Source organism: Aythya ferina (genome assembly GCF_964211825.1).
Source record: "Aythya ferina genome assembly, chromosome: Z".
Taxonomy (NCBI): Eukaryota; Metazoa; Chordata; class Aves; order Anseriformes; family Anatidae; genus Aythya; species Aythya ferina.
The window spans coordinates 62,231,499-62,375,677 of record NC_140299.1 but is presented as its reverse complement, the minus strand read 5'-3'; the positions used below and the strand labels follow the sequence as shown (position 1 = coordinate 62,375,677).

The 144,179-nt window shown below is 39.5% G+C and overlaps 1 protein-coding gene across 5 annotated transcripts; it reads right to left on the bottom strand.

The window, feature by feature from the left end:
• Positions 1-32,771: 32,771 nt before the first annotated feature.
• KCNN2 (potassium calcium-activated channel subfamily N member 2) lies at positions 32,772-112,349 on the bottom strand (the record flags this gene model as incomplete). 5 transcript variants are annotated; one of them, XR_014687262.1, is made up of 10 exons in its annotated part: positions 32,772-33,161; positions 35,906-37,018; positions 38,963-39,032; positions 44,095-44,222; positions 46,770-46,880; positions 48,724-48,807; positions 61,031-61,172; positions 92,177-92,595; positions 111,065-111,160; positions 111,243-112,349. XR_014687262.1 is itself a non-coding variant. In XM_084504456.1 (9 exons), the coding sequence occupies 9 exons, from the start codon at positions 112,347-112,349 to the stop codon at positions 36,731-36,733; spliced, it is 2,445 nt and encodes an 814-aa protein (XP_084360582.1). In that variant the 3' UTR covers positions 32,772-36,730. The 5 variants fall into 5 exon arrangements, 4 of the variants coding, with proteins under 4 accessions (XP_084360582.1, XP_084360583.1, XP_084360584.1 ...); XM_084504456.1 differs by having other exon boundaries at positions 32,772-37,018; XM_084504457.1 differs by lacking the exon at positions 48,724-48,807 and having other exon boundaries at positions 32,772-37,018.
• Positions 112,350-144,179: the final 31,830 nt, after the last annotated feature.

Here is a 144,179-nt window from a genome sequence, read left to right as displayed (position 1 = left end):
ATTCACAGGCATAACATCTGAAACAAACAAACAAACAAACAAAAACAAAAAAACAACACCTCCAGCTACAACAATAACAACTAAAAATTAAAGAAACATATGCCTTTCATTTTCCTTTTACTTTGAATTATAGACATGGAAAATACCTAATTTATTTTTCTGTTTTTAGAGTACGAAGTAACGGTTTACTTCATAAATAAAAGCAAAGGTAAAGAGTTTTAAAAATATATATTTCTATGACCAACAGAATAAAGACTTTTTGCTTTGTCCTAGCTATCAGCTAGGGTTATCAAAACATTATGTGCTGGTAAGGACAGGAGAGGCTTAGTGTGTAGCTGCCAGATCAATCTTGTTTTGAGATTTTTTGTTAGATGAGGCTTTTCAAGATTTCCGTATCCTTCTCTTAAACTTTGCTAAGAGAGGGATATACGACTTATTGACTGGAGAAATTCTGGCTTTCATGTGACCCTGTTTCTCTTCTGTAGCTCTTATAACACTCTTTTTCCTTTCACTTATTTCAGTCCAGACTTTTCTGAATCTTATGTTTAGATTGTCTGCTTACTGGTTCTCTACTCCCTTCCAATGTGTAAAATAAAATGTAAGAACTAGCAAACACAAAATGTGATAAACACAAAGCTACTCCTTCACTAGTCAGGCAACAAAAGTGATCCATTTGGAGATATAACATCCTGAGATTGTGTCTGATTTAACTATCCATCTCTTTAGTCTATTTTATGTTTGTCCAGGTTTATTGCAGTTATTTGAGCACTAAGATGCTTGGACATTTTTAAATGGTATCTCTCTACCTCTTGTAAAAGCCTTGGGAAAAAAAAAAAAAAAAAAAAAAAACAACTAGCAGTCACTAGCAGTGCAATAGGATTAGGTAGATACCATGGTATCTACCTACACAGCAGGGCTGAGGCTGGCGGGGACCTCTGGGGGCACTGCTCCAACCCCTGCCCAGGCAGGGCCACCCAGAGCAGGGTGCCCAGCACCATGTCCAGGGGGCTTTTGGAGGTCCCCAAGGAGGAGACCCCACAGCCTCTGGGCAGCCTGTGCCAGTGCTTGGTCACCCGCACAGGAAAGTGGCCCTCCTGGTGTTCAGAGGAAGCCTCCTGTGCCCAGCTGGTGCCCAGAGCCTTTTGTACTGGCACTGGGCACCACTGAAAGGAGCCTAGCTCCATCTCTTTTTCCCTTAATTTAGAAGGAGCTATATAAGTACTCACTGAAGTGCATGGATGCCCAGTGGTTTTTAAATTAAAAAATATATATATTAAAAAAATTGAAATCTTGCTGTGCCTTCTCTGTTCCTTCTTCTATTCAGTGTATACTTAAAACTTATAGTTCTTATGTGGGTGTGCCAATTTGACAGTCTAATGTATTAAGTCAGACTGGTTTATTTTAGCTATAGAAAGCTTGTGATATTCTTTCCAGTGTTTAGAAGTCTATCACTCATGCTTTACAACAGTTACCCTTTGTAATCTATGTGTGAGTTGGAGGTGTGTGGGTTACTCGTTCCCATGCAGAGAACACTGGATTCTGTATCATTTTCAAAGTCACCCGAAAATCTTGAGGCGCTGCGACTGCAATTGTGGGCCCTGCGGACTAAGCCCCGCATATCAGTGTGCCATGCAGCAGGGTGCTCCCACACCAGCTCGTGCCCTGCAGCTTGCTGAGCTAATGAGAGTCTCCACAGGAGGCAGAGCACGGCTGGCGGGTGGAGAAGTTGTTGCTTTTCTTTAAGTAACAAGTAACTTGCCAGTAACTCTGGCTGTGTACTGGAAATTGTTCTTAAGCGTAATAAACACAAGATTTGGGGTTTTGCTTTACAAAATTAGTTAGAGATATGATACAGTGTAGAAGAAAGAGAAAGTAGAGAAGCCATGCTGTGAAGTTCTATGAAGTACAAAAAAAGAGTGCTAATGGCAGATCGGTAAAATGCCCCTAATTGATGCAGTGAATTCCAGTACAGAAGTGGCATAGTTATTCTCCCATTACAAAACATCTCAGAAGTGTAATGTTGAGAGGTTCTTCATGGCAGCTAGTCTACTGTGCAAAATGAATGTGGAATATCTGTTCCAGTGCCAGGCTTCTAGGGCAAGTCCTGCTGGCTACCCAGAAGGGTGGAAATCTGGTTTGCTGAGGCTGGTGGGTTTGGTGCCCATTGACTGCTAGGATACTAGTCATGCTCTAGGTCTCTCCCTTCAAACTGCAGAGGGTATGACTCTCAGCCTTACCTGGGGCTTAATATTTCGTAGGCTAGTTATTCATTTTCTATCATGCAAAGCTAAAGCTTCAAATTCACTTATTTGCTTCAGGATGTTACTGGCAATAAAGTTATTGGTCCTCTGGCTATTTATTCATGAAACTTAGAACACAAAAAGTAATGACCTGTGGATTTGCCTCTAATGACTTCCTCCTATGCTGGAGATTTCTTTGAATTCCCGGGTGACATGAAGCAGATCAAAGCAGCAGCAGGATACAGGGTATGATGCAATAGGCAGGTGTTTTTTTTTTTTTTTTTTTTTTTTTTTTTTTTTTTTTTTTTTTTTTTTCCTCATTGGTTTTGCTAAGCCTGATTGATTTTTTGTTGTTCTGTTGTTTTTATTTTTTTTTTTTTCTCCAGTATGTTGTGTAGCCTGTTGTACTCAGCACACCAAGGAATAAGTCCTGCAAAATAGATCAGAAGATCCCAGAAACCTGAGAGGAAAGACATCAGAGATCATTTCACTTTACTTCCCTTCCAGTAGAAAGATGGTGTGTTTGAAGGGTGGAGTCGATTGGGGGACTGGAGAGGGGTGGTGGTGGTTGTGTGGTGGTGTTTGTTGTTGTCATTTCTTTTTGTTTGTTTGTTTGTTTGTTTTTGTTTTCCATAGCATTTAAGTAGAGGGTTTTTGTTTGTTTGTTTGTTTGTTTGTTTGTTTTCCCCAAAGATACCTGGAAGATTACTAGTTTTTACATAGAACACTTTACATTGGAAGTCAGTGACAGTCTGATCAACTTCTTAAAATAAGTAAGAGTAAGTAAGAGTAACAAGTTTTGTCTAGAGGAAGAACCACGAGAGTAAGTGATGTGGGTTGTGGTTTGGGCCATTCTTTCAGAGACCCTGGGTCCTTGGGAGCAGCACAGGACCATGCTCTGTTCTGAACCTTTGAGCTGCAGCTCTCAGACCCCTGTTGAAATATGTATGTGTGTGCATTTCCACAGGTTCCCTACTCTAGGCTTCTGGATGCTCCTCAGTTCCTGTTCCTGCTAGACCTGAGGTCTGTCTGCCCGCTGCCATGGGAGGTGGCCTGGTCTGACAGCTGTGCTCATGTTCCGCACAGCTCTCATGAAGGGGCAGGGGGAAGCAGGCTATTCTATGTACAGCTTGAAGATTTCTAGCAAACAATGGGACTGTGAGAAGGAGACAGAAGGTTTTAACCGAGTGTGGATGTTTGGTGTATAGAACTCTACCTGCAATGTGAGAAGAAAACCCATATGCCAAGGAAGATGCTGAAAGTAGCTACATTTAGGAGAAGGAGCAGTCTACACAAATGAAGAAGGATATGGAGGAGGAGAGAGCAGAAAAGCTGATGACTCAGGCCTGGATACTTGACTTAACCATGGGACGCTGGAGACAAAGCCTTTGTGTTTCCCCTGTTCTGCCTTCCTGCCTGAATGCCCAGCTCTTCACTGTAGCAGTTGCCGTGAAAATGAATGTACAGAACTGAAATCTGGGGTGCTTCTCAGCTCTGGTACAACAGGACTTATTAGAGGAGAGTGGAAAGGAAGGGGCAGAGGAATGTGTTTTTTAGCAGTATGTCTGACATTTTCTTCCCCTGTTGTCTAAACCAGGCATACATATTTCTAGAGCTAGAAGTCCTTTCTCATTCTTCAGTCAGATTGGCTTTTCTTCATGGTTCTTTTTAAAGCTGTCCTTTTAGGTTACTGATTTTGTTTCTGTGTGGGTACTTCAGTTTTCTTCCTTAATTACTCCAATTTGCTTCTATTTCTCTATTAGGGAGCATTAGGGAGATAAATGTTTTATTTCAAATACAACCACAGTAAAGCTGCTAAGAGAGAATTTGTAATTTCTTTGTCTCCACGTGGACATCAAAATTCTACTGTTCCTTCTATACAACCACATGGTCTTCCACACGCATGCATTTGCAATTTACCATTGCTATATGACAAATTTCTTATCTGCTTTAACTCATGGGTTTTTCTGACTTTTTCACTATCTTTGTCCACCTGACTTATTGAAAAAAAACCACTGTTATTATGGGTAACAAGTAAAAATAATTTCAGGCTTGTACCCTTTTCACTCATTTTACAGCTTTTGCTCTTATTCCCTTCTCACTTTGGTTCAGCATATCAAGTCCTCCATAATTAGCCAAGCAACATTACTATTCAGAAATTCACAGTTTTTTACTCTCTGAGGTTCTGCAGGTATGTGTTTTGACATATATATATATATATATATATATATATATATATATATACACACATATATATATATATATATATAAAAGATGTTATTAAGTATTCCATACTTATATTATAAATGTTATTTGTAAATATATGTAAATTATATATATATATAAAACAGTTTTAGAGATAGGTAATCAATAACCTTTATATGAGAAAGAAATATGCAATTGCAACACTTAAGTGCTAGGGCATAAATTTCAGTGCTGCTGTTTCTTATTCTTTGTATTTATGATGAGCTTAAAAGAATTTAAATCTTACATGGACTAATATAATATTGTGCTACATGCCAAAAGAGGAAAAAAGCAAACAAACAAAAAATGAAAAGTGTCTGTTGCTCTGGAGAGTTCTCCTGTGTCATCCATCCAACATCCTTCCATCCCAGAGGGAGTGATAAGGAATGTAATTCACTTCACTCCAGGTTCATTGTAACATAAAAAGTGCTATCAATTTCTCATAGAATACACTGAATGAAAGAAAGAAAGGAAAGAACAACACTGGCTTGTAGAACTGTTAAAAAGATGAACTGACATAACAATTGCTCACTGAGATATAGAGCAGCATACAAGTTGTAGAGCTGTAGTAACTACTGCACTATAGTCTTCCAGAAAACCTGGTTATAAACACTGACCATTACAAGTAAAGGGTGTGACATGTTTCATAAGTAGTCTGAAAAAACTCACAACATAGTTATGTAGGGTTTAGTCGTAAATCAAGTCATGATTTAGTCACAAGTTCCAGAAGCATTTGGACAACTCTCTCAGACACATGGTCTGGTTTTTGGGTGGTTCCATGTGGTGCCAGGGGTTGGGTTTGATGATCCTTGTGGGTCCCTTCCAACTTGGGATACTCTGTGGTTCTGTAATTACAATATAGCCACTTTTGGATGCTGAACTGCACTGCAGCTTTTAGCAAAGAAGTCTAGAAGGATTTCTTAACTAAACTTTACAGAAGACACAAAGAAAAATTTTCTTTCCAGGCAATCAGGGTTAACAGTACTCCATTCATGCAGCTGCCAGGACTGGAAAAACACAGACACTGCAAATTCTTGTGACTAATATCTGCCTTCATGGTAACTGAATTTAAGATATGCTGAGAGCCATAAAAACCAAAGGTAAATTGTCATCAGTGAAGTTGAAAACTGTCATAAATCACTCAGCATGGTGCAAGAGAAAGCCAGAAAACAAGTTGGGAAGCATGTAGTTTCACTTGTCCCTCTGTGAGTGTCAGTGCTAAATTACTGGGGAGAAAGTTTTCATGCAAGTCTGTTTTGTTATTTTACATTCCTGACTAGAAAAATCTAACCTGACAAATCTACTTTAAGTGCTGTAAGTAGTGCAAAATTCTAACTTACAGAGAACTTTTAATAAATAAATAAAAGACGACTTCTCCTAAGATTCCTGGAACATAAAAAAAAAAAAGGGCACGCTCAAAAAGAAGAAAATAAAAATAAATAAAATAGTTGAAACAAAACTGGAAGCACTGGTTTACTCGGGGATGGAAGAGGAGATTGACAAGTCTGAGGTGTGGAACCTCAGTGTTGGGGAACATGCTCTGCAAAAGCTGGGAGCAAAGCAATGAGGATAACACCACCATGCCACCATCAACAAGGACACAAACGCATCCCACCCCAACAAGGAGAGCAGTACAAGGTTGGAACAGTGACCAGAGGTAGCCAAAGGATCTGTGGCCACCACAACAGCCCCACTAGTGAGGTGGGTCCAAGGTCATCCACAAAGCCAAGTGAGCAAGGGACAAGAACCTGAGAGTAAATACAGCTCCTAAACCAGGGAGGAAGGGGCATGCAGTGAGGCATTGCTCAACTCTTTTTCATAGCATAATTTTTCTCCCAGAATTCTAATTCAAGGCTGCACCATGACAGACCTGACCTTAAACACTGGCAGCTAAACACTTGGGATGGAGGGGGGAAGCATTTGAGCCTCTTGATGCAATGGGTACAGAAGAAATAGTGACTTTAAAAACATCAAGACATGGAGCTGTTGTCAGCTGCCTGTAAGAATAAATAACACAGTCCTGTGTTAACTAATGTTAAAGCAGAAGACATGGGAGAAGAGTATTGGTTTAGTTACAAAAATAAAAATCCACAGAGAGAGATAAGGAAGGTGATGGGATTGTTGACATCCCAGTAGCTTTTAATGTGCTACATGTGGAATTGAATTTGTTCAGACTTACCAGGTATGCTGTCTAGTAAATGCTTTTGCTGCATTCAGACGGTGCTTCCAAATCATAAAACTAGATCAGCACAGTACCACATCATCCAGTGATAAAGGTCTGATCCAAATCAGGCATTGCATGTGATCGTAATTCAGTACAACATTCCAAAGGATGTGGCAAAGAAAATAGATTGGAGAAAATATTTTCTTTCTTCTATTAGCCAACATAAGACTAGCACGAAGCTAGTCTTATGATCTTCCATGATCTTCCAACATGATCTTCCAAAGTTAGTTTATACAGCAGCGGGGCTGTGCACTGCCTGGCTGTGACATCTTTTGGTCCAGTACTGAGAGACCAAGAGCTGAAGGCTCCACGTTCACAGAACTGCATTGTTGGACCCTTTATTAACCACCAATTTGGTGACACCATAATCACATCTATATCTTTTCAGTCAAGCCTAATGTTTATCCATATACTTTACCTTGTCTTGAAAGAATTATATTTTTAACTCTTTTTCAGGGTAGGTAGAACAGAGGTGGAAATTTGATCTTTCATGTGTTTGGGAAGAGAACTGCTTCTCGTTTGATATTGTGAGTTTGCTTTTTAGCAAACATATTCTTCTATTCATACCTTAATTTTATTTTATTTTATTTTTTAATCTTCTCTGAATTAAGTTTATAATATTTCAAAACTTTTATGGTGCCTTACTCTAAAAAAAAGATGCAGAATGATTTCATGCTTTTCTGAGATTTTTTCTTGCAGCTAATCAGTATTTTGCCTCATATTGTTTGAACCTCAGTTAGTCTTTTTCTTATAGCTGTCTCTCTTTTCAAATTTGTAATGCTGAAAAGAGAAGAAACACTCTAGTAGCATAACCAAATCAGGAAATGAATGGAAAGTCCTTCTGATATACCTCAGACTTCTGGCACCTTCAGAATTGCATTATCTTTATGCTTTTCAACCCACAGCTTTTATAATCAAATATTCCCTTCTCCAGCAATGAATGTTAAGGGCAGGAAAAATGTGTTTAGTATTTGTTGGAACTAGAGAGACAGTAGGAACAAGTGGTGTCTGAGCAAGTTGCTATTGCAGGTATTTTCACCTCTCAAAAACACAGAATCTACCTCCTGCTACTAGTAATAAAGGTTGCAACCTCATCAGATAATCTCTCTTTCCTTTTCTTATTCTTACTTCCTTGAGAATTCTGTACTTTAGACAATAATAGCTTCTACAGGAAATTCCTAGTGGTGCGCTGTCTTGCAGAAAAAGAAGGGTTGTAAGGAACTCAGACAACTCATAGAAACTATGTAGGTCTACGGAATTATGGAGGAAGGTGCATCTGAGTTTTTTGGTGAGTTTGGTTTTAATCTGGGGAAGAAGTTTAATGGTGTTGGATCTTGAAGTTAAAATATGTTTCTTTAAGTTTTGCTACATAAAAGATGTCCTCTTAATTTGCAGGTATAAATCCACTCCCTAAGCCTCCAGCTGTCTGAGAAAAACTTCTTGGCAGGTATCCCCCTGTGAGCCTAAGCAGGAATGCCGACTCTCAATGATTCTGAGGTTCTGTATAATCCAAGGAATCTGGAGAAACTGCTGAAAGAATTTCCCCGCTGTTGCCCAAGCAGTGGTTGGATTCTGCAACCACAATCTTAATGGTATGTAGCACTTGAGCAAAAAAATCCTTGGCTCTGATAATGTCTTTTTTTTTTTTTTTTTTTTTTTTTTTTTTTTTTTTTAAGACTTAGCATAAGGAATGGAACAGGAGAGCCTTTTCTAAATGCTAACTTCCTTCAGGTCTTTCATTCTATATTCAGCTCTGCTTTCTTTGGATGATCAATAAACTTTGTCAGCAGTTCCAATCCTATTTATGCAATTTATCTTGCCTTGTCATGAAAGCTTTTGGGTTAATTAAAGTGGGAAAAGACAACAGTTCAATGTAATAAAGGGATAATCTTTGGTTCAGTTCTGCAGCCACTCAGTCAACCTTAGAGTGGATTTTTAGCATATGTCTAAGAAGAGTGTGCAATAACAGCTCTCGGCAATATTAGCAAACTTCAGAATTTGCTGGCTTTGCTGTCTTGGACTTCTGTTGTTGCTGTTGATCTGATCTTAGTGAATTTGCGTGAGGCTGAAACATGTAGTCTTGCAAAGTTTTCATGATGACCTAGAGACTCACCAGAAATATAATTTTTTATCTGCAAAGGTTCAAGACAGGACTGATGCTGAAATCTCCTTGCTCTATAATCTCAAGAATACTTTCAAAACAACTGTATAATAACTCTTTCTTATTCTACTAGCTAACATGATCAAGAAAAATTATAACCATTATCCAGTCAGCAGTCAACACAACATGTGGAAGAGACAATGGCAGTGAGGAGCACAGGCACTGTGGTGTATTTTTTGCAGCTTTTCCACGTATGGTAAGGTCAAAGATAAAATTGTTCATATACTGTATCTCTGTTCCAGCAAAAAAATATATCTGAGCTCTCCATATGACACTCTCACACTCACCCTCCTTAGAAGAGGGGAAGAAGAAAGTATGCTGGAAAAACAAACAAACAAACAAACAAACAAAAAGAACTCACAGGTTGAGGTAAGGATAATCTAATTAAAGGGAAAATGAAAAGGAAAAAGGAAAAAGGAAGGAAGAAAAGAAGAAAGGAAGAAAGACAGAAAGACAGAAATAAAGAGAGAAAGAGAAAGAAAGAGAGAAGGAGAAAGAAGGAAAGAAGGAAAGAAGGAAGGAAAGAAGGAGGGAAGGAAGGAAGGAAGGAAGGAAGGAAGGAAGGAAGGAAGGAAGGAAGGAAGGAAGGAAGGAAGGAAGGAAGGAAGGAAGGAAGGAAGGAAGGAAGGAAGGAAGGAAAAGAAAGAAAGAAAAGAAAGAAAGAAAGAAAGAAAGAAAGAAAGAAAGAAAGAAAGAAAGAAAGAAAGAAAGAAAGAAAGAAAAGAAAGAAAGAAAGAAAGAAAGAAAGAAAGAAAGAAAGAAAGAAAGAAAGAAAGAAAGAAAGAAAGAAAGAAAGAAAGTAAGAAAGAAAGAAAGAAAGAAAGAAAGAAAGAAAGAAAGAAAGGAGTGAGTGAGTAAAGACTGTGTGGAAGCACAGATAGAGAAAAGAAATTACTCTCTACTTCCCAAGGAGTGATGTTCAGCCACATCCCAGGAAGCAGGGCCTCAGTTCATGTAGTGGCTGTTTGGGAGGACAGACATCTTCATAATAAGAACCCCCCTCTCCGTCCTCTTTCCAACCTTTTATCGCTGAGTGTGACACCACATGGCATGGAATATCCCTTTGGTTGGTTTAGGTCATCTGCCATGGCCATATCTCCTACCCATCTCTTGCCCACCCCAGCCTGCTCCTGGGGGGTTTGGAGGGAGGCCTGATGCTGTGCCAGCACTGCTCAGCAGCAGACACAACACTGGTGTGATACCACTGCTGTTCTACCTATGAGAGCAGAGCACAGCACTGCATGGGCTGCTGCAGGGAAAGTCAACTCCATCCCAGCCAGAGCCACCACACTGTATCAGCAAACAAAAACATTATCAGAAGCTCTCTCAGTCTGAGAAAGATCACATGAAATAGAGCCAGCTAAGGAATGAATATGAAGTACCCAAATTAAGTTAAGAAGAGTTGTCTTCTTTCTGCCCTCCCAAAACGTACACGGTCTTTTACCTAGGAGGCAAGCTGAGTGTATAGGGAGCAGTACAAGTTAGTTATGCCTGGTCAGATATGTCAAGGCATAAAAAGAACAAGCCACTGCACTGCACTACATATGTGTGCTCTGTTACCTTCTGAAGTCCTTGAAGTTTTACCATTATATCTAGAGATTGCATATCTAGTGACATATGGAAGCTTTCACCAAATGGGTAAAAGCTGATCCTGATAAGAGAACACTTGTATTCTACTGAAGGAAAACAAAGGAAAATGGGGAACGGTGGTTTTCAGTGGTCCTCTCCCAAAAAAGTGTATTTCTCTGTTGGTTATAGGCCATAGTATTTGCTATGTGTGGAGTGATGCTATGGCTTCATTGCACTGTGGCTGGTCCTGTAAACATGCAAAGGAAGCTAAGGGATGCAAAGGTGAAACTTCAAAGAGGGAGAGGCTGCTGTGGAAGCACAGCAGCTTTCATACACAGTAAAGAATACTTGGGAGATGCTGAAAAGATCCAGAAATATGTTCTCCTTTCTTTTGCATGGTGTGGTGGGTGCTTTTTAAAGTAATTTGCTGGGAATGAAGGCTGGTATGGCAGAATAGACTATGAGAGCAAATGAGATGATTTTGTTAAATTAAAGTGGAAGTGATGGGGTAAGGAAGAATGAAGAGTATCAAACTAAGAACCCCTGTTGACACTGAGTGACTTTGGAATAAGGAGCAGTAGTGACAGGTCTTGGGGTCCAGTTCTGCTGCCAGCTGGATGTCTGTCAATATACGGCAGTTGTTAGTGAAAACAGAATCTCGTCCAAAATGTCTGAATACACCGATACATGCAACAGAACAGGAGGAACGCGTGTGTGTGTTTATGCTGGTATAATCGTACCAACTGCTTGAAAGAAACCATTAAACATTTTAAACTGTTTTCTTTTGGACGAAATGTGAGTGGTATGTGGGGGTAACTCAATACTTACATGTAAACATCTATATTCTGTTCTGAAAATTAAGTGTTGTGTAGTAAAAGCAAACAAACAAACAAAACACACACACAAAACAAACAAACAAAACACACACACACAAACACCTCTTCCTAAATAAAATCAGGGTAAGAAAATGTTGAATTTATATGATGAGATAGCTTGGAGTAGAAGCATTTATATTCTGGTACCTTGCAAAAGTTTTTGTGGTTAGGGAATATAGAGTTGTGTTTTTTAAAAAAGCAAAAAGCCTACATGTTTATGGTGGAGACCTTTTTGCTACATAGTTCATAGACTAAAAATAGATGGCAACTTGTTCAAGAAACACCCACATGACTTTCCAATGTGATATTTTATATTTTAAAGATTTTTGTGGAGATCATTTAGAGAAATGATTCACAACATCTACATATACTTATTGCACTAGGGAATAGGAATGAGGTATTTTTCATTCTTCCCATTCAGCTCAAAATATTTCTAAGGATCACAAAAAAAAAAAATAAAAAAAAAAAGAACAATTCAGTGATCCGGATAACATTTGATTTTTGTGTTGTGTTGTGTGAAAGGGAATAGGAAGTAGCAACTGCACTTGGAGTTGATCTGCACTTGGAGTTTAGATCATCTGGAGGTGATCTAAATAAACTTTGAAAGTGCTCTGGATTAGAGTAACTCTCCTGTGTAGACAAGTTAAAGAAATTAAAGTCTCCTAATAGGCACTTAATTCACTGGAATGATTGCAGTTTGCTCTTAGCTGGCTGTGTCTTCAGAGATTCTGACACGTCCTGTTCTGAAAGCAGAACTGAAATTACTGGTGGTTGACTTGGTGCCTGGGGCTCCAGTGCATCAGAGCTGAGCAAATACGTGAGCGGGAACGTCTTTTCCCTGAGGCAGATATAATTTGAGAATTCATCCCGATTTCTGTTATTGAGAACTCATGGGACTCTGCACAGGCTGCAGAGGCTGCTTGTCATGCAGTTTTACAGGCAGGGTGAGAAGAAACATCTCTTTGCAGATTTCCCCACCTGCATTTACACATGAATGAATTCTGAAGGATTCTACCATGCTGTCCTGCTTTCTGCCCTTAGCAAGCTGGCTGCTTAACGTCTTGAAAGAAAACAGGCAGAGGAGGACAGGGCAGTGGCTGCTGGGAGTGTTTCAGGGAGGGCATCCCTGAAAGAAAACGCAAAGGTAGTTGCAGAAGGGGTAGCTTGGTGCATTATCTGGACAAGTTTGTGATGCTGAGACGTGGACTTTCGTCCAGTTTGAAAGCTGATTGGTTTTTAAGATGCACTTTGTCAGGGACCAGCAGTTCTGCCAATGGTGGGAGCTGAGGGTGGTGGAGAGGCAGGCAGAGTTGTGTCTGCACCATCAAGGGATCCCCAAAAGGATAGCTGCACAGGTCTGGGAGGATGAGTGCAGATAGCCAAAGGACCCATGACCACCATGCCAGCCCCACCAATGAGGATGGTCTGAGGTCAAGCCATGGAGCCAAGTTAGCACATCAGGGCGAGCAAGGTGCGAGGCCAGGAAGCACACACCTGCAAGACAGCTCCAACAAGGCCCAATGAGGAAAAGTGTGAACTTAAATGCATATCCTGACCCAAGGAGAAAGAAGCACTCCATGAAGCCTCTCACAGCTCTTCCTCACCACATAGCTGTTTTCACAGAGATTTCATCCAGGGCTGAATGGTTACACCTTGGCAAAGCCAACCTTGAACACAGGTTGCTAAACCCTGAGGACCAGGCAGAAAAACTTACAGACTCTCCCCTCATCACACAGGGCCCTGACAACCTGCAGGACTTTTAAGACCTCCTTCTCACTTAATTATGCAATTTTGACAGCTACAGCCTTATGGTAATACGATATTTCATGGCTTCTCAGCTATCTCTGTCAACCCATTGCACTACAGATTATGGACCTGGGAATTATCCTGCAAACAGCAATGTATCATGCATGCTAATAAAGATGGTTTTCTTCAAAGGCTCAATTGCCAATGAGCAGAGCAAATGTGTGTTGTGAAATCATATTCTTCTGACCTCCTCCTCTCAGCAGGGCATTGCAACCTCAGAAAACATTAGAAATGGCAAGCACTTAGCCTTGTCCTGGCTGACTGCCTTGCCCCTGTAGGGTGCTGTCAACCGAGATCTGTGATTCCCCACTTCTGTTCCTGTCAATTTTGCTCTTGAGTTCCAAAAATGAGAGTGGCAGCCACAGAGTACTCCTCTGGATCCTTCCCTTCTCTTTTCTTCTAAACCTCCTTCTGGCATAAGCTCTTCCAGAAACCCACACCATAGGAAGGGAGGTGAATGAGCAGCTGCACTAAAGGGGATGGAGGCTTTGGAAAGGCATGTGAAAGAGGCAAGGTTTTGCTCAGTCTTGACCCTAATGCCATAATACCATATTTTTTTACCAGATGCTCTTGAGATACCCACACTGGTAGTTAAGTGCAAGGATGTAAGGACAGGGTGTGAAATGCTGTGAATGCACAGAACATGTTTGCAATAATGTACCACTTCTTACAGTCAAATGACCTTGACGTTTCCAAAGGATGAGCTCCCATCTTTGTTTTCTCTCCTCTCCCCTTTTGATCTGATGTGGTAACATAATAAATAACAAATAATAAAGTAGAAAGATCAGATTTGGGGAGCACACTACAGACAGGTCTGTATTTGTGAAGGTGAAATCAGATTTTATTTCAACTGGTCAGGAAAAAATGTCCCTCTTCTTTTCCTTTGTACATATGTTGTCTGTTATGTCATGATGGGTTTTGTAGCTTTGGGTGTTGTGTCAAACAAAGGCAAGGTTCTGACAGACCTGTCTAAATGCTAACATCCTGTAAGTCCAACTCAGGCACAGCCCTTGTGTTGGTGAGCCAGCCCTTGTCCTGCCTCCTGTGCTGTGGTGAATTACAGGCATGAGGCTACCACGTTGGGCTGCAAGCAGTGAGAAACTTCACCTCTGAAGAGTATTGCAGATTTGGTTGGGTTCCTCATTTGTGGCAGCTTGTGCAAGAGGACTGGGGAGGTTGAGACTGAAGGAGAGAGGAAAGGACCCTCACTGAATTTCTTTGCTCCCTTGCTCCAGCCACAAGCTCCTGCTTGGTGTGCAGTGATTGTAAGCAGTAGAGGGAGGACTAAAGTTCAAGTTCTGCAGCCTGTGTTTGTTCAAACCCCTTGTAAGTATTAACTCTTCCCTCATGCCCTACATGTGAATTGTGCCCCAGACTGTCAATTTGTTCTATCCACACATAACTCGTTCACTTACTACAAATATTGCAAAATTCATGCATCCCTGGTATACCCACATACCTTCCGATATCTGTGCAAAGAACAGTGCTTTGGGCTCTAACGGGCTTTATGCTCTGGGTTTTTATTACACTGAACACACACTTCCTCTTGCCCTGTATGCACCAGCACTTATGGAACAAGTAAGCTGGTGCAGATGAGCTAAATACCATACAGAGAGCTACTGCTGTTCTTGGGTAGCTCTTCTTGGGCTCTTTTATCTACAGATAGCAGCCACTTGAAACCGTTTCCTTGTTCCTATTGGTTTAGATTTTGCACATTTTTTTTTTTTTTTTTAGAAGTAAATTGCTTGCTAGTGCTACAAAGCTGATGTTGTGTTCTGTGCATCCCAGTGTTTCCTTTGCATATTAACTGCATATCTGGAAAATTCTGCAAAACATACGTGTGTTGTGACTCTACATAAACATGTAGTGGCCACACCCAGAGAAGTGGTCAGGAATTATTTGGCAGTGTTTATGTATTTCTATTTTTGACCCCATTAGGGAAAAGACTACTATTAGGAGAGTCCTGTGCTCTGTAGCAGAGGAGAGAAGTGGAAAACAAAATGGCTTAACTTGCATTGTAAGCAGTCCTGGATGTATTAATTTATTTATTTAATATGCAAGGTCAAGTTTTGTCTCCTGATGAGTCAATTAGGTGGCTGTTCTAGTCTTTTAGCAGTGAGAGGACCACTATCAATTTTTTTAAAGCCTGGTGGGATGGTCTTAGCAAAAAATAAAATGAAAATCAAAACAGATAAATGAGATTTCTGGTTGAGGGAGGTTTTAAAAATTCCTCTGACTCTGTTTTCAAGAGTATTCTTTCCTGAGGCTGGAAAAATCTCTCTGCAAGGAGCTCACAGTTTAACAGCACTGAAGCTGAACTCCTCAGACACAGCTGCTCTTTACAGGCTATTTTGTTTCACAGTCTTCCCTCCAGTATGGTTCAAGTTTCATGGTGATTTCAACAAGCCCTTACAAACAGCTGCTGCATTTCAACAGAAAAGACTCCTGGTTTCCGAGACTGCTGAGCTTTCCCTCTGAGCTACTGACAGAACGGCTAATTTAAAAATAAAATAAAATAAAATAATAAAAACAACACGTGGTGTTTCATCATTATCTCATTTTCAGAATATGATTTTGGTTCTGATCTGAGTTAATTGAACTTCCCTCTTAAGACACTGGGATTGATGGTATTTATAGCAACCTCATTTAAGTTTTCATTCCCCCAGATGAATATTCTGCTAATATTAAGTTAAAGAAGTACCTGGATCTCAGAGGAGGCGTAGTTTTCTGGACTATAAGGTGGCCATAGGTGGAATTTAGCCAGCTGCTGAAAGAAAACTTTGTGGTCACAACAGTTCAGTTTCTGAAGTGGTGACAGAGTTTGTTTTTTTCCTTTCTTCATCAACTTGCTCATATTAAACTGCCCTGGACTTTTAGACTATTGTCAGAAATGAATGGGTGCTATAAGTTGATGGGTTTGTGAAGTTAAAAGAACAAACAAAAAAACAAACAAACACATACACACTCAAAACAACTTTAAATATTTATAATATAGCTTATAATATTTAAATGATGTTTTTTTCTCCCTTGGGTGTCCTGTGAAGAGCAGTGAAAGCTTTTGCAGCTTGTGATTGTGAGAGTCTCCTCATGACCCAACCAAAAAAAAAAAAAAAAAAAAAACTATTTAATTATTATCTTGTTACTTAGTTAAACATATTTGATGTAGGTGCTGACTAAAAACATCTTGCTTCTATTCTTATGTTTTTCATAGTACACAATGCTTCTCTGTAGGTAAAAGAAAACTTGGTTTACAGGATTCTCCATCACAGATTCAAAACAGGTCCAAAGTATCTTTGCAAATCTTCTAGTTTATCTGTCCTAAAGCAGCAGTTGTGCTCTGTTAGAGGGCAGTATGTTACCATTTTATTCACTCCTCCTGAGTGTTTCCACATTCACAAAGTAGCCTGAACTGGCCATTGTCAGCAGATTAATGGCAGTCACCAAACTCTTGATACTCTTTATAAATTCTCCTCTAAAAGCTAGAAGTCCTTAATTCTGGTTCTATGGTTTTTCAGAGGAATGATGCTGAGTGCTCTAGCTGAATGAATTGGCTAGGATTCACAACGTGACCTGAGTAATATGCTACAGAAAGAAAGGATCAAGATTTATTACTCACTAACGAGCTCTGCTGTTTAGATGCTTTCCTGTTCATAAGCAACCAGCTTGTATCAGTCAAGGCAGCTTAGCCACAGAGAAGCTGAGCTTGTTTGGCACCATGTGGGCCAGCAGCTGCTGTGGTGGGCAGGGGTAGCTGCTGAAGTTCAGGGTCTGTGGAGGAGTGCAGTATGTTCCCAAAAAGAGCCAGTTCAGTCCAGAAACATGACTGACATCCAGACTAACCAAAGCCAGTTACACACTTCTTTTGTCCCCACCACATTTCAAGTTATTGCTGAGCCGCTGTGGCTCTATGCGGCACATGTGGTATTCCTACAGAGTCCTAAACCTTGTATTTTTTTGCGATTGCAGTAAGCCTAAGCTGGGTCCCTTAGTTGCATTATCCTCTGGTCAGGACTGCAAAGCGGCAAGACAATGTCACATAGGGCTTGGACCCTCTTTCTTTACAGCTGCTTTGTACTAAGGACAAACAGACCCAGTGTGTGCTTCTTACTCCAGTTGCACACTGACTGTGTGTAGGTAAGACTTACATCTGCACAGGGAACCTCCACTATTTAGTGGTCCTGTGAAAAACAAGTCTAGTTTATGCTAGAACACAGTCCACAGTCCTTTACTGCTCATGTAGCCAGAAAAGAATTATTACTCTAGTGTAAACTTGGCTAGAAGTATCATTGCCTAGACATGTTTAGAATCAGGAAACATTTGTTAGGAAGACAGAACAACATTCAGTAAAAAGTTTATCTTGTAAAACTGTGATTTTAGCACCTTCCAACAAAATATAGCACCTCTGAGGTACACTTCTCAAGCTACAATTTCAAAGGGGCTGTGCTAAGATGAACCTGCTTCAGTTTTGCCCTTGGTTACTGGTCTCTTCATTATCTCATGCAGTAAACATATTGGAAAAGGAAGAACTATGTAAAGTTTTTGATCCATGTCTATCCTAAATCAGACTGTTTAGAAAGAAAATACACTGCTTTTTGTCATAAGAGGATTTCCCTAAATGTAAAGGAAGTTTTTTTGTTTGTTTGTTTGAAGACATAATATATTGAAAGAAAACTGACTGGGATATCATAACATGTGTTGGTACCAGACACTGGAGAGTGCAGGCCAAGTGTCTTTGGGTATTTGTGACAGTGGCTGAGGCCGTCTTTGATATTGATGTGTTAAGGGACCAGGGCCCACTGGTGAAATTGTTTCCTGTTATGTTATATCTACCAGTGGATCTTTGCATTAATTCTCAGTTACAGTCAGTATTGTGTCTTGTTCTCCAGCTGACAAGGTAATTCTTCACATGAGAAGAGGTAGAGTGTTGCTGTCTGTACAAGGGGCTTCAATTAAGATTTATTTTGCAACATCATGTTTAATATGAACTTTTTGTTTTCTTTTCAGCATTAACTTATTTGAAGAAAAACAGTTCTGCAGCAACTCAGGTTGGTTTCATTATACCATCTTGGCTTTAAAACCTATATGAGAGAAATTCAGTTCCTCTGTTGGAGAATACTGTAATTAAAGTGCAACTTTATTTTCATGTCCAGTTTAATCTTATTGCAAAAGCTTTGTTTTCCCGTTTTGCTTTCTGTCACTATCCTGTTTACCTCCAGCAATCATTGAAATAACTGTAAAGATGGATGATTTTTGTTCTTTTTGCTACTAACTTTATTAGCATACAATGGAAATCTTCCATTTCAAGAGATGTTGCAGTTGGACATTTGTCTTTTTTATGTACCTAAGTTCTGAGAAACTCTTCCTTCTGCATTGTTGATTGTCCTGGACTCATTTTGGTGAACTAAAACATGCAACAGCCCTTCCTGTCTTATTTCCTGAATCTGTACTGAAGTTGAAAAGACCCCGAAAAACTTCTTGAAATGAGTATCAATTAAAATTCAACCTATTTAAGAGAACAGGAACTTGGTATATGCAATGGCAGAAGCAGACTATTCAAATACAGTTAAAATCCAGTTGTTTTGAAGGGTGTAGCAGAAGAGGATGTACTTAGCTTATCAAATTAGACTATTTTTTCTTTTTCTTTTTTTTTTTTTCTTTTTCTTTTTTTTTTCTTTTTCTTTTTCTTTTTCTTTTTCTTTTTCTTTTTCTTTTTCTTTTTCTTTTTCTTTTTCTTTTTCTTTTTCTTTTTCTTTTTCTTTTTCTTTTTCTTTTTCTTTTTCTTTTTCTTTTTCTTTTTTTCCTTTAACATTAAAAGCTGAAGTTTATTTATTCTCAGAATACGTAAAAAGTATTAGCATACTAATACTAGTTATAACAGACAGGATTTTCAAAATTCAAGAGATTATGTTGTTGTTTAGGAATACAAACTACTATAAAACTATTATGTTGCATTACATACGAAGCATCAGGATATTTGATAGAGCTTGGAGAATGCATTAGCTTCTAAAATTAAGCTGGTTATTTATGTACTGACATATGGATTTAGGAGCTATATGTGCACAATTTTAAGGTCAACATGAGGAAATCAATATTTCTGCACCAGCTTGCTCACCCAGAAGTATGTGACCACATAATTGTGTGCAAAAGATAGCTAAGTCTTACATTAAAACTTGGAAGTTTATTTAGTGTGTTTAGACAAATCAAGATGTGCTTTGTACTGTACCAAGCATTTGGTTTATTTATTGACGTCTGTTTTCCGTACAATTATTTTTCACTTAGTGTCATCCTTTCAAAGACTTCATTTATTTTCCGTATGTGGCAAGTGGAAGCAAGACAGATGTTCAGATATAATGAGCTGAGCTCATTAGTAAAAATCTTGAGGAAAGGGTATCCCAGAAAGGAGACTTCTTAACTTATGTGCCAAAGGAATATTAGCAAGAATTTTATTCTCAAACAAGCACTAATGATAACCTGCTTTGGGGATGAGTCTTGTTCTGGTTTTCTTCTTACATTTGTGAATGCAATGTATACCCACTTGCCTTGGAGTAACCCTTGATTAGTGTGTTCAGAAATGCAGACTTAGGGTGCAAAACAGCCAGTACTGGACATGAATTCTATGATGTGCACAAAAAGTTGAGAATTAGTAGGAATAGCTGTGAATTGTTACCTATTTCACATGTGCAGTGGGATGCATCCCGAAGATGGAGATATGTTTATTAGTCAGAAGTGTTCAAGAGGTCACTACTGTGGTGGTGGGCTTTTTCTCCCCCCAAAGAAGTGCAAGTTTGGGGTATCAGGTAGAGTGGAGATGCGGAAGGAGGGAACAAAAATCTTCAGCTTTGTCATCCAGCTAAATAGAACTACAAAAATTATTACATCTTAACTCCTTATCCTTCATGTCTTAAGATCTTTGGAGGGGGGGGTTGAGTTGTCCTAACGTAACTGTGAACATATGAAAACTGAGAAATTAAATTGTTTCATAATCTCACACTTTCTTGTAAGATAAAAAATACCAATAGTAGATGTGGGCTGTGAGCAGAAAGTAGACTTCTACATGTGTATGTGGGCAAATGTAGTTGTATTTTAATATTTGGATGACTGGATTGCCATAGACTGATAAACTGCAGCCTTGTTGGTAAGAGTCTAAGATATTCCAGAAGCTGTGGGTTCCAACACATAAGGAACTGTCAGTGCGTTCTGGACAGTCTTGTAGTTCATGCATGAAGAATGTGCTGGGAGTTTACAGGCAAAAAATGCTTTTCTTCTCCCTCTGAAAGGCAGAATGCATGTCATTTCCTTGGGTCAGCCATGAGACTTAATTCACTTGTGCATGGAAAAAGCCTCGTGGTGATTTCTGAGCTAGATATCATTTTAGGATTCTCTGCAATTGTAGGGGTGTTGAATTTTGAGACTCAGCCTGTGTTTCTCAGTTAGTTCTGTGTTGCCAATAACTATGCAATAGCTACCTGGCTAATCAGTTTTGGTAAAGACTAGTGAAAGAGTCAGGCATGCTTAGAGATCACTTGCTCTCCGTTTCTGCTTTAGCAGCTGTATTAAAGCTTGCAAGTATTTGTAATGAAAATCCTAAGATCATGAAGGAATTTCCCAATATTATTCTCATCTAACTGGCAACACTGCTTTTAATTATCATGAACCCCTCTCCTGCCTTTTCCAGCTTACTTTTTTTGCTAGAGCAATTTTTCTTTTAGAGGAGTGTGTTGGATTCCCCAGGGAAGCTTGCATCTTGTTTGGTCCCTTGCTGTTTTCCCTCAAGGGGAAGCAACTATGCAAGACTGTAAGGACTGAAGTTCTTGGGAAATAATTTTAAAGCACAGAGAAATTGCACAAACTTACAGTAATTAAAGAACAGAAAGAAAATACCAAAGATTATATGTGTAGGTGAATTAATGTTAGAAATACATGTTATCATATAAAATCTTGTAAATGGGTTGTGTACAATCTGAGCTTTTTATTTAGTTTTCTTAATTTTAGATAGGTGGTGTTTGATACTGTTTCCAGTTATTTTCCAAGTCCAATAAAGTTGCATTGCATTTGTAGGCAGGTCTGAAGCCCTGAAACAGCACAAAGTGAAAAGTGAAAGAGAAACTCCAATAACAGCAGTAGAAAAATATAAAGCCTTACTAAAAAAAGTTTTTTTAATTTTTTTTTAGGCTCAAAGAAGTTCCCTTAGACAAAAGATATCTTGGGTTGAAAGTGCTGTGTGGTAAAGATGCTATTGATAAAATTGATACAGTCATGTACTTAGCCTATAAAAAAAAAAAAAAAAAAAAAAAAAAGAAAGAAAAAAAGAGAGAGAGAGAGAGAGAGAGAGGGGGAGGACAGGAAAAAAAGAAGAAAGAAAATAGGAAAAACTGGGATGAAAGAAAGGAAGAAAGGAAGATGCAAAGGAAGGAAGGAAGGAAGGAAGGAAGGAAGGAAGGAAGGAAGGAAGGAACACCAAAACCAAAAAGCAACCCGTATCTGACATAAAGAAAGATTTAGTCTTTTGAGAGGTGCATGTTTCTTTGTTTATCCCGCATGACCCTGACTGCCAAAGTTAGGTGTCAAAGATTTGCAGACAATATATCTGAAAGGCTATGTCTTTTTGAAATATGATATAAAAATTCCATATGCTTAACAAAAGCAGCCAGGAGCCTGCTGGTAGCAGCAGGTGGCTTACCAGGCAAGGGCTCCATTCTTGACTGAGATCTCCAAACTCTGCAACAGATTTGTTTGGTGAACTTGGTGAATGAATTTACCCCTGTGCTTTCAAATTTGCTTAGACGTAGGTGCTGCTGGGAGAGGGAAAGGATAGTGTCACTGCGCACAGTGACACCCAAAATGCAAGAAAACCCTGATCTTTGTTAAGCATAAATTTATTTTGCCCTGCAGCCAATATGGATCTACTGGTAATATTTGACTTCAGCAATGAGGATTTGAGAGGGAAAAAAATCTGAGCAGGAGGTCTCCTGTCTTTTGATGAAAATGGCTGTTTTCAATCTTTTTTTTTTTTTTTTTTTTTTTTTTTTTTTTTTTTTTTTCTCCTAGCCATTTGTTGTGCATTGTCTATATATACTATGACAATGTGTATATGTCATGGAGGTGTTTTGTTAGTGAATAAGGTCTTCCTCTTCAGTGTTCTTTCACTTGTTGACTCAGAGGATGATCAGCAAGTATTGAAAAAATCCAAGGGAAGAAAAACATGTTAGATGAGCTTGGGAAATGTATGGGACACAAGTCTGATGCCAGGTTACTTTCTATCTTCAGAAATCTACAGGGAGGTATTGTACCAGTTGTAACCCATCTGCACAGCCAAAGAATATAAAATAGAGAAAATAACACATATTTTCAATGACGTGAGGATGGATTGTATCTGATTATTACACCTATTCATTTCACAAGCCTGTTGCTTTTGTTATGCTAGTTTTTGTTTAGTGCGCTGGTAGATGTCCAACAGCTTGAAGCACTGTGAATTAGGTAACTACAAGGATGAACAGATTTGGGAAAACAAATGTGATGTTTTGTGCCTCAAAGAAAATCCAAGGAGATACTCTGCTGTTACTGGATTGAAGGAAAACAAATGAATAATGTATAGGCAACTACACTAAGTGAAGAAAATCGTTCCTTTAGGAAAAAAATGTTAGGCTGTACTTAGTATAAAAAGACGTATTATACAATTGAAATGCTCCAGGCTTTTAAAAGACAGCAAAACTGGCAGAGCAAGGTGGCAGCTGCACTAAGTGATGAGGAAAGTGATGCTGTTCATCTTTGTGCCCTGTGACCTATGTTCCCTGTATCTGCCTGTACTAGTAGCACCACAGTTTGCTTCCCTGCTCAGAAAAGAAAAGGTTTAACTGCCCGTTTGGCAGTTGTGTGGCACAGCTGATCTATTACTAAGAGTAAATAAAACATAATAGGAAGTTTGTGTCATGGGATTGACTCAATCTACAAATGCTAGAAGTCTGTAGGACCCTGCCTTTGTACCTTGGTCCATGTAAGCAGAAGTAAATACTGCTACATGCAGGCTCTGTCAGCTAAACTTTGGCATGGGAAAGGGCACACACTCTGTTGGGTGAAATTGGCCAAGTGTGTTTTTGGAAAAAAAGAATTATTCTCAATGAGGCTGGAATATTTCATGAAATGTTGTTCTCCTTCAGAATTTGTAAAAAGTGAGGGAGACTCCTGCTGAACTGTAAAGGAGTATGGAGGTGAAATGTGTCCAGTGCAAGTATATGCTACCATTATTTGGTTTGTAGGAATATGCTGGTCTTATGTGTGCTACAAATCTGGGCTTGAGCCAGGATCTCCAGGAATATCACACTCCTGTACCCCTGCCAGCACGCCATACATCCTCTTTATTTACCATGAACACATTTGAAAGTCTTGAATTATTGTTGTCATCGTTGTTGTTATTACTATTTTGTTTCTGTTCTCATAAAGAATAAAATCAGACATTACAAGCTGATATAATGCTGAACTGTCTCCCCACCCCTGTCACCAATGCCTCTGCAGCTAGGTGGCTTTGTAGTTTCCTGGGATTACAGCAGCAGGGTGGCAGAAGCACCTGCAGCCCATGGAGAGGAGCCCATGCAGGAGTAGGGGGTTTGAGGGGAGCTGCCGCCCACCCGTGGGGGACCCATGCTGGAGCAGTTTGCTCCTGGGGGATGGATGGATGGATGGACCCCGTGGGATGGAGCCGTGTGGGAGCTGTGCTTGAGGAGCTTTGGGAAAAGCAGTTTGGGAAGGATGGCACCCAATGAGAGGGACCCCACGGGGAGCAGGGGCAGGGAGTGACTGTAAAAGAGCAAAAGAGAGGAAGTGTTATAGACTGACTGCAGCCCCCATTCCCTGTTCCCCTGCACCACGTGGGGGGGAGGATGTAGAAGAGGGTGGATGGGGGGAAGGTGTATTTTGTTTCTTTTCTTTGTTTCTCACATCTCTAGCCTGATAGCAATAGGGAATACATTTTATTATCTCCCTACTCTGGGCCTGTTTTGCCTGTCACGATATTGTTGAGTGATCTCCCTGTCCCTATCTCAATCCTTGAGCCCTTTACATCGTATTTTCTCCCCCTTTCCCTTTGAGGAGGGGGAGTGAGAGAGCAGCTGAGGTGGAGCTCAGCTGTCCACCTGAGTAAAACCACCACAATTTTTCAAAAAGAAGTCTTAAAAGTTTTCATGGAATTTGTTCTTCAAACTCCAGCACTGCTTAACTTGCCACTAATTCAAAGAATATTCAAATAATTCAAATCTCAGAGCAGGGAGAAATATAACGTCAACTTACCCAATGTATATCATTGAAAGTCTAGCATGATTGAAAACAGTGACGTTGCTATTCATCAGTGTTAATATTTCAGCAGCAAATCCCCATGTTATTCTTTTCAAGTGACTGGTTAATGTCCTAATGGTTGCATATTGCAAATTACTTCTGAAATCATTGAACTTATTGTAAAAGAAAGCACTTGCAGCATTTTACATATCATTAACTTATTGCAATATTTTAAGTGAAAAGTACACTGAAATAATACTGTTGTTTTAGCTTTTTCCTTTTATTTACTGTATAACTCTTCTGGCATTTTTGTTTATGTGTTTTCTACAAAAATTCTTATACTATTCCCACAGTACTCTGGGAGTTCAGAGGTCTGGAACAAAAGTCCTGTGAGGAGTGACTGAAGAAACTGGGGTTATTTAGTCTGGAGAAGAGAAGGCTCAGGGGAGACCTTATTACTTTCTGCAACTACTTAAAAGGAAGGTGTGGGGAGCTGGGGGTCAGCCTCTTCTCGCAGGTAACTAGTGATAGGACTAGAGGAGATGGCCTCAGGTTGTGCCAGGGGAGATTCAGGCTGGAAATCTGGAGACATTTCTTCTCGGAAAAGTTAGTCAGGCATTGGAACGGGTTGCCCAGGGAGGTAGTGTAGTCACCATCCCTGGGGGTGTTCAAGGAAAGTTTGGACCTGGCTTAGGGATATGGTTTAGTGGGTGAAATTGGTGGTAGGGGTGTCGTTGGACCAGATGATCTTGGAGGGCTTTTCCAACCTTTATGATTCTATGATTCTACAACATTAAGCGCATTTAATTGAAATGATATTTAAAATATTTTAAAGATATTTTAAAACCAGGGCTCTTAAAAAAATCTGGGTGCCACAGTACTTGCTTTTTTTTTTCATACCACCTCCCAAAATAGTCAAGCTGTCCTATGGAATCCTCAGCCTCTCATGGAGTAATGGGGACAACTAACTCATCATGCACAGATTTTTGTAGTAGGTCAGTTTCTACTGGGTGACAGGTAGGAATCATGGTTAGAAGAAAAATGCCTAGATGCACAAAGATCTGTAGGTAAATTGGGTTGGGGGAAAAGGATTTGGGCTTTTAATAAGAAGTACTTCCCCCTGTTTAGGCTCATCACTCTACTTCTCTCGGAGTTAAGATTTTTCTTGTTATATTTGACTGCCTCTTAAATCACAACTATAGGGGAGAGTCCTTATCTTCGTTCTCACTAATTAGTTCATTGCTAATTGAACAACAGGTACTTAAAACTTCCTATGGGAAATCAGCATTAAAATGGTAGCTAACCATGCTCTTAATGTTCTTAAATTCTCAGTTTAGCAATTCTTTATAACTGTTCAGTACATTTTTATGCCTAAGCAATTTTAACCTTGATCAGACTAAGCTTTCCTACAACCATCACTCAAACAGCACATAGCCTAACTTTCAACAGCTTGCTAGATTTTGCCTATTTGGCATTAATAGACAAGTCAAAAACAACATTAACATTGTCTTCCTGATGGTTTATAGCAATATATGAAACATAACATGCCATAAAAATATAAGCACATCCTTTATTATCAAAGCAGCACTCTAGTAGAATATCAAGCACTCATATCTGTGACCTTTCAAGACAGTCATGCTGATTCATGTAAATACCCATATTTCTTTACTTGGACTTGATTGGACCAAAGTAACCTGCTGGATGGGGTATGGCTGGTGCAATACGGCTATAAGAAGAACAAATGGGAAGGCCAAAGTGCTGGCCAGCTTCTACAGTCAGGGAGCAGTGCTGTGTGTGCAGGCACTATACGAACAAAAGATTCTGCTCCAATGATCTGCTGGCTGATGTGGTACATTTTGGTGCTACTCATCTGTGGGATGTGACTGTGTTCAGACATGGTGCTTGGACAGGTGAGCAGCATTCGAACTGGTTGTTGACACAGAGCAGTGTGTGGTTTTCTCATCATATCAAAAAATGTTGTGTCTGTTATGCTGAAGATTTTCTGTTTTCTGGATGTCAACACGGCACGCTTGCATGCAGCTATCAGAAAACAAAAGCACTGTGTCAGCAGGGGAACCAGTGAAGCTGCAGGCTCCCTTCGGGATTAGTCTCCAAAATGCAGAATCATTCCATTATTTTGGGGGTGGGGTAGGGGGATGGGGGTGGTTCATTCTTCAGTTGTAGAGGAGCTTTTAGAACAATTATCAGCAATTATCTTTTTGCTTTGTCTATCAGAAGTACTATAGGCTTTTTTCTTTTTCTTTTTCTTTTTCTTTTTCTTTTTCTTTTTCTTTTTCTTTTTCTTTTTCTTTTTCTTTTTCTTTTTCTTTTTCTTTTTCTTTTTCTTTTTCTTTTTCTTTTTCTTTTTCTTTTTCTTTCTTTCTCTTTCTCTTTCTCTTTCTCTTTCTCTTTCTCTTTCTCTTTCTCTTTCTCTTTCTCTTTCTCTTTCTCTTTCTCTTTCTCTTTCTCTTTCTCTTTCTCTTTCTCTTTCTCTTTCTCTTTCTCTTTCTCTTTCTCTTTCTCTTTCTCTTTCTCTTTTTCCTTTTCCTTTTCCTTTTCCTGTTCCTGTTCCTGTTCCTGTTCCTGTTCCTGTTCCTGTTCCTGTTCCTGTTCCTTTTCCTTTCTCTGGAAAGCAAGGGTAACAGAAAAAGCCTAGGACTGACTTCACAAGACGGATCAAACAATGGCATTGGTTCCAATGGCATTTGGAACAGGCAGCCCAGGGAGGTTGTGGAGTCTCCTTCTCTGGAGGTATTCAAGGCCTGTCTGGATGACTGCCTGGGCAACCTGCTCTAGGGAAGCTGCGTTGGTAGGGGAGTTGGATCCAGTGATTTCTTGAGGTCCCTTCCAACCCCTACAATTCTATGATTCTGTGATTAGTTCTCAAAATGTTTTTGGCACTTAGATCATTGATCTGCTCTGTGTCCAGTTCACTTCCAAATCCCACCAGAAACAGGCTTATTGTTGTGAATGTGACATGTGCAGGGTGCCTGATAACAATGTTCAGACTGTCTCAGACTCTATAAAGAAGGAGCAAAGCACCAAGTCCATAGGGATTCCTCCCAGCCAATAATACAAGAGAGAGGCTGGAGGGAAATGTGCTCCTGGTACTTTGTTTGGGCCTTGGAACCCATCCTTCCTGCCTTCTCCTGTCACAGAGGGCACAAAGCTGACTGATGGGTGGTTAAGCTGGAAAGGATCAGGAGAAGAAATCTGCATGATGCCTCTGGCTCTAATATGTACAGTTCTGTTTGAGTCATCTGAGCACATATGGAAAATTAGACGGCTGAACCAAATAGAACCAAATAGGGTCATTGGTACCCAGGTTTGGGGTTTGTTTAGCTGTTTCTCTTAAAAACAAACAAACAAACAAAAAAAATTTCTTCTTCTGGCAAAATGACTGAACTCCTAGTATATTTATGGATGAGGGACCCCATCTTTGAGGGGTGTGAAATCAAATCTCAGGTAAAGGAGTGGTATTTCCTATAGATTAATTTGGACAGATGAATGTTGTTCTCTGTGACTTCCCTTCCACGGGAGAGTTATCTATCAGAAATGCCATAAAACAGAAATATGAATTTACTTGCCATCAAGATTTTATGACAGTCATCTTGAGAGTTATGTGGATCCACAGTACATGAGAGACTTCAGGGAAACTTCTGGCTTTGTTTAAATAAAGTATTGAGCAGTGGCATAATGCTTCTTTGTTCTTCACAAGGCCCAAATCACCACATCCTTTTCTGTGCTCTTTTGTGTGGTTGCCTTGTAGCTAGCCTTAGTGCTCGGTCTATTTATCGTGTGCTCAGCTGAACTGAGCCAGGGCTGGTCAAATAACTGCAGAGCCACTTGTGCAGCCATGCAAGGTGTGCTATTCTCTAGCTCCTTGCAGGACAAGGAGCACAAGTCAAAGCAGGTGGAACTTCATATCCTGAATTCTGCGTTGAAATGCCAGCAGTTATCACCTTGCCATTTCATACACGAATAGGAAGCGTTTTCTTCATCAGGCTGGAAGGTTACACAAGGTCCTCTGCCTGACAATGTCTTTCTTACACCCAATGAGCAAAGATCAAAGGGGGGAGGGTGAAGACAGCCTCCTTCAAAAAGAAGACTTTGCCAACCTGCTTGTCATTTAGAAAAAGCTTAATGCATAAATGTCATGGAAACAGCCTGTTCCTATTGAATAAAACTGACACTGTTCTTCATATGCCTTCCTTCTTAATCTTTTTAATTCAGGGGAAAAAAGAAGGCAAATGTTAAATAGTCAAAAGCAAATATTTTCTATGGTAGCAGTTTATCTGTCTGATTTTTTTGTCTAGTCCTCTTTGAATACTGTATGAACAGCTGGACAACTCTGAGCAGAACACCAGCAGGGGAAGTAGATGTTTGCACTGGTGGAGTCTGAGCTACAGACAGATACCTTGTGCTGCCACAAGGCACCACCCCTTGCCTACACTGTCTGTAGAGCTAGCCCATGCTCTTCCATGGCATATTTGGACACAGCCATCAAAGAACAATTTAACCCTATCCATTGACCACTAAGAGAGATGCCAGGCTGTCCCAGCTGAGGATCAAACCCTCCCTCTGTCCTACTTCTACTTCTGTGACATTGATTGCAAATCTTGTTTGGAAAGCCTATCCACCACTTGCCCAACCCTCTTCTGTTTCCCTTCTGCTGAAAAGAGTATCAGCACTTCTGGAAGTGCACTTATTTCTTGCTGCTGTATTACAGCAGTTCCTTCAAACTGAAAATAAGTAGAGCTGAATCACTAAAAATATTCGATACATCGGAGAAAACAGGGTAGCAAACCAGGAAATGCAATCTTGAGTATTGGAGTGCTGGAAAAGCAGTCTACAATTTTTAGAGGGCTAGTCAATGCCTGTCTTCACACAAGGCCTGACACAATTATTTCATCTCTCTCTCTTCTTCATAAGACTTTAATGTTTAACTACTTATAAGCTAAGCTCCTAAATCTTACTGGCCAGGCAGAGCACCATAGTAAGTTCTGTTCCTCTTGAGTCTTGACGTCTGATGCTGGTGGTTTTGATCTCAAAGGCTGGCACATGTCAGAAAAGGAGGCCCTGCTGCGTGGCACAGCTTTGCCTGTTCTTGCAGTGGAGCAGCAGACCCCGTGGTTTCCACACAGCAGCATTACAGCCCGTCAAAATGTGTGCTGACTTACAGTGCTTGAGATGTGATGTTCATTCCATCAGACTATTTGAGAAATATAAAAATGCAGTGAAATATATAGAGATGCAGGTGGAAGAATGGACTCCCAGGTTATGAACCTTAACAAGGGGGCTGCGACCTTTCAGACTGGATCTTGCTCCCAAGTGGCCTGGGGCTACCCTGCCTTTCAGATCACCATTGTGGTAAGTGATATTTGTGAAATTAGAGTATTGGGGGGTCTGAAAGTTACTGTTATGCCACCTTGTATTGGAAACAGTTGTTTAAATTTAGGAGGGATTAAAATAGACTTCTTGTTGTCATACGTGTATGTCATGTCCATGTGCTGATCTTTGTGGTTCCCACACAGGAAGGAGAATCACAGAATCACAGAATTTCTAGGTTGGAAGAGACCTCAAGATCATCGAGTCCAACCTCTGATCTAACGCTAACAGTCCCCACTAAACCATTTCCCTAAGCTCTACATCTAAACGTCTTTTGAAGACTTCCAGGGATGGTGACTCCACCACTTCCCTGGGCAGCCTGTTCCAATGCCTAACAACCCTTTCAGTAAAGAAGCTCTTCCTAACATCCAACCTAAAACTCCCCTGACGCAACTTTAGCCCATTCCCCCTCGTCCTGTCACCAGGCATGTGGGAGAATAGACCAACCCCCACCTCGCTACAGCGTCCTTTAAGGTATCTGTAGAGAGCAATAAGGTCGCCCCTGAGCCTCCTCTTCTCCAGGCTGAACAAGCCCAGCTCCCTCAGCCGCTCCTCGTAGGACTTGTTCTCCAGGCCCCTCACCAGCTTCGTCGCCCTTCTCTGGACCCGCTCAAGCACTTTGATGTCCTTCTTGTAGTGAATGGGCCAAAACTGAACACAGTACTCGAGGTGCGGCCTCACCAGAGCAGAGTACAGGGGGACGATCACCTCCCTTGCCCTGCTGGTCACACTGTGGAGAAATCCTGCTCCAGCAGGAATTTGGTCTCATTCAATTTGGGTTGGCAGAGCACTGCCACATTTCATTTTGCACATATTTTTGCTACTCAGTACATCATAAAGGTTTTTTGAAGGGCAATTCTGAGTGTCTAAAACTGATCCTTAGGTAGCTTTTGTTCTTGTGATTTGTTGCTTGTTTTATTTTGTTGTTTGTTTGTTTATTGATTGATTTTTGCTTTATGTTTGCATGAAACCTCATCTCTTGTATGTTTATGTATTTATTTGTTTATTTTTCTGGAGGCTAGAGGCCTGTCTTTTGAAACATTTATCTGTCACAAGATTTTTCAGAATTTTTCCTTGTTTCTATTAGTTTGGAGTTCTTTGTTAAAAAGAAAATAAAAAAAATCTTGCTTTAACTTTTTGCAATAAGCTGACTTCATATCTCTGTCACTGTTTCATGACTTTTCCATAAGGTGATGGATATTATGCACTGTGTGTTCCTAGACCTCATTGTCAGGAAGTGTAATTGCATGGTCTCTTCCTTTGTCCAATGCCCACGACTTTCAGACCTGGAGTGAGGCTTCACTTAAATCTTCCTCAGATCTGAAGCCAAGCCCTGTAGCTGGTCGATGCATATACCTCAGTGTTTTTTTCTAAATTCATGACTATTCCTGGTGCCACATGACAGTTGATCATTTAACTGGACTAGAGATGCTTTTCAGCTCCAAGACCTGTGTTGTAACCACAGAGCCAAACACACAGCTCCTCTTTAGACTTGGCATATTTGGAAATGCAGGTTTGGAAGCCAACAAGAGGTCAGAGTAAGCATCCTTTTAAAGCAGAACCTCATACTCTAACTAAAAGCTTGTTGCTTTCTTCATGTATAATTGAAAACTCTCTTAATTCTCCTAAATATTTGAAGATACTACTGGGTTTAAATGAATTTGAATGCAAGGAAAGTCAGCATAAAGCACTTCAGGCTTTACTTCTCCATCTGATTTAGTTACTTGCCACATTGGATTACAACAGGTACATGTTTGTAGCTTATGATTTTTCCTGCACTGCAGCTGTGTTGCATGCCCTACATATATTATGCAGAAAGGGTCCCCTGCAGGAGAGACTTCTTCATAGGAAAGCCTGGAAATTATTGACCTAGCCAAACTTTAACAGCATCTCTGATAAAGTGAAATATAGAGCAATATGGTCGTGCCAGTTCTGGCAACTGAATGCATTTTAGCTTTCTGTAGGGCACATCTGCACAGGTGAGCCCAGACCATACCGCACCTGCTCCATCCCTCTGCCGAGCTGCCTGGCTGCAAGCACTTCTTCGCAGGAAGCCAGGCAACTGCATTAGGCGTGGTGCTGTGCTAAGCCATAAGGCTTGAGCAGAATTTCATGAATTACCAGCACTCTACTCTCCTCTTCCTTCTGCTCATCTTGCATATCAGGCTGATCCTGAGAGATGTGCTCTGTGCTGTGCTTGCTCACTATGGGGTTTCTGGATGAGGATTTGATATGCAGATGGTGAGGCACTTGGGCAGGTCAGAGACATACCTGTGCACACCTGACCACAACGTGTCTCCTATGTATTTTATTTTTTTTCCCAGTTACGGAAGGGCAAAGACCCTTGTAGATATTTCCTAAATGTTTTGGAGGAAAAAGGCTAACTGATGATACAGCCCAGCATGCTGGCAGGCATAAGATCAGACTCATGAGTCCTGATGGCATGGGTTGACAGATGTAGGCTAACTTTATTCTTATGCATATATAAAGTTCAACATATTCTCTTTGAACTCTTGTTGACTCTTGTTGAGCCAACCATTTCTGTAAGGTCCACATCAGGATGGTGCTACTGTGTCAGTGCTCCTCTGGGCTCCAGCTGGCTTGCATGATGGCCAGAGTGCTGTGGGGTGGGAAATTTGTGTCTGCTTCTACTTGAGCACGGAGATATCCTGATGGAAGCAGGTTGCTAAAAGTGAGACACTGCTGTGTTAGCTTTTTCCTGCACCCTACCTCCCCACCATCCCCTTACTTGGCTGCTTCTCACCACTTAGTAAATGTTTTGTGAGAAGTGGACTAAAAAGGCAAAAGGACTTTAAAGGCTTCCTTTAAAGAAAAAAAAAAAATGTATATATCTTTCAGCAACAAAAAGTTTGACAGATGGTGAGAACAGACTCACTAATCAGAAAACCTTCTCTCTGAAGATAAAACTTAGTGAGGATTTTTCACAAGTCTTAGGGGAAAAAAAGCTTTCAGACAATTAACACTTGTACTACTGATTAAGGTAATAGGTTTTATTCTGAATATGAGACACTCATATTTAAACCATTTATTATTTCATACGTAGATATGCTTTTAATGTGCATTGTATCAATGTCCATGTATGATCTGACATAGAAAGAGTCTTACAAACTGATCACCAGTAAAACAGTTTGCCTACCACCCATCTTTGACCTCTCATGACAACAGTGATTCAGACCCATTCAAGGAAACCATGGTTTTTGAACATCTCACGAGGAAAGGTATGGAGTTCCAGAAGGTGTTCAGGGATCCTAAGCTGGTTGCTTAACTTTTAGAGAAGTTCTTTCTGAATCAGATCCATCTTTACGGAGACATGGGAGGTAAAGAATGGCTGAGTTGCACGGGTCTTTTCCAGGAAGATCTGCAGGCTTACAAAAGATAATGATTTAGAGAATTAAGAACTACAGAAGAATTTCCAAGTTATTTATGGTGTGAACATATTATTCTGATTTTGCAAAGACTTAAAATGTAACAAAAAAAAAAATACTATTTAAATCAATGTACTTAGTTTTAAGCATGGTGAATGGGCCTACTTGTGATCTTACATTCCAGTCTTTACAGCCAAGATATCTTTGCTAAGTGTCATTAAAAATGCCGCAGTTTGCAACATGACTCAAAAGTAACTGATAAATTAAATTAGTACCTGGAACAGTGAAAAGGACATGTTCAATCACAAGTAAAAGCTGAATTTTCCAATCAGTGAAGAGGGGTATGCATGAAGGTTTTCAACTGTAACACAGTAAATATGCTATATGCTCTGAGGGGGATTCCTTGTTATTTGTAAGTGATCTTTCAAAGAAAAACCTAAGAAAAATCTATGTTCAACTACACAAGCAGTTTCAGAGATCAGTCATAGCGATACTTTTCCTTTTGGTTAGCTGATATGCTGAACATGGGGAAAGAGTTGGAGTTTCGGATATAAAAAATCATTAATGGAATTTGTGGTACAAGACTCTAATAAGAAAAGATGAAAGGGAATCTGAAAGGGAATCTTGTATTAGGAGTCAGAAAATTAAACCCATGTACTTTGTGCTCTCTCGAATGTAAGTCTGTGTATGTCTTGTCTTGGATTGGATTCAAATGGAGTGCTTTAAGTGCTTTGCAAAACCAGGTATTAGAAGAAAAGACTCATCAGTACAAAAAATGCAGATAAAATATTTGTAGTGATCTTTAGAGAGAACTAAGAAACTGAACTGGAATATTTCACGGTGTCATCATTTGCTGTTTGCTTTAAAAACTAAGACAAAAGAAATCCAAAAGAATTTGGCAGACTGTTATAGAACCCGACTGATGGGGATAGTCGCATCACATCTATCAGCCCTCCCTGCATAAAGCTACAGCAAGAAGTTAGTACGTTTGCTTGGTTTGGTCTCCTGTGTTGTAATGGGTAACACAAGACTGAGAGGTCAAAGATGACAGTAGGTCTCTCACATCAGAATAAACCAGCTCAATACTTGCAGACAGATCTTAAGTCAAACTTAACTCTGAAAGATTGGCAAGAATTTTCAATATGGAACTACAGTTCTTTTAAAATCCCATTGTACAACCCAGAGGAGAAAAAGGGAAAAAAAGAGTCTTAAAATATAAAAAAGATGTAGTAAGCAAGAAAAGAGCTAGTTCACACTGACAAGACAAAGGATGCATTTAAACTACAGCACACATATTTCACTTTCAATGACAGAAAAACATCCTTAAATTAAACACAAAAAATGGGAGAATGAGAAAAAGAAAAATATTCAAGGAAGAATTCTGCAACTTGACTACTAAATTCCAGTATTATTAATCACTACTTCTAATTCTACCAACAGGATGAAGAAGGTGGGCTCATGACCCTTCAAAATCTCACCCAGTTTAGGACTAGCAAAGTATTAGCACTATATAATATCCCCTTTTTTTTTTTTTTTTTTTTTTTTTTTTTGTCCTTTGGTAACTGAGAGAGATGAACATCACAAAAACAGAAAAATCCCCAAAGCAGAACTGCAAATACTGCACATACAGCTTATTATTTCCAGTCACAAAATACCACAGTCTATAAGGAAGGCACTCTAAAGGTATGCAACTGTGCTGCTCATCCAGGGGGGAAATACTGCAAAGTCATCATCTTTCTCAAAGACATAAAAGTGCTGGAGAAACACGTGAGCTTTTTATAAACAAGCAATGCCACTGTATGTAACTTACATCTATCTATTATACTTTGTACCAAAAGAAAAAAAAAAGGCAAACCACTTATTATAAATAGGCCCAAAGTGTCTGTTGTTTTTCAGATTCTGTACCTGGCTTGGGGAATTTCGGGAGCTTGGAGAGAAACGCTCCCCTGCCTTATCTAGCACCACGCTGCCCTGACTTTCTCTACTACTGTCCTCCCTGGCTATTGCTACTGACCAAAACTCACAAACTTCTGTAGAGCAATCATCATTTCCCTAAAACATGCACATCAGTTACATCTAGACAGATGTAGTACTCCTTGGAAACAGTTAGCCATACCTACTTGTTACACTTAGCTATTGTGTCACCTTTCACTGTAAATTAAGAGGGGAGGGCGCAGGGCTAGTGTATTTTATAAATATCAAATATGATAAAATATTTTATAAAGTCTTATAACTTCCTGCTTATAAATAGAAATCAAGAATGCAAGTTGCATGTGCTGAGCATTTAAGCTTACCTAGGTTTGCTACTCTGGAATATAAACAAGGAGAAAAGTCAGCCAGAACTTTTTCACAAACATGTACACTATGCTTTGGTTTCTCAAGAAAGACCTTATTATCTCTGCATGGAAGTAACATAGTACGGATACCCCACTCACATAACTCCGGTCTACAGCAGGTTTACTACAATTTTTTGGAAATATTGTTAAAAGTTTCTTGCTAAACTTGATGGCATAGCAGAAACCACAGGGATTATCTAAGCATAATGTATACAGGACGTTGTGCTGCCATCACACAAGCGTGTACACTCCAACTCTGTGTGTCAGTCATTCACTCCAGAAGCACTAAATACAAAAAAAAAAAAAGGAAGCAGAGAGAGTTAGGAGCAACCCAATATTTCCAAAACCAAGTAGCACTAATGGGAGACTTCCAGCTTGAAAGTGATGCTTCTGTCTGGACATACTTACCTGGAGTAATTATGAGACTCCAAATAAATGAATAGGACCCTTCCTGTGCTTTTTGCACATCAGCAGCTTTACAAATAGTCAGTTTAAAAGATCTTTGCCATGGGCATGGCATAAATAACTTTATATACATATATATATATGTATATGTATTATCTATGTGCGTGTGTACAAATGCGTGTTAAACAAAAGCCCTAAGAAGATCTTAAAAAACCCATAGCATACTTCTTAACTCATTTTCTAGGATAAACTATGTTTTTAAGTAATCCCTTCAGAAACTGAAGCTGTCAGTGACCTTTTAAAATGACTATATATTATTCAGCACACTGTTAGATGAACACTGATTTTTTTCCCCCTCCACTGCAAGCAAAGTTTAGTGAATTGGTTTTCATACTGAGGGATAATGATTAAGCTTCAATTTTCTTTCTTAAATGTTTACAGTTAGGCCTTTTGATTGTGAGCTTTTTAAAAAACTGTTAAAGTCCAAGTAACCAAGCAACTATGTGCAGAAATTAACCTTTTTATTATATTATATATTGTAGTAGTAAAGTTTGTTTGAAGTGCATGAATAAAAAGTTAGTGAAATTACAGGAGGAACAATCTAATATAGCAATAATAGGTGCATTCACTGTGCATCTGAGAGGAGGATGGGGGAAAAAAAAAAGAGTTTTCACTCATTTTGGCCTAAAACATTGTGTTCAGGTTTCCAGGATTCTGACATCAGAACCCAGATAACACTGGTTAGAACCATAGGGCTTTACAATAAAAGCTAAAATATTGACCATATGATGGCAAAAAGTCTTTATTTTGTGGTTAACTTATTCTCTTCTAGCTACTCTCTGATGAAGTTGGTGGTGCTGTGGATGAGGATCTCCTTCTTCTTGACAAAGATCGTGATCGTTCAGCACTGTAGGCAACATGCTTATCATAATTTTGTATCTGAGCCTCGAGGAAATCCCTCTGTTGCTGGCTGATTGTCTGGCTAATCAGTCCAGGTAGAGCTTGAATACTACCAATTAAAGTTTCCAGTTTAGTTTCCAGAGTAACAATTCTCTTTTCAAAATCTTCACTTCTTTCATTTAAGTCAGAAATCATGTCATACATGATGTTTTGAGTCTGAAAGTAGAAGGACGTAAATAAAGGTTTAGATAGATCTTAAAAAATATTGTAACATGCAGTAAAATCTACAAGGGCTTGCAAACACTTTTGTACTCCACAAGGAAAAAAAATAAATAATAATAAGTAATAAAAAAAAAGATATAGCCTTGTGAAATAATTTTACATGTAAATTCAGAACAAACTTTTTACTAACTCTGTTGAGCAGAAACATAACACATTTTGAGTAGCACTTTGAATGCCAAGATCTAAACGAATTAGACAAAACAGCAGACCTTTTTTTTTCAGAAGTTCAGGTGCTTAGAAATGCACCATGCCAAGAAACAGTTGTGTAAACCTCATGTGCCACAGCAGGGATGCATTCTTGACTCTTCTGCATTTTCTCTGACTTTAAACACCTTTGTACTTTTAAGCAGAACACAGATTTTGTTCCTTTGCTTACTCCTTAAACTAACCAGGTTTCCTTGAACTGGCTGTAACAAAAGTAGTTGAGTGGGCTGTTTTTGAACTGCAGGACAAGGAATAAAAGCTGAATTGTACACTCCTCTGCTTCTGTGCTCCCCTGTCCATTTGCCCACTGCAAAACCATATTTGGCTACAGAAAGTATATAGTGTCAATTTTAAATGCCATACAGGTCAATAAAAATGTAATCTGAAACATGTTACTTCACAGGAACTGTCACTTTTTTGCCACTTCCATTAGTTTTCTTGCCATTGAGGCCAGAAAATGGTTAAAAATGACTGACTTTCTCCTTCTTCTAGGACTTCAGATTAGACTAAACTAAAGTTAAAATTGTATGTAATTCAGTAGACAAACTGGCTGAAGTTTATAAACCATTCAAAGGGAATCAAAATTGAAAGGTTGACTGCCTGAAGTATAAAGCATTTCACTATCAGGTGAGTGTTGACAACGCATTTCTCTGCCTGATATTTCAAGATGCCAGCATATTACTTGAAGGCAAACTATTCTACGATAAATGGTATGTGAAAATTCCTTATTTACTGCTAGAAACCATAGAGCGAAATGTATTTCAGCAAGTGAGGCTGTCAGGTGGTTCTCTAAAGCAAAAGGCAAAGAAACGCTGAAGAATTTAATCTTTGCCTTGATGATGTACTTTAAATTGAGGCAGGCTTTGAGATGCCTGAAAGGGGTGTACAAGAAACCCTTAGGTAAAAGCAATGGACACTTCTAATATAGCTTCAAATTAAGATCCTTAAATGTATTGAGGTCTAATGTGAAACCTGGAATGCTCTCAGCTCAACCCTGATATTCTCTAGTAATTATATACATATTAAAAGAAAAAAAAAAAAAAAGAAGCCAGCAACAATAGAGACAAGCAGTTTGCAATTTATCTTGAAGGGCTGAAGAAAGATTAATGAACCCTTACCCTTACAATTTATCAGCAAAGTAGGCAGCTATTGTTCATTATAAAAATGTGGATCAAATGCAGACCTAAACCAACTTATCCAATGTCTCTGCTTCATATGAAGATAGGAACAGAAAAACAGAACCTTCAATTTCAGCCTGCATACTATGATTCCTCACAGCAAACACACTGTCACTGGACAGGTAACCCCTTAACTACACAGCATTACACTACTACAGCCTAGCCATAGTTCAGGACTTGATCACTGCAGTCACCTCATCAAGTGACTCTTCACATTATCAGCAGTCAGGATCACCCTCTTGATTGTGAAATCTTTCTCAAATATGAACCCCCACCCCCCAGAAAACAAATGGTGCATTCAAACTTTGGTCAGTCATAAACAAGATGTTTCACTTAATGAGTGTCAACCTAAAACAGATGCATATTTCCATTTTCTGTAAATAAAAGCAAAACCAAAATACAATACTCGTCAACAATACCTGCACATACAATGCATATTTTCACTTTCAAATTCTTCCATTTTGAAACATTAAAACAAGAATAATTGCCTACTAACCTTTGCCAGGTCCACCAATGTGTTGGCTTGATCATTCAGTTTCCTTTGTTCCATTTTTACACTTCTTAATCTAAAAAGTGGAATCTTAAGTCAGATTTGTGTGTTTGTGTAGTCATGCAAGGATTTCTAAAAAGCATGCATAAAATTTACAAGAACAAATAACTGCATGGACAATGCCTTGAGTACTTTGTGTAAATTCAGAATTGGTCATGTGCCTGCTATAATGAGAAGCATGCTTCTTCAACACCGCAAAAAAGGAAAGAGCAAGGAAATGTGATGTCCTTGAGAATACTATTTGCCATGGTTAAAATTGAATTCAAAAAGGGAGATAACAATTTATCCAGACTACATGAAAGAAAGCCAAAACATTCCTCAAAGCCTCAGTATCGTGACAAGTAGACATAGGAAGAAACATAGAACAATTGTTTTTTGTCATTAATGCTGTAGTAATCAAGAATCTTCCCATGTCTACATGACTAGATACAGGTATTAGCCCTGTTCTGTCGGAAATGGATTGGGTTAGCAGGTGTTTGAACCTGATGGAGATACAGTGATAAGTGAGTTTCTTATTGCTTTAAACACAACTTCCATCTGACCAGCAGCTAAATAAACAATGTACTTGCCAATACACTTCATTTTCTTACATAACTTGTGAATCTAAATATGCTTACATTTTAAATGTATATTAGATATACCTTTTCAATGCACTATTTAAATGAGAGAATTGAGAAACTATGCAAGAAGTATGTATTTTTCTCTGATGCCTACCTATCTGCATTGTTATTAATTAGTTATACACAATCTTGGAACATGATCTTTCTTATGGGTTCTTTGAATCAAAGTAAATGTTTAGTAAAGTAAGGGTTCGTAGATGTGATTTTCACAAATAGGCATTTTATTATTTAAGTATGAGTGCTTTGTTAAACATTTCCCAACAGAGGATTACTTGAACTTTTTGCGACTTTTCTGTTGGATGTTTGAAGCAAGACACAGTCTTTTTCAAAATCAGCACTTCAATTTATAAGAGACTTGGTAAGTCTACTAGTATGCCATGGGCCAGCCAAGCGAACTATTTGGTTAGCTGTCAAATCAAAGTAAATTTAGCAGTATTTTGTGGAACATGGGTTGCCAGTGTGTACTCTGCCTATTTCTCAATTATTATGTTACTTAGAAAATTTTGTGTATCTTATAAAAGAAACATGATTTCACAAAGGCATATAAACCTGTTCTTGTATAAACAAAAACTAAACTCTAGCAGTGGCACAAAAGAACCCCATGTCACCGCCAGTCTCTGTAGTAGAGCCACAGCAGTTCAGAAGGGCTTACTCTTTTTCACTTCTGTAAGCCTCAAAGTGCTCCAAACAATAATGTGGAAAATCATTTTGGTTCCTCTGTATTTTGAATGTAGGGGATGAAATTCTGACACCCTTTAAATTAATGACAAAACTGCTAATGGCTTCACTGGGATCAGGATTATTTCCCTAAACTCTTGGGAGCAAACAACTCTCTTCATTTCCAGCAGCTCGATGCTTCCAAGATAGCTACAAATTATTTTAATCCAGAGGCAGAATTGAGGGAATTGGGGAAGGAATCCTACGCAGTGGTGCTTATTTTTCCAAAGGAATCTGGGGAAAAGGGCTACAAATGACCTCTTAAATGATAAGAAACAGATGAAGCAATATAAATATATACACATATATATATATATTATTTTTTTTAAATGGAAGTTTTCTTCAAGATACACCAGAATTGGGAAGTTTGTGTCCAAATCTTTGGTTACCAAGCATTTCTTTTATTATCCAGGCTAACCTCCATGAGAAAGTTATGAAGATTGAAATATCTTTCTTAGAACATGGAAATAACTCCGACAAGGTAGAAACCAACTGTTTGCATAAAGTTGACATTCCAGCATCTTGTTACTGGAATGCGATACGCTCTTCTTCCCCTGGAGGCCTCCTTTAGAGCACAACATAAAAACAGATTGTAGAAATGTTGCTTTCAGAGTCTGTGAGTGGAAGCTATGCTAAAGCAAAAATATGGAAGCACTTCCGAAGTATGGAGCTGTATCATCATAGTCTCAGTAACTAATACTCAGGTAAGTTTGTAATGACTTGACTGGAGAATGACAATCCTGGTGTTTTGGTAAACATCTCTCAGACAATTTGCAGAACATGTTTTTTCCGCTTTTCTTCAGATTCCTTGACACACCCGTTTGCCAGTGAATATGTCCACTTAAAAATTTTGAGCAAATCATTGACAATGTAGCAAAACAGGTACCAACTGACACCAATGTGATAGACGTTACAGTCTGTAAAAATGTATACCTAGGTAATGGCAAGTCTTTAGCTGCAGCAGCCAGATTTAAAGAAAACTGATGGACTTTTGTTCTTAAGTTCACGAAGAGAAAATATGAAACACCTTGATTTTATAAACTTCACTTATCACAGCAAAAGATCATGATTCTGGATCGCGTTTCCATGGTAGCAATCAGACCACCGAAGTTCACAAATAAAGACTCTATTTTTTGCATGCAGACAGTGGTAAACTCTGCAAATTTAGAAAGGAACGGCTCATACAACTTACTTCCGAGCTCTATTTTCATTTTGTTGAAATAAAAAGACAAAACAAAAGAAAACAAACTGTAAAATATACTAAAACAACCAAATGAGCACAGTGGGCTCGATTCAGCAGGTGGGAAGTCCTAGTTGCCTCTGCTTCCAACCAGTAATTGCCTCAGGTGGAGTCTAAATCCACCTGCTGTCATGATGAAGTACTTTCAGTACCTTGAAACCTTCCCATTAACTATCATCTGTACATTTTCTTATTCATAGAATTCATAAAGTCTTTTTAATGATATTGTTTAGAGTGGTGATTTCACCTTCACCTTATTTAGTATGCATGAGAAGCAAAAATGATCCAGACCAGCGGAAGGCAGCACAGTCATGGATAATCATGTTTTAGGGCTGTGACTGTGAGTTTGAGACTGTTAACATGATCTGCTCTCGTTTGTTGTATAAAACTGAAGCTTCACTTCTTTTATTCCCGTCTCCAGCCAAATCACTGAAAAGGTGAAGGAGGACTAAAAAAAAAATCCTAAAAATCCAGAAAAATGGAAGAGAGCCATATACCACCATGAGTCCCTTGGTCCCTTGAGAAAAGTTTGGATGCAAAGAGAGAGAAAATAAATCACACCCAGCTACTCTGCTGCAGCTGGAAGAAAGCAAACTGCTAGAGCAATGTTTCCATCTGTGGGACATTCTTCTGCATACTGAGAAAATTATCTAAATTTTTGTTCTTAAATACAAGGTTTTGGAATGGGATGCGAGTGCTAAAGAACATTAAGAAATATATTATTAACACAGCTGTTCAAAGTTTTGCTGGCACAGCTAGGAAAAAACTTACTTCCACCTTCTCCACCCCACCTGATTAATGAATTTTTAAGGCAGGTGCAGAACAATAGTTTACACCCTGTGAAGTTCTTCTGAACTTGAATGATATATGAAGCTGCAGATCGAGCCTGCTGTGCTTTTTAGAGTCGTCTTTAAATACATGTGCACGCACACAAGACACACACACAAACAATAAATAGGAAAGGTAAAATGTTAAGGAATAAGTTTTTCAATAAGGCATTCAAGTCTGGCAAAGGATGCAAAGGACACACCATTCTCTACCCCAGGACCCTCTCCCACCCCTCCCTGCTTCCCAATCCTTTAAGCTAAGCAGGATGACTATACTGCACAAATATACTTTTTATCCTTGGGGAAAATGCCTCAACTTCTGCAGTCCTTTCATTACCTCAAGTATGTCTAACAGCACAGTAACATTTAACATGGCAAGTCTGCTAAATATGATATGGTAATCAAGGCTTACAGAGTACTTCATACCTTCAAAGCTTAGCTACCTATTCTTTTAAAACACAATTACAAAACAGAGAAGCAATGACTGTTAGCCTAAATTTACTAATAGGAAATAAGATAACCTGGCTTTTCCTTTCTCTTCACCATGCAAGATGAGACATAGGAGTCCTTTTAATGAACGTACGTGGGTCAGATGGATGCTTCCTTCACTTCTCCTCACAGGCTGGCTCACACACAGATGTTATCAAAATATCAGTATAAAATGAACCTTGATTAATTTATCTACATTTCCTCAAGTATCTCTGGAAAACCCTTTTCATAGGCCAGACAAATGGCTGCCTGAGGCTGGATGGGGCATCAAACAGAACAAATAGTGGCATGAGTCCTAACCATCCCTTATGGTTGTGGTTCTTGGTGACAAAAGTCTCTTTTTTTTTCTTCTGTGTAGTCCAAGGAAAAGGAACTGAATCACCATGAAATTCTTCAGGGTTTTATGTGCTTTATGACAAATATGTATTAGGAGTTTCAGATGAATACTGGAATTACCATAATTCAGTTTAGTCCTACTAAACAGTTCTCAGGTTTTCTTCAACTGTTTTGGAGTTCAGCAGAGGGAAAGAAGTCATCTGAATTATGGCAGAGGTGTTCAAGGGTCATAAAATGTCTGTTGGTGTATTTTCTCATTTTCTCTATGTCAGGGGTAGTAGCTGATTGACCAATACTTGCTTTTATCCACTGAGGAAATGGCAACAAATTACTGTTGAGCTGTAAAAATGAAGCTTGATGCATACTCTTTTTTAATTAAATGCTACATACACACTCATAGCCTCTCTTTTATCACATCATTCTGATCTGAAAGTATCAAAATAACTACTACAAATGATTTTATTTTTTTTTGCTTTTCTTCTATATACTGCAGCTTGCTTGTATCTTACCACCTGTAAGCAAATACATAACAACAAAGGACATTCTCTGTGGCAAAGGACAAAGAAGAAGTCATAGCTATTTCAAGAAGCATGGAAAACTCCTACAAAACCTATAAACAATTCTGATTTAAACTGTGTTGGGCATACCTTCAGCATACCTTCTTTTGTAAACAGACAGCACAGTAAAACCTTATTTTTGTCTTACTCAGAGAAAAAAATCAAACTCGAGAGCAATATTCTGTTATAAGGAAGAAGGGGAGAGTGTAAGATAGAAAATAACAGAAAGAGAGAAAAGAAGTGAAAAAGAGAGAACACCTGGAGAGGAAAAACAAAGCAAAATAGTACTTACTGATGAATAGCTTGCAAGAATTTGCGTTGATGTTTCCTTACTTTCGCATGGTCTATCTTTTTAACCAGCTTTGTGTTTTTATAAATTAACCATGTTTCCCTGAGTACATTGGCCGCTGCATTTTTCACCTGTTTAATAAAACAAAAACACCAGGCTGACCAAAAAAGCAGTATGTCATGTTTTATCATTTCTAGCATAAACACTTAAGACCCTGCCAAACTGTGGGAAATGACTACGTCAGGAAGCTGTAGCAGTGACAGCAGAAAATGGAAGCTGGGCTAAGGGAACTAAGTACTGAGCAATTTCTGTCTTATTTACAAATATGATACCAGCTATCTTTGCATCTGAGAATCACTTGTCCTTCTTTAAAAAGAATTAGCACCATCCAGTGTATATGGCCATATAAATTACAGTGAGGAAATATTAATGAATTATTTGCATGGTAATTAGCTAAACTATTTTATAAGACCATAAAGTTTCTCTCCTTCTTGTTGTATCACTATCACCTCTTATTTCTCTTTGCAGTTTACCACCATTTAAAAATTCCAGAGCTGTTTGAAGCTAGCTGGAATTTTTGTTGTTTGTTTACACTTTTCATTCTTGTTATTTTCTTAACATTCTCAGAAGAGATGAAAAAAATTCTTGTCAATTAATGTGACTTGTGTTTTCTTTCCTAAGTGCTTTGATATTTTTTTTAAATGAGGTTTTCCACACAATGTTAAAGGTAGGAGTACCTACAGTTCCTTCCTAGGCCCTCAAACATTTTCAGGAATGATTGAAAACAACTGACAAAGAATTTCAATGCAGTGTTTATTAACAGAATTGCTATGTTACTTGCAAAGGCAACTTGTTCTGGATGCTGATCTTTGTTTTTTCTCTCCCCTGCTGTATATCATGCCTGTCACTGCAGCATCAGAGCTAAGTTTCTGTATAGGTAGTGGCACTGTAGGAACACATTGCAGTAGCTCCACCCAGCAGAAGGTTCCCACCTTGTACCTTTAATGGGTTGGACAACCTTGGTCCTGACTTCAGTGGAAGCCAGATTGCATTTTAGAGACTTCCTCGCAAACTTTATCTAGCCCTTGCATATTACCATAAGGTATGGTTATCTTCAGGTCCTGGGAAAACCTCTCCAGTGTCCGCGTAACGTAGTTGCAATCTGATGTGCATCTCAGATTTGCTTGCTTGGTTTGCTTTTCATTTGCTTTGAGTTGCATGAGTTTGAAGCACCACTCAGATACACTATGAAATTGATAATTAGATATATGTGAAGAATAGCTGGATAGAATGAACTTTAAAAGGCACAAGTGAACTTTAAAAGGCACAAATGAACACCTGGCTCAAAATCTGGCCAATCTTGACAAAATCTTCTTCCCTCCTAAGACATTTTAGTTCATCTGTCAGATTACAGTTGAAAAATATTCCTGTCAGATCTTTCAACAGCAACTTCATACCTCATCATGGGCAAGAATCAAAGCAGACTGCTGTGTTTGAAACCTGCCATTCTGTTACCAGAAGTCAGAGAGACTGTTTTAGTTTACTACTATTTTATATTCCTCACATTTTAGTTCCCTGTGCTAGGACTCATCTAGCCAAATTCCTAAATTTACGGTCGATTCCTTCTGTAATCAAATGAGCTGATACAGGTAAGACTCACTTCAGTTTTGGTGTCACTACTGTAGATTTCCAAATGTGTTAGGAAAGGGCAAATTATTGCCTGTGGTCTAGTATCAGCAGGACCCTAATTCACTGTAACAGCTGTGTTAAGGCACCCTGCTCAGATGGACACCTCAACTGAAGTTACAAGAACTCACCCTTTTGACCTTTGTAAGAACTGCCTTCCCACACACATCCTTAGTTTTTCCCCCCTGTGACTGCTTAGGGGAGGTATAGGCATTTAGAGGTGACCAGCACAGATATGTGGCAGCCAGCACCACCAGACCTGTGTGCTGACGTGCTAGGAGCACACTTTGTGGAGACACTGTGTGGCTGTCCCCAGCTGGGGGCCTGGGGCTGCATTGCTGCAAGAAGCTCTGCTGATGCAGCCAACCTCCACACCGAGAGCAGAATCACGGCTGCCAGTTTGGGAAAAAATTAAGAAGTTCATGAAAAATTTAAAATAGCACTTTTAAATGAATTCTAATTATTTCTGGGTTTATTTTTTTTTAATAACCCATTTTAACATATTTCTTTCTTCTACAAAACATCTGCCTTTGTGCTTCAGTACTGTATGCAGCTAAATGAACCCTTTGCTCAGCGTCCAAACAATTACCTCTCCTGCAAACTACGAACATGTCTTTTTCTTCATAGCTTTAAATCCTCCCATGTCAGTCATTTCACCTATTGCAGCTACAAGTTTTCTCATATGCTGCATGAAAGTTTTTTACTTTAACATATTATTTTCTAGTTTTACAGCATTTAAATGCTGGTTACACCAATTATCTTCCATCTGCAAGGATCTTCTACAGGAAAAAATTCAAATACTCAAAAATCCTCCAGGAATTTGCAGTTACCCTCAATTCAAAGAAAAGCTCAGGGCATTCCATTTCCTCTGTTCAAAATCACACCCATGAAAAAGCCCAGTAGAGGAACGGAGCAGGAGACCATTTAAAATGAATCCAGAAATAAATTAACATACCTTTCCTTTTCAGCTGTGAATATAAAGTGTGACTTACTCTTTTAGTTAGCTGGGTGTCCATCATGAAATTATGCACATGTTTTTCAGCTTTGGTAAGTTCTAACTTCCTTGCCACCACAGCTACCACCAGTGCAGTGCACCCAGCACCCTGAAAACAATAAAACAAACCCCCAAGTTGTTACTACTGCATTTTGCAGCTTTTTTTTTTTTTTTTTTTTTTTTTTTTTGTTGTTGTTGCTGTTGTTGTTGTTGTTGTTGTTGTTTTGTTTTGTTTTTTTGGTGGAAGTTTCTCCTTTGCTGTAGAAGTATGGTAGGCATCAGGTATTCATCCCTGGTAAATATAGTGAACATGCTACAGATATTTCCATTCAAAATAATAGGAAGAGTCAGCAATTACAGGCTGGTATACTGTCAAGGCATCAAAATAATTAGTGAGCAGCATCATTTAGAAGTTCTGCTTTTTTTCCTGCAGGGGTTGAAAATGTGAACACATCCCATTTCTAGTGCAAAACAAAGGGGTGTGTGTGAACAAAACAACTTTTAGAACCCAGAATGTTAGTAAATAAATGCAAAATACCCTGTTCTTAATAACTGTCTTGAGGTTACAACAACTAAAGAAGAAGATTAGATTAGTATTTAGGACACTAAAAAGTTTCTTAGGATTTTTTTTAGAGCCTGAAAATAAAATTATCATAAATTTAGTATTTAATCATTTTAGTATACTTTCCTGTTGTTTTTTGAGCTTTCATTGATTTTTTTTCTGTAGGAATTATTAATTTCTTATTAACATAAAAAATAGTATACAAGCATTATTTCAGCAAAATCTGAATGGAGAAAATATCAAGTCACTAATTTGTGCAGTGTATATGTATGCACACACATGCGTATGCACAGACATGCATGTTCATAACAGGACAAAGTGTCAGTTTCTTTGAAATGGCAGTATCTTTATCAGCATCACAGTATTTTATTTTTCTGTGGAGGTGAGGAAGAGAGAAGAAGAAGTTGGCTAAAATGAGTCAGGTATGGAGAAACAATATGTATTATACAAATCTCAAGGTATCATTTACTCTCTGATGCTCTTACTAGCATTACTACTGCTGGTTTTGTGTTTTTTCTTCTCTTTATTTAAACAAACAAAAATGCTCTTAAAAAATAAAAATCACATTAAATACACAAGGCTGTGTTCACCACATCTAGTTGTTATTGCACCTGTGTCAGTTACTCTCCAGTGTAAAGCAGTCTCTTGTTGCACACTGAATCTTAATACACTTTTAGACACAATGTTCTTCCACTCTTTCTGTATTTTTCCTATTAATTTACTCTCTCTCCATTCCTCCCCACTCCCCCATGCCTGCCTTACTATCTCCAGAAGATGCAGCCCAAATTCCTGAATCCAACTTCCAAAATACAAATTCCACTACTAAATACACAGAGAATGGAAAATAAATTAACTCTCTGGAACTCCTTGTTCACATAGTGTCCTCAAAAAAAAATTAATCTGCCCTCTCTACTTCCTTACTGAGGTACCCAATTAATTTTGTGAGAGTGTCCAATTAATTAATTTCCACTGGTAGATTGTTCCAAGATATTCATCTGCTTCCTCACAAGGACTTGATCCTCTGCAATTAGTTCTTACTTAGCCAAGTTTCTATCCCCAACAGCCCTCAACACTCCCTTGAACACATCCTTTATAATTTTGCTGCATTTCCCCCTCCAGCTTCTCTCCTGTCCTCCGTACTAACCTTTCAGGCTTTGCTGTGCCCTCTCCCCCTGTGCTCTAGCCCTATGCTGAGTGAAGTTCACATTTATTTGAAGTCGCCCTCTCTCTTCATGAGATAAGGGCAAAATGGGGTTATAACTAATCCTTTGCTTTCCCATATCCCACTCAGAAACAAAAAAGAAGAAGACAGGCAATGCAGCTTAAGACTGAGAGTTTCAGAAATGCTGAGAAGAGAAATGGGCAGGAGCTGCTCTTCTGTATGCCCTACCTCCTCAGAAAATAGACAGCTCTTCTTCAGTCTCCTTACTGTGAAGGAGTGCAGGAAGGAAGTACTAAAATGCAGAAGACTTCCCTGTGGGCAAAAAATAAAAATAAAAATATGACCCCATAAAATAGCAAGGAAGAAGAGGAGAAAAAAAAAAAAAAAAAAAAAAAAAGAGGAAAAAAAATGAAATCTTTTGATCTTTTGATCCCGTATGTCAGGATAAATGGGGCCAAATGTTGATCCAATGACATGATTTGAATTCTGCCTGCTTAGAGTGAGAATGTTAAAATGGGATGAGGCTGTTAATACAAAGAGGCCTGCTCACCACTGGCAAAGCAGCACAAAACAGCTATTTATGCTTAATAATCAGGGAAGAAAAATATTAGACCCACCACCCCACACACACACACACAAAAAAAGGACTGGAGGAATGGTGACAGATGAGCGGAATTTGTTTGCGTTGAAATTATCCCAGGCTTTTGGGACTAACTCGCATGCCTTAAAGTGGCACCAGAGTTATAAGGGCCAATATCTGCTAAAAAAAAGCTTTATATCTCACATGAAAGACAGCACCTGCAGCAGTAAAACAGTGTCACTGGCTCGCTGTGAAAGCCACCTCTATGTCACAAACGGGCTGCTATCTTCCTCATCACCAGAACAGCTTACTGCAACTGCACGGTGGTCTAGATGCAAATTATACGCTTGGTGTTGTGGGTTATGATGGTTCTCAGTATAAGAGAATGAGATCTTTTAGCATCTCTGCACGAGAAAAAAGAAGTATACTCTTTGCATGTTTACTTTTTGCACTAACTTGAAGGAAACCAAATTATACTGATTCTTTGAACAGCTATCAGCTTACAGAGATAACACTGATATACTACCTAAAGAACAAAATTCTAATTAATATTTTATTTTACAGCGCTCTGTGCTTTTATACAGCTTACCTAAAGATTTCAGCATCCTTAAAAGTACTCAGAAAGTGAGAATTATTCCAAATTGCAGAAATGAAATGGAGGCAATACTGTTGCTTTAAGATGGTAGCATCATAAGCATCATGCCTGCTGTTTTTTAATAGCACAATTGACATGAAAATAAGTAACATGAATTCTATAAATTCCTGCTCAGTTGCCCCCCCCCTTTTTTTTTTCTTTCATCAATATTTCAGAATTTAGAAGTCACTTTCTTACTAAAATGACTTAGGCTAAATAAAAGCACCACATTATTTCAACTGCAAGAAGGGCTCTTTTGAGAATAAAATTCTAAAAAAGTCTTATATTTGATTACTGCATTTTATAATTTCATTCATCATTCTTTTTATCCTGTTTTGAAGTAAATAAACTAAATCATTGCTTCAAGCTCCTGCTTAACTTTCAGGGGAATTATATATCATCAAAAGAAAATGAAAAGGGCAGGAATATGCATATTTTCCAGTATTAAGGCAGTAATTAATTCTATTTGGACCTTGTATTCCTCAGTCAGTCCCTGTCTTTCTCTTCCATTTCTGAGTTGCCTCAGTTATTTTGTTTTGGTAAGCAGACCAATTTTAAGGGCACTTAGGACTTCCAGTATATCCACAGCTAGGGGGAAAAAGAATGAAAGAATATTTGTAACATTCCCTCATCAGTCCTTTGAAACATTATCTAGATACATATACATCTGAAATCCATTGAATTCCACCCCACAGAACCATCCCTTCAAAGCGTGGCTGAAATGATGCAAAAGCAAATGTCAGATTTTAAAGAAAAGCATCTTTTTGTGCTAGTTAGTAAATGTTCATAACTATGTACAACAGAAAGTTCTGATTTAGGACTATTCCACAAAGAAGGGAAATAATGACCAATTATTAAATATTAATATATTTGCTGACTATTCAGATTTCTAATGATTTGAGGAAAATTTAAAAAAACAAATAATTCAGATTTCATAGTTTCTCAAATCTGCTGAAATGTTTGACATGATCTCACCCATGAAATGAAGCATTATACAATTACAAGCTGTGTTGAAAGGTACCATCACAGCTGTTAAAAAGCACAAACTTTGTTATTATATGTTAAAAAAATAGTAATATGTACAGTGTGAGCAAACTAGGCAAGCCAAAATGAAGGCTTAACTGTGTTGCTAATTTGATCCATTTATTGGAAACTTTCAAGTAAATAGTATCAGATAACCTTTCAGCAACTAATTTCTTTCAAATACTACGTGAAAAAAGGCTTTCCAGCAACCATAAAGTTTATAAGCTCAGCATCCTTAATTTTTCTGCTTTCCAGAAGGATGTGCAGGCTGAACAAAATTATCTTATAAACAAGGAGAAGTCCCAAACAATCACCCAGTTGAAAACTGGCTTCTCTAAAATGACAAGACCAAGACTCCACCAATAAGCCTATTTTCCATTTAAAATGATCTGAAGTTGAAGTATGCAGACCTCATCCTGAATGCATACCATATCTTGATTGGTATGAAATAGTTTCTCTTAGTCTTTGGTAAAAGCAAGAAGTCTGAAAACAAATATATGACACATCCTCAGTCTTTCAATTGGGCAAAACAAGCACCAGCTTGGATTAGACTGCACAATGGCATCAAATCTCTTCTGTTGATGTAAAACTTGCTTTTCTGAGTAGTACAATCTTGAAGCATAAGATTTATAGGCATTTACACTGGTCAGAACTCTCCTTGACTGTCAACTTTTTCGCTGCTCTCCTGTATGAAAACATTTTGATATATCTGCAGACAACATCAGGACATTCTTCATATCTTTATTCTAAACATGCTGCTCCTGCTCAGGACAAAGAACGATGATTTAAACTCAAACGTTCATGCAGGTAAGCAATAGTCCATGAAAGCTCTCCTTAGCGATCTTCTTTGCTGAGTAGAATACGGACAATGTTGCATGGATGGAAATAAGCTTGTGTGGTTATTTGACTCACATATGTACTTAGAAACTTTTTAAACACTAGTCGGCTAATTCTTTTCCTCAGTTACACAAGCCTAAATGATGACTTATGTTCCTTAGAAAAGTGGAAGATTGGCCCCAGAAAAGAGGCACTGGCTTTTTAACATCAAGCCCACACAATTTTAAGACAGCGAGAGACGAAAGGTGAAATTAATTCTATTTTGAGTTACATTTAAATTTAGCAACTGAACAAAATGCTTAAATGTGCCCTCCAGAACAAAGTAACTATTACTTCATGTTTTCTTTCATTTTGCTGTTAGACCTACAGCATTCCTTTTCTGTCCACATAGTCAAAGCTCTCCTCTCAGCACTTAGTTCTGAATTATTGCAAGCCTCCTTTCATCTGCTTTCAAGCAAATTATCCCATCCTTAGTCATATTGGAGACTGCTGCAATGATTTATTTTCTCTGCCCATCATTTTTGCCCAGTTTTTCATCTATGGCATCACATATAGAACATTTGCCCTCAGTTTCAGTATGTTATGACTCTACATTCTTCCAGTTCGTCAGTATAGAAACTGTGTATATTTTTGCTCTGATAATCCCACTTAAAAACAAAACAAAACAAAACAAACAAACAAACAAAAACCACTGCATTGTCCTTTGATTGAGGAAAAACTCACCAAAAACATGTACAAATCTAATCATGAGTTTCCTTTCAAATTTTGCCCACCATCATTTTTAGGCTATTACTAGAAAGCCTGACGAAACAATACTTTAGACTCCTGGTGTGCTGAAGGATCACTTGTTTAGATCCCACGTAACACCTCCTTGTTCCCAGCTTTCTTTGCACTATGAAGATGTTAAGCTGTTTAGGAATTTGGAGTATGTGTTTCTACTGTCTTTATACAGTACTGGTATCAGTAAGAGCAGGTGTTTAGAGTACTGAAGTAATATAAATAACAATAAATGAAGGTGGTAGGTCTGTATTAATCAACTGTACTGTACACATCGTTATACTGGACCTGTCTTTGTCTTTTTTCTCCTGTCCTTTTTTCTCCTTCAGATCCTGTTGGGCTCTGCTGAGGTTATGCATCGATCTTACATGCTATAACAGATGAGATGACTTTAGCAGTCTAATCACAGTCCTCTGTCCTTCCCTTCACTAATGCAGCCCACCCTGAGCTTTCTGCTCTTATCACCTGGATTGCCTGAGCAGGCTAATTTAAAGCTACAACAGAGAATTTTATATCGTGGCAAATCACAGCAGTCAGTCACAGCAGCTAGAGGGAAAATCTGTTGTTGCCCAGATTGACTAAAATCACAGAAATCTTATCTGATGAGTGTGAGGCTAAGAAGTTTGGATCAAGATTGTGTCTTTCCTACCATTCACAACTGCTAAGACTGAGGTTCACACTGATCCAATATACAGTGACTGCAAAACTGCAGAGTTCAGACTGAGATGTCAATAAAGTCTAGTGCTTGCCATTAGCATTCTTGCAACAGTCCCATTCCAGTGAAAAACAAAGAGAGGTGCTTGCAACTCTTCGACCAAAGGGTTATGTTCAGGGGTTGCTTTCACGGTCTTTCAAAATCTGTGACAAGTAGGGCTAGCACTGGCTGATAAGCTGCACTGAAAACATCACTTGGTCAGCAGTTTAAAAGTCTGCATTTCAGAGAATGCCTCTGGCATTTCCACTTGGTTCTTTCTTTGGTAGGGCTCCAAAATACATTTACAGACAACAGTGAACTGAGAAATTTCTGCAACTGCCTGGAGGTCACATATATATGCCCAGAGGGTATTATCAGTGAGAAAGAAAGTAATACGGTCTATCAGTGTCTCAGCTGAAAGTCTCCTGGCAGCTTTGGTTTACTGGACTGGAAGTGAAGTGCAGTCTTTAGCGCTGTAGTTGTCACAAAAATGTCCTGCTATACTTGCCTGTAGCTGAAAGAAGGCAGCTGCCACATTTCTTGCTCATTTCCCTTGAGATCCACTGAGGGAGAGAGAAGGTCCGCTTTGCAGACATATGGCTCTGGTGGGAAATTTAGCTCTGTACCAGAAAAGGCACAACATTCTTCCTGCTGCTCTGTATAAAATGAAAACCTGTAAGAATTTAAACAGATACTCTGTTCATTTGGCTTTCTAAAAGGTGGACTTAGAGGACCACCTGGGAAGGGGAAAAAATAATCTTGTTTGAAGCAAAAAAATTCTCCAAAACAAGCAATGCAAAAGTCAAGGGAGGAATCCATCCACAAGACAGACAGAGGCTATGGAAATGGTGTTGCATAAATGCATTTTTGCATTTGTCATTGTTTACTGGGACGGATGTGTAACTTTGCAACACTGAAACAAAGTAGGATGAGTAATAGGACAACAACTATACCATCACAGCCAAAACTGTGACCTAAAATAGTTTTGCATTATTTATACTTTCGTATATTCAGTATTTGCCTGGCTTCAGTGGAGGTTTTCTGCACCACAGCTAGAATTTGGTCGTAACATGTAAATTCCTCCTCTACAGAACAGCAGATGAATGGATTCTTTACTTCCCATTAGTCTGTAAAGTTCTGGCAATGTTGCAAAAAAACAAAGAAATAATAAAAATAATGAGGAGTATTACATGTCATACACAAAAAATGAAACGGATTAAGTACTCCCAGACAATATCAGGTAGTAGCAGGGGGGATGAAGTAAACTCTGTTCTTTAGTAATGCAAGCTGAGTATGGGGAAAGGCTTCTGGGACAGCACAAGAAACATTTCCAAAAAAAAAAAAAAAAAAAAAAAAAAAAAAAAAAAGACAGTCTGGCTTCTGTAAATGAACCTAAAAATGACAGTGGTGCTAGCTCAGACGAGCACAATGACAGAACGCACCATGATATCTGGGCTCCTGGGAAACTGTGAGTGGTCTGAACAGCTGAAAACACCCTGGCAAACATGACACTGCCTGACATGCAAAAAAACCTTTCTGCTGAGCAAGGAGGTGCTTTCACTTAAGCGGCAGGCTGACCAGCCTATGATGCTGATGGGAAACATTCGTTTAGTAGTTCAGAATGAGACCTACTGATGATATTCTTGTCCAATGTGTGTGTTGTAAATAAATAAAAAAAGTTTTGTAACAATATGTATAAAAGTATATTAAAATTCCTTTATTAAATCTTAAGTTATTGCAGATGAAACAAAACCAACTTACATGGTTTAACAACAAAGCAGAGGTTCTCCTAAAACAATCATCAGCTGCAGGCATATTTATGTAAACAAAGACATCATGAGACAATTGCTGTTCATTCCAGTCAGTAACAGACTGCCTTTGAACTTGCTGAAATGCATCTGCAATTCCTAAATGAGATCAAAGTAGGAAACAGTTCTCCTGTCCTCCGACACTTCAGAAACTTCCCTGATCTGCTGGGGAAGAGGCAGAACTGAAAACCTTCTGTGCTGGGTTGACCTTGGCTGCTCACCAGGTGCCTACCCAGTCATCCTCTCACACTCACAGCAAGATGGTGCGGTGCAAGAGAACTTCAGGGGAATTGGGGCTGCGGTCAGTCTGCAGCACTTGGTCTCTGCCACTCCCTCACAGTCCCTCTCTGCCCCTGCTCCATGTGGGGTCCCTCCCAGGGATGCCGTCCTTCCTGAACTGAGCCTGGGGGGCTGCCCACAGGCAGCAGCTCTTCAAGCACTGCTCCCACACGGCTCTGCCCCATGGGGTCCATCCATCCATCCATCCCCCAGGAGCAAACTGCTCCAGCACGGGTGGGGGCAGCTCCCCCCAGACCCCCTGCTCCTGCGTGGGCTCCTCTCCACGGGCTGCAGCTCCGGCCCGGGGCCTGCTCCTGCGGGGGCTCTCCATGGGCCGCAGCCTCCTCCAGGCCACATCCACCTGCTCCACCGGGGGCTCCTCCACCCATGGGGGGGCTGCAGCGTGGAGATCTGCTCCATGTGGGACCCACGGGCTGCAGGGGGACAGCCTGCTCCACCAGGGGCCTCTCCCTGCACAGCCCGCAGGGGAACTGCTGCTGCCTGCCTGCAGCACCTCCTGCCCTGACCTTGGTGTCTGCAAGGCTAGTTCTCCCCCTTCTCTCTCAGATATAGTTGCCCAGCAGATTTTTTCCTTTTCTTAACTCTGCTCTCCCAGCGGCCCACCCAGCATTGCTCATGGCTCAGCTCTGGCCAGCAGCAGGTCCCTTTTGGAGCAGGTGGAGCTGGCTCTGCTCCGACACGGGGCAGCTGCTGGGCTCGGCTCACACAGACCACCCCTCCAGTCCTACCACCACCAAAACGTTGCCATGTAAATCCAGTATGCCAGAAGTATGTTTATGTTTTGTTCCTGAAAAAAGTTTCCATTTTGACAAACTTGTGTGCTCGAACAACAATAATAGAGGAGCTGAGTACTCTCTGACCTGCACGACTTTTTCTAGTTCCAACCCTAAATAATTCAAACACCATTAAATGTCTTCTCCATTTTATGATTCTGCTTGATACGCTGTCCAGCTACATGCTATTATGTTAGAAGGAATAAAAACGATCTGTTGTGAATCCTGACATCACTTATGTTAATTATTTAATTTTCAGAATCGATTGAACTAAATTCTATCATATACTTGAAATGTAGACCAAAAACACTATCAATTCACATGAAAACCTTTTTTTCTCCAGGCTTTCAGGGAAATAAAAACCAAGCTGTGTTCTACATTTTTGAAATTCCTCCAGTAAGCTTCTCATCAACAAAACTATTCACAACATTGCTCTCACCTTTTTTCCACCAGGCACTAGACATGGTAAAAATATTACACATTGATAACCAATGTACAAAATGCTCTAGGTAAACCTTTAAATGGCAACACAACCTATTATTTTTATACTGTTATTATAGATAATTGACTCTTTTCTATCACTTAATAATACAAATCTAGCCAAAAAGCAGCATATTGGTCTTAATCATACCTTTTCAGCTCTTTGAGTGTAATTCAAAGTACATTTCTGTGTTTCATAAACAATTACGTGTTTCTGCAACTCATTACAGAATTAAATATAAAGATTTTTTTTTTTTTTTGTAAAAAATCCCACAATGTTTTAGGCATCATTATGCAAAATTATTTGTGACCTTTTAGTAAATTACCCATAAAAGTTCTAAAAAACAGTTTTCATATTACACTGCTCCAATCTTGTTTAACTTCTTTTTCTTTACTTTCAGCAGCCAATGTAGCCAATGTTAACAAGACAGTTAAAATCTCATTTTTTTTTTCAATCTAGAAACTATTAATTTTCAAAGATGTTACAATTCAGATTTTCCTACCAATAAAAATCACATGATTAAAAATGAAACTATTCTAGATGCCACGTTCCTGATGTAGGCAGTCCTATGTTGATAAGAACTGGATGAGTCTGATATAAAACTGTATGCACAAACAAGACAATTTAACCACAGGTAAGAGTCCACTTTTCTCAGAAACACCTAATCCTCTTGATTTTTTTTGGCACATGTACGATAGGAATTGTGATTCTTTTAAATTAAATTCAAATTTCCACATGTACATTAAAAGTTGCAGCATGAGATGTTTTAAAATGGGATCTGATTCATTTTTAATTCACCATGTAGAACTTATAAAAACTGGCATCCCTAGGAGCAGATAGTACACACTGACTATATTGTGACTACTCAAATAAGAATTCTTCAGCTCTACAAATGGAGTTCAAATATAATGGTTGAAGATGCTACTTAAAATGTTTCTAGATGAAACATTTAATGTTGCCCACCTCTACAATGTAAGTTTAAGAAAATCTTCATAACTTCTTTCTTTTATGATCTTAATGATCTCTTCAGAGTTCTTTTCAATAACAGAACCTTTTATTGCTGCAATTTTGGCAACAGCATGACCAAGCCTCTAAAAGAACAGTTATTTGATCTAAAGCAATCTTCACCCAATCTGTAGCCAATCACTCTTTGCATCCTGTGACAGGACAATTGCAACTCATTCATTTTATTGTGGCAAAATTGGTTTGACCTACTAAGTTCTTCATGTCTTCTAACTGCTGGCAGCTAGCCCATTAGGAAAATTCTGCATCCTTATCTCTGCATCATACAATCAATGCACAAGCTCACAACATAATGCTCAACAGAAAAGGAAAAGTCCTTCTCAAACCTTGCAGCAGATTCTTTTATTTGCAGTCATAAGAATGCATTGCTATTATTTCATCTTGCATTAATAAAAAAAAAAATACAAAGGACTGTAAAATTATCTAAAAATAGTTATTTCCTCGTCATTGTGGCACAAATTGCATGGAATTACTACAATGCATCAGAAAGAGGCAATTTTGCTTTTTCCAACTGTAATGGTTCTTAACAGAGATTAATAGACCCCCTGCTCTCACACAAGACCAGGAACTACTCAACATCCTCTGGATTCTTCATATACCTTCAATAGGTCATTCATTCATTACAATTCTTCCCATCTTTCAGTCAACAGGTACACACCTTCCAATATCTTCTCCCATTTGCCCCTTCTTTTTCCTTCTATCAATTTCTATTTCCCTTCTCCAAATTTTTGCTATCCTCACCATAATCCTCACAAAGCAAGAAAAATTTGGCAAACCGCTCCAAAGCCCTGACACCATAAAGCCATTAAGCAGTTGAAAATGCTCTGTTTATAAGCTGTTCCACTCAGTACCAGCACAAAGTGCTCCAACTGTAGTTGAGCTCAGCCTGCTGACCAGGATCTGAGAGGTCCACTTGGGTACTACTGCATATTCAGTGTGCATATTTAGTGATAACCACTGCATATTCAGTGAGCAGAAATAATCCTGCAAGTTGCATGGCATGGTGAAGATGGATGGTATAGGTCTACCTATCTCTTCTGTATCCTGTTCTTATCTTTTCCACAACAAATATGAATTAATTGGTTTCAGAAGAGTTTCAGAAGAGTGACTGTATTTAAAGAATCATATTCAAGACCTATAAGCTTTTTAGTCTTGCAAGCTAGGCTGGAAGATCATTCATTACTGCGTTCATGGTTTCGTATTTCATGTCTTTCAGATCCTTTATCAAAAATTTTTAAAAAATACATAAAAAAAATTCAAACAAACAAAAAAGTAATTCCAAGATCTGAATTTTTCTCACTGATCCATAATTTTCTTTTCAAAGATTACGGTTTGCCAAAGCCATATGGCTGATACCCTTTAGAATGTAATTAAGAGTCAGGCTTTCAGAACTACTAACACTGCAAACTAACCACCTGCCCCTCTCTCTCCCCCCCCCCTTTTTTTTTTTTGGTTAATAATGTTTTCTGTGTCTTGAGATTATTAATCCTTAAATTATTACCATGTGATTCTGATTACAGCCTTAGTGCTTCCAAAGTTTCTGCAGAACATTTGATCACAAAATACAAACAAAGATAGGAAGGTATAATGTGTACATTGCACACGCTTAATTTCAAAGGAGTGAATCTTATTTCTGTTGTGAAAAAGAAATGTCTTGTGTGTAAACACTACATATTAATCAGTACTTCACTTTTACTCCCAAGCAATAGAAACAACTGCAATAAATTATTTTATATCTGAATCCCAATGGTGCTGTCAAATGCAAAATGACAAATGCATCCTGTAATTTCATCTTCTGTCTGATTCATTCATAGGTGTGTAGGACAACATCTGCAATAATCTATAGTCTGTTTTTGTGATTTAATTTTTACTTTGTTTTCATCACCATCATCATCATAAAATCATAAGTGTATCTACAGCCTTCAAAATTATGGTTTGGATGCTGCTATCATTTACACTAGCATAAACTTAATAGCAGGGTGAAACTTGTGGATGATTCGTATCAGTATCACTATTGTCACTGCACTTTTGCAGGGTGTTGAAGCTCCTATGATTTCTGTTACTGTAAGTTTTTTTTATACTGAAATGCAAATAACTTGAGTTGAATATGAGTGCATACTCAATACGAGTTAACCTGGAATTTAGCTGCTGCTGTTCAGAAAGCCTAGTCAGAGATGATAATGAGGATGAATAATGATCTGATTCTTGCATCTTGAAGTATTTTCTTCTTATTCTTAAACACTGCTTGGGAAGAAGAAAAGCATTATGACAGGGCTCTGCCCCCATTCTGCATATCCCTGTGGCAATGTATACTGCTTGTCCTCCTTTTTTCCTAATGAACTTATGACCAAATTTTATTCTCTCTGGCATCAAAATGCAGCTCAGAATGAGCAACAAAGGCAAATACTCCAGAAGATGGCAGATTTGAGCTTAGTCAACAGCCTTTATGAAAGCCGCCTGAGTCATTCCTCTGCTTTCAGCCTGTACTTTCCAACTAAATTCAAACTCTGTTTTTAAAGAGATAAGCATTTGCCACCACCAGCAAAATGCACTGGACATCTTTCTTATGAAAGGTCAATGACCTGAAACCTGTAAGCTGTTAAAAAAAAAAAAAAAAAAAGGAAAAATTGTAAAACATTACAAAAACACCTTAATCTATTTTACTCTTTGGACATAAAATACACTCTTACAAACAACAAATTTGCCAAACACCTGTTTTAAAGGGGAAACTGTTTGCTACCATTTGTTTTCAGTCATAATCCCAATATACCTGTTTTAACAGAAGGTAGATACTGGAGCTGCATCACTTATCATCAGTAGCAAGATTTCAGAAACATGTATGCATCTCGCTGTCATATGTAGCATATATGATGTTTATCTCATTCACAGGGACATTTGTACAAGAGTCAATATAAATAAAAGTGGCACAATCATGAGCTTTTCTTCTTCTGATTTACTATAGATGTGCATAAATTTCCCAGACATTATTATATATAATATAATAATTCTTGCCTAACTTTGACCAAATGGTGCAATACTGAAAAAAATTTAAAGCACACATACAGAACAGCTAATAAGTATATATTGAATGTGCATGCACCAACAACTGCTGCATTGTAATACTGTTAGCAAAACTCATACTGTGAAAATTGCAATACATAGGTCCACTTAAAGCAATGGAATACTATGTATAATATATTAGACTTATAATAAATAAAACTAAGTACAAGTAAAATGCTTTAGCAGACTAGCAGCCATTGAGTTTCTATGTTTGTGACTAACTTAATTTTAAGAAACAAAACTCAGAACTGTAGATTCATTATTACTAGTAATAATTACACATGTCCAAAGATAACTGAGAAGATGTGATACCTTAAAATGTAATGAAAAACTCTTAAAATTTTGAAGCTGAAAATTATGTCAGGGTGGAATTTGTTTCCCTGTATTTCATTACACAACTATTAAGTTTTACCTCAATCTATATCCTACACAGTCTATATCCTATACAGGCTAGCAAATTAATATTTCTTTATGTCTACCACAAGTTTGGGGATTAATTGCTGCTAATAATCTCACATCCAATGAATAAATTCAGAAATACTCACCATGATTCCAGTGAGTAAACAGACTCCTTTCCCACAGTATGTATTAGGTACCATGTCACCATATCCAATGGATAGAAAAGTTATTGAAATCAACCACATTGCTCCAAGGAAGTTGCTAGTAACATCCTGCTGATCGTGGTACCTGGAAGGAAAAAGAAAACTAATACTTTACAATGAAAATTTCTGTCATTTGTTATGCTGTAAGAAAGAAATCTCAGTAACTGCTCATACAGCCGTTTCTGTATCCTACAGTTAATTATTTTTAAAAGCAGCTATAAAGAACTAAATAAAACTAAAATACAAAGGCATCAGTAGTAAAGAAACTGAAGGCAAAACAATAGCACAAGTAGTAGAGATTCTCTGGATATTTTGTATTTTAGTATTCTGTTACTACTATAAAATAGCAGAAAAATAGCAGAAACTGTAATATATCAGGATACAAAGTTTTTTAACAGAACTTCCTCAGGGGTACCAGTCCTGATAATCCTCTGCAGTGGCATAAGACATCAGTCTTTTGCAGGCTGAGGCATATAAGAAAGTCAGAAAAGGTTGTATGGGCAAGCAGAAATCAGAGCAAAATTCCATCTCCTTTGCCTAACAGTAAGTCTGTGATCAGAAATCTAATAATGAACTACTATGTAATGCTTTATGAGAAAACCTAGTATCTTCCCTCTCCTTCAGCATGTTCAAGATAAATAGTATTGTATTCCTCATCATTACAAGATCCTCACCATAACCATAAGAAAACCTCTCTTTTGTGCTAAGTCAGCTAATTAAATGTAATTTCCTGATGTGCCATTTGTTGTCCTAGTTTTAATACTCTAATGGAATACACTCATTTTCTCCTTCAAAGAAAACAAGTTCTGATGAATAAGCTAGTCCTCACATGACAGGTATAGCTAATCAACTGGGAAGCCATAATGACACATTGTAGGAATAAAAACTCTTGTCAACACTCAGCCTGCGGGGGAAAACGCAGCCTAACGTAGATGGTATTTTGCTCCCTGTTCAGAGCAGCTCTGCAGCAGAGACTATCTGTGACAGCTACGGCAGCCTCAAGGTTGCAATAACCCCTGCAGCTGCTGTGAAGCCTCAAGTTGGTTATGTATGCTGCTGGATCTTCACAAGTATTATTTTATTCAATCTCCAAAACAGCAGGTCACAGAGTACCGCCAGAGAATTAGTTCACAAATCTGTAAGCAACCTGCTTTTGACCACAAAAATAATTGCTTCAGTTATCCTCCTTCCTGGACCTCACCCTCAATGCTGGAGCAGGCAGGAATGCTGAGTGGGCAGAAAGCAAGCTCAGGAAAATCCCCTATTCTCTCTCTTGCAAGATATTTGCTGTAATGGAGGCAAAACGCCTCCATTCTTTTCTTAAATTCCTACCTCTGCCCGGATGGTTACAGTAAACTGAAAACTCTGCCTGACAGAGACTACAGCAATTTCTCCAAATCAGTCTGTTCCACTGTTTGCCTGTACCCTTCTCTCTGTTGGCATCAGTGTTGTCCTTCTCACACACTTCATGCAAGCTTTTGAAGGATTTTTGTTCTGCATCTAGAGCAATGCAGGAATTATCCACATTTGGCGATCTAAGGATGAGAGTGATAGAAATACTGATAGTCACAACAGCAGCAAGGGCACAACAGCAAACTTGATCTAACTCATCACCATGAAGTTCTGCACAACAAAAAGATTTGTCATTGTGTTTTTTTGTTGTTGTTGTTTTGCTTTGTTTTGTTTTGTTGTTTTTTTCCAGCCTGCACTGCAGATGTCAGATGTTACGGATTTTAGTTTTTACTTAACAGTTAGCTATGAAATAGCTAATATCTATGAAATCTATGGATGCAGAGAGAGACAGACATATTTATCCCATTCAGGAGGCAAAAAGAGAGCCTGCACATCATGCAGTTCTCTACACAGTATCACATATATGATATGACCACAGGCTTTGGACAAGCTTCACAGAAGTGACCTAGAGCCACAACACATAGTATAAAGCCAGCAAGTTAACCCTAACTAATAATAAATGCTTATACAAATATTTATGAGACATTTCCTTAATGCTCATCTTTGGGTTTTGAACCTGGTCATTTCTGTACTTCAGACAAAACACAGTTTACCTACAAAGATAAAAATACCGTGCAATGCCCTTCATTTTTCCTATATTTTGTCCAAATTGTTACATCCTTTGCATTTTCAGCTCTACATTGTGATGCTTACAGAGATGTTGATGTGACAGAAAACAGAACATTCAAATACAACTCAATAAGTTTGTGAAATAAACACCTGTTTCACATAAAGAATATAAAAACCTGTCTCACCTAGTTGTGGTTTTGAGGTTATAGTTCAGTGGTCAAACTGCACACTATTTAAAAATCAGCATCAATATTTATGACTCTATTGTGACCGAGACACAAAGAACACGCTGTATGCCCCGTATGGACCAAAAAGACTTATTCTCTCAAAACTCTACAGGGAAAGTTGAAGGAGGGGATTTTCATGTTAAAAATCCACCAGTAAAAGGAGGGATACTGTCCTGATAATCCCATGGCTTCTACAACAGATTTACAGGAAGGTGGACTGGTTCTGTCTTTTTTTTTGTTTTCTTCTGTAACCTGTTTTGTGATTTTTGAGTCTCTGTGCTAAACCGTTCTGGTATATGCATAAACCTCTCTGATTCTGGTACAATGATGGGAATACACTGTCAAGTGCTATGCCGTGTCATCACACCATGCAGCCACTTGGGATCCTGGCCCAAACTAGCCAAGCCCGGAGTCTGTCTTCTCTATTGTGTGGGAGCAACAACAGAAACTACAAGCTTAGATTTTGGCTATTCTCTGTCCACCATCAAATTATCACCAAAATACATAAAAACATGAAGAGCAATTTCTTAAAAAAAAAAAAAAAAGAGAAGGAATTGCAATGTCACATTCGTACAGCCATGAGAACCACTGAAAAGGTGCATGGGGGGCATTTGAACTGCTTTGTTTTGAGGAGCTGGGCAGAAAGCTACTCATCGCCATTCTGACTTCTTTTCAAAGTTACCACTGCTGGAAAGGGTGAACTTCTCCTTCCATGGAGGGACCAGTAAAATGAACAGAGCAGAAATTAACCTTTCCCATGCTCATCTATCAGTGTACCTCTAATGCGTGGCACTCAAGCCACTGGACGGCCTGAAAAAAAGTCATCCACATCATTGTGTTCTCCTTGCAGCAGAGCCGAGGTCACGGACACTGCGATGAGGAGAAATGCCACCCGCACTAGCAGCTGGAACAAAGCTGTCTCACTCACTGTCAGCAGCCATCAACCTCTGCCAGCATTTCCTCATTCCATCTGGATCGTGAAAGACAGGTTCGATGTAACAGACTCCAGATTGCAACTATGGTTTTCCTAAACTATCCATTCACTCTGAGTGCTATGAAAAGCTCAGGAAGAAAATAAAAAGAAAAAAGAAATGCTTCCTTTCAGAGATTAAGTTCCAACTAAAGCAAAATCCAGTCATTACTAACCAAATTCTAAAACTTAAGCTTTTAGGCATTAATCTTTAGTTTGATAAAGATTCTCATATTTCATAAAGCTTCTGGTTTTGTCTTTTTTATTTGAATCACTACAAAATATCTCATTATCTAAAATCCACTATTCTTAGTCAATAAAATCTTGGACTAGAAACATGGTGAGCCATTTAAATTAGAAGATAAAGGCTAGTATTTAATTGTGTTAAAACTACAGCTATATACAGTTTGATGTCCTGGATCACATCCAGCCTCATACAGCAGCAGAATAAAGGGTCATTTAGAAAAGCTGTGTATTCCCCTGAGGTAGGAAAATCCTTGGCTGAAGTCACACAAGCATAAGTCTTATTTATCACTTTTTCCTTCCTTCTCCAGTAAGGAATGTGCTCACAGACAGGTGGTACTACAGCTGAAACTCTCCAAGACAACCCTCATCCTGTGAAATGCCACTAAGTCTGTTCTCACCAGCCACCATGTATTAGTCCTGACACAACTTTAATTTCAGTCAAAATTAACTGAAAGATTAGATTTGTGCAAAAATAGAATGATTTGATTCCTTCCCAAGCCAAAATGTGTGGGACTTTTACCATTCATCTCAGGAAGGCATAAATATACTACTCGACTGTTTGGGTTGTCAAAGCAATATTCCAGAATCTGTATCAAACAGCATTTCTTTTCTTCTGGTTTCACTATCAGATTTGTGATTTTTAGTACCGCTCTCCTGCAGAATTATGTTTCTATTTGGTGACGTTTCATCTGACTGATAAAACATCTGCTTTTTAGCTACATGGCAGTTGTCACACAAGAATATCTTGACACCTAAGTCACGTTCATCTTAAGAAGTAATGAGTAACAAGAAATGAAATATAACATGTAACTTAACCACCAGCATATTAATTGGTGCCTAGCAGATTTGCTTCAGTTTACTTGGCCTCCACAGTCAGCCTCTGATAATTTTGCACTCTTTGGTTGTGTTTTCTTTAACAAGTCAAGAACTAAAAAAAAAATTGAAAAGATGACCATTTTTCTAGGGACAAAATAGTCTGCTTTTATAGTGACCTAAAGGAATCCCAAGCTTGCAGTACAAAGCCAAGCTGGGCAGAGTTTGGTCTTGTCAACCCTTAAAAACTTTTAGACTAATTATGGAAACAGGCTCAGCCCATTAAATCAGAAACTTGTCAAGACTCAGCAGAGACGCTGATTGATCTAACTAGCTATTACAGCTCTCCCACAGCACCGGGCCATTCTGTTACCAAGTGCCTTTTTAGTCTTTCTTCAACAGTAGATACTGGCAGGTTTTTTTTTTCTGGTAATACAGTGGTGATAATAGGTCTTTTTATTACTTCCCATTTCCCCCTGCTTTAAAGAAAGACGAAAAGAAAAACATAACTGCTTTTAGAAGAAATAGGTGCACCAACTCCTTGACTACTGAAGTCAGTGAAAGAAATGTTGCCTACCTTCATGAGTTTAGGATCACGAAAGGCTGAAAAGTGGATGTCACAACTTTTCTATTTTCTAACACATCTCTTGACATCCTCCAAATATTTATGCACAGCAGCAAAAATGTTCCTGTCATAAAGCTGTTCCACGGAAATGCAAAACACTATGGCAAATGCCTGGATTTCACAGACAGATTCACAATAGTAGCAGTTCTGAACCCAACCATAAGCAACCACTGTGATCAAGCAGTCTGAATTATTTCTACAGGGGTTAAAATGTTAATTATTTTCTATTAAGAATATTTGCAGGCCATTTATGGAAAAGTAATACAACAGGGAAATGTTAAGTATAATTGCATAAGTAGCATATGTGCTATATTAACTGGACATATTTCTTATGAAATTATTTCATATTTCATATTAACTTAGCACATATTTCTGTGCTATGGACAGAAACAATAAAATTAAAACAACTGATGGGATGGGATAGTAAGAAGTCAACACAAAAACAGAATGCTGAAATTGCATGGTTTAAGAAAGTTTATCGTTATTCTTGAATATAAATTGCACTTCAGACACAGGTGTGGAAACATACATAAGGACTTAAGTCCTTAGCTGCTTTCAGATATGAATGCTTGGAAAAGGGGTAAAGAAGTGAAGGCTAATTGCCACTTTTTTCAAGAGGCACCAGAATTTTATTTGACTGCCACTGGCAAAGGTCTTGCCTTGTTTTCTTGGAGCTGTAACGAGCTGATGCTCTACTGAACCAGCATGCCTGTCTGCAGCCTTGGGAGATGTAAACAGTGTACATTTTTCCAAGAGAAGCCATTTGGCTGCAAGTATGATGTGAATATACCAAAGCAACTGAAGTTGCCTGCAAGTATTACGTCCATTTTCTTTTTGACCTATTTTAAATAAATGTGTAAGAGCATGAAGAGAAGCTGCTGAACCAATTCTACAAGTACTGGGAAACTGGAAAACCTGTAAATTTGTGAGAGACAGCAATCCACTACGATGAACAGTGGCATAGATAGGAGTGCTCAGTATCTGTGCACAAATAGGAAGCACTGGAAATAAAGTGAGAACTATTGCTTCAGGTCCTGGACTGTATGAAAACAGATATGTTTAATAAGAAAATTTAAAAACAGTATGTTCAAAAACTTTTCTTTTGCCCCACTTATGAAACACACACTAACTCCACCGTTTTCTTTTCTTTTGTTTTCATTTTTCCTTTCCTTTCCTTTCCTTTCCTTTCCTTTCCTTTCCTTTCCTTTCCTTTCCTTTCCTTTCCTTTCCTTTCCTTTCCTTTCCTTTCCTTTCCTTTCCTTTCCTTTCCTTTCCTTTCCTTTCCTTTCCTTTCCTTTCCTTTCCTTTCCTTTCCTTTCCTAATACAGTCAAATTCATTCTCCCACTTCTTGGCAATTTCAAGCTTTTTTTTTGCCCTTTTTTTTTTTTTCTGTCCCCTCATCCCCCCCTGCAGAGGCATAACTGAAGTCAAATTTTATCTCTGTTAAGGTCAGCAACAAAAATCCTATTGACTTCAGTGGGACCAAGATTTCTATTTTGCGTGTGTGTGTGTGTGTGTCTGAGTTTCAGCTGATCATCCCCTAAACGGTACCAGCTAGTGTTCCCATGCTTATTCATTTCAGAATTCTTACTCTGCCATTGTCTTCATCTCACATTTTGGATGCCAAGAAAGCTCCGCTGTTACCAGTATGATTATGTTTATCAAGAAACATCCTAATAAAATTGCTAAGCTAATTAAACTAAAAAGAAAATTTGATGTTTTTCCTCTTCAACATTTGGAAGCATAATAATGAAATAAAATGCTCATTTGGGGATTTAGACTTAGCTATAACATATATTTACTTCCAGTATGCTCGTTGTGATTCAGTAAAATAACAAACTAAAGATCCTGGAAAGCTATACCATAAGTGTTAAACCAGTAAGATCCTCAGTTACCTCCTGGAGATCTGAATGAGCTCTGCTGGCTCTACTTTCTGCATGTATGCAGCAGGGATTCTTTTAAGAACAAAACAAAACAAAAATAAAGACAAAGACAACACAGAAACACTTCCTGTAGACATCCAGATGTATCCACTCTGAGAAGCAGCACTGTTTCTCCCCACTAACTCTGTTATCCCCATACTCCTGCAGCAACTTATAAATAGCCTCCACTTTCCTTTCACCTCTTGGTGCATTTCTCATTTCTTCAGTGTCTACACTGCCGACTGTCTGAATAAAAATATTAATAAGAGCCAAAAAGATCTTCAGACTTTTTTTTTTTTGGTCTAATTTACTGAAATACTTTACTTACTAACTTTAAATGCTTTTACATTCTTAATCTTAGAAAGTACAATTACATTGCTTCCTTAGACTCCATAGTTGGCCATTACTCTCTTGTTCATACTGTTGTCTGTCCATTTTTGTTCATTAGTCCAATGCAGCATAAAGAACTCCATTTTTTTTTAGACAGATAGCATAGTGTGGTTACTAGTGAAAATAATCATTAATGATAGTTACAATACCCAATCAATTTGGCATAGAACCGTGAGCTATTACAAAATAACAAACACTGTCTTAAACATATGAAAAAGCACGTGATACTGTATTTTGTAACAGTTGATTTTAATAGCTCTTGCCTGTGTCAAAACTTCAGCATTTTTACCAGTTTTAAATTTGAAGAATTCACAGAAATTCTATATAATTAAATTATTGAAAGTGACAGGAAAACAATAAATAAAAATTTTACATGTTTAGCTGTAACATATTTTAGCATCAACCTGCCAAAATTATTCAGTGGAAATACCAGCACCAAGGGTATTCTTTTTCTTTGAACAAAGCTACTAAAAAGATCTTTTTTCACAAAAGCTGTATATTATTTGGAAAACAGAATTCCTAGGTTGAGGTATTGAAGAAGGGAGAAACAGGCCAAACAGAGATAAAAGGAGGTAGCATTATTAACACATGGTATTTTCTCAGTATTATGGGAGATCTAGATTTTAGGAGGACTTAAAACTGAATTGGGTTATGTGCATAACAAGAACAACCAAGATTACAGTAGCAAGATAAAAATGTATACAAGATACTCATCTTGAAGTTTCATAGCACAAGGCAAACCCTAAATATCAGGGATTAGGAAGAAGTTATGCCTATAAGCAGGTATGATAGATCTGTTAATCTCTTTGTGATTATCTGATTTAGAGCAAAAGTAATGCTAAAAATGAACAATATGGATGTGTGTCTGTAAAAGCAGGAGTCAGTTACAGCTGTACCTCATGGCAGGGCAGCAGCATGGCAAGCACCATCCTTACCACCCAGCCCTGCAGACAGGGCATCAGCCCCTCACAGCAGAAGACAGGAAGCTGGAACGAGCAAGCCGGAGCCAAGCAGAGGAGGCCCACCACGTGGTATAGTGCCATGTACAAGTCTAGGATGTGCTTACAGGTTTCTAGCCGAGCCCAAGGCCACGTCACACCTCACACCTTCAGCAGAGCGAGACCCAGGCCCGTGCCCCTGTTTCTGCTCACAGGGGTGGTGGGCAGAAGCCTGCAGGCCCTCACCCTCACACGAATTCTGGCACTTCCAGCACATAAATGTCCCTAGGGACCAGGTCACTGAGAACAGGACTGAAGAGCAGAAATAGCTGCTTCTGTGCCAAGCACAAGAGAAAAATGAATGGTGTGGCTCAGCCCTTAGGCTTCCCACATCACTCATTGAAACTGAAGATGAGGGCAGGGGGAGCAAAGTCCCACCCACTGTAAGTGAAGAGCAGGTTCGAGACCACCTGATGAACCTAAACAGGTACAGGTTTGCAGGACCTGATGACAGGAATCCCAGGGTCCTGATGGAACTGGCTGATGGAGTCGCCAGCCCTCTCTCCATCATATATGAAAAGTCCTGGCAGTCAGGCGATGTCCCTGGTGAGTGGAAAACTGGAAATATCACTCCCCTTTTTAAAAAGGTTAGAAAGGAGGACCCAGGGAACTACAGACTGGTGAGCCTCACCTCTGAGCCTGGGATGATCATGGAACAGATCCTCCTGGAAGCAATATCAAGGCATATGCAGGACAAGGAGGGGATTCAAGACAGCCAGCATGGTTTATCCAAGGGCGAATTGTGCCTGGCCAATCTGGTGGTTTTCTATGATGGAGTGACTATATCAGCTGACAAGAGAAGATCAACCCATGTCGTCTACCTGGACTTCTGTAAGGCCTTTGACATGGTCCCATACAACATCCTGGTCTCCAAACTGGAGAGACTGTAAGGGTGGACCATTCAGTGGACAAGGAATTGGCTTAAAGGCTGCACCCAGGTTAGATGGGGCTTTGGGCAACCTGGTCTGGTGGGAGGTGTCCCTGCCCATGGCAGGGGATTGGAACTGGGTGGTCTTTAAGGTCCCTTCTGACCCAAACCATTCTGTGATTCTGTGGTTCCATGACAAAGTTAGAAAAAATAGTAGATGAAGGTCTCTCCAACATTGATGTCCAAATAAGCAAGAACAGATAAGCCAGTTTTGCAAGTTCAAAAGGTTTTCTGCTACTAAGTTATTAAGACCTAAGGTCAGTCTGACATGACTAATTATGTTCTACATCCAACTTATTTATCTTAGGTTTCTTTTTATTTAAAAGTATCATTTGGGAATTTTATTGATCTGTCTCAAAAAGGAAAAAACCTGTAGAAACAGACCTTCTTCTCCCTCCCACCCCCGCCTCCAAACTCAGTTAAACAGAAAAAAAAAAAAAAACAAACAACAAGAAAACAAACACAAACTCAAAATATTCTTTGCTGCTTATATTGAAAATCCAAAATAATATTCCCCCAACCATGGGTCACACAATCAACTAGTCTCATGGGAAATTCAAGGTTAAACACAATTGTTAGAACTCCTCTTTTTCAGAACAATGTGAATAAAAGGCAGGGGAAAAAGCATCAGGTTCACTGTATCTAAAAAGGCCCATTTAAATAAAATATGCACAAAAGAACTAGAAAAGAAAGTAAGGCCAGTACAAACACCCTTTTCTAATAGATGAAAGCTGGGACTAAGAGCAGCAGTTATCATTAAGGTTACAACTCATTATTCTCATTTTAAAAAACTTACATTACCTATTCTTTGTGCAAAATTTTGCCCAGTGTTAATTATTTGGACTAGTATGTTTTATTATATTCAGACAATCTTTGTATTTATTTAGATAGATGTAGCTTCCATTTGCTATGGAGCAGGGTCAGGGATTCAGTTCTTGCCAGCTCTGTTTACATTTGGTGTCGTTCTGTATTCAGCAAAAGAAAACCCAGTTTTGTTATTTTCCACAGAGCTGCCTTCAGATTTTAAAAGCTCAACTCCTTAGCCTATGACAACCCCTATATGCACACCCAGACTACGATGAGAAGCAGCATGCTTCATATCCCTCAAGCATTAAGAGGCAAACTTAGACTGTAATGGTTATCGTTAGCTGCTGGATCAAGAGAAGCAATAGACACTGATACTCGTGGTAAGGTCTGGAGCAGCCTTGATTCATGATATCCAGCATAGGCATTGCGATGCACTCTGAAACTCCAGGGACACATGCTGCTTCGTGGCCTTCACAAAAACACACTGCCATATTATTCAATGCTAAGTACAGATCAGCAACAGAAACAAACAACAGTACATACAGAAACAAACAACAGTACATACAATTTTCTGCCCCATTTTTTGCAAATGAAAACACAGACTTTAATATCTCATAGCTCTCTAAGAGACTTCCTACATGAAATTAACCATATTTGTTACAGCTTAGCATTATTTTGTTGGTCTTCGCATCCTGAGCTTTCAGCTCCACTCTTCACAGTTTGATTTGTCAAAGTCCTAGATGCTCAAAACTCTGACCCGCACGCAACAAACTCAAAGTCCTCTACAACAACTTGCATGTTTAAGAATATTTAAGAATAAATTTATTAAACATCCAGAAGTTAAGTAACAACAAAACTCTTCACTTTGCCAAAAATAGAGGAATGTCCCAAAGCCCTTGAAATGCCTCAGTATACATAAGTGAAACAACACAGATCAAAAATATTATTAGAGAAGAACTAATTAATCAGACTTCCCACAATGTACAGGAAAAAGAACAGTTGCTCCCTAGCTGCCCAATGGCCAGAGGCTTCACCATGGGTGGCAATGCTGATTCACCTCAACATCTTCATCTCACTGTTGCACCTGTGAGGGTACAGGTTTTGAAAGCATCTAATAGCATCTTTTTTGAAGCTATTCCAACTTTAAATTAAATTTGAAATAGAGAGAGTATGGCTCTTCAATTTAGTGGGCAGAGATACTACCTACAATGTTTAGAAGGGGATCTGGGGAAGGAAACGTGCCAGTGCCAATCCCAGACAAACCACTCTCTGAGGAAAGAATAGCTCTGCTTTCAAAGCAGATTTTGAGAAGTAATCCAGAGAGTCCCAAGACCAGAAATATGTTGACTAATAGAAATAAAAATTAAGTAAATAAAAATAAAATCCAGGAGCTTCTCATTCTTTCAGTTCAGTATATCATTTTTATCAGTTAAAGTTCAGTAAAAAAAGCCATTATTGATATACATTCAGTTAAGTGAGAGTTGTAATACACAAATGAAAGTGGGCCAATATAAAGTAACACAAGCAACCTTGGGGCAAAACTTTTATTTTTGAAGGCAGTGTTTTGTATTCTTATTTTAAAAGACACATATGCACGTATATTTCTTTTCTGTAGCCATGAATTTTAGAAAGTACAATGTTTGAAATTTGTGGATGCGGCAAGAATTAATATTATTTTTAAGATCTGTTTCAGCTTTTCAATGTCTGTACCAGAACTGGCTAAAGCTGCATCATTACTGAAATACCAATCTTTGAAAATCAAAGAAAGTTTCTTAATGAGCCCTATTGTGAATCACTCAGTGTATTCAGTAGCAATTAATACCCTGCTAAAATCTCTCTTTATTTTGCATTTTGTATTTTCTCTGGAGATATCCTGATACTGTTTTATTCTCAAACCCCTATTGGGAGGTTTGTGGCCTGTTCTTCTTTTCTTTTTTTTCTTTCTTTTTTTTTTTTTTTTTCAGTTGAGATCTCCAGGCATAATCAGTTGATTTCTTAAGAATTTGAAGTAATTTGCTGAAGGAAAACTTCAGAAATAGAGGTTTTTAGAAACAATCATTATGCAACTAAAACTAAGCCCAGTACCTTTCCTCTGTGCCAAACCACAGCAGAAATAGGTAAAGGTTAGCCTTTCTTTTTCTGTATGTGTACATTCCAAAAGTGAAGAGAAATGAGGAGGAGGGCAAACTGCACAGAAAAGATGATGCTGAAATCTCAGAGAAAATGACAAACCAAGTGCTCTCTCTGAAGAGGCTTTTCTCTCATGGAACTACTTGCATTTATCACTAGGCAAATTACTAATTTTCAAGATCTACAGCAGAAACCGATATATTTCCTTGCATTAAAAAAAAAAGAAAAAAGAAAAAAAAAGTACAAGCCCAGAGCCATAAAGCCCATTCTTTACATCCAAACTTCATTAGAATGTCAACAATTCTGCCAACATAAGCACATATTCTAATGAAAAAGGGAGATAAAGAGGGAAAAATACTTTGCACTATTTTCTTTAAATACCATGCACATAAGAGAGTTCTTCCTACTGTCATGCTCTTTTCTGCCAAGATGATTTTGTTGCTTGATATCTCTTCCTTCATTCAAGACTTTCTGACCTTTCGTATCCATTGATTTTGGTGAAGCAGTGAAGAAAGGAACAAAATTCTGTGCTCTGAAGGAATTCCAGCAGGTGACATTTCAGCGAGAAAGAGCAGCTACAAGAGCAGTCACTCAGTGCTGTACTGGAGGGAAAAACCTGAAGTGGCCACTGAACTCACCCTGAACTGAACTTACCTTTTGCACTAGCTGCACCTACAGCATGCATCTGGCAGTCTGCAAGTTGAATGTGCTGGAAAAATCTGATAATAATACAAAATTTGCCTAATGCCTGTTGATTCTTCTATTGACAATTCCTGTGCAAATCATACTGTATGTGTGTATCTATGTGACTTTCAGACTTAACTCTTCTGTCATGATTCAGGCAGGCAAGCACAAAATCAGGGGTCATGCTGAGCTACAGATGTGTGGGATGGGAACACATGACTTTGGACGTGCTGTCTACAGCTTCACGTGCTTGATAGCAACTTTCACCTGTTCACTTTCACCCATTGCTAATTATTCATTTTCCAGATTGTGGAACAGTTCTTAAAGGCAGTTAACATAATTAGCATTAAATTGCAACACAGACAGTATGAACAAGCAACTAAAAGAACCTGAAATTTACAGTGCTCTCTTGGCCCTAGAAACAAGGCGAGTTCATGGATGGGACAAGCATGGAGAAGCGTATATACACAAGCAGGTCTAGCTCTAGAGGGAAGAATGCTGCCCTTGGGGAGCTAATAATCTTCCTCCTTTCACTTGCTTGGCATAACTGGCCATCTGCAAGACATTACATATACAACAGAAACTGAATCCAGTTTAAAAAAAGAAAAAAGGCATTTGTAGAGCTCCACGTAAACATGACTGCAGTACTACAACTTTTTCTGATGTTCTAGTTTTTCAGATGTTCTGCTTCGTGAAGGTCTCTGAGATTATCACTTGAAAGTATTACAAAGAACAGCAAGAAGTAACCTATGTTTTTGGATTTTGCTGCTCATTTTAAGTGAGTAATTATGACCAATGTACAGGTCAAAGATACCATAACCATTACCAGAATTCTGTGATTAAAGAAAAAACAAGTCAGAGAGGCACAGCAGAAAATGTTTGTTGTAGGAAAGGAAGAGGACTAGACACTGAACTCAAAGCATGTGTCTCATTCTGCTAGTGCTGGGATCACTTTATACTGAAGTTGTATTTCTGTAGCTACAAAACATTCATTACAAAAATGTACAAACAAGACATATTAACTCAATAAAATATCTGAGAAAAGTTACATTTTATCTTTACCTTAAAGGAAAATAATCTTGGGTTTCTCTAGATTGCAACTTTTGCGTTCAAGAAATTGAGTCCTGAGTCCCTCAAACTAAAGAGGACAAAGACCTCCACCATACAGACTAAAAATCTCTGGAAAATATGTCAGATCCACAGCTTTACTTCACTCCACCAAGATCCAGTTAATTTTTCCTTTAGGTTCAGGAGCTGTGACAAAATAGAGGTATGAGCTGAGCAAAAATACAGCCACAAAGCTGTCTGCCCAGAATGGTCCATGTTTTTCCAACTGTCTTTCCCCAGAGAGTGAGAAAGCAAAAAGTAAGCATACAGAATTAACTAAACTTCCTGCATTTTCACATAGACACCCTTCCTCCACAGAATGGGTATAACTAGGTTGCACAATGATTTTATGCAATATAAAACCTCTAGCATGGCAATCACACTTTAATATGACTTTCTGCTAGCTAAGTTTGAATCATTTTGTTATCCAGTGGAAGAATACACCAAACAATAATGGTAAATATAATTCTCTGCATGGAAGAGACACAAAGAGCTTACGTGACTTTGCTCAAGGTCACCAGAAAACTAAGGTGGATTCTCTGTTTTAATCTTCAATAAACATGTCTTCTATATAATTAACTGCATTTACCAATGTCATTTTCAATACTTTTCACACATATTTTTTAGGAATTTATAAGTTTCTATATATATTTAGCATATTTTTTTGCTGGTGTACTGAAACCTTCACTGCATTCCTACCCACAGCACTACTGCTGTTACCTGAATAAGAGCAAAGCAAACAAGGTGATCTTATTAAAACCGTGCTAAAATTATTTTAGAGTATTTTTTTTTTATATTTTCATTCAAAAGGAAATGAAAATGAACTGTTCTAATGTGTAGTTCCTGGTACAGATTGTTGCATCTCCAACAGACACTGGAACATCAACCCACAGCATCTGGTTCTTGACTGATTATCTGTGCCAAGCCTCATTTTACAAAAATTAAGAGAAATCACACTCCTTTCCACCAGAAATACAATCACTGAAGGACAGCAGCGTCCTGCTGTGGTACACTGATTGCGTCAGCAGGTCTTCTGCCTCCCAGCACACAAAGAACAAGGGAGGCTTCCGATGCAATCTGCTTGCAAGGAGATGCAACTGCTTGAGCAAATATCACTCTAAATGCAAGAATTATCAAGAATTACCATGCACAACTTTTGTTAAATGTCGGTATGCTTGGGAAAGGGAGAAAATTAATGCTGCAAGTATTACTGAGAGCTGACAAGTGTCTTTGGTGTTAAATTAACTAAATGTAACATACAATTTTCTTTTGAATACCTTGGAAAGAATCTACTGTAAAAGACTGCAATTTAACACTGAAGTTTAAACAGTCAAGGTTACAATTTTAGCAGCTCATTAGTCTGAAGGCGTACGATGATTTTCTGAAAAGATGAATGATTAAAAACAAAGTCAGAAGAAAAAGACATTTGGGCACGAATACTTAATCTGAAATCTCACTGGTTAATTTCAGGCCATGTTGCATCTCTATGATTTTAGATTGTGGGAAGCTTTGCAGGTTACATCTACTGCATTGTTCCAAGGATAAAATAACAGAGATCACCTTTAACTCAAGGAATTAGAACAGAAAGTATCTTCTTTCTGAAATACAGAAGAGAAGAATTGCTTTCATTAGATGACTATTACTTAATGCAAATCACTTGCAAGGTCATTTTCCATATATGCTATTGCATACCCAGAAATATACAGTCCAGCCCCTGGACTGACACTAAACTTGCAAAGAAAACATTTTGGATGTTGGTCAAGCCAATCAAAATAAGTGACTAAACAACTGATGAATTTAGGATATTCAGTAACAACAGATAATATGGTGACTGAAGGAGACCGGTCAGAAAGTAACCTCTCTCTGCAACTACCAGAAGCAAGCCTGACTGCACCCAGTGTGTCACTTGTTCTTAACACCACACCACCACCAATCCAGCAGTTGGCATGCTTTATTTCATAAGCCCATGTTTAAGCCTCCCCCTCAGATGTACCGTAGCCAAATACTAAATTCAGAACAAAGCCATTGAACCTTCTGACACAACAGAATATTAACCAAGATACTTTCCAGGCTCTTCTCCTGAGTTGGAACAAGGGAGCAGCATCTCCTCTTTGAACTTTACATCCTATTTAAGTCTTGCTAGGGAGGTGGAAGCGGCATAGGAGACAAAACAAAAAGGCAGATGCATTCAGCCAAACTCCTCCCCTCAAACCACATCAAGCTGCAAGAGGCCTGAAATGTTTCTTGTTCCTTTCACATCAATTCCTTCTGTTTAACACTTACATGGTCAGCTAGGCAAATAATGCCTTTTGAATCTTCTCAAAAACACCCCAACAGCCAGAGACAACTAATAGCACAAAATAATAGAAAAAAAAAAAAACAACAACAAAAAAACAACACAATGCACTGTTGGTTCAAAGTGCAATTTGCAAGCAAAGACAAGTTACCTTTTTTTTTTTTTTTTTTTAAATGAACAAATATTATCTCTCACTTTTGTAAAAATTATCACCTAATTTAAAGACAAGAATTAGACACTGGTTTAAGTCTTATTCAAAAATGACACTTAGATATTGAAGAACCGGTTACTCCTAGATGATTTAGCACCAGTAATTCAACCACTACCCATCCCTGAATACAGATCTTCATGGCTCAAGCTGTCTTATCTTATGAGAGCATGAGGTTGTTGGGCCACAGCTTGACGTTGCACAGGTTTTACACCTGGGCCCCAAACTTTTAGAGGTTTTTATTAAAATCTCTACTTATCTGTTTGCTCTGCTGCACAATGACCAGAAGCATGGTGCTTTCAAAGGGTGTGCCTTGCAGCTCTGTTGGTCTGCCACTGATCCTAGGGAAAAAACATCCCATCAAGGATACAAGGATGAAATAAACTCTAGATTCAGCTACTCTGCTTGAGTTATAAGATGCCAATGTTCAGTTTTCTACATATTAAAAACATGTTCTGAAATGGATATGCATGAGCTAGCTGCGCCTGGGGTCATAATCACTAAATTCTTCTCTAACCAGCGGGAAGCAGAGCCTCCTGATATCAGCAATTAGCAATGCTGTCACCTATCTGATTACAGTTGTTAACAAAGATACTTCTATGAGTTCACACGAATTATATTCAATATAAACAAATGCTTCCCACAAAAATGCATTTGAAACATCAAGCAAGTAAGATGAATCAGACAAGGACAAATTTTATTTACATGCCGACTCTTGTTTCTCAGAGGACCTAGCAATGTAGGATGCTCTGAATTCCGATACACCAGCAACAGCAACCACGCGCTGCCCGTACAGGGGTACTTTGTTAAAACAAAACAGCTGGTGTCAGAAGTGGCAGCTGCCATTTTGGAATTTCTCGTGCTAAACCAAATGGATTTTGTGAAGGATTTTCTTTCATTACCTCCGTCAGGCTTAACAAGCCTCCCAATATAGAATTTAAAATTAAAACAAATTCACTGTTGTGGCATTATTGAACTGAAAACACTCTTAAATCCTTATAAACACAAAGGAGTTTGAGGAGAGAAAGAGCTATGAGAAAGCCTGCCCAGAGACAAGCTACGGAGGCCAGGCTGTTGTAATGGGATAGTTGTGGCTCAAAGATTGAGTCCTTGCAGCTCAAGGATTCAAGAGGAAAAACTTCAGCAAGGGCAAGTATAAAGTCCTAAAGGGCAAAACCAGAAGGCCAGGCAGGCTGGTCTGTGGATCACCCACCCACCAACACCAGTGGCACTGTGGGAGTTGGCAACACCAGTGCAGGGAGGAAAAAACTGGGTGCATGGAGTGTGGCCTTTCACCTCCTACCTCTGCAGGAGTCTTGGTGGCACGGTGAGTGCCCAAACAGTAGGTCTAGCAGTGCACTGCATCCCAACTAGCTTCTGGGCACACCAGCAGGTAACAGAGGCTTTGCACTTTCACGTCACGCGCACCCTGCTCCTGGAGCCTCTGCACCTGCTGAAGATTGCTAAATAATCTTAACCAAAAGAGCAGTCACAGCATTACAAGTAAGAAAATGAAGGCACAGATGTAGTAGGTGACAGCCCCTGGACTGCAAAGACTCTGGAAACACTAGTTTTTAGTATGCTAATCTTCTGCAAAATCCTAATCTCTGACAGAGTATGCTCATTTGTTCATCCCACACAACTCCCAGTTCCAAGGGTTTTAAAACCTTTTTGCTTTGTATCCCAAAATTGCAAACAACTGAAAATAATTTTAATGCAACCTGTCCAATAAGACAAAAATGCTATGCGACTACAACTCTATCTACTAAATTTTGTGATTTTAAACAATATTATCTAACATGATCATTTTCTACTTTGTTATGCCACCAAAACAAAATAAACACTGATACATCTACTGCACTCCAATGCCTGGGATGCAACCCTGCAGTCCTGGCATAGCCACAATATGTAGTATTATAAAACCCATTCAGTTTATATTAAGTGAATCACTAGTTTACACTTCTAGGTGATCATGATCATTATCAGAGAAGCCTACATGAGCATTATCATTAATAAAAATCTTCTGTCCTACAATTACATATTTAATCATTCTGTCATTGCTTGTTTATGTATCACAAAATGTTTTATTGTATCAAAGACAGCACACACTGTCTTTTACTATTAGCTATTTACTAGCTTTTACTATTACTATTTACTAGCTTTTACTATTTTCACCTTGCTAAGTAGTCTCTCACAAGTCAATGTTACTTGTAAATATTTATTAACGGAAAAAACAACAACAACAAACAGCTGATGTTAATGCCAGACATCCTTCCCTCTCACAGAGCAGAGTTAGGTACTCCCAGGTGATTAACAACATTGCATTTCATGCACACCACCACCAGTAACAGCAACAATGGTTGCAGATTTTTTTCAGCCCCTTCTAGCACTGCGAAACCTGCTTTCGAACCTGTACACAATTCCTTACAACACATACTTAAGTTTGTATCCGAGGCTTATTCTAACGACCTGGCATGATTACACAGCCAGGATGCAATCATTTTTGCTCCATCCTCGAGGACCACGGTGTCAAAGGAAGCCCACTGCTTCCACTGGTTTTATACATGGTTCTAGACCAGGCTGTAGCCCCACAAGGTGACACTATCCATTCCTCTTCCTGCTCTTATGGCTATTCAGGTAGCTGATACTCTGGGGCTTTGGAAATATATTTTTTATCCTCACTGCACCTTCCCAGTGATCAGAGACAGCCTCTTTTCCTGGCCTAAGAAGAGAGGCTTACAGCCTGCATCGCACATCCCATAAAGATCCCATAAAGGACAGGATGGCACGGAGGCACCGGCTTAGTCCCAGGCCACTCCAGCTGAACCTGCAGGGTGCACCTTCGCAGCATGGTGCCACGTGGGACAGCCATCTGCCCTGCTGGGTGTTGAATGCTCTGGTCTGTGATACAGATCTGCTCCCCTCTGCCCTCTCCACGTGGCAGGAGGTGGCCAGCAGGGCACCACTCTCAGCACAAGCCATCGGCATCCACCCAAACCCAACAGATCTGCTTAAACTGCGCCCAAATTCATCTTCATCTCAGTCTCCAGGAGCATTTAGCTCTCTTTTGCCCACTCTGGAAACCACAACGTTTATCAGCACTGCAATATTGTACACGGAAGCACTATTCTCGGGTACTGCTGTGCTGAGCAGAGTGTGCAAACACGACAGCCCCTGACCGAGGAGTGTAAAGAGTTGGAGGCACTTGTCCAAGTCATGTTGCGCCAGTAGCTTCGGCTTTGCATTAACATACCTCGGTACAGTGAGTCACTCCTGTGGAAACCCACGGGGATTGTGCCAGGGGACTGCATTTAATGCAGAACGCAGCTTAAAGAGAAATACTGGGCATCACTGAGATAAACCCTGGGTTTCGGAGAAAAAAAATGCAAGTAGATTCACGTTCTATCTTCTAATTCAGGAGTATTCTTGATTGAGCAGCCTACAAGCTCAGAATTGGTGTAATATCACTGGTTTTGGAAGCACGCACCACCACTTGCAGAGACAGAAGATCAGAAAATCATGTAACATTAGCCTGAAGCCCAGAGTCATTGACAGGGAACACTGTGCACCCAAGAACGCTGCAATCCTCAGAATGCATATAAACACACTCATAATAGTGGAGGAAAACCGCAAATAAGCTTTTTTTTTTTTTAATAAATAAATCATAATGCACTCCTCCAGACTCACTTGCCTAAAGACAAACATTTAAAGCCTACTTCAGTTGTTATAAGGTAGTGTATTCTGATGAAAAGAAGTTGTTGGTACGACTCCAACATGCAGCAAGGTGTCACAGTATCTTATCCCAGTTATATTCCAGCAGGGCAGTGATGGGACCTTGCCACTCACAGGGTGCTGGTCTGCAGCATCACCCTTAACACAGAATTCGGGCTCTCTGCAACTTTGTTGCATGCTCAAATACCATACATTTTCACTGGGATTATGGGTTTGTGTTCATAGCTAAACTGTACTGAAGAGAACAGGGTTGGAGATCCTCTGAGCAGTCTTTGTGTAATGCCTTTCCAGCTGGAAAGAAACAAGATGGTACCAAACTACCTGGTAAACTAAAATAACCCATAGATATGTAAAGCTATGGCACTTATCTGCAGTAGAGATCCACCTGGTGATCTGTAATCCCCATATACAGATTAACTGTATGGGGAGTATATGGGGGGCTGCACCTGGCCAGCGTTTGCCCAGGCAGTTTCCAAGTGCCGGCTGGCTGCTGGCGTGACACCTCTGCAATGCTGATCAGAGACTTGCTGCAAGTCACTTCCAGTCTCAGGAACACCTGTGGCAAGAACTAAAGCTGATTTTGAACTTTTCAAGGCAGAAAACTACTGAAGTAAAAATCGGAATATGCTGAAACATAAAAAACAGGAGGAGCATAAGAAAATAAAGAACATATAAAATATTTTAAAGGCACCTTCTGATGTTGATTTCATATAACCACTAATTTCTTTAAACTATGTAATTCCTCCCACACCAGCCATCTCCTATAATTCAACTTACTGACCCGGATTTTTATGACTGAATTGTAAATTCTCAATAAAAGGCATGTTTTAATATTTACAGTCAGAGTTCACTCAGCATATTGCCAGTTTATTAGCAGTGAACTGACTGCTGTGATGCAAACTTCTTGCTGTGGCCTGATATTCAGATCAGGAAGCTAATGAAAACTGGTTGTAAAGCCTAAATCCCCATTTCAGGGTGTATTTTTTAAAAATACATTAAGTTACTAGGGCAACAAATTACATTTTCAAGTGATAAGAAATTGATTTCTGCTTCTGTATGACCATATTTTCTAAGGACTGCTTTTAAAAAGTAATACCATAAATAGTTTTGGCTCCTTTTGAAGCAGAATATGCTGAACAGTTTAAGGTGTTGGTTAAAATGGGGAGGGAAAAAAATAACTACTGCTTTTAAAATGTAATGCAAGGGCCAGAGGATGCTTCTTCAGAGCCAGTAGTAAATTGATGACAGAAAAATGTCCATAAATTGCTCTCATCTGAAAGGATTTGGAATGGGTACATGAATGACCATTCTTCTTGCCAAAGGACCATTCCCTGTGTTAGGTTCTGCAGATTCCAGATGAATTTAAAAAGTAAGTTTTGTCCTTGAAAACTGGTAAGTTCCCCTTTACAGGTATTCTCATCCTCTTCAGCCTTTGGAGAAATAGTTTTCACTTTGCTCGTCATTATTCTGAGACCTTGGAGCTATGCACGAGCTCCTCCACTTCATTCTGTCCTCATAGAACTGTTGCATGTACAGATCCTTTGCAAACAGAAGGGAGTTTAACCTAAAAAAATGTTTTCTTGCTCTAATTAGATGACCTTGAAATGCAGATATAAAGCAGTCATAACTTAAGACCATCTTTTTCAAATTAGCAAGGAGACCTTCTTGGTTTGTTGTTTTTTGTTTTGTTTTGTTTTTGCCTTCTGTGCTCCCTTTCCTCATGTTGGGTCTACTATTTTTGGACTAGAGAAGCACTGAAGTGCCTGGCTTGAAAAAGTTTTGTTAAGGGATGATGACTAAATCATAGAATCATAGAATATCCTGAGTTGGAAGGGACCATTAAGGATCATCAAGTCCAACTCTTGACACCGCACAGGTCTACCCAAAAGTTCAGACCATGTGACCAAGTGCACAGTCCAATCTCTTCTTAAATTCAGACAGGCTCGGTGCAGTGACCACTTCCCTGGGGAGCCTGTTCCAGTGTGCAACCACCCTCTCTGTGAAGAACCCCCTCCTGACGTCAAGCCTAAATTTCCCCTGCCTCAGCTTAACCCCGTTCCCGCGGGTCCTGTCACTGGTGTTAATGGAGAAAAGGTCTCCTGCCTCTCGACACCTCCTTACGAGGAAGTTGTAGACTGTGATGAGGTCTCCCCTCAGCCTCCTCTTCTCCAGGCTGAACAGGCCCAGTGACCTCAGCCGTTCTTCGTACGTCTTCCCCTCCAGGCCTTTCACCATCTTCGTAGCCCTCCTCTGGACACTTTCCAACAGTTTCATGTCCTTTTTATACTGTGGTGCCCAGAACTGCACACAGTACTTGAGGTGAGGCCGCACCAGCGCAGAGTAGAGCGGGACAATCACCTCCCTTGACCTACTAGCGATGCTGTGCTTGATGCAGCCCAGGACACGGTTGGCCCTCCTGGCTGCCAGGGCACATTGCTGGCTCATATTCAACTTGCTGTCTACCACGACCCCCAGATCCCTCTCTTCTAGGCTGCTCTCCAGCGTCTCATCGCCCAGTCTGTACATGCAGCCAGGGTTTCCCCGTCCCAGGTGCAGGACCCAGCACTTGCTCTTATTGAACTTCATGCGGTTGGTGATCGCCCAGCTCTCCAACCTATCCAGATCCCTCTGCAAGGCCTTTCCACCCTCATTCGAGTCCACAACTCCTCCAAGTTTGGTGTCATCAGCAAACTTGCTCAAAATACCTTCTATTCCTACATCCAGATCGTTTATAAAAATATTGACCGTACTGGCCCTAAAATGGAGCCTTGAGGGACCCCACTGGTGACCGCCCGCCAGCCTGACGCAGCCCCATTTACCATAACCCTTTGGGCCCTGCCCGTTAGCCAATTGCTCACCCATCATATGATGTTTTTATTTAGCTGTATGGTGGACATTTTGTCCAGTAGGATCCTATGGGAAACCGTGTCAAAAGCCTTGCTGAAGTCCAAAAAAATCACATCAGCTGGTTTCCCTTGGTCCACCATACGGGTGATCTTATCATAAAAGGAAATCAGGTTAGTTAGGCAGGACCTACCCTTCACAAACCCATGCTGGCTGGGACCAATGACTGCTTTGTGACCCAGGTGCGCCTCAATAAGTTCGAGAACCATCTTCTCCATGATTTTACCAGGCACTGACGTGAGACTGACAGGCCTGTAATTGCTAGGGTCTTCTTTCTGATCCTTCTTGAAAATCAGCACAACATTTGCCAGCTTCCAGTCTACCGGGACCTCTCCAAATTCCCAGGATCGTTGAAAAATAATTGAGAGAGGTTCTGCGATGACGTCTGCCAGCTCTTTCAGCACCCGGGGATGAATCCCATCCGGACCCATGGACTTGTAGGGATCCAGGTGGAGTAGCAAATCCCGCACACGTTCAGGGTCGGTTGGGAGTTTGTCATCCCCACCGTCCCGGTCCTCCAGCTCAGGGCACCCTGGGTCCCAAAGCCCATCATCGGCACTGAAGACAGAGGCAAAGAAGGCGTTAAGCGTCTCTGCTTTGCCTATGTCATTGTCTGTGAGGAGACCTTCCCTATCAAGGAGCGGCCCTATGTATTCTTTAGTTCTCCTTTTTCCATTCACATATCTAAAAAAAACCTTTTTATTTTCTCTCACAGACACAGCCAGCTTCAACTCTAGGTGTGCTTTGGCCACACGAATTTTCTCCCTACAAATACGAACAGCATCCCTGTATTCTTTCCATGACACCTGGCCCTCCTTCCAGTAGCGAAACACTCTCTGTTTCCGCCTAATCTCCATTAGAACGTTCCTGGTCAGCCACGCTGGCCTCCTGCCCCGCCTGCCTGACTTGCGATATTTAGGAATTGCCTGATCTTGTGCTTCTAGGAGGCATTGCTTAAAGAGTGACCAGCACTGGTGGACATCGAGGCCTTCAAGAGCAGTTTCCCAGGGGACCTTGCTGACTAGTTCCCTGAGCAGCCTGAAGTCCGCTTTCCCCGTATCTAGGGATGAGGTTTTGGTGGCACTTTTCCTTCTGTCACCATAAATTTTGAACTCAACCACTTCATGGTTGCTGTGACCAAGGTGGCCGCCAATCACCACATCTCCCAACAGACCCTCTCTGTTTTCTAGCAACAGGTCTAGGAGGGCACCTTTCGTAGTTGGCTCCGTTAGCACCTGCACCAAGAAGTTATCATCTAGGTGCTTCATGAACCTCCTGGACTTGCTCGTATCAGCCGTGTGGCACTCCCAGTTAACGTCTGGCAAGTTGAAGTCCCCCATAAGGACAAGGGGAGTTAATCTCGAGGCCTCTCTTAGTTCTGTAAAGAATAATTTATCGGCGCTATCGTCCTGGCCAGGCGGTCTGTAATAGACTCCCACAACGACATCCCCTTTATTCGTTTGTCCCTTGATCCTTACCCAGAGGCTCTCAACTTTGCCATCGCCGACCTGAAGCTCCACACAGTCCAGCCCCTGCTTCAAATACATCGCCACCCCACCACCTCGCCTACGCTGCCTGTCCCTCCTGAAGAGCCTGTAACCATCTATCACAACACCCCAGTCACAGGACTCATCCCACCAGGTTTCACTTATGCCGATGATGTCGTAGTTGTGGGAATGATGTCGTAGTTGCGGGAATCCATTGACTTATCACACCAGTTATTGTTTACTGTCCATAACTGTAAGACTAATTGCATAAAACCAAACTGAAAAGTATGTTGTTACTGGTATTGCTAAATTCTTAATAAATCCCACAAATAGAACTATCTCAACTGAAATGGAAAATGGAAAAAGGGATTTAAAAGAATGGCTGTCAAACTCTTCATTCTTCATGTATTAGAACAGGTGCCTCTTTTTCCTCCATTAAACATATATAAACTGTTTTTATTTTGCCCTTGGCCAGCTATAGAAGAACACATCATTTAGTTATTAATCCTTCTAGATACACCAGGGAAAACAATTTTTTTATTTTGATCAATTGTTCTCTTTTTGGTCTGCATTACGTACATCAAACATACAATGATATACTTCTGTGATAGATTCTCTTGTTGGCTTCATTATCTGATCAAACAATATATCTGATGTCTATTGATAACACTTAAACATAAAAAAAGGATAATTTTATAAAGTTACATCTATATTATTCATGAATTGCCTTGAGACAAAAATTCTATAAAAGAGTAACCTAACATTTAATGTTCAACTACACTGAGTCTGCAAAACCAAGAATGAAGACTAGAAGGCAAAGAACCGTTCAACCTTTTATAGCCCAGATTCACGCCAAGATGATAATGGGCCATATCTGATCACTGTTGTGTTGAATATTTAACAGTTAATTTTTACCACCACTGGAGAAACCTGACTGCAGGTAGCATATTCTAGTTTTGGTGAGCCAAGAGAATGTGAAGAATTGTGATTAACAGATACTACCACCAATATACAGGCATTATTTTATCTGTTGTCAATAATTAGGCATATTAACTAAAAAAAAAAAAAAAGAAGAAGAAATAAAAAGTCTACAACTTCCTCGTAAGGAGGTGTCGAGAGGCAGGAGACCTTTTCTCCATTAACACCAGTGACAGGACCCGCGGGAACGGGGTTAAGCTGAGGCAGGGGAAATTTAGGCTTGACGTCAGGAGGGGGTTCTTCACAGAGAGGGTGGTTGCACACTGGAACAGGCTCCCCAGGGAAGTGGTCACTGCACCGAGCCTGTCTGAATTTAAGAAGAGATTGGACTGTGCACTTAGTCACATGGTCTGAACTTTTGGGTAGACCTGTGTGGTGTCAAGAGTTGGACTTGATGATCCTTAAGGGTCCCTTCCAACTCAGGATATTCTATGATTCTATAAAAAAAAAAAAAAAAAAAAACAAAAAAAAACTTGCTTCTGAGCTTTTGGAGCTAAAAATATATTTTTTTAAATACCCAAGATTATTTTTTATTTCTTAAATAAACTGCTACTGAGAACGTTTACACTGGCATTGTGGAAACTGCTAAAGACAGTTTCCAGTGGAGTGTGGCTTACGGAATATACATGCTGTGTTCAATCTCAGAGAAGGCCAAGCCAACCAAAGAAGCCAAACAGATATTATGGGAATATTAGAGAGCTAAGAACCATTTTTTTTGTGTGTGCATGAATTACAACTGAAAGTCTCAGTCCATCCACCTGCTTGTATCAAATGAATCCTTAGCATCTGCCTAACAGTTGTCATGTGTTAGCTGCTTACTGAAAGCTTTGTGATGGCATCATATTTCCAGGAATTAAGGCAGAATTATGTATTTGTAGGCGACAACAATAATGAACTGAGAGCACAAAACCATTTCACCTTCACACACCAACATAATTCTTTTTTGTTGATGTTTTGCTTTGGTTGATTCAAGGAAAGAATACATAGCAGAAGCTGAGGGAGGAAGAAATGCTGACTAAACAAACCACTCAATCTGAAGTGACTTCATTGCTGGGCATTGGGGAGTGGTACAAACACAATCAAAAATGGTGCCAAAATTGTGCTCTCTGGGGAGGCAGAAAATACAGTTCTGTTCTCAGTTCTGCTGCTGTAAATCCACAGTAACTCTGGGCATGTGATAGGGGCCGTTCTGGACATCCAACAGTGTGTGATGTGGGCAAATGTGGCTCACGTTGCCCTGATACACAGGGTACGTTACAGCCATCTATGCATTCAGAAGGCAAGGTTCTTTTTTCCTTTGCACAGAAAAAAATAAAAGATCAGCAATAGCATCCACACTCTGTAACTACACTATGTAACCTAGCAAAACATAAATCTCACAGCAGAGACGCATCTTCTCCAAAAGTGTGAAGCAAATTTGTCAGACTTTTCAAGGATAATTGCTATGCATATTAACATAATTTCTTGAGAAACCAAGTAGTTCTATTTTAACAGCTATAAACAACTGACTACCATGCTCAGAGGTATTTCAATAACAAGATCAGTATAAGAGACTGCAAAAAGGAACCTGCTTACAGAGCTCATGATTCATCTACAGAAGTAATATATTCCTAAGTGTTCCAGATCATGTGCCTCAGAGATGTTATAAACACAAACTTCTATTGAGTTAGGGCTAATAAAAAATTTAGGTTTTCATTATGAAACCCACGTATGACAGACAGCAATATACCAATGCTGGCAATGAAAAGGTAGATATTCAAACCTGTGTAATGTAATCTTCCTCTCAAATCAGACCAAAAAAAAAAAAAAAATACAAGTAAAAGCAAGAGTTTCTGACTGCAGTGTTTTCCCCATCTTTTCTTCCCAAACTCCCTCAGCCACATTACTCTGGAGCACTGGCAACCCTTTTGCACTCCGTGTATGAGGGCTGTCCACCATAATTATCTGTACCACATTCTGCCCTCATGGATGACCTTAAACTGCAATGCTGGAAAATACCTTGCTCATCAACCCAAAGTGTCACTTGCTATAATTAGCCTTCTGGGAGCTAACAATACAGCTATTAAGGCACTGAGAAAGACACATGTCCTGCCTTAGTTCAGCGTATGTCAAGTGATCAGTTAGATGACCATGAAAGCAGCAAAGTCTTTATTGAGAACATCACAGGATGGTGAACTCATCTGCCTCAACCCATAACCTGCCTCCACACAGCTCTCCTAGAAGAGATGGATAATGATGCTCCTTCATGTTACCTTCCTCACTATGAAATGCAGTGCTTCCATGTCTCTTGTCCCAATTGCAGAACAGCCTGCAAGGACAAAAATCCAATTTTGAATAGAACAACAAGTCTCAAAATCTTGCTTTCATTCAGTAGCAAGGGCATTTGCTGAGAATTCATAACCTCACAGTAAGGACACTGCCTAAGGCCACCCCACCCTCATCAAGGACACTGGAAATTGCATGAGAGTTTTAAATTTCCATTACGTTATTTTAATACTTTAATCTGACTATTAAATCTTATCTCCATCGTCTCATTCTGATTTGGGTGGCCTGGACACAATACAGAAATACTGAAAACACTACTGCAAAGCTTTACATAAAAATACTACACAGCACTACCTCAAGAGCTTGGTGTTGGAGTGATTTTGAGAACTGTTTAATAACATTAAATTTCATGTAAATTCCCCCATTATGAAAAAAAGATGCCACCAAACTGCTGACTAATTTGTAATTTCTGCTAAATGTGTCAAAATGTCACATATATCAAGCAGAACAGTAAATAATCCTTCTAAGGCTAACACTTATTTTCAGGATCATTTTGAGTACATAAAATAGTCTACTCTAACAAATACAGATTCCTTCTAGATAAAATTGAGAAAAAAAAAAAAAAAACACAACAACTTATGAACAGGTGAAAGAAATGTATTTAATTAGTGGAAACCAACTGTAGAGCAAATCAAAGCCATTAAGGTCTTGGGATGCATCCTCTCAGGACTATAACCCCTACACAGAATGGATTCAGTGGCCATATTTGCCCTTTCCTGTGACAAATAGCTATTATATCTGTCTATAGCTATGGAATAACAGGATGGTTAACTTCAGGCAGCAGAGTGCTAAGAACTGTCCTATATAGAACAAATCTATATGGGATCTGGGGGTTCTCACCTGAGAGGGTATGTTTTTTGTTTGTTTGTTTGTTTGTTTGTTTTGGGGGGGCTATTTATGTTTCTGTATGGGCTATGAATGTACAGGTTTTCAGTAGACTAATTAGTAAGGGGAAGCTAGTGCGAGTACCATTAATTTGGTAGAACACATACTGCCTCAACGGAAAATCTGAGGCAAAACACACAAATTGTGAGTGAAACTATTATAAGCGACACAAACTTCCAAAGCCAAAACATAGCTTTTTTAGTGTTTTTGAAAGGTAAAATTAATGATTTTGTTAAATTTGAAGAAGTGTGATCTCTGATTGGATTCCACTGACAGAAGGTAATTATATTTAACTTTTTTTGTTGTTGTGTTTTGTTTCGAGTCACCATCCCTGGAGGTCTTTAAAAGACCTTTAGATGTAGAGCTTAGTGATATGGTTTAGCAGAGGACTTGTAGTGTTAGTCAGAGGTTGGACTAGATGATCTCGGAGGTCTCTTCCAACCTAGGTGATTCTGTGATTTTTAAGGAGTTGATGGTTATCCAGCTTACTATACCAACAACCACAGAATATCAACTGCAACTTAAAATGTAAAAAATCTATTACTAGTTTAGTACAGAGTTGAAAAAAAAAAAAAAACACAACAGCCTTGTTTGCAACCCTGAGTTCAGTGTTCCTGACTCCACAAATAAGTTTATTCCCAGGTTCACAGACATGCAGAAGTGCCTCAGTTCTTGTTCAGAAATTTTCACTGAAATGCACACATTTTATATGTCAATTTTGAATGTGCATCTATTAAAAAGTTAACACAGGCTCTTTATTGCTACTTTGTAATAATAATACAGGTTACTAACCAAACCTGTGATACATAGAAGAGTGACAGCAATGTACACTGAAGTTATTCAGAGCCACTTTGCAAGTGACAATTTGGGAAATTCCTGAGTAGATGTTTGGGAATTCCTGTGTAGTAGTTCTCCAGAAAGAAACTCGTGGGAACAGAGGTGAAGAATGTGAGACAAAAAAAGAGGCTTTGCAAAAGTCAGATGCATATGAAATGAGGACATGCTTATTAAAATATAACTATTATAGATTGATTCAATGTCTAGAGTGCTCCACCAACCACCACTATGTGAAACATTTTGAAACTGTAATATGTCACTGTTAACCCAGCATTTTTAGAATATGCTTAAATTATTTGTCTTCCCATAACATGATATAAAGCATCTACTGTAATAAGCTACATTCTACAATTCTGGCAACGTTAACAATATAAGCTGTGATGTCAACATAATCTCTATTCTGATGATCAGCTTTTTTTTTTTTTTTTTTTTTTTTTTTTTTAAAGAAATTAAAAAATCCAAGGAATAACTTTTGCAAATAACCTGGCCATAATAGTTGGCATGCGCTTTAACCGCTGACTTAAATCAGCTAACTGAAACACATAACTCCCCTAAACTGTTTCCAAAATAGGCAGACAAGGTAAGGAAGAGGAAAAACAAAATTTCAGCACCCAGCAGCTGAAATGCCTTAAATATGTAGAAGTCTTCTAGCCTGTGTTAGCTGAAATTCATCCGTCAAGTCTTTCAGAAAGAATCATCATAATTGTCTCCTTAGAACTAACCTCTCACATTCCTAAACAATCCCATCCAATCAAAAGCTCATTTCTTTTTTTTGTAAAGGTGTGTTGAGAAACTCACTTTCAAGGTGTCAGCATTGATGGCTATTTATTCTGCACCAATACTGAAGAGAGCGAGAAGGGAGTTTGGAAAACCACGTGAAATGAATGGAAGTCTGACTCTCAAATGTACTTTTTCAGATTTTTAGGGGAAGAAAAAGCAGTTACATTATTGTAACTTCTGCCTCTTCTATATCTTGCCAACAAGATTTTTGCATGTTATATTTATTTTCCTTAAACAGATCTATAACCTCAAAACCAAAATAAATAAATAAATAGATAAACAAACATTTCTATTGGAATTTTACATTGCTATTTCATCTATCTTATCCTCAATAAATTACTACTCACAAACAAATAAATGAAAGCTGATATCACTGCAAAGTATCAGCAACTACTGTTAGAGACATTATACATATCTGTCCACTGTGTTTAGTAAACTTATCTTAAGTTATAGCAAAACATCGGAATCAAGTTGTAATGCCACAGTAACCTGTACAGCACAAACCTCTTTTCACAATTACTTCAGATTAAAAGGCAAAGTATTCCTGACAATCTGTGACACAGACTACAATCCAACCAGCTCTTCAAATATCCTGTGCCTAGAAGCTCCTTTCCATTAAGTATTTAGGTCTCCTGAAAACAAAACTGAGGGAGCAAAAGAAGAGATTAAAATACAAAGAGAGAAAGAAAGAAAGAAAGAAAGAGCTAAACAAATGGAACAACCTTACCTTTCACAGGCTCGGACAGTCCATGCAGCAATTATCCATAATGAGATACTAAATACCAACAGTACAGTTCCTGGACATATTGTCATTAGAGTCTTCATAACAAAACGGGTATTGAAGTTTATCTTATTTAATGCTCCAATGCTTCTAGATGAGGCATCAGTGAAAAGTTTGCTATGCAAAAGCATAACTCTGGCAATAAGATAAAGTCTTAAGAACATTGGTATAGATAAAATAATATCCACATCAGCTGTTGTTGTGGATGGAGCGTAAGAAAAGGCGAGCCGGGCTGTCCATGTGAATGTATAGTTCCCAGGTATGGGATGTATAGCACACACCAGTATTTCCAAGCAGATAAAGAAAATACGCTCATAAGTCATGGCTATTCTCCAGTCATCTGCTCCATTGTCCACCATGAACAACTGAAATAATAAAATATAAGGTTAACTTTAGTACATCATTAACAAACCTTGTTATAATTCCATTTTTAAATACCATAGCTTTCAGAGCTGCCAATGACCACTAAAAAGAAAATAAATATGCCATTTCAGCAAATGATATTACTACATTGCTATGAAGTAAACTATAATTTTGGAAAAAAAAAGATTTTTTTCATGCACTATTTTTAAAACTGTATGTGAAATGCAATTTTCACATATTACTTACTATGAATTCCTCGTATTTTGTCATTTCCCATAAAACATAACTCTGGATCAATTGATTCTTGTGCCTTCAAAATCAATTGCTAACTCAAAGTTCATAAAATTGAGAAAAAATTAAGTGGAGACATAAATTACAAATTGAACATTCTAAGGTGCAGGGTTAAGCTTTCCCTTTATCATACCCATGCTTCAGCCAGGGTGATTTTATAGCTTCAGAGGAGCTATCCAAGCTTTCTTCAGACTTCAAGTACCAATATAGACCAATGCAGAATACAGAACTACCTCAGAAACTGCACAAAGATATCTCATAGTTAAAATTTGAAAAGCAAAAGCCTGCAAACATCAGAGCAGACCAGGCAACTAGGAGATGTCTATTAGTTGCTGAAAATCAAATGCATTTGTTGCCTCTTCCATAATCAAAGCCTTCACTTTACCACCCAGGAACAAAAGTACTGAAACATTTCATGCTGTTTAATAAATGTTGTTCCTGATGATTTACTAAATAAATGCTTCATCAAACAGTATTTGTCGCTAGTAGAGAGTATGTAAAATAGGCAACTTGTCAAAAACAGATATAACCCATAATGACAAAGACGATATAAACTCGGTGACAGGAGAAGACCTTCACTTTAACTGCAGCCTGAATCTAGATAGGGCTGTTCAGTTTAGGGAAAGGGTCTGCACCCAGAGGGTGGTTGAGCACTGGAACAGGCTCCCCAGGGCAGTGGTCACGGCACAGAGCCTGCCGGAGGTCAAGAAGCATTTGGACATTGCTCTCCGACACATGGTCTGATTTTTGGGTAGTCCTGTGTGGAGCCAGGAGTTGAATTTGGTGATCCTTGTGGGTCCCCTCCAGCTCGTGACAGTCCCATGAATTTCCTAGAGTTTAGAAACACAAGCTTGATCTCTCTGTTTATGGTTTTTAGAGACCAAAAATACACTCTGCATCCTATTCCCAATACATTCAGCATGTCTTTCAAAAAACAGCTAACAAAATAAAGTTAACCACAGTAAGAAACAAGACAAAACAGATTTTTACATTTGTGGATCTGTCTTTCATCCCTTTATGTTCTTTCCCTCTACCTTACTGAATTGTGTCTTGGTGACAAGGTTTTGCTAGCTGGAGAAGCTGCAAAGGTGGTCTCTGTGAGAGGAGGTTAGGGGCTGCATTGCAATGTCCCTACCACAGGACACAGCTGAGCCTGCTGCTGCTTCTGTGAAAACATACTTAAGAAAAGGCAAAATATTGCACAGCCAGTGAGGAGTGACCGGGGGGAAAAAAAAAAAAAAAAAGAGAAAAAAAGGCATTAGAAACAATCTTGCAAAGATCAAGGTGAAAAAAAAAAAAAAAAAAAAAAAGAGGAGAAGGTGTTCCAGGTGCTTGAGTAAGACAACTCTCTTTGTAGCCTATGAAGACGACCATGGTAAGGCAGGTATTCCCTGCAGCCTATGAAGGACCCTGACAGAGCACGAAGACATTTCCTGAAGGAACCGATGCCTGTGGAAAGCCCACACTGGAATGGATTCTCCCAACAAGAACTATAACCCACAAAACTATAACCCACAAAGACCCAAAGAGCAGAGGAAAAGTGTGAGGAGGAAGGAGTGGCAGAGAGGCCCCATAATGGCCAAACCACAACCCACATTCCCCACCACCCCTGCACTGCTTGAGGAGGAAGAGGTAGCGGAGTTGGGACTGAATGAGTGAAGGTGAGCCAGGGAAGAAGTGACAGGGAAGGATGTGTTTTAGTTTTCATCTTTGTTTCTTACCACCCTGCTCTACTTTTAATTTGCAATAAATTAAATCAAATTTCCCGAAGTCAATTCTAACTGGTAACTGATCTCCCTGTTATCTCAGCCTACAAGTTTTCCCTCTATTTCCTCTCCTCGTCCAGCTGAGAAGGGGAAGTGAGGGCGCAACTGATTTGGCATCTGGCTACTGGTCAAGGTCAACCCACCACACTCCACTGCAATACTATTAACAACAAGGAAACACAGTGTTGAATTAAGCTAAAGAAGCACACTCACTTCAGTACAAGCACATACGCATTCTTTTGCATGTGATCACTCTGCCAACTTCGTATACTAGGCATAAATGTAAAATTGATACTGACAGGAAAACCAATCTGTTTATTTATTAACAAAAGAGAGTGGTTTGCACTTAGAAAATGTACTATTTGGTATGAAGGGACAAACTTTCAATTACTGTAAGGTCTGAGTCCATTTGGTTCTTGTGATTAGGTTCCAAATGTTGTCAGTCAGATCATAGGAGTGGTAAACCAGCTGTAGAGAGGTGCAGTTATTTAGAGCATCCAGAATACAGATGAATACTAAAGAGGTTTTTTGTTTGTTTGTTTGTTTTAAAGAAATAATATAAAATCTCTCAAATACTGTGTGGTTTCTTGGTGAAAAGCGCAAGTGAACAGCATGGCTAAGCATTCTCAACTGCATTTTGAATAGACAATGTTTTAAAATTTCTTTTAAAACTGCATAATTTGTTGAAAAGAGCAATCATCTTTTGCCAGTCCTTTTTACCTATTATCTTCATAAATTTCAAAAGTAGTACTATATGCAGATAGCAATTCCAGAAAAATGATACCTTAAGTATGAATTCAATTAAAAAATTAGCATAGAAAAACACTGAGTTAACCTTAGATATTAAAATCTGATCTTACAATTGTAAAAATCTTTACAAATCTTTACTTTGTAAAGATTTTTTTTTTATTTAATCATTGAATTTTTTAAACAAACAAACAAACTTTAAGGCTGCATTTCAAAATACATACATGAGAACATATTCACTTGTCAGCAGAAGAAATCCTAACATGCTACAAAGAAAGAAGTTTTGCAGCAGTGCACAGTAAAACGGGTTATGTTTGCAGACATAGATCCCTATCAAGTTCCCTTGATTGTTATGGCTGTACCAATTGCTTCTAAGAAAAATAATACTTGAAAGTGATAATATCTTCAGCTGTCATATGATGATATTTAGGAAGAGAAAACATGGAAAGTAAAAAACACCCAAAGCCACAGTAGACCACAGATCCAGTAAAAATATTTCTATTTCATAAAATTATTAACACCTCAAAAACATATTTTTGAGGCAAATTTTCATATAGCGATGTGTCTCTGCACTCAAACCATGGTGGATATCAAACACTCTGAAACAAGTACGGGGTTGTAAAATAGGCTGTGAATGACAACTGAATTGGGACATGCGAAAAAAAAAACATATGGGTCAGTGCAGGTTTTCATGTACATTTTATATACTTGCAATTATGCAACCCACTAAATGTGAATTTTACTTTTATTTGGGAAGATACAACAATATTTGTGAATGCCTGCTTGCTTGTATGGGCGTGTTTCCTATTTGGAAAGTGAGAAAGGTAGGTGAATGAAGAAGAGAAAGAACACCTGAACAGCACAATGTAAAGGGCACATGCATGCATATACCCTCTCAGCTGCTTTCAGTCATTTCTGTTATAATAACCATGCATTAATCTTCAGATACTACTCCTGTATGAATAGAGAATGATGCTAGTAATAATAAAAAAAAAAGAACATAATAAAGTAGTGAACAAACTCTTCCTGTAGGGACTGAGTGCTGCCCTCCACAGACAAGGCCAAACTCCTCTGGTCAAGGTCAAAGACGTTACACCTGCTCATAGCTTTCCAATTTATTATAATTATTACTTTATTGTTGAAATGTAATGTAAGTGCTTCATCAGTGTTCTGCAAGGTTCTTCAAATACAGCATTACCTTTTACTTCATCTGTATTCTATAACACAAATTTAAAAAAATATTTTCATCTGAAATTATCTAATGTATTTCCAGCAAGTCATATATAAAATTAAGACTTAAACCAATCTTTTACTACAAATAAGCTTGTTATTTGTCATGTCACAGAGTAAAAGCATAAAAATAAATATCAGATCATAGACATTTATATGGTGCGTGCCTATTTACATAACACCTTGTTAAATTCATATAATTACAGATATGAAATAAAACATTCAGAGTAGGCAGAATGCACAAAATAACAACTTAGATCAGGGACTCCCTGAAGCTTCTTAAAACAAAAGGAGAGAAGTTGATTTTGTAGATCATTAGTATATCAAAAAAGATTCATAGCAAGTTATCAGAGGACACTGGTGAATGCAAAGCTCAAAGAAATCAGCCATTTTCTAGGGAAAAAAAAAAAAACATACAAAAATAGTATCACTAGCCTGCTGAACAACTCTAGGGATACATGAACACAGCAGCAAAAGGGAAGCTACAAACAATGATAAAGTAGCATCAGGTGTACTCCTGGAAACATTCCTTGCAGAAGGGAAATCAAGTGTGCTCACAAACACATTGTTGCAAATGTTTAATTTAAAAATCCATATTTAGAATGGTTAAAGACTGGGGTATTTAATACATCCAGAGTTATGACCAAACTTTCTCTTAGAAATGGACCCTGGAGGATATAGATCTAGTGCATATAGCTATTTTCTGAACAAAACAAACTTACTTTTTTCAAATGGGCATGCTAAACTTTTATCAGTGATATATGTACACACTCCTACTTATAAAACTATAAAGTTAGATGGATAATTGTAAATGTCCACTACTCAGTTTCAGTATAAAAATCATTGTTTGCATAGTATATTTATATTTTTTTTTACCTCTATGCACAAGTTTTTCAAAATTACCAATATCTTGCTATAAACCCTATGAATGTCAAAGCGTGTAAATAAAACTTCATGTTAATGTGTGCGGGTGGCTAAGCAGGCTCAAAATACTTCACTCAAAGACAGCGTTAAACCCTGCAATCTCTGGAAGTGATGTGTAAAAGTCTCAGACCACTTACAGTCCTTGTGCACCATGTTTTCAGAAGTGCAGCATCAAAACCTGCACATTAAAATACACATGAATAATATATCACAATTATTCTGGCAGGCCAGCCACATAAAGGAACATAACCATGAACACTTCAAAAACAAATATGTGCTTATCAACACTCTTACCAGGTTTGTCTACATCTTTTTCAACCTCTGTCCCTCAGATCATTACAAAAAAACTTACCCCAAATACTTTTTGATATTTTTTTCTCAAAAAATAGAACATCTACAATCACACAATCTTGCATGGAGTTAAATCGTAACTCCACAAATCTAAATTATGCCTAGACGTATTTTCCCTCTGTTTTAAATCACATACTGACAGTACTCTTTTTTGCTTTTCCTCTCCAAAACTACTCAGAGGCATTACTTAACCTTTTTCAATGAAACAGGATAGACTTTCAGCTCTATCATTTGCCCCAAACAACTGTGAAGCAGCTTAGCCCCTGGCAGCATACAAAGCCAAAGGACTATTGCAAGACCCGGCAACTTCTGGGTGATTTTGTAGAGCCACAGAATCACGTAAGTTGGAAAATGTAATTTCTTTTCATACAGTTCCCTCCATATCTATGTGCTTATATGCATTAGCAAACCACACAAGGTGAGATGCTCCAAAATCTGCTGTTCTTTCTACTCGGTAACATTCTACGCAGAGAACAGTGTTAAGAAATGACATCCAAGGACTCCAAAGGAAAAAAAATTATATTCCTAAATATCCAGATTTCTCTCCCAGTGTTACAGGGAAGAACCCCCTGAGAAAAGTGTACTTACACATCCAACTATGAAATCGTCATAGCTTGTATATATAACAATATCAAATAATTAATGAGTTTATTACTATTAATAAAAAGGGCTGATAACAGATTTTTTTTTTCATTTTAATTATTAAAAAGATATTTCACAAAGCATTGTCCTAATTTAATTTAGTTTGGAATCTTGCTCAAACACTCACAGTTAAGTTTCCTTAGATCTATAATCAACAGGGAGATATGCAGTTACATAAATTTTTATGAGCCTCTGAACCTAATCAGAGGTCCAGAAATGAAAGTCCAGCACTCAGGGTTACCACATTCACTTGAGATATTCAGTAGACCCACCAGTGAACGACAGAATTAAACTGATGAATAAGAAGTTCCTACGAAGTTTCCTGCCGCTCAGGTACTTCTTCATTGCAATATCATCCGTCATTTAACAGCTATTCCATTATATGAGAGATTCAGATCCCACTCTATACAGCTGCATAAAACACAATGAAAACAATTTCCTTAAGCTACCACGTCTAAAAGAGTTCCATCCAGCACCAACAGCTCCCACAAGCTCTTGTGGCTGGGGCTGATAGTCAAAAATGTTCTCCAAGCATATATACAGGAGCAAGACTTAATGAATTTCTGAAGACAACATAAGTGCAGGAAAAATAAGATAGGGAGAACAGTGGAGATGAGACTCCTGTTCCTTTTTTTTTTTTGCATATGCATGCAAAATGGGAAAATACATGTAAGTTATTTTTCTTGCTTTACACTATTTATTGTTCTGTTGCATAGAAAGTAAGAAAAAAAATGAAGAGGAAAATAAAAAAGAAATGTTATTATGTAACAGCCATGTTTACTAGAGAACATGCTGGGTGACCCAGAACAATCCAGAACAGTTGCTTCGTACATTTGACAGCAATGGAATGAAAAACATACATAGTTTTAAAACTCAGCTTTTTTTGCAACAATCTAAGGACAGAGCAAGGCTGTTTGGCTCTTGCAAGGTGCCAGGAAATGTTTCACCAGCTAAGCCAACCCAAATACAGCTTGTTCAGAACCCAGCTTCCATCAGCCACCACCGCGCGGTGCACCCTGCTTCTCCTGGCTCACTCTCGCTGCTCAGAGAGCGCAGCAGGACACAAGCTATGCCAGCGTCACTACACCTGAAAGGGAAAGTTGCAAAAAAATATTGAATGAATTGCTTTGGGTCCCTCTGCACTTTCACCAATATAAGCAAGTGGCCACCGTGAACGAATTTCCATACTGAAACAACAATTCCAAAACTTTGTGTTTGAAGAACACAGCATATCTGCCCACAAAACAACAGAGCTATTTTACTGAACTAATTTTTAGAATACATTGTGTGAGAAGCCTAATGGTCTGTTATATTTTCCCACATTTCAAGTACCTCAAAAATAAAGTAACTCTGATTCTACAATCCACTCGCAGAAGCAAAATTCACTGGGGAGAACTATCTACATTTCAATATTTTTATGTTGTTAAATAATTATTTTACAATCCTTCATTTAGGATTTGTTTTTCTTCATTCAGTACTAAAAATAATATGTTCTACAGATCACTGCATAAAGAACTGCCATCTCTCAAAACGGCTGCCATCTGCCACTGTTCCCAATGTGAGAGAAGCCTCACTGTCTTCAGGGACGATCAGCTTCATTACTACTAGGGAAATGGGAACCAATTAAAAAAAGGATGTATTTACTGAAGAAATTGGCAATATTCTTGCAAGTCAGTAGGGGACACAGAAATCAAAAGAAGAAAGGCTGAATCTGAAGCCAGACAAAATGAGCTTACTCACTTGTTCTACCAAAGGAGTGCACCTGCACCTGTGACTCTAAATTTAGGAATGTGTCTTTATGGAACAATTGGCACCAACACATCATATGCACAAGAATCTATCTTCTCAGTTCCTCCCTTACTTTTTATGTATGACATAAATACGCTGGGTATTTGGGAAAATTTGTGTGTTTGTTTCTTAACTGGTGAGTTTCCGTTTAACTGACTCTGGTGTATACCCATCAGCACAACTGGAATTATAAAGTCCCCGTAGTGTTTTCATCACCTCAGATACAGTTAAGCTGGGAACTTCATTTGAGGATATGTTTAAAGTAACTTCAAATAATGAAATGTAAAGCCTAAGTATTTAAGTGTTGTCCTACAGTGGGACCAATTCTTAGAAAACCAAGAATTGGGCAGCAGGAGAGAGAGAGTGGAGTTGTGAATTTAGAAATCTACATAAACATAGTCATGAACTAATCTTGCCTGCATGGAAGTATTTGTGCAACAACTGCCCCTGTAAATCACCCTGGCAGGTAAAGCTGGGAAAGAGCAGAAACAAAGCCGCTGTTTGTTTCATACCTGTTACTCCTGAAGGTCTGAGGTGAGCTTCTGGCTAAACCACGTAGCAGATAAAGTCTTCAGACTGCTTCAAAGATTAAGTTAAAATATCTTTAAGAAGGTAACTTTCAACATCATATTAAATAATGTAGACACATGTTTCTTTCCAAGTATTTACCTGTATTTGTTTATAAGCAAAATGGTGATTTACTTGATCACTCCTAACTATGACTGAAACGGCTTCATCAGCACAAAAATAAATAACATTAAAAATAATAACAATAATTAAAAAATCCCATCATATTCTGTCAAATGCCTCTTGGCATACACAGTTCTTGCCGCTACCCCGTTAATTATGTGAATGTTACAGCTTCATCAAATCGGTCTAGTTTACAGAACTAGATGCTCTGTTCTCTAAGTTACTATTTTTTAAAGAAGTCTACAAATCAATAAGTGAAGCAAGGTCGCACTGCATGCTGCCAGCCCTGTTATCTTCAGTGGTTTAAACACAAAGCTGCTACTCAAAATGTTGTAGACAGTTTTGTGCTCACAACCATTACAGTCAATAAGATATTCCATGGCAGCAAAAAGTCTGATGTCCAACCGTGAGCAAAGGATGACACCAGCCTACACCAACATACATACAAAATCCACAGAAGAAATGTAAGACTCACTAATTTTAGGTAAGTTAACTGACATTTCTAACCATAACCTGGGTATAAAAATTCATCATCCTTTCTACTTTCCTTGCAAGTGCTGAGAATGATCTGCCTGCTCATAGCTATACTGCTAAATTTCTCATCTGTCTCCACTGCATCCCCTTCTGTTGGTGGAAAGTAGGCAAATATCTATTCATACATGTCTGCAAAAGAAGATGAAGAACTAAATGTTTTCCTGACAAGAAAACCAGGAAAGCAGACTGGCTGTGGGTAACCTTCCTTCAATTTTCCCCCTCATGTTTGCAATTAAACTATATTAAAAATACATGGAAGCTGAACTGAGAATACACGAGAACGACAGATCTGCCCTACTGCATGAGGATTTAGTTATTTTAAACAATCACATTGCAGAAATCACAACAGAATGCAAGTGACTGGCTTTTACCATGAGCCCAAAACTGAATGAGAACAAAAGGAGAGGTTGGGCTTACTGTGAAGCCACTTTAGCCACAACACCATTCAGATCAGGATCATATTTTGTAGTAGCAGTCATGCTACAACATGAGCCAGAAGTACCTTTTCAGCGATACTGGAATTTGGATGACTAGAATTCCTCCTTGATCAGTCCATTTCTTATGCCCAAGAACAGCTCTTGTACAAATATCCTACAAAAGAATCTGCAAGCAAAGAAGCCCACTACAATCTGGGTGTTGTAGCTCCATGCCCAAAACAGAATTTTCCAGCTACAGCAGAGAGAAGCTCTGTAGGGAAGTGAAAAGCAAATAGAGCCTCCTTAGCTTATTCTTAATACCATGTCTATTCGAGAGTTTGTAAATCTTCAGGAAGAGATACTTTAATAATGACAAAGGTTTTAAGGATCAAACCATTAGCATCAAACCTCATATCATGAGGACACCTGAAGATACCATATCATGAAAACCTCTGAAGATCCCACTAAGTAAGACACTTGAAAATTCAGATCATTCTTGGAAGTCAAAACACACCTTAAATGTGCATGACTGGTGTAAAAACAGTAACTAATGTTGTATTAGACATTAGTGATCATTGTTACTGGTCATATTGTTTCTGATGGGAAATAATTTATTGGCACACATGAGCATTCAGTCTTTCTCCCACAGCTTCCTAGAGTTCTATGCATGTGTATGGATGCAATGGTACAGACTGAAACAACATTACCATGTAACTTTTATTTTTACTTAAAGACATGCCTCATTCCCTGGCTGCAACAGACCTTATTCTTAAAAATATAATGATCTTCTCAAAACAAGAAATGCCATTCATCCCCTAGGTTGAATCTGCTTTGTTGTAAGACTGAAGATGAAGTATTGCTGCACAACGCATTATTGTGGTGATGCTACTGTCAGAGGTCAGGGATAGGGTAGATGTGCTTAACACTGTAGTAACACTACGTGACAGAGGTTGCAGAGTTATGGAAGAAGGAATAAACACTGTAATAGGAATCAAATGCTTCACGGAATTTCCCAACAGTATCTCATTAGGAGATACTGTGGAGCACACCATTCATTTTGCTCTGCATTGTTTGGGACATCTGCTACAGCAGGCTGTTCTTGAAAGCTACAGGCATGGCTGGATGACAACAGCAGTATCTTATTTATGTGACAAATGACTGATCTGAGCATAAGAGCACAAGACAGACAAGCCTGAGCTTCAAATATAGATATAAAGCCTTCCCTAGATTACTTCCAGAGCATTTGAACTTTTAGTCTCAGCTTTCCCCTTTATAAAAACATCAGCTTACGGCAAAAAAAATGTGAGGATTCATCCACAGAACTCCTTTCGACAATGAAAAAGACAACACAAATGCTTGTTATACATGCATTCCTTTCTTTACAGGCTGATTTACACCTACCCATCAAACCACAGAACTGATGCGTTAACTGTTTACGGGAGACAGGCAGCTACGCTTGAACACTACAAGCAACAGTATTTATTGCACACTGCAGGTAAGAAAGCTCTGGAATCTCTACACCCACAGGTGACAACAATATCTATGAACATAGGCCCACATGCATTTATTTCTCTCATTTTTGTTTTTAAACTGCAAACATGCTCTTTTAGAAGCAAAAACTCTTCCTTTGCCTTCAATATCCTCTCGTGACTACCCAAACTCAGTACTAAACTAGTACTGTCCTTTCCTGCAGATGCATCCTTAACAATGGCAGTGGTTTTGCAAGAAAAATTACACTGTGAGTTAAACCTGTATAGCCTTTTAAGTGTCCATTTATGACACCCACAGTTCCTGTTCCTGTCAATAACTTTGTCATGCGTGTTCACTGAGCAATCAATAACCTATTCTGTTGATCAAGAATGTAGCACAGAACCCAGCTCTCCCCTTTTCATCATGACAGCTCTACAGTATTAACAAGCGTAAAAGTTTAGAAGGTGACCCTTTGACAGAGCAAGTTTTTCTTTTAAAACATATTATTCTTTAGGGGTGAGAGAGAGAAAAAAAAATTACTTTAAAAAGGACTAAGAGTGGCCATTTACAAATATGAAGATATTTAAAGCCTAGCCATTCAATTTAGTTCACATGGAATTCACAGGTGTATTTCCTTTTTGTCACAAAGAAGCTTAGTGTTACTTCTAAAGGGATTTCATTCTGAACTATCCGTCAATCTTCAGCAAAATGAATGAGATAAGGAAGCAGCTCAGAAGGTGGAAGCTGCTGCAGAATGCTTCTCTTCAGAATTCATCCCTCTTCGCTCTTTTACCCTGTATCTAACTTTCACACTCTTTTGTTTTTAAAATGTCAACATAAAACTATTTTCATTAAGGACTGCTCAAACCAATGAATGAGTACAACTGCAGGGACCATTCAAGAAGCAAGAGCTGAATGAATCAGTAAGTTACAGTTGCATGATTCCTGGCATCTACATTAAAATAGTACTATATTAAATATTGATGTGCTATATTAACCGAATATTTTTGGCTGCAGAAATATGTGTTCAGATACATCTGTTTAAAGTGTAAAATTCCTATGTTTCACCACAGTCCTTACTTAAGAATTCTTTCCAAGCTGTAGATACGTTCTCATGACAGTCTCTTCTGATCTTCTGACAGTGATAAGAAATTACTTAATGCCACTCTCATTAAAATTATTGGACAAAGCCAATTTACACAACTTCAATAAAAATAAACTGACACGGGTATTTTTGAATGAAAGTTTTTCCATTCATGTTTTCAACAAAGTGTAGCTTATATTATTTAAAAAAAAAAAAAAAGTGTTATTAAGTATTTTTCTTTGTGTTGTCATGATGTGTAACTTCTTTCTTTTCAACAGACAGAGCCATAATTTACTTCCCCAGAGAATTACTTGTTCTTCTGCATACTTAAGAGTTTATTTTCCGTTAATAAAAGGTAGTTTGTACAATGACCAATATACCCAGCTTACCTGAAAGCTAATTACAAGATCAATTACAGCCTCTTCTCTTAGGGGTAATTTATGTCTTAAAAGGAGCTTTATGGGCTCAGAGCAGTTATTCATCCTCTAGTAAGGGAGTGTGACAATGACTTTCATCATCAAAATCAAGGGTGAAAACAACTGACTGAAGTTGCATAGCAGCCTCCACACAGCTTTTTGAACCTCCCAAGTCCTATACAACAGACACTCCTATCCTGATCTCTGCTCAAAATGGACAATAAGCACGTTCCAAATCAAATTCAAAGCCCTGAATACTACATTTAGTAGATCACATACAGACCATAACCAGAATCACAAGAGCATTAACCTACATTTGTCAGGTTTGGTACACTTTTACTAAAATTTAGGTAAACCAGAGCTGTTGTCAAGCACATGACAGAATTTTCAGATCTGAAGTCCCTATAGCCAAAGGATCAGATACGTACAATACTTCTATACTAAGATGCCCATGCAGAATGTCTGAAAGATTGTAGACAGCAGTTATCTCTGCTAAACTTCAGCTAAACTATGCAATTAATGCAAATTCAGGATCTAATCTTTGTTTACAAATGCTCTCCTCCAAGTGGGGCAATAACACACCTTCCCCTACCTCATTACACACATCCTGATGAACTTCTAACAGCCCTAATAAAAACTGCTCAGAACAACAGTGCATGGGAACAGGCAATCTGAAGCATTGTCAGGCTCTGACCATCAGGTACATTCAGTGCCCGTTCAGTGCCCTGACCATCAGGTACAACCTCCTCATAAATATTAATGGCGGCTGTTGGGAATAAGCATCTTCTACATGTAACTTCAGCACAGAAGATTGGAGATGCTTTTGGATGTTGACCAACATTATAGGATTTCCTATCCTGCCTTCCGTGCCGTATGCTCTATAGTGCTGCTTCCAAGAGACATTGGGCACTTGCACCTTCTTCTGGGTGCTCTGCAAAGATAATCTCATCCAAAATGTACCAAATGGAATTAAAAACGAGTATTTTTCACATAAATATGCCAGAGTGTTAATTTGACAGATACGGCGCCCCTGGATCCCTACATGATTCTCTGCTGTATGGAACATGTACTAAACGTGACTGGTAGAAGGTATTTTTAAGTTTGTAAATGAAGCTACTGTATCTTAACTCAAAACTGCTACATAATCAGTTTTGTTGTTGCCCGATCAGAGGCCTGTTGTAATAAGCAGAAAGAAACCACTAATTCTCAACAGGCTTTAGATCAGAATAAAATTATCACTCAAAGTTTATTTATTGATTTTCACCTGTCACTCAACTGACTTGATTTTTTGTTTTTGCAGCAGAAGTTTTAGTCTCCGTTTGTTAGCTCCCATGGCTAAACATACCTAGGCGATGGCAAGCTAGACTCTGTTTCTTTAGGGAAAAAGTCAACAGAGCACCAAAGACACAGCCAGTGAGCTGAATATGTACCATATACACTGAAGGTGAAACAGCCAAACATAATTTGGCCGGCATGAAATGCGTTACTGCTTGTGATGAGAAACTGCAAGAGAGTTTAACTTAGTTTTTGTTAGTGAATGTGGGATTTTTAGGAAGAATTTTCTGTTGATGGCAGTAGGATAGTGAATGTCCTGTAAGCAGTTTTTATTATAGTCATGCATTATGGAATTTATTCACATGATGTATTTATTAACACCCACTCTTGTTTCCTGGTACTGCCTGTTCCATTTCTGCAACTTTTCAGGAAACAGGTAAAAAAAAAAAAGAAATTCTTAAACCATCAACAAGACATTTAAGTTCCCATCTATGATAACTTTCCATAAAATTAAAGAAGATGGAAAGAGTTACATTCCAAATCTACCAGCAACACATTATTTTCCCCATCACTTCAGATGAATCTGAGAACTGAAGGTGCTTGATCCCTGCAGCCCTGGAGGCTCTGCTGTGAATGTAATGGCCTAACCTCAGCCTCCGAGTTTGCATGACCTTCCACAGGAGTTCTAAAATGTATTGCTAGTTCATACTGATGTAGAAATGCTTAAAAGTTGTCAATTCACATTAAAAAAAAAGGAGAGGATTTCTATTCACTTCTACAAAACAAAAACTTTCATTTTTTCTGTATGAGTGAGAGCATCTGAATCAGGCAGTGGGAAAAGAAGCTCAGATTTTGTGCAGGAGAGCACAGGTAATTATTATTCAGGATAGGCAATAGAAAGGCAACATTTATTTACAGAAGGGATAAACTAAGTAGTCCAGCACCAAAGCAAAAGTATTCCAGTGGACATGGGGGGACTATACCTCCTTCCTGCAGCTTCACCATGTGAAGTGCAATCCAACACTTTCTTAAATTCCATTATTAATCTAACAGCAAATTCCACTAGAGAACCGTGGAACGGAGTAGTAAGCTGTCAAAAACCAGCAGTTTTAACCATCTTGCATGCTGCTGCTTTAATTATGTAAAATAGCATTAAGTAACAAACTGTTTATGCGTGAAGCGGGTAATTAACACATTTTAAATCATTATGATAATTGGATAACGCTACCTTCTTAGCTCTTCCCTCCTTCACCTCTCCAAGCTCTCAACTGAAGTAACAGTCAGAGAAAGACCTGTTCAAAGCCGGGATAATTATGAGTTTCATCTTTCCTAGCAATCTTCCTAACACAGGACACTTGCTCCGCAGAAGTGAATCAGCAACCACAAAAGCTCTGAGACAGAGTAATGAATAGCTCACAGTCTCCCAGGTTTGATGTTTTTAAGATGACAGGCATGACAACAATGGACCAAAAGGAGAATAAGCAGGTTTGGGGTTGTCATTACACTCAACTCCAACATCGTTAGAGCAGTTTGTGGTTTTGTGTTTGTTTGTTTCTGGGAGGGGGAGAGAGGAAGGGATTTTCTTCCTCTTTTCTGGAAAGGACAACGTAAGCTAACACTCTTCACTTAAACCTGCTGTTTTCATTCCACTACTGGCACAGCCTTAACACCAACTCGACTGATCAAATTAGCAGCCCCTGCTGCGGAGCTGGAACAACTAACGCCACACAACCACCAAGCCCTCTCCTTTGGCCTTCCATGAGACAGCGCAGCGCCCGGACAGCTGCTCCCTCCCACCCGGGACAGTGTGGAGCCACAGCTGGGTGTCGGGACCCCCGTAGCCTAGCAGTGCCGCAGGAGCCCCCTGCCACCCGCTGACCCCTGTCACCGCCCCGCACTGTGCCCGGAGCTGTCCTCGGTGCTGAAGGGGAGACAAGGAGCCCCCTGCCCTGGCAGGATGGGGTTGCCCCCAGTCCCCCTCCAGCCACGGATCGACTGGGAAAAGGAGACACAAGCACAAAATTAATTCACCTTGCATCCCTGCAGCACTCCTGGCTCTGGGGACGAAGCCCAGTGGGTCTTTGTAAAACTCCTTGCCAACTCCCTCAGATCATTTAGGCGGGCCGGGGAAGCCAAGAGTTTGGTTCTGCTGCCTGCATGACTTGTTTGCAGAGCAAAATGTACAGGCAAGGTCACGTTAATGCATAGACTTCAGTCACCTGCTATGCTGCCAGGCACAGCCACTGGCTTGCAGGGCTGTTCGGACTTCCACCCATAAATCAAGGTCATGGACTACCGGAACAAAAGGAGAAGCAGATTGCTGTTAGAAGGAGTTTTAGGTCGCCAGGTGTTTCTGAAGACTAAATCAGCAAGCAGCAATAATTATTACTGTCATCTTATTCCGCATCATATTTTCTTTCAAGATTTATGGAAAAATCTACTTTTAGTTAGGGTGGTTAGTGTGCATCTGGGTATGAAGCATCCTGTGCTGCAAACAGAACACATCGATGTTCTACAGCAGAGTTCTTTTTCTCTCAATTAAATCCTGCTAGTTTACACAACACTCACTAAAGTCTAAGTGTTTCAGAGTCTAAAGTCTAAAGCATGTTTCAGAGAAGAATTAGATAGGAATGTTTAAACTTGCACAGGAATGACAAATAGGTGGTGCAAACAGTGCTCCAGGACACAACCAGCCATCTGTGGGCATGATTCTACAGACGTAATTCACGGAAGATTCTCTAGCAGGATATCTGTTTAAATTAGAGACGAGTTTGCCGTCGGAAAACAGTCAGTTTTAAAGGTTATTTAAAAACCACCACATAATCAGGTTTACAGAGTATTTTCTTTTGCCTAGAATAGATTCCACACCTTCCTGAGAAAAAGTGTTTTAAAGGTACTTCTTGTTTTGGGATGCCAGATGTAACACAAGTTTACCGCTGTAGATGGATGTACATTTTGCTCTGCATGTTCCTCCCCTTATTTTTGAAAAGACACGTCTATGTACAAAAACTTACTGTCCCAAAATTAAAAAGCTGTCAGATACAGGATAGCTAAGGGTGGTACCATGCTCGTTCCTTCTAACAGGCTCCCTGAAAACAGAACTTCCCTTCCATTTTCCAGATGAATGATGGAGCTCTTTGGGTCTGCAGCTCGGTCCAGGTCCTGCCATGGCTACTGCAGTCCCTCAGACAAAATCAGAGAGCACTACTGTTCTAACAGCAGCTATCCTGGTGTTCTACACTGTCAGGCAGCACTGAAAACTATGTTAACCTTGATTAAGTCACATGATTGCATAACTCCTTCCAAGCAGCCTCATACATGAGGAAGCTCTTTAAAACGACCAATACAAAAAGAAATTACGTTTTAAGTTTAAGACTTTTTTTTTTTTTTTTTTTTTTTTTCTGATAGATAAAACATTTCTAAAAGAATGAAAAAATGTAACTACTAACCTGAAAAAAAAAAACAGGTCTCAAATAAATTACTTAGTAAGAGTTGATGCACATAGAAATCTACAGCTATTTGGTTATCCTACATGAGGATTTCCATGTAAAGTTTCTGTAAAATGCTTTGAGTAATTCAAACATTTGCAGCGCTTTCTTTCAAGCCTTGTTCTTAATGCTTCAAGCACCACTTGTAGAACAGCACACCAGAGAAGAAGGCTCGGACGTGCAGCAGCAATACTTATTTACACGGATAAAGAACCCTCTTCATCAGTATTCCGGTATTTTAGAGTACCTTTTTTGCCAGAATACTTGCTTATTGAGTACAATATTATTAAACAGCTTTCAATACCTTTGATATTCACACAAAGAAACTGGGTTCTGAGCCAGAAATAGTTTTGCATGTGTAAGGACTTCACAACAGGATCCAATTTGGCAAAGAGTCTTCAGTAACATAATACTTCTCTAACATTATCTTAAGAGCGTGGTACCCTTTCACATTGGATCTACAGCATTCGTTTGTGCAGAAGACAGGAACTAAACAATCGTTAATTTCTCTTTTTACTGACTGCTACCACTGAAAAAGTCTTCTTTGCCCTTGAAGCCTGTCATTTCAGCCTGTAGCTGGAGGTGGTTCTAATTAGGAAAAGCAAAAGCAGGGACAGATCTACAAGTAAGGCATTTTTCTCTTCAGAACTTCGAACTCTATCTGTTGTATGTTTCAGTTTAACTAAAAACATGTATTTTAATGTCTTGGTCAAAAAAATTTACAGCTGATATTAGAACTAATTCTCTCGGGCAGAACCTGCGACAGCATTTGTTAGACTTATTCTACAGCCTCGGCCAGCACGTTCCCCCTACCCTTAGCCCTACCTTTCCTGACAGTTCTCCTCTGTCCCACTCCCAGCAGCTGTGGGGCGTTAAGTAAGACATGTCGGACACGAGTCTTCCCCTGCTTTTTAAATATTCTCCTGGAGCATGCTATACCTGAGGCAGCACAGGGAAGATCACATACCTCGCACCGTGCGGATGATTAACCTTGCCATCAAGAGAAAACACATGGCACGGAATTTAGTCAATGGGAAACAGAAGACTGTTGCTGCACCTCTGCTACAGAAGACAGCAGGCATGTCACACGGGAAGCGTGTTATAACCTGAGGGCTAAGGGATCCTACAGCGCGATGGCAGGTACCAGCACCAAACAGGCAAAGCATGTGTGTCCAGGCAGCCTGCTGTCTGTCTCTGCAGGGCTGGGATGCATTCACCGAACTCTGGTGAGCGCTGAGCTTCTCTCTGTGCTTTCTGAGCCAGCGGGAAGCGTGACCTGCTCGCCGGCCGCCCCTAAAGCCACCGCCTCGCCAGCACGTCCCTGCCAACCCCCCGTCCGTCCCCTGAAGGAAGCATTACCTGGATCTCCCGCGCGTGGTACACGATGATGAGCCCGAGCAGGATGATGGTGGAGAGGCTAATAAGGCATTTCAGAGCGAGGGAATACAGCGACTCCTGCAACAGAAAGACAACACGGACCCTCAGACCGACGCGACACGGGGCCGGGGGTGGCGCTGGGGGGCTCGGGGCCGGGTACCTTGGTGTAGGCGCCCCAGGACAGCTCGGTCTCGATGACCATGACCACGATGCCGAACATGCCGAAGATGAGCGCGTAGTCGCTGAGGCGCTTGCGCTTCTCGAAGAGCGCGCGGCGGTGCCCCAGCTTGTAGCCGATGTTCTGGTTCTTCTTCTTGCTGGGCTTGCCGCCGCCGTTGTTGGGGCCACCCGGGCCAGGTCCGGGTCCGGCGGGGCCGTAGAGGGCCAGGTTGTTGGAGTTGTTGTGCTCGGGCTTGGACACCACGATCTCGGGGGCGGCCGAGGAGGAGGCGGCGGCGGGGCTGGGGAGCGGCGGCTGCAGCGGCTGCGCCTCGGAGTCCATCTCGTGGAGGTTCCTGCGGGACGAGCTCAGGTTGCTGAGCGGCCGCATGACGCCGCCGTTGTACCTGCAGCTGCTCATGGCTATTTCGGTGAAGGGGTTGCTCTCCCGGCGCTGCTGCTGCTGCTGCTGGTGATGGTGGTGGTGGTGGTGGTGGTGGTGGAGGTGGTGCAGGTGGGTGCTGCCGCTGCTGACACTGCTGCTGGGGCTGGCTGCCTGCTGCTGCTGCAGGCTGTGGCACTGGTGGTACTGGGCGAACTGGTGCGGCTGCCTGCCATGGCTGGACGGCGTGAGCTCGCTGACGTTCAGCTGGCTGCCCTGCCGGGACGAGGCGGCGGACGACAGCGGCGACGGCTGCGTGCGGAGGGCGAGGGGCGACGAGGCGCGGAGCAGCAGCGGCAGCTGGTCCCCGGCGGCGGCTGCCGCAGCAGCAGCCCCGTAGTAGGCGCAGTTGTTGCACTGGAGGCACGGGCTCTGCTGCTGCTGCTGGAGGCTCGCCTTGTCCGCCGGCGGGCGCTGCTGCTGCTGCTGGTGCTGCTGCTGCTGCTGCTGCTGCTGCTGCTCGGGGCCGAAGCCCGGCGGGAAGTGCCGCGGCGCCTCCATGCCGGGGCCGTTAAAGCCGCCGCAGGACCGGGCGGTGGTGCACCCTGCGCAATGCGTGACGGTCGGCAGGGGAGCGTCCTGCTGCCGCCACGACGGGCCCATCCCGGCTCCCGTAGCATCCGGGCGGCGCGTCCCATTGGTCGGCCCGGCCAAAACAACGGGCATCACGTCACCTGCGGGGCGGGGCGGGGCGGGGGGGGCCGCGGCGTGAGCCGGCGGGGGAGGTGCCGGGACCCCCGGCACGCCACGCCCCCCGCCTCCCGGGACCACGCCCCCTTCCCCGGGACCACGCCCCCCTCCTCCCGAAGCCGCGCCCCCTCCTTATACACCCCCAGCTCCCCGTGGCCCCGCCCACCCCGTGGCCCCGCCCACCGCGGAGCCCCCCCCCCGCCCGGGGATGCCGGGGCCGCCCGGGGATGCCGGGGCCGCCCGGGGCTTCCCGGGGCCGTCCCGTGTCCCCCCCCACCCGCCCCGTTCCCCGCTCCCCCCGCTCCCCGCTCACATCTGCGCCGCCTCCGGAACATGGGCGCCCGGCACGGCACGGCCCGGCCTCGCCAAGCCTCGCCCCGGAGCTGTCCAGCGCCGCCCTGCAAGGCAACAGCGGCACAGGGCACAGGGGCGGCAACCCCCCCCCCTCCTACCCCCCCCCGCCTCAGCCGGTCCCCGGTGTCGGAGGAGGGGGAGGTCCGCGATCGGGTTTGCGAGGGGGGGGGTTCCCTGGCGTTGTCTTTATTTTTCTCCGCCGGGCCCCTACAGGCTGAAAAAAAAAAAGAAAAAAAAAATAAAATGTAAGTTTTGTGTTTTTTTTTTGTTTGTTTGTTTGTTTTTTTTTTTTTTTTTTTGCACCCTTTACCTTCTCCCTGACATTAAACGCAAAATTTGTGAGTGCTTTCCGGGGGTAAAAGCCCGCATCTGTGTAATTTCCGTGCCCCGAGCACCCTGCTGTGTTAGGAGAAGCAAGCCGAGGTGCCCTGCCGTGGTAGGAAGCCCAGGGAAGCGCTGCCAGGAAGATTTTGGATGCCAGGTACCTCCTCGCTAGCCCAGGTGTACCTCTTACAGCACGCACGCCCTGCCCACGCACAATCAAACAGCCCTCCTTAATGCAGCGCACACCGTGGGTCCAAAGCGTAGGTGGACCAGAAATTCATAAATCACCGAGTACCACCATCGGTCATTGTGGAAAAGAGCACCCGCAGTCGGAGCACGCATAATATACAGCAGCATGAGGCCTTGTGAAGGTACAGAATGCCTTCAACAATCGAGTTTTGCACAAAAAATCCACCAACACGTTCCTACATGCATGATAAAGCACTTTCCAAATACATCACTCCGTGATTTTAAATTTTACGTGTACCGTGACACTGACTCCATCACAGCCAGCTCTCCTGAGCACCAAAGACATACCAAAAATAAAAATAAAAAAATAAAAGGAAGCTCAAATTTTAAAAGCGAACAGGACATTTAACACTGCTTCACATCTTCCACCATTTGTTTGCAAAAGCATGGTGCTGTAATTCCACCTTGGTGACTCTGTTTTGCCTGTGTTTTCAAACACATGTGAATCGCGTGGATCTTGAAAAACAAAAATTTTAGGGAGCCTGTGCTTTTATCACTGTGTAAATTAAGCTCCTGCACAGAGCTGCTGTCCTGTTGTTATGTTTTCTGAACTAATTTAAGCTTTAAATGCTCTTAGGCTTCATCTTTCCTTTTCTGTTCATGTCATGTCCTTCGTGTTCAGTTAAGGGTACTACCTCTTACATGTTGTCTTTAACAGAAGATCTCAGGACCTAGTTTCCCGTGTCAGATTTTTTACCAAATTTGTAAATCTCCATGTTTTATTTAGAAGTCACTGTGTCTATGTCCTGTATTTTCATCCAGTCTGGTCATGCGAGGTTTAATGAAATAGTGAAGAAAGATTTGATCTTTTAAAAATCTTGATAGCCTAAAAATACATGATAGTTGTGTTCTACGTGGGGAAATGATTACGTTTATTTTTCAAATTCATACACATAGCAGTTACAAATCCCAATTTTAATACATCTCCTGTTGATATCCCTTTCATATGTAGAACTGGCAAGGGCACGCTGCTGTTACTAGCTTTTGGATATCTCTCATCTGCTTTCTTGATTGTTTCATTATGCGAATAAACAAATGAATATTCCTATGTTTAACACAAGAGGTCATACTAATCACACAGCATGTTATAAAACTAATCTGCCAGAGGTTTTATTTCAATTCCATTGTACAACCTGGGATATCACAGTCTCAAGGTCTACACTAAGAACTGGTGAGAATTTCCTTCCTCACAGCTAGGGAGGTAGCCTTCCTCTCTATGACACTGGCAAATGAGCTGAAATAAAAAGATGTTATTTAAACTAGCATATTCCCTTTTAAAGTATTTTTAAAGTTCACTTTTAAAACTGAATGTGATTAATTGCAGAAATAAAATATATTCTTCACTTGAATTGAGTTGCTATTTATTCACTTCCATCACAAATAAATGAGCATGGGCAGCTCAGAGCTGCTGAAACATACTAAAACAGTAACAGCGAACCAAACATTATCAGTTTGAGCTTGGGGGCTTCGTTTTTTTTCTACCTTTTTGTTATATACTGGATGGAACAGCTCTTACTGATTATCGTAGGTCCTGTTGCTGTTTTGCCAAAGAGGCTGTTTTGCATGTGTGTCTTACATTGCATGTGTCATACATGTGCATGTGTGTGCATGCTTGCACATGCATCTTTTCATAAAATAAAAGACAATTCCTGCAGATTTCATTCAGTGATTTTGATGATTGGAGATCTTTGGAGAACGGATTTTTTTTTTTTCTAAACCCACTAACTGTGAGAAGAAGATAAATTCTGTGGAACAAAACTGTCAGTAGCAGGACAAGAAGCTCAGCAGACACAGGAAAAATTAGATTTTTGAGAGGGAAAAAACGCTATCAAATATTTGAAGTGACAGCTAATGGCTAGTGGTTTCAAAAGCTCACATAACATCCAGTGAAGATACAACACCTACAGGCTACAATAAAAGGTATTAGAAAGCTATTTTGGCTGCTATCCTATTGCCCCTATACGTGCCAGGCTGCTGTTAAAATCACGGAGAATTCTACACTCATAAAAATGTCAAAGGATATAGGAATATAGTAAGTAGAAGGAAACAAAAGGAATGAAAAAAGTCTAGGAAACTCCATTTTGTATCAGTATTTTGCACTCAGAGTGTGTTCTGCATAAGGCCCAGGAATTTCTAGAAAGCACTAAAGGAAACGGTCTTGTTCAGTTCACAAAACACAAGTGGGCACATAGCGGAGCGTACACACAGGAAGACGCCTTTCAAATGGAAGCAGAGTCACAGCAAGAAAAACAGAGGTAACACAGATAGCAGCAGGATATCAGAAGATCATTCAGAGGTACCCATGCAGATCTAAAAATGCTTTGTGAGACCACAGCAAAACGACTGCAGTTCAGCTGCCAAGGCAATGAGATGTGAACTACCCGCATGAGCCACACGTGTAAGTTACCTTCCGCGTACCATCTGGCAGGGCTTTACCCACCAGATGGCTCTGACATTCACCCCAGCAGCTTCCATCACATAGTCGTGATGGCAAGCTGGCATCCCACCCCTGCTGCACCTCTGCTGATTCCAGAGGCCTTCTGATAACGTGCCGCGGTAGCAGGAGAAGGAGAAGAAATCCTGCATGATGATTCCGTGCAGCATATGGTATAAAGCATACTTTACAGCTTCTGCTTTTGATTATAAACTCTTCCACTAATCTGCATGTTCTTCTGCACCTCCGGTGTATCACCAGCAGAAATGTAGATTCATTCCAGTTCAAAACCTTCACCTATTACAAGGGGGGTTTAGGTTAACCAACAATTTTTCAAAAGTATGTATGCCTTAATTCTTGGGGGTGCTGCTTAAAAATGTATAGAATTGCTACATGCCTTTCCTCCAGTCAAGGGAACCTCAAGGGATGGACTTTTTTTTTATAATTAAAACAAATTATTAGTACTATTAAAAACATAGAAAGGTGCCTAGAAAGCAGCTAGGAAAAGTGTTTCTTCCCTTAAGTCACTTCTCCATCCTTTTTGAATAGTACTTTGAGGTCACACAAACTTAATGACTTTCTTTCTTGTCCCTTTTTTTTTTTTTTTTTTTTCTCATTATGGAGATGCTGCCACCTACAAGGAATTTCTCATCTAGCTAATTGCATCAGTGTTAATACTATCTTTCATGGCCATTGCAGGTGCTCAGCAGGTGACTATTACATTATTTTTAATCTGACTGCAGTTTTGAAGCAGACCTTTAACTCAGCACAGTTACTGAAATTACAAGATCATGCGCTGCTTCTATTTTAGCCTATGCAAATACAGAGAGTGACTTCAAGTGTGTGGGGGTTAGCAAGTGTGTGAGCTTACTTTTAACTTCATAGAATCCTGTATTTGAAAATTTTCAACTCATTAAGATCAGTGAGAGTGCTTGCATCTAACTATAAGATTGCACCTTGCAAAGCTGGCAGTGCACAAGCTGATGTTAGCTGTGCTTTTCATCTCCATAAAGTATGTCACTTCTAACTCATGTAGCAATTGATTCTAAACAACTACATTTCATTTGCCGATATTTGAAAAATATTAAATAAGTTTTTGCATTGGTACTTCATCATCAGTGCTTCTGTTTTGCCATCAGAAAGTAGTTACTATGGATTTGCAGTGGCGTTGTATTTGGAAAGTTTATACTAGTTTTCTTAATAACATGATCCCCTACTAGTCTATGAAATGTGAAAGATGGACTTTGCTTTTATCAGACTGTAAATGTGTGGCATATATGGTTGCTTTCAAATCTTAAATCCACTGTTGGTTCTTACAGTCAGCAATCAACCGAAATCAAAACAGGAACTGGAAAGTTGCTTACTTGATTGTGTTTTCTGGGGGCTTTTTTGTTTCTGCGGTTCTGATTCATGCCAAGACGTCACAACTTCTACAGCACATTCAAATCCCATAATTCTGTTTGCTTCTTGTTATAATCATACCTAAAGCCTTTTGGATACAGTCATAACACACTGAAATATAAGTTTATGTGGTGGACCTGTTGGCAGAAATCAGCCCCGCCAGGTCAGAGCTTGGAAGACGGGGGAGAACTCTGCTGCTCAGCTGGTGTCAAAGGAGGTGGTTATTAAAGAAATCTCTGCTTCAAGCTGGCTCTGGTTTGATAAGCTTGGCAACTGAACCACTGCTTGAAGTGATATTCCAAAAAGGTCCTGAAAGTTTTACAAAATGTTTGTTCTCAGGAGTGTAATTCTTCTTGCTTCTCTCCTTTGTTCCCTATATTTCCATACTACTCCACAAAAAATTATATGTGGTTTTGAGGAAAAGACTAGAACGTTGTAATAAATAAATAAATACATAATAATAATAATAATAAAAAAGATAGGGATTAAGACTTTTCACATAACCCATAAAATCTATCCCACTCAGAAGATGTTTCTAAAGAATTAAACTTCCAACATTTCAGCTAAGTAAAAGACACCTCTGCAACCCAGCTTACAAGAGTAGTAGGTCTTAGTATTGGTAGAGTAACATTTTAAAATACAAGTGACACTAGATTGCTTTAAAAAGTTAGGATAAACAGACCATTTCTCTAAAGAAAAACTAACTTTTGTCATTCTGTCTACAACTAAACACATTCAAAATGTATTCTCTACAGAGAAACTACATTCAGGTAGTCAAGACAGGAAATATACAATAAATAAATAAATAAATAAATAATGGTTTCTTCACTCCTGAGAACCATTTTAAATTCCTCATCTTTTTGGAAGATCAAAATAAGGAGTAAAATGGAAAGATCTTCTAGATTTAATTAGGAAATCTCTGCTCTAACTATTATAGAGCATGTCCTAGACGTTCTTTCTTAGACTAATTTTCCTAATATTAAAAATGTATCAGTGTTCAAGCAGATCAGATCAGAATAAAACGAGTTTTTCTATTGCACTGAAACCTCCTCTCTGGATAAGAAAGATACCCATAGACATGGAGGAATACATTGTCCCTTTTGTGATCATTACTGCAGAACAAATAAGGTACATAGGTAAGAGATCTCTCTGTATTGCCTTGGGAATGGCAGTGCAGATGCCAGACAGTGTTGAGAGCAGCAAGTTGTTGAATTCTCTGTCACATGCTACTCACTAATGCAGACAGTTTCTTTCTGAGGACACAGTTCTGCTGTTCAGCCAGACAGTATTTTCCCAATGGATGTAGATGTAACATCTACATCTGCCTTCACACACATCATTTCTAGGCACCAGACCCCACCACAGCATTCAAGCACATGAATTAGAGGGATGGACAAACCAGTATGCAGAAACTGTGCTAGTCAGGAATACAAACTGAGGATAGAGATGATTCTTCAAGACCAACGTGAATCTCCTATTCAGGTTTTGTAGCCTGGAACTCTCTTTTCATGGAGTAGGAGCCTAAGTGTTTTCTTTTAAACACTGTCAGCCATCGTGTGCTCTTCTTAAATGTCAGCTATGTGGACCCGGATGCTTCTTCTCCACATATACATTGTAGGGAAGAAAATATGATCTTCCTTATTATTATTATTATTATTATTATTATTATTATTATTATTATTATTATTATTATTATTATTATTATTATTTAATATTAGTAGTAGTATCTTATTACATTATTATACTTATTATATTAGTGTTGTACTACTACAGATTACTACTGTGTGTTTTTGGTTCGAACCCATCAGCAATCAAAAGGAAGTCCTGACTCTGTTTTGATTAGAATCTAAACTTCCAAATTCTCTAGCTAAAAAATAAATTATTCACACTGCTTTACTCCTTTCAATTTGTTCAACTCTGTTTCAAGTGTAATATTTCTGTTTCTACAAGCAAAAATTTACACAGACCAAATGCAGATGCCAAAGGATGTTTGTTTATGTCTTTCTACACAAGTATCCCTTTGTGGATGTAAACATACATGTCGTGCAATTACATGTGTGATTTTCTCGTGAAACACAATAGCTTGCATTTGCAGAAAGGTGGCTGCTGTACTGTAGGCATGAATTCTGCCAATACATTTGTGCCTGCAAGAGCACCTGTAACTTCAGGACTGCAAGCAGACAGGAAAGTTAGAAGTGCCAAAACAGTGAAAATGGATACACGGTTCCCAGACTGGAGGGAGAATTGGCACATCTTGTATGAGGTAAAGTGTGAACTTGCATGATAATGCCAGCTACTATGATCGTAAACAATATTTTTGTAAATAGTTAAAAGCAATTCAAGTGGATCAGTATTGCTCATTGGTCTCTGACCTGCAACGTAAAAGTAATACATGACAACAGAGCTAGAAAGGAAAATAAGACAGCAGTCACTATGTAGGAATGCTCAAACTGTAGAGATGAACTATATGAGATGGAAAGCATGAAAATGGGGGATAAAAAAAAAAGAAAGCTGCAATTCCAAAATAGAAGCGACAGCAGATGTTTAAAGACAGAGAGAGAAACTGAGATATGGGAATTGAAAAGTGTAATTACAAAAATGAGAGGTGATGTTTTGGCCATCATACAATACAGATACAAAAGAATTTGTCTAAATTTGATGTGCCACCAGCACTGAATTTCTTAAAAAGCAAGAATGTCAGTAATTAAATGCCAATGACAAATTCTGGGAAGAGATTTTATCCATGTAGAATGCGAAATACCATTTTGGCCTAAGTCCTGAACAGCAAAAGTTGGCTAGCTGGTGTAAGATATACACTCCTTTAAAGAGCAGTTCCACCAGAGAGCTCCGCATCTTTGCAAATGGTCTGTGTCCTCAGAAGATAGCTGCAGCAACCTCCTCTTGTGCTCAGCATGGTGGATATGGTCTGTGGGCTCCGGGACTGCCCCTCCTTGTAGCCTCTGCCCAGGACCCAGGGTTAGACGAGTATCTGTCCCCATAGGGGTTAACCTGGGACTCTATAGGCTAAGGAGTGCTGAGGAGGCAGCAGCAGACAGAGGGGTAATTTGCTTCATACACCAATATTATGAGGGCAGGGCAACAGGGACACATTCAAGCTGACTTTAAATGACTTGGGTCAAAGAAGCGTGGTGGCCGGAGCGGAAAGCTTATCCGGTGCTGATTATCAGATGCTGTTTATCAGGACAAGCAGGGCTCTGCTGCTGGTGCCCCCTCCCAGCACTCCCCACTGTGCAGCAGACCCCAGGGAGAGCCTGCCCATCTGATCTCAGCCTGCTTCCTAATAGCTTTGGCAGCAATGGCTGTGAGATAATAGGTCTGATCTCCCTTACGAGATCTCTTTTAAATGCCAGATATAAATCTAAATTGATACCCAAGATGCCATTTAATCTCTCTCAGTTGAAAACTCAGGCTTACCAGGACAGTAATTTGAAAAGGTTTGCATTTTATGGAAAAGAACCCTATTATAAATTTTGAATATTCTCATTTCTGAAATTTAATTTACTTACCACTAACTTTTCTGGTAAAAGAGAGAAGACAGAAATCCTGTTCTCTTTTATTTATACATATAGCATATTCTGTTTCTAGGCCCTTTTATTTAACATTGTGGGTTGTAAATATTTACAAGACCACTCAGAAAAGCTAAGAAATGAGATGGGCATGTAGTGTTTTCTCACAAGTGTTTTCTGTCCCTTACCAATGGAAATTAACCTTTTCTCAGCCTCCTTTAGCACTAAGCTGCCCTTCTTAGAAGGAAATGTCACAGTGCAGCATTTCAAAGAATGCTGCAGCATTGCCTTCAGTTAAAAGTCATTAAACTGTTCTCATGGTTATTCTTCATCCTGTTACTTATGCATCTCCAGTTGTGACTGCATACTGAAGAGCTTTACTTGAGCTACCTGCAGGGACAGGCAATATTCCTACATAGGTGACTTTGTATGAGAAGACTAAAAATTGTTTATTTATTTATGGTTCATTTCATTATTACGTTCATTAAAGCAGTAGCTTCCCAGGGTTCCCAGCTTTATAACATTTGTTTAAGCCAAGCTTATCTACAACGTCCAAACAAAGAACTCATAATTAGTAATTACTGGTCCGCCCCAAATGCCGTTTATCCTTGTTAAGGCATGTACAAATATTAACTTGCTTTACTTTTCAGGAGACTTTTGAATGTTCAGGTTTTTCTAAATATATGTGTAACGGACCAGTAGAGTCAAGATGACAGTCTAGTGTGCTATAACTCTGAAGGATATGGGTTAAGCACTCAGCAATCAGACTGTTAAAAGTAGTGTGCTAAATCTTTTGGAATTTCTTAGCTGATTTATTTTGCCAAAATGTCTATTGGATTAGCTGTTCAGCAATTCTGAAAATTAAGCCAATTACTACACTACTAACGGTTAGAACCCTTTCTTAGTTCTAGTACAAGCTTTTATCTTTTGGTACTAGACAGAAGAGGAGAGCAAGTAGTCTGGATCTAAAGAAGTGGCACAGTGCCAGCGCAAGAAAACGTGAGTCACTCCCCTGGATATAAAGCCTTTTTATATAATTATGTAAATGCAACAATGTTTTTCATCAGGTTATGTAGAAAATGGATACTGGGCATGTGCTTAGTGAACCATCTGAGCGGAAAGCATTAGAATAATAAGTAGGTTAGATTGAGGACAGCTATTTTTTATAGTCACTTTCATTCTCTTGTAGCATTGCAGTAAGAGTATTAAAAGAATACAAACATCATATTAAAATAGATTATTTGAAATATGCTAATTAAGGGGCAAACAAAATATATGAAAAGAGGCAATGTGTTGCAATCAGAGGTAATGGAAAACTGGAAAGTACTTTCCCAGTAGCTATACGACCATGGACACAAATGAGACATGCTAAATGAGAAAAACTTTCAGGGGGAACACTAAGAAATTTGTATCTAACAGTCAAAGACCTGTGCACGGTATTATTGGGCTTGTTCACCTGCTGCAGAAATTTCATATTTCTGCATGAAGAGATTGCATAAATATGTTTATGAAATAAACATGTTCTTCCTGTGTTCTCAGTTATATATGAACGAGTGAAACAGGCAAGGAGATTCAAAGCATAAAAAGATTATTTCTACTTCTTACAGAGCACAAATCCTTAATTTAGGTTTGTATAGCTGTCTGGCACCATGTAAGTTCTTAGGACTTTCCAAAAATAGAAAAACTTCTTGATAGTGTAAATCTACATATATATATATATATTTATTTATTTATTTTTTGTGCTAGGTGGTAATCCCTTTGCATCCATTTCACTAAAGAGAATCCCTCTTGTTTTAGCAAACTAAAATAAAATGAAAGAAGAAGGTCACTGATGAATCTTTAGATGTTTAACAATAGGTATTTAGCTCCAAATAAATAAATAATAGCAATGAATTATCTTAAATTAGCTGTGCTTTTTTTTTTTTTTTTTCCACAGCTACTGCATATAGCAATAATATTTATAGCAGTACCATTCCCAGTCCATCATAGACATGCATTTTTCAAACAAGCTAAGTAAAATTACTCTCCTTTAGCAAGGAGAAAATCAGCACTTTTATAACATCTGTTAAAAAAAATCTTTTTGTATTGTCTTCATCTTCTCTGAATACCTGACATCCTTCAGTTTCAGGAGTGAACTTTTTGGGAGTCATTTCTGGCCACCAAATTGCCAGTCTCCAGTCAGCTTTTTTCCAGTGATACAGTTTAGCACTAAGTGAACTGGGATGGAGATGCGTCAAAATCCTGATACTTGAGAAATGGCAAATAAGTGAAACACAAAACACCATGGCAAATGAACAAAATGTTGGAAGAGAATCTACACAGGTAGCTCAACAGTACTTCACAATCTTATCTTTGAATCTGTACTTGGCTTTAGAAATTAATTTGAAAAGGTGCTCACTAAAAGCTGAAACATACACAATATGTATTCTTGGACACCCTGTCTCATTTCAAGAGTTGCCTGCTTTAAACAGCTGCTCAGTAGCTTTTGTAGTATAAGTTATGATGTATTTCTCAGCACTATAACTGTTCTCTATCTAGGCAGCTAATATAATCCATTACCTTTACTTGCAGTTTACAACCAGAAACAGAGGAAATTAAACAGCTGTCTGCCTTGCCTGGTCTCTTGGAGGACCCTTCTGTTGTGGGTCCCAGTATGCTGTGTTGTGCTGAGGCTCAAAGAAGACCAGGTATTGAACTGCACAATGGTGCACCACCTGCAATATCACACCAGCCAAGGTTCCCTGATTCCCATCCATAAGCTGATGCATCGACTGGAGAGCCAAGGAATGGTCAGCAAGACTTACTTGCCCTTTAATGGTCCCATATGGCCATTGAGAAAGTCTAATGGAGAGTGTGGAGGCTTTGATGATGCTCATCACAAAGAGTTAGTCATCAAACTGGGACATTGAGCGGAAACATGGGAACCTGATCTAGCCAGTAGACAACTTCCATCTGAAGGATCACAGCACTTTACAGAAGATGCCAATATAGTGTACACTGGATAGACTCCCAGATCCAAACTGTTTCCTGGGGTACAATATTCATCACCACTCTCTACAAAATGCAGGGGTGGTTGAAAAGGGAAGAAGAGGATGCCATGATGCCTGTGCATACTTTGTCTGCTCAGCACACACCCAAGATGCAGAACAAAGAGGGTCAATATACTCCTCTGCTTGATGAGCTTTAATGTGCATCTTTCAGCTCAGTGCTGTAGCCGCTAACCCAGAGGGTTTTCTGAAATGGGACTCTTAATAGAATATACTTTAAACACTCATTAGTACTGGGACTGGAATCCAGGCTTCAAAATCCCAAGTGACTTCCTCATCCATTAGTCTGTAGAGCTTTACAATGGCTATTTAATTATTCTGTTCAACAGTAAGAGTAATTGAGAAAACCTTACCCTATATTCTGTCAATTAGAGAATTCAGCTCAGAGGGATTTAAGATTTCATCACACAGAAGAGACAGGTGTCTCCTATGCTAGGGGACATTCATAACCCTTAGGATTATTTAATAAGTGAATTTTTGGGTAGTGGCACCTCTGTTTCTGAAGAAGGCATAAGGGGAGGAGAAAAACTGGGTAATGATCTATAACAATGCCTGTTGCAGTTGGCTGTGATGGTAAGAGAGGTAGGAGAAATACTGAAGATAAACTGATTGTTTCTTGACAGGCATAGACATAAGGTTGGAGCTTACCCTAACATTATGTGCAAGTCTTTAGCCCTGGGCACCCCCAAAACTGTTTCCCACAGCATTCTCCTCAAGAAACTGGCTGCCCTTGGCTTGGACTGGCATACACTTCGTTGGGTTAGAAACTGGCTGGATAGCCGGGCCCAAAGAGTCGTGGTGAATGGAGCCAAGTCCAGTTGGAGGCCAGTCACTAGTGGCGTCCCCCAGGGCTCGGTGCTGGGGCCAGTCCTCTTTAATATCTTCATCGATGATCTGGACGAGGGCATTGAGTGTACCCTCAGTAAGTTTGCAGATGACACCAAGTTAGGTGCGTGTGTCGATCTGCTTGAGGGTAGGAAGGCTCTGCAGGAGGATCTGGATAGGCTGCACCAATGGGCTGAGGTCAACTGCATGAAGTTCAACAAGGCCAAGTGCCGGGTCCTGCACCTGGGGCGCAATAACCCCAAGCAGAGCTACAGGCTGGGAGAGGAATGGTTGGAGAGCTGCCAGGCAGAGAAGGACCTGGGAGTATTGATGGATAGTCGGCTGAATATGAGCCAGCAGTGTGCTCAGGTGGCCAACAAGGCCAACGGCATCCTGGCTTGTATCAGAAACAGTGTGACCAGCAGGGCTAGGGAGGTGATCTTCCCCCTGTACTCAGCTCTGGTGAGGCTGCACCTCGAGTACTGTGTTCAGTTTTGGGCCCCTCGCTACAAGAAGGACATTGAGGTGCTTGAGCGGGTCCAGAGAAGGGCAACGAAGCTGGTGAGGGGCCTGGAGAACAAGTCCTACGAGGAACGGCTGAGGGAGCTGGGCTTGTTCAGCCTGGAGAAAAGGAGGCTCAAGGGCAACCTTATCGCTCTCTACAAGTACCTTAAAGGAAGCTGTAGTGAGGTGGGGGTTGGTCTGTTCTCCCACGTGCCTGGTGACAGGACGAGGGGGAATGGGCTTAAGTTGCACCAGGGGAGTTTTAGATTGGATATTAGGAAGAACTTCTTTACCGAAAGGGTTGTTAGACATTGGAACAGGCTGCCCAGGGAAGTGGTGAAGTCACCATCCCTGGAGGTCTTCAAAAGACGTTTAGATGTAGAGCTTAGGGATATGGTTTAGTGGGGACTGTTAGTGTTAGGTCAGAGGTTGGACTCAATGATCTTGAGGTCTCTTCCAACCTAGAAATTCTGTGATTCTGTGAAAACCAAGGCCTTGAAGCCTTGAACCCTGATCTTACGCATTTTAATAATTCCCCCCAAAAGAAGGGATCCTGACCAACCTTTTGAATACCTACCCCCTACTTACTGCTTTCTCAGTAAAAGAGGATATGGGGAACACAAATAAAGGAGGGATTAATTGGTCGGTATTTACGTATGCACTTGGATATTCAAGATGAAATAACGGAGTTACAAACAGCAGAATATATAAACCCTTGCTTAAAACTGCATCAACACAACATAGCTGGCAAATGGCCAATATGATGCCAAGGTTCCTAGGAAGATAAGCAATACTACAGACCAGTAAACATGTTGTCTGGACAGCAAAAGTGAGTGAAAACTATAATAAAAGATGGAAGTAATACATACATGGATCACTATGGTTCAAGGAAAGAATCAACATTTTTTCTTGCCCTTAAGAAGGAGCCATATCTAAGAATTAGTTGGATTTCCTTGGAAAAAAAAAAAAAAAAAAAAAAAAAAAAAAAAAAAAAAGAACACAAGTGTGTTAAGAAAGCAGAAATATTTAATACATTTGGATTTTCAAAAGGCAATTCAGCGGGAACCTGAAATCAAGTTCTCTTTGTGGTAAATAATCATTACTTTTTTTCCCCTCTGTATAATTTTCCTTAAACATTAAAATAAACTGTTATGTGGTAAGGCCACACCACTTATATTTACTAAATCATTTTGTTTACTGAGGCAGAATAGTGAGCCACTGCAACAAAACATTTCCAACTTTAATTCTAACAATTTTGTTGTTGTTTTTTGTTTGTTTGTTTTTGTTTTTCTGCATATCAACTTTAAGATTACTTTAATAAGTACTAAGAGGATGCATAGCAGCCCTGATAGTCTTATCTGCTCATCCACTAAGGCCCTACTGCAAGTAAATGAAATAAAAGTAGCTGAATATGAACAAACTTTGCACTAAAATATACTGTACTTATATTTTGAGGGTGTGAGTCATGTGGCAGGAATACCTCTCCTAAGATGGCTAGGTAGCTTCACAGTCACGGAAACAAAATTCAGTGACTAGTCAGTGGACAAAGGGAGAGAGACACCCAACAAACTTCAGGGAACTAAATCCTGATATATATATGTATGTATATATATATATTTCTTTTCTGGTTTTGGAGGAAGACTCTTCACATCAATAAGTTAGCTGAATAATCAGATCAACCAGATTTTAAAGTGAAAAATGAACTGACTTTTATCGAAAACAGTTGCTTTATCAAGGATGACACGCAGAATCATCTTTTGTACAGTACATTTATTTCTTCCTTTCCCTGGCACCCTATTTGCATAGAGTTGCAATAGCTCGAGTTTTATACATAATTATATGCAATTGAAGGCTGATTGTGGTTTGTTTGTTTGCTTTACATTTGTTTATTTTAATATATATATTTTTAAAGGAGATAGGATCCTTAAGTCACTGACAGCTGATCAATAATTTCAATGCAGCATTTTTCATCACATTCCCAAAAGGAATCTTATGCCCAATATTAGTTTGCCATGGGGGCTGTGGGGTGGGGGTGGGGGGAGAGTAAAGGAAGTCTCATGTTTTAGGATTTTGCTCCTTTTCCATTGCAGACTATCTCTTTCAGTAAAGTGGATTTGGGAATCAGTTTTAGCTGACAATATTGAATTCAATTACATTAACAGAGAAGATGTAGAAGGATTATTGATAGTGGAAGAGAAAAAGAGGAACAATCCTAAGAAATGCTGATCTTACCAAAAGAGAAGAACTTCTGTAGTGGAGATACTCAGTTAATGAAACATAAGCCAAATCCACTTTGTATATTAATTTCTCCTTTGAATTCTCTCTCTTTCATCTAACAGGAGCAACATTAGGAGCACAAAAAGAATTGTGCTCATCTTGTAACCTTATAAATCTAAGAAAAATAAAGGAGAAATGAAGAAATTGAACTTCAACATTTGCAGCTAGACTATTTATATCCAATCTATAAATATATAGGACATTGTTTTGCAAACTCTTTGTTTTACTGTACTACCTCATATGACTAAGCCAAACACACACACACACACACACACACACACACACACACACACAAAAGATCTATTTTATATTTAGTTACAGCTTTTTGCAGCACTCAGTATTGCTGAAAAGACAGCTTTCTACTTCTATACTGCTTCTAATAAGTATTTGTATTTTGCAGATGAGTTGCAAATGCTTTGATTTTAGTTTGGGGGAGTGGAATCAAAAATTACTGAGGCATCGGAGAACTGGGTAATCTCTTCCTAAACAGAGAGCTGCCATGACACAGTATGTTTTCTATCCCATTATATGTATAACCATACCTTTGTTCATTTGCTTAATTCATCAGCCTACATTCTAAGTGTAGTGCTCCTATATAAAGAAACTTAGCTGAAGTTCCTAATATTGCTGTATCAGTTAAGCCAGGTTTTTCTCTGAAGTGGCTTTAAAATTTGGCTGCCAATTTTTTCATGGATATTGTTGCCACTTTAAAAAGGTGTACACTTCAGATGGTGCTAGAATCCAGTCTCAGCTATTGAGCCCTGTAAATGCATGAGGCTGAATACTGAAAGCAGTGGTTCCAAAATCATCGCAAGCTTATGAAAATATTGGTCTTTCTATTTTTATTGTACACTTGCAGTTTTTGCAAGGTGAAATATCAATCCCTGTGTAAAATCACTCTCAGAATTTTGTTTTAGCTGATCTTTTAGTTGTCTGTTTTCTGAAGAGTTTAAGTCCGATTCTTCACCTTAAAATCAAATATTCAGTAGCATCAAATGCCAACTAAAGTACGTGAATAAAAATAAATAAATAAATAAAATAGTTTCAATAGATGCTGGACCAAACCACTGTGTACAGTAATATCAGGTACTCTACCCTCTCTGTTAATGTCGCTTTTAGCACAATACATGATAAAACAACTGTGTTGACAAAGTGCTTCATGTGTGGTCTCTCTCCCAGGTTAGTAAGCATCAGAGGTGTGCTCCTCTTTCCACCTTGAAGTCAAAGCCTGAAACCTCTCCCAAACAGAAATGCACATCTAGAAGAAAGCCAGACAGAGGAACAGCATCTTCCCGTCTGCACCACAGTCTTGGGGTTAGAAAATCATCTCCTACCTTTTGGAAAACATCCCAAACTGTTCTTTCTCTGTCTATATCTCTCTCTTGCCACAGTGTTGAAAAAAGCCTTTCAGGAAAAAGAAAAGGAGTGTGTCAGTACTGCCTACTGGCTCAGCATTCAGTGATGAGGGCACTCATATTTGTCCTGTGTCAGTGCAGAAGTATCTCCTCCATCTCTGCTTCTAGCTGTGTTTTGAAGAAAGCAATGTCTGTGGTTACATTTCATGAAAATCGCAGTCCTGTAGATTTTGCATAGCATGTGCTGTAGGAAAACCAGTGGACCACTGCCTCAAGGAGACTGAAGGACATCTAGCTTCTGTATCCAAGTGAGATTATGTGTTAATAGTTCAGAAATTATAAAGTACTGCTTACAGGTATAGGAAACCCTTAGAGACAAAAACTAACATGATTGTGGATTAGGTCCCACAAAGATTAGACAGAGGCTGAGCAACACTGATTCCTAAGGGGTGTTTAGAGGTGCCCGCTGCTCTCATTTTATTTACCTCATTTCTTTTTTTGAATGATGGAATGTTGTAACTGGTCTGGGGAAGAATGGGACAGTCACAAAGGACACTTGGCCTGGAAAGAAGAGATTCTGCATGCAGTCAGTAGAGGAAGACACAATGTGGCCTCTGCTCAGAGCAGGCCCCAGAAAAGCTCCCAGGAAAAAGTTTGCCCTTCTAAATACTTACCATCTTTTGCAACTTGCTTACAAGTGGGCAAGGAGAAGAGCATGTATAAAAAAGCCCTCCCATCTCATGTATTTAGGTATCTATACAGCAGCAAATCACAGCTGCAGTCCTCATCTCTGTTGTGTTGCCATCTCTTGACATTCCTGCATTGCTCCATAGATACAGAATCTGCCTACATCTCTCATATGAATGGTCTCTAAAAAGAAATAAAAGACAAAATATCCATGGTTCATTTGAGGTCTCTTATTTATGATTCATCAGCAAAAGCTTTAGGGTTTTGTAAAAATAAGTTTATATATTGAACTCAAGCTACAATGGTTCTGTCTTTGCTGATGTAAAACCCCCAGAGTCAAATTTTAAGTAATTGCATTTGACTATATTTATCCTTCTAACTACTTTTTTTGTTGTTGTTGTTGTTCTTTCTGAGATTTGTAGGTCTGCTAAGGCAACAGATACAAATTGAATAAACCAAATTGTTCAGAGCACACTACTTTGAACTAGAAAGCACAAATTGCTTGTCCAGCTGAGTTTGTCCCAAAACTTTGTTCCATGCACTTACAGTCTCATAGTGAGCAGCAGAAGGAAGCCCAATTCTCTCTAACCCCATTAGTGTAAAAATGTCTCACTGCTCTCCAAGGCTTTTGTCTTAATCAAGATACTCTTCAGTTGTCATTCATGATCTGGAATTGCCTTTCTGAGGATGAAAGATCTTCTACTCTTTTGATAAAAAGAGCTAACAGGAATAGATAAAAATGCAATTTAAAGCATTTTTTCCAGGACTTGGATTCACTGCCTCCACTGTTTAAGGTAATTCTGAAGGAAAGCCCCAGTCACCCTGCTGTAGGCCAGGCTAGGCCTGTGGACAGATGGCATCCTCAGGCTTTCACCCTGAGGCCAGGCCACCATTTACACAGAAAGCAAGAGTCACTGGACCAGAATGAACTTAAGAATTCTACAGCAAATGCATTCAAAGTTTATAGCAAATGAAAATTATTAGCTTGAACATACATATTAATTACTGACTATATATGTAATAGAGGAGAAGGATCTGAGGGTGCTGATCCATGTTCACCTGAACATGAGTCAGCAGTGTGCCCAGGTGGCCAAGAAAGCCAAAGGCATCCTGGCCTGTATCAAGAATAGTGTAACCAGCAGGACCAGGGAGGTGATCATCTCCCTGTACTCAGTTCTGGTGAAGCTGCACCTCAAGTACTGTGTTCAGTTTGGGGCCCATCAGTACAAGAAGGACATTGAGGCCCTGGATATTGAGGAGAGGCTGAGAGCACTGAGCTTGTTTAGTCTGGAGAAGAGGAGGCTCAGGGGAGACCTCATTGCTCTCTGTAACTGCATGAAAGAAAGGTGTGGGGAGCTGGGGGTCAGCCTTTTCTCGGAGATAACTAGTGATAGGACTAGAGGGAATGGCCTCAAGTTGTGCCAGGGTAGGTTTAGGTTGGAAATGAGGAGACATTTCTTCTCACAAAGAGCAAGGTTCCAGGGTTGCCCAGGGAGCTGGTGAAGTCACCATCCCTGGGGGTGTTGAAGGCAAGGCTGGACGTGGTGCTCAGGGGCGTGGTTTAGTGGATGATAGTGACGGTAGGGGGATGGTAGGACAGATGATCTTGAAGGTCTCTTCCAACCTTAATGATTCTATGATTCTGTGATTCTATGATTCTGTGATTCTATATTATCAGCTGTAGAATATATTTACCACTGTCTTCTTTCCTGTTGATACAAGAATCAAACTTTGTCCTCACAGTGAAACTGGTCAAGCATGTCTCCCGTTTCTTTTTCTCTACAGTTTTCATTACTTCTATTGTGTAGTAACAAGGGCATCACTACCACAGGTACATACAAAGAAACTGCTTACTCAATAAAGTTTAATAACCTAACAGAAGTATGTAAAAATCTGAAGCATTTTGTGCAGTTCTTTGCAAATAACAAGGGTGACACAGGCTAATAAAGCAGCATAACTAAGAGCAGAGGTAAAGGCATTTGCAATGCATGGAATTACAACTGCTGCACTTTAGCATGGCAGTTGTAACTGCAGGGACTTGCATGTCAGTGAAGAAATTTAACAAAAGAATTTTCGCTAGTCTTTAAAACAGATACTGATGAAGTAAAATTTCTCTTCTGTTCTACTGTTTGTATCTTTGATGAGGGGAAAACTTGTATCTTTCTGTTTATATCTACTCCATTTTCTGTGATGCCCCAGACAAACTCAAAAGGAAGAAATCCCATTTATTCAGAACTACAGATGTCATTTCTGCTTTATGCCCTCCTGTGCTTCCTTACCTCATGATTTCTCAGCATTTTGTCTGCTCCCAGTCAAACTCTTGCCCAAGCACACAGCCAGAACAACCAAGATGTGTGATGTGTGTGCCTTGGGCATGAGCCTTCACCTGGTATTCCCATTGAAATACTTCTTGCTTTCCAGCCACATTTCCAATAGATTTATGAAAACTGATGTGTGTTTACATCATGTTTTAAGACTGTTGTAATTTCCGTTTTCCCTTAGCACCTACAGGCATCTTTCTGTATGGGGGCCAGCTCCTGTCCTGTCTTCCTTGCACAGTGAGTCTGCAAGCCATGAAAGTGGTGCAGTTACATTGCTCGTGTCTCAAGACTTGGGATACCTGTTTCTAGTGCAATATACAGTCTTAGCACTTCGGAAAGTGGAGCTTGGCTACACTGGTATGCAGGTAGTCCAATCCCTCTACAGTTAATTCACTAGAATACCTACATTAGTGAAGGTCAAGAAGCCACTTTGCAGCATAAAACATGCCTCTTTCATTTCTCAACACTATTTGTATACACTTAGACATGCTAACCAGGCTGTTATGATTGAGATCCTACCTGTCATACCTACATGATTAATCACATTGTGAGCTAGGCCTTAGGAAGGGCTACACACTTGAAAGCATAATTCGTTACCTCTTGATATAAGTATTCATAGTTCTAATTGATTTAAGCTATTGAGTTCTGTACCTTTCATGACTAAGGCTGGATTTGACCCCACATGTTTTCCTCTAAAAATACAATCAATTTAAAATAGATTAAACTCAGTATCATCCAAGCTGTAGTCACCAAGCCAGATAAATATTTGAAGATGTGATCTGTAATTGTGGTTTATCATTCCTCTAAGCCATTCTGAAGGGATGAAAATGGAGCACTTTTGCCCCTGAGTTTTTTTTTACATCCTTTTAAACTAAAAAGGAAACTAAAATGGTTTGGGATTTAATTTGATAACATAGTGAAAAGAATAAATATTTCCAAATAGACAAACATAGTGCTCAACAATTGTCATTCCTTTCCCATTCAACACAGTCAGGCTGTCCCTGATGAGAAGTCAACAGCCTCTTGGCATAGCAAGCTCCCTTCTGCAAGCAGTTTTACATCATGCCAAGCTTTCATAATACCCATGAGGTACCTGCACATTTTTTACAATTAAGATGAGTTCTAAGAGGCAATGTTCTGTTTTCTCAGCAGTCAAGACATCTGTGGCTCCTGCTCTTAAATAGCATGGGTTTCATACTTCCATTATTTATCACTCTTACAGTCTGTCACCTCATATTCAGCCATATAAAACATTACTCTGTCACCTCATATTCAGCCATATAAAACATAAAGTGCAGGCACAGAGGATGCTAGTGAAATCATCATATACATAAGTATTAACATGTAATGGAGGTATTAGGATAATCAACAGACTCATTTGATGACAGCATAGTAGACATACTAGTAGGAAGATTCGATTCATTACATATTTGATGCCCCTTAATAATAGTCTGAGAAATTTCTGAAGCATGTGAACACTACAGCAGTGTCTGGTAGAACATGTAGATATTAAGATTGATTCTTTTTCTTAAAAAGTTGAAAAAAATCCACAACTGTTAGACCTAATACATGTACATAATGCAGCATATTTGAAGCCCTGATCTAGACAGAACAACCCACTACACAGTTGCCACTGTAGGGTTCTGGGAGCGAGCCATATCCCCTGCCACATGGATATAAAAGTGGACTGGAGTTTGCATTTAGTATTGGGACAGACTGAATATTAAGGTCTCTCCACGTACACTTACCTTTCTCCCCTATCCCTTTGAAACAACATAGCTCTGGTTTGCACTAGACTTGAGAGGGATTTGACACCTGAATTCTTCTTCTGACATTCTCAGACTTGGATTATTTTTTTGTAATGGATCTGAAGTATTCCTTGAGTTTTTTTTTACATTGACACAGCTGCAAGCTAAAGAGGCTACCACAGTGCCTTTATTCACAAAAATTTCTGCACCTTACACAAGATTGTTAAAGGTGGTTGTTCAGTTTTAAGATTTTTGTAAAGGCTGACTAATATTTTAGAATGAATAAAATGAATAAAAGCTTGGGACAGGTTTTGTTCATTGCTAAAGGTGTTGTTTCATTCACACCATCATTCCAATCATTCCAGAGTTGGTAACTCAGAGCAGAATCTAGCCTTTACACAAATGGTTGGGCTAATTAAGACCCCTCTAGCTCAATGAACAAAAGTCGTATGCTCTGTAATGCTCTTCTAAGAGATATATGATATTACTTAAACTGGAAAACAGACTGTGACTCACATATGTGTGTTCAGGCATGAAACAAAGCAAAAAATATTTCAGTAGCAGAAGCTCTGTATTTAGGCAATTCTTATTATATTGTGACTTGACTAAGGCCATAGATGGAAAAAGATTCAGGCCAAGGACTAACCCTAATGGGGTTCTTGCAAGTTGCACCCTTGTGGCGTAGGCTGGAGTTGCAGCTCAGCAGCCTAGACCTGGCAATAGCAGCAAGAAAAGCATTACTCACTCTTGGGGTGAACTGCCCTGACTCCTTCCCAACAGTCAAGCATAGCTCCGCAGTAACATTGTCTGCATCAGAATGGTGAAAACACTATTATATTTACTGAAACATTAATAATGAGGTCTTGTGATTCCTTACATGATAAATGCAATATTTTCATTCAGGTACAACATCAATTTGATACATTTTTGTATTTGGGAAGAGTGCGTGAAAGGAGGAAAGGGCAGAAATATGCAGCTTTTCATCAAAATTCAATATAAGGTTATCCACAAAGTGTTTCTTAAATGCCAGTGTTTGTGCTGTTAATCACCAGTATTTGTCTGAATGTTCACATCTGTAACCCCAGTGTTTTCAGTATGCATGCTCGCATCTACAGAATAAGGGATGAAAGATTAAAAATTGTATTACAAATTATATGTGAGACTATTTTAATACTCTAGATGGAATCCAGAATGCCTTTCCTTAGGCAAGATCAAAGCTACTGAGGAAGTTCTACAGACTTAACTGAACATTTGGACAACAAAGAAACATTGGATGCACACATAAAAAAGGCTGTTTTCTTAAGATTGTTCAAGAATATCCACCCAGTCATAAGAAAGATGGTTTTGTTTGTTGATTACAACAAGAAATAGCTTAACAAATTCTACAATTCACATTTACTTAAACAGAGGAGTTGCCATTTTCCCCCTTAAAGAGATACAATTTATGTTTCTCACTGAAAGACGAACACAGAACTGGCAAGTACATCAATAAAAGAGTACTCAGATTCCAGAGATATCATACCCAGAACATTGATTTTTGCTTCTGCCCACCTTCTGTGGAGTGTAGTCTTGCTGTATAAGCTTCACAGAAATAGTGAAATAACTCTCATGTATTTTTGGTACGTACTTGCTCTATGTGCTTGTGCAATGGGAAACATTGCAATAAGGTATTAAGCACTATTACCCATGCTATTAAGCTTTAGATAACAATTATTTTAAAAGTCATTGAGGAAGTTTTTAAAAAGGCATTGTTATATAACTACTACTTGATGAAAAGCTAAATTTTGGTAGGGACAAAAGTGAACTTTCTAAACCATGTGTGTTAAGGAGTACTACGCTTTTCTTCTGTCAGGATAGTAATCACCATAGGTGATGGGTGGGTATGAACCCTAACTTAGGCTGGAGGCAACTCTGACATCAACCAAAAGTTATTATATGCAGGTAAAACAGAAAAAATACGTTTATCACTTCTATATGCTTTTCCCAGTATTTTTCTTAATCCTGATGCAGAAACGCCCCTTACATCTGTTTTCAACTCCTTTCAGCACACTGGTCTTTAAAAGATGGCTTCCAGATCACTCTTTCAGCCCATTGTTCCTTCTGAAACGACACCCAGAAGTATGCCACATCTCAACTCTGCAATGAGAGAGGTGGACCCAGGCCTGAACCAAGTATGTGCAAGTGGCTCCTGTAACTCCATAGGGTCCACTTTAATCTGTATTGGGTTCAAGACTTCAGTGTCAAGGCACTGGAGATTTGTTGATTGATTTGCAAGTAGAAAAAAGAAAAAAAAGAAAAAAAAAAAAAGACAGCAGAGCAGAAGGGAGCTAAGGGATTCTAGTGCAAACTGGCAAGTTACTTACCTTTCTGAAGCATAAGATATACAACTAATAAGGAGATGGAGTGGAGACTCAACTGAAATTTTACTATGGAATCAATCCCTACTTAAGGATGAGATGTATTCCTGAATAACCTCTTTCCCTTTTCCTAAAGATGTTTTTCTCTAATAACTCAATATATCTTTTTGTTGCAGCTCTTTCCTGGAGCACAAATAATTGAATTTTATGTGATAAATCTCTGTAGGTTGGATTCATCAGGCTTATATAAAGCTAGCAGAGTGCCAGAGAGTAATCTAGCCAGCACTGGGTTTCTATCATAGAAAACAGGGATGAAATAGACCTCAAGGTATCATCCCATCACTTCCCTCTGTCAATTCCCTTCCAGCATTCCTGACACCAATTAGCATTACCTGAAAAACACAAGTGAAGGAAAATACATTGGCCTCCAAGACAATCTCCTCAAAGGCTAAAAAAGTCTCATCAATCTTTGCAGATTGACAAAAGTCAGCAGATGCATTATCTCTTACTTTAGGAATGGTGACTGTCCCTCATGACCTTTCTATAAGTGTACCACAGAAATAGAGTTTCGGTGGGGGGTACCATAAAACAAATACAAAAGTTGTTACAAGAACAATATTCTGAGTAGTTCTTAATGACTTACCATCAAACTGCAAAAATATATCAAATGGGTTTTCACATTAATGATCAGAATCCTTGAGTAGACAGTGCACTTAATAAGCTTCTGTATAGGTGAAGTGGAAGAGATTGCCTGCACTTTGGCAGATAGAGAGCATTTAAAATGATCTTGACACATCAAGGAAATAATCTGTGCACACTATTATGTTTCTGTGGCAGTAATCAAAGACACAAATTCAACCTGAAGTACCTCTGTGCAGGAGCTTTGCAGGAAGGGAGCCGGGGATGGAGTGACTGAGACCAAAGAGGCTTTACCAACTCATACTTTTGCAATAAGACTTCATATGAGGTAACAATAGGAGTATTAATAGTCAAGACTCGCTAACAGGAATATTCTGCTGCTAGCACCACTGTTTAGAAACTAGCATTAGTGGAAAGCTCTCAGACAGGAGTATTAACAATTGGAAACAAAAGGGTCAGAGTGAATGGGGGAGGCAGAAATTACAGGGGTACTTAATTAGCCTAGGGACTATACTGCAATGAGAAAATTAAAATTTCTCTTTGTCTTGGATGAAGGAAGAGAAGAAATAATTCTGAAATTAATATAGTTTAGGCATTTTTAACCATGTGGTTGGTTAAGGAAGAGAGTGAATAGGAAAGATTATAATATCTCAAAAAAAGAAGAAGAAGAGGAAGAAGAAGAAGAAGAAGAAGAAGAAGAAGAAGAAGAAGAAGAAGAAGAAGAAGAAGAAGAAGAAGAAGAAGAAGAAGAAGAAGAAGAAGAAGAGGAAGAGGAAGAAGAAGAAGAAGAAGAAGAAGAAGAGGAAGAGGAAGAGGAAGAAGGAAAGAAACAACAACAAAACACAACATTTTTGCTAGGAAATTTTTAAGGATTGGGAATGAAGTAGAAACAGTTAAAAGGTCCTTTCTAGCGATATTCTCTGCCTACAAGAGCTGAACATCCAGCTCCTGCTCTCTCAGCTAGCTTTAGAAAACCCCAAGACATATTCTTGGCACAATGTATATAATGGCTCACCAGCTTAGATCATTAATTTCCTGCCACAGACCTCATCTACAGAATGTATGCCATTCTTACCACAGTCAATACTGCTTGCTGTCTCTCACTGACCTCTCCAGCACCACCACCAAAAGCCTGTGTCTCCTGACCTACCTTGTTTGTCTCCATGGCTCATTACCAGAGGTAAGATCCCTGTTCCAAACGCATAAAGTGTATGGCTTTTCATTAAGATTTCTTTTAAAAAATTCCAGCCATGATTTTTTTTTCATCAGCAGTTCTGCAGCAATGACACGATTTAAAAATTCCATCTATTGGCACATACAGAGTTCTCCTTACTCAATATTTTGGGAGTCTGGTGTTATGCCAATGCCATATGATGCAAACGTGAACAACATTGTATTAGCTTGCCCACTGGAGCACAACATGCTATACAGCACAATGCCATGTGTCATCTTTTGTCTGCAGCATGTGAATGGCAATAACCCCTTGAGCCAAGTACATCAGTGTATCAGCATAACAATAGATTTTTTTCTGTTTCTAATTTAGAGCAGCAAATGGTTTTTATTTTATTTCAACTATAGTTAGTTCTGGTAAAAGAGTTGGACTGATATCCATAGAAAACAAAGCTGTGTGTGCATCCTTTCTTCTCTGTTATTGCTACAGAAAAACAACTACAAGACACAAATAATTTAAATATGGTGTAGGTAATCTGTCCAATGAAAAAGAAAAAGCCAAACATTGTTCTCCTCTCTCACTGCTATCTCTTTTAAATCAGTGCCAAACTATCTCCAGCAAAACTCCCAACCACCACCTCCATTGAAAATTGCATAACAGTGCTGAGAACAATTCCTGGTCCTAATTTGCAAGAATAAGCCATACTTTGGCTGAGTGAATACCAGTGTCCACTACTAGTAAACTTTCAAGTCTCAGGCTTGTCATCCTGTCTGATATTCATCGCAATGCCGGATACAGAAAATTCTCCAGTTACTTCTTGATCTTCACCCTCGCTTAAGAAAAAACATTTAAAAAACTAATGTAAACTAAACTCGAAGATCTGAAATCAGCCTTCAGTGTGCAGATGCCAGGCAAGACTGAAATTAGAGATGTCAGGGGACAGACTGCCTCAAAAAATTAACTAGAACACAATCTTATCAGTGCATCCCAAATTGTCTCCATTTACGAAAGACGAATGAAATTTAACACTAAATCAACAGAATGGAGTGATACTAATGGCACTGCTGCCTTTTTATATCTTCAGCTGACTAAAAACTACAAATCCTCAAAGAGGACAACCTGGTAGCAGCAATCTTGCTGTATGGATCTTCCCCATCCAGGAGTAGAGAAGCAATAAAAATGTAGAAACATTTTATTAAATGACCTGCCAAAATCTGTCTCAGTTTGTCAGTGTGAAGCCCAAAGATTTCTAGTTAGTTTGCATTACAGCTTCTCGAAGATGCAGTCACTCCAGAGACACATCGTTCATGTGAGGAAGAAAAGAATAAAGCTCCTTGCAATCCACTAGACATTCTTGCCTTGCAAATCTAGTTTGCTAGGGCATTGCCTAGGTGACAGTTGTTTTAGAACTTTACTAATGCAGATTAACACTCTGGGCAACCACTTATTCAGTAATTCAAAACCAAACCCTGAATTTTATTATGCCAGTGTTCCAGGCCTCTTGCGATTCTGCTGGGAGCTGCATAATCTACGAACATGTTGGCACACAAAACTGTGTGCTAATTAATAGATTCATTATCACGACGTGATACACATCATCAAATTTTTACATTGTCTTTGATCCAACAGTCACTGGCAAATATTACAATGCATGGTAACTACTTTAACTTATCGTATTATTATCCTTCTATGCATGTTTAAAATTTGCATAGCTGCAAAGCATTAATTTTGTTCACAGTTGGGGTTTTCTGTACACTGATGTCTCATTTGAGTAGTTAAAAGCAAGAAGTGAAATTTCTCTGCCAAAACTTTTCTTCATGTATTTTCTAAACCGTGAGTGACATTTTAGCTGCATTCAAAATAGTTCCACTTTCTAAAGAGCAGGAGGCACTCTTGTTTCTGGATTGTAATACCTCCTTTCCTTTTTATTTTTTATTTTTAATAATCCTTTTAGTCAGTAGAATATTTTAATTAATTATTTGCATGTATCAGTCAACTGCCAAAGTAAAAATTAAAATGCTATTGTATCTTCATATCTTATGAAAGAAGTTCCACATAAAAATAATCAAAGGTTGCAGCTTTGCTGCATTAAAGTTTTGTATTTGATCTTTTACTACTGTTGTTAAATATAATTTCCACCCACAAGACCACTGTACCACAAAATCAGAAGGAACGCCCAAGAAAAAAACACTGTGTTGTCACCTTGCCCAAGACAGAAGGTATCGGTTGTGCTCTTGCCTTGGATCTGTGTGTTGTTTTAAGAAGCCTGAGGCAGGCAGAGCTCCCTGCAAGGAGGAAAAGAGAAGGAGGTTGGCCCTTCTGAAGCAGAAACACCATCTCAAGGGGAGATGTTCCAGCAACAACAGTGTTTGGCTGCCAAGAGAACGTTAGGCAGCAAGTCTTACACAGCCTCTTTTAACTGCAGTCCTAACTTCTTATGTTTTGTTTATTTCAAAAGAGCTCCCCTTCCAGCTTTTTCAAAGAAAGAGAGTTTCTGAGTTTAGAAATCTTTTGGTCCTCCATGGGTAGTTCACTCTGAGATGATCTAAGTAGATCCATTTCAGAGTCTGAGCCAGGTTAAGCTTCCATCGTAGTGTCTATAAAGCAGTGTATCTTCATTGTTGGAAAGTCAGATGATACTTTCCCATCACTTTATACTTCAATGTAAAACATGAACATCACATGGTGTCATGGTCACTTGTTGAACTTCATACAGTTGGCCTCAGCCCATCGGTCCAGCCTATCCAGATCCTCCTGCAGAGCTTTCCTACCCTCAAGCAGATCGACACATGCGCCTAACTTGGTGTCATCTGCAAACTCACTGAGGGTGCACTCGATCCCCTCATCCAGATCATCGATGAAGATATTAAAGAGGACTGGCCCCAGCACCGAGCCCTGGGGGACGCCACTAGTGACTGGCCTCCAGCTGGATTTGACTCCATTTACCACGACTCTTTGGGCCCGGCTATCCAGCCAGTTTCTAACCCAATGAAGCGTGCACCAGTCCAAGCCAAGAGCAGCCAGTTTCTTGAGGAGAATGCTGTGGGAAACGGTGTCAAAAGCCTTGCTGAAGTCAAGGTAGACCACATCCACAGCCTTTCCCTCATCCACCCAGCGTGTCACTTTGTCATAGAAGGAGATCAGGTTCGTCAAGCAGGACCTGCCTTTCATAAACCCATGCTGACTGGGCCTGATCACCTGGTTGCCTTGTAAGTGCTCTGTGATGACACAAGACACTCCCTGATGAGTGAAATAGATTGTATTTCAAATAGCTACTGGAAAAAAACCTGGACTGGCCATACAAATGAAGAAGTAAAATGAAAACTTCAGAATCAGTTTGTTTTAGTAACAGTCAGAACTAGATCAGCTGAAGTAAATGTACCTACAAAAATATCAAAAATGTCTGTGTGAAGTTATTATAGACAGAATGGCAACAAAATTTACTAGCTAACCAACAACAAAAATTCTAAGTTACACTGTCATTAGAGCTTATTTTGAAAGCTCCAAATATGAGAGAATTATCAAACACAAGTGGGAAATTGCATGGCTTTTGAGCAGTTTTTAACATTTATCCAGTCTCATATAGTAGGTTAGCTTGCTCTATTTTTGGCATTTTAATTTTGGCTTTACGGTTTTAACTACAAGAGGGTTCTAAAACAGTCTTCTTTACTTGTATGTTTTAAGTGATTCAAAAAATCTTTCTAGTAATCTTTTGTCAATTAAGAATAAAGTTAACATACCTATCCATCAGGTAGTAAAATTCTGCTGAATTTCATTTAATTTTATCCCTGCAAATAGGAGAGTCCAAACTGAGCTCACTCTGACTTGGTTTGGTTAGAGACAGGGACCAGTTTTTTTTTAAAAAGTTGGCTCTAGATTTGTTTAGAAATTTTGGTGTTGGGAAGCACTCAGTAAGTAAGAGCTAGAAGTGTGTGTGAAAAAACCTGTGTATCTCCAGAGAGCTATCACAAACATAAAGGTACCTGAAGGGATGTCCTGAGTGAATTTAGAGTTAATTTTCCTCCTTGTAGATGCCATGGTGCTGTGTTTTGGATTTAAGATGAAAACAATGCTGATAATACACTGATGACTTAGTTGTTGCGGAGCAGTGCTCACACAGCCAAGGACATTTCAGCTTTTGGTACTGCCCTGCCAGTGAGGAGGCTGGGGTTGTGCCAGGAGCTGGGAGGGGACACAGCCAGGACAGCTGGCCCAGGCTGGCCAAAGGGATGTCCCATACTGTGTGGCACCATACTGAACAATAAAACTGGGTGTGGAGAATCACTGCTCGGGGATGGGATGGGCAGCAGTCAGCAGGTGGTGAGGAATTGCATTGTTCGTCACTTGCTTTGTACATCCTATTATTATCATCATCACCACCATCATCATTGTCATCATCGTCATCATTATTTCCCTTCCTTTTCTGTCCTTTTAAATTGTCTTAATCTCAACCCCCAAGATTTTACTTTTTTTTTTTTTTTTTTTTTTTTCCTTCCTGATTCCCATCCCTGTCCCCCCTGCAGGGGCAGGGAGGAGGGAAGGAGCAATCAGCTGTGTGGTGCTGAGCTGCCTGCTTCGTTAAACCACAACAAGGAACCCTCTGGAAGGAAGTCTTTTTCCACCTGAATTGTAAGACAAGTTCCTAGATTTCTCTTCATCTGAGCCACCAAACGTAAGCAACAAAACAGATCAGAGGAAGAGATGTGGTCAAAATTTGCAGGTGGACTCCTTGCAGGCACTGTGGGAGCTGACAGAAATGCTATAAGACAATAGGGAGAGAAAAAAGAAACAGTTATGATTAATGCTCATCGTACTGTGCATGTTGTTATCTATGAAGCCATTCCTATATTGTAACTTCCCTCCTATACCTTATTGTACTCACTGCTATCTTTTCCTCAGTTCAGACAGCTGTTTTTGTCCCAAAGAACTACATATATTTTCACATTTCTACTTTATCAGCATAGAGGAGACCCTATCTTGAGCTAGGATAGTTTAGTGCAGCTGTATGGATCTTGTAGGATGCTGAGTTTAAGGATTGGAAAGAAGTTAGTGTTGCTATGGGAACTGATTTCTTGGTTAGTCACACAAACAATGTATTTATCTATCTCACCCTATACTTAACATGAAAACCATTCAGTGATTTTGTTCCAGGGCAACCTGAGTTGCATGCAATGAAGTGTTCAGTTTATAAGAAATGAATCCACTGCAGTAAATAAAATGCTTTTTCTATAGTAACACATTAAATTAAACCAGGCTCCAATATTTTCAGAGGAAAGTTGGATGCACTTGTAATTCTAAGAGCCTCAGGGAATGACAGAGCAATTAAACTTCCAGATCGTGACAGCCCCTGAAAGGCTGCAGGAACTATAGCACCTAGGCTCATACCTAACTAGTATTTGGAAAATTCCCAGTGGCTGTTACTCACTATAAAAAAGACAGAATTCTCTTTTTACTGACCAAGAACTCTCACCCAGCCGCATCTACACTTTCCTTTCCATAATGGAGCAATAAACAATTTTGGCCCTGGAGTTAGTTAGTTTACATTATCACAGAATCACAGAATGCCTGAGGTCGGAATGGACGTCCAAAAGTCATCTGGTGCAAGCCCCCTGCCCAAGCAGGTCCACCCAGAGCAAGGTGTCCAGGCCCATGCCAAGAGGACTTGGTCCCCTGGAAGATCTCCGACAAGGGAGATCCATGGCCTCTCTGGGCTGTCTGTGCAAGTGTTCATTGTTCATAAACAGTGCTCCTGGTGTTCAGAAGCAGCCTCCTGTGATCCATTTTGTGCCCAGTGCCTTTTGTTCTGGCACTGGGCACCACTGAAAAGAGCCTGGCTCTGTCCTATTTGTACTTTCCCTTCAGGTATTTGATCGCATGGATCAAATCATCACATCATATGTAATGGATGGTATTTGATCACATGGACATCCATTACATATGATGTCAAACAAAAGTGAAAATTCCCACAGGGCCAGGATGATTTTTTTTTTTTTTTTTTGTCAGAATACATGTATGCTCATCAGAAGAATTTCTGGCATTTGGAAACAAAGCTCCAGATCTTGGTGGTAGCTGGTGGAGACTGCACTTGAACCAGAGTTCAAGTTATTTTCCAAGGGGCTGCTCTAAGTGTTAGGGGTTTCTCTTTTTCTCGTACTGTTTCTTCTCTCACACTATCCACTCTATTGAGTTATACCACACAACTGAGGTAGAAGCACACACTGTGAAGTATCAGTTGGGGACAGGAGTTCAGTGGAGGAGCTTCAATTTCTCCCTAGTCCAAGTGCATTCTACTGTTTAAAATCATTCTTTCTCCAAAAATGCTTGCAATGTAAATTGTCACACCTACTTGGAGAACCAAATAATTCCTCACTCAGAAAAAAAATGTTCTATTTTTCCTTCCTAACTGACTAGGTTAAATGCTTGAAGATCCAAGGCAAAAAATAAGGCAGGACTAAGCAGCATTCTTCTAACACTTCCAAGTCAGGAACAGATTGCCAGTGTTCCATGTTTTTGCAGAAGCCATTCTTTCCCCTCTACAGATTTGTTCTCCTCACTCTAAGAATTAGAATATATACATGCATATCTA